This window comes from Barbatula barbatula (genome assembly GCF_947034865.1).
Source record: "Barbatula barbatula genome assembly, chromosome: 24".
In the NCBI taxonomy this organism is placed as follows: Eukaryota; Metazoa; Chordata; class Actinopteri; order Cypriniformes; family Nemacheilidae; genus Barbatula; species Barbatula barbatula.
In genome coordinates this window covers 4,371,047-4,478,209 of record NC_136787.1, presented here as the reverse complement: position 1 = coordinate 4,478,209, position 107,163 = coordinate 4,371,047, and the positions used below count along the sequence as shown (strand labels likewise).

The 107,163-nt window shown below is 39.3% G+C and overlaps 5 protein-coding genes across 18 annotated transcripts; 3 read left to right on the top strand and 2 right to left on the bottom strand.

Moving 5' to 3' along the window:
• The first annotated feature begins 266 nt into the window (after positions 1-266).
• On the top strand, positions 267-61,955 carry erbin (erbb2 interacting protein). 4 transcript variants are annotated; one of them, XM_079448424.1, is made up of 26 exons: positions 277-682; positions 29,458-29,665; positions 30,631-30,748; positions 32,609-32,687; positions 32,770-32,859; positions 33,266-33,322; positions 35,757-35,820; positions 36,050-36,124; positions 39,201-39,345; positions 40,502-40,574; positions 45,201-45,330; positions 45,545-45,660; positions 45,771-45,840; positions 47,196-47,295; positions 48,808-48,929; positions 50,094-50,267; positions 50,421-50,594; positions 51,666-51,783; positions 52,392-52,569; positions 52,857-54,300; positions 54,921-55,019; positions 56,677-56,733; positions 58,406-58,579; positions 59,056-59,148; positions 59,426-59,500; positions 59,582-61,955. In XM_079448424.1, the coding sequence occupies exons 2-26, from the start codon at positions 29,477-29,479 to the stop codon at positions 59,687-59,689; spliced, it is 4,122 nt and encodes a 1,373-aa protein (XP_079304550.1). In that variant the 5' UTR covers positions 277-682; positions 29,458-29,476; the 3' UTR covers positions 59,690-61,955. The 4 variants fall into 4 exon arrangements, with proteins under 4 accessions (XP_079304551.1, XP_079304550.1, XP_079304549.1 ...); XM_079448423.1 differs by having other exon boundaries at positions 54,921-55,034; XM_079448425.1 differs by lacking the exon at positions 54,921-55,019 and having other exon boundaries at positions 267-682.
• A 1,882-nt stretch (positions 61,956-63,837) lies between these two features.
• zfand5b (zinc finger, AN1-type domain 5b) lies at positions 63,838-72,205 on the top strand. Of its 7 annotated transcripts, none has more exons than XM_079447999.1 (7): positions 63,882-63,985; positions 64,670-64,768; positions 68,881-68,945; positions 69,904-70,081; positions 70,167-70,373; positions 70,583-70,699; positions 70,785-72,188. In XM_079447999.1, exons 3-7 carry the CDS (start codon positions 68,940-68,942, stop codon positions 70,931-70,933), a joined length of 657 nt encoding a protein of 218 aa, XP_079304125.1. In that variant the 5' UTR covers positions 63,882-63,985; positions 64,670-64,768; positions 68,881-68,939; the 3' UTR covers positions 70,934-72,188. The 7 variants fall into 7 exon arrangements, with proteins under 7 accessions (XP_079304127.1, XP_079304125.1, XP_079304126.1 ...); XM_079447995.1 differs by having other exon boundaries at positions 63,889-63,985; positions 70,164-70,373; positions 70,785-72,187; XM_079447998.1 differs by lacking the exon at positions 64,670-64,768 and having other exon boundaries at positions 63,887-63,985.
• smc5 (structural maintenance of chromosomes 5) lies at positions 72,071-83,528 on the bottom strand. The gene is made up of 24 exons (XM_079447994.1): positions 83,289-83,528; positions 83,047-83,188; positions 79,777-79,829; positions 79,544-79,706; positions 79,307-79,441; positions 78,984-79,124; positions 78,309-78,470; positions 78,148-78,219; positions 77,017-77,272; positions 76,782-76,936; positions 76,593-76,706; positions 76,205-76,299; positions 75,980-76,112; positions 75,600-75,773; positions 75,327-75,496; positions 75,103-75,226; positions 74,737-74,859; positions 74,532-74,660; positions 74,363-74,458; positions 73,925-74,029; positions 73,684-73,803; positions 73,427-73,606; positions 72,754-72,849; positions 72,071-72,677 (listed from the first exon to the last, which is right to left on the bottom strand). Exons 1-24 carry the CDS (start codon positions 83,432-83,434, stop codon positions 72,543-72,545), a joined length of 3,219 nt encoding a protein of 1,072 aa, XP_079304120.1. The 5' UTR covers positions 83,435-83,528; the 3' UTR covers positions 72,071-72,542.
• Positions 83,529-84,341: 813 nt separating this feature from the next.
• On the bottom strand, positions 84,342-93,179 carry mamdc2b (MAM domain containing 2b). The gene is made up of 14 exons (XM_079448519.1): positions 93,045-93,179; positions 92,419-92,523; positions 91,343-91,593; positions 91,167-91,242; positions 90,472-90,579; positions 89,965-90,248; positions 89,315-89,408; positions 88,833-88,979; positions 88,243-88,502; positions 86,968-87,061; positions 86,710-86,862; positions 85,280-85,539; positions 84,826-84,910; positions 84,342-84,734 (listed from the first exon to the last, which is right to left on the bottom strand). Exons 1-14 carry the CDS (start codon positions 93,073-93,075, stop codon positions 84,676-84,678), a joined length of 2,007 nt encoding a protein of 668 aa, XP_079304645.1. The 5' UTR covers positions 93,076-93,179; the 3' UTR covers positions 84,342-84,675.
• A 2,510-nt stretch (positions 93,180-95,689) lies between these two features.
• apba1b (amyloid beta (A4) precursor protein-binding, family A, member 1b) lies at positions 95,690-106,896 on the top strand. Of its 5 annotated transcripts, none has more exons than XM_079448914.1 (13): positions 95,705-96,104; positions 98,048-99,604; positions 100,491-100,592; positions 100,687-100,726; positions 101,535-101,680; positions 102,216-102,248; positions 102,406-102,495; positions 102,596-102,799; positions 102,884-103,063; positions 104,228-104,440; positions 104,527-104,646; positions 104,727-104,867; positions 106,444-106,895. In XM_079448914.1, the coding sequence occupies exons 2-13, from the start codon at positions 98,093-98,095 to the stop codon at positions 106,513-106,515; spliced, it is 2,853 nt and encodes a 950-aa protein (XP_079305040.1). In that variant the 5' UTR covers positions 95,705-96,104; positions 98,048-98,092; the 3' UTR covers positions 106,516-106,895. The 5 variants fall into 5 exon arrangements, with proteins under 5 accessions (XP_079305042.1, XP_079305040.1, XP_079305041.1 ...); XM_079448915.1 differs by having other exon boundaries at positions 96,040-96,145; XM_079448916.1 differs by lacking the exon at positions 102,216-102,248 and having other exon boundaries at positions 95,690-96,104.
• The last annotated feature ends 267 nt before the right edge of the window (positions 106,897-107,163 follow it).

Sequence of the window (107,163 nt, the reverse complement as noted above, 5' to 3'; positions counted from 1 at the left end):
TCAGTTCTATCGATTCGTTACCAAGAATCGATTCAAACATAAACTTATAGAAATATTGAACCTAACCATTTACAAATGCTACACAATTCAGTTCTATCGATTCGTTACCAAGAACCGATTCAACCATAAATAAACTTATATAAATATTGAACCTAACCATTTACAAATGCTACACGATTCGGTTCTATCGATTCCTTACCAAGAACCGATTCAAACAAACGGTTCGTTTGCGACTCGAACAGCACCGTTTATCACAACTGTAGCGCAGAGCGTCCCAGTGCGTGGCTGCTGCTTCACTGCTCCATCACTTCAATGAACGCTTCGTGTCTCAATGTAAATTAACTACGTTGGCGACCCCCAGGTCGCCTTTTTATCCACACAGGCACTTTTTTGTAAATCTCTTGTGTCGTCGGAACATATTTGCGACACAAAGGAAACTTCCGAGCAGCTGTGGCTAAGTTTTCGTCGAGCGGTTGGTGTAACGTTAGTGAAGACCGCGTTAGCTCGTTCGGCTAGCAGCAGCTTTCTTCTGGTTCCCAGCATCTACCGGAGTCGACCAGCGCTGTAATTCGTGGGCTTTGACATGGTTTTTGTCCCTCCAAACGCGAACTGCCCCCGATGGATTAGCTGAGCGATTTTATCTCGTGAATGAACGGAGAATATCGGAAAGGTTCAGTTTAAGGTGAGTACGAGACGGGTTTTTTTTTGTCCTCCAGCTCGACTCTTTCACGGTTAGCCGTATCGTGCTAAGAATGGTGGGGGGGACGTTTGTTTGGGTTCTCGTGCGAATGGCCTGTCAAACCTCGTATTTGTTTATTATACTACGCGTTTTAGGTAGTATTAAGCATATACAGTGATTTTATTTCAACGTTTTGCGTTTGATATCAAAGACATGGTTGACCAAACTGCGCTTATCATGCTCCGCTAAGACATCAATCGGATTTATGTATGACACAAATCACAATTGAATACATTTCATCTTTTTGAAACGGCATTATAGGGCTTATTTTTGTACACTTTGGCTCGGCGTTCAGGTGTAGTACACACACACACACCATCAGTATTACACATCCGGTTTTGAGTGTCCTACTGAAAGGACGAAACGGGACGCGGGAGATCAGGTCCAATGAAACGTGTATTTTGTCGGAGTTCATCGACTTCCGTTGTATTATTTGACTGTGTCGTTGAAACATCACGCGGATACGTGAACGTGTCATTCTTTTGTTTCATTATCACTTCCTGCTCGGAACAGGTTCTGTAGGTGAAACCGGAGTATCGCAATGATGCCGCCTGGTCATTACCGAGTAAACCAGCTATTGAACTAATTGATCACATTAGTATAGCGCCGGTATTAAAGGCGATCATTCCTGAGTTCCGCAGCGACCACCATCGGCCAGGCGATCGATTCTGATCATACAGTTCAGTTTACTGTCTGGTGTGTTTGTTTTCATTTCAGGGCCTATTCCAATTTATTGTATGAGAATGAATGGGCGAGCTTGATGGTCTGTCGTAGTATTGTGTGAAATACAATCTCAACAGAGGGAAATGTTATTACTCGGGTATTGCTTTTCCAATAGTTCAGATGGCACATAGTTCTATATTTGAGCATCAGTTTTTCTATTGCTTCTCAAATTATTTTGGGGACTATTACGTCAATTAGATTTTTCATATTGGAAACGTTCTTTAGACCGCTGAGATCTCTTTTACAACTAAGGTGGCAGATGAAGAGTCGACTGTGAATTATGGAAAAAATAGCGAAATGGTCTTCGAAGTTGATGAAATGTGTATAGTGGTATAGCCTGTACATTTCGACACATGCTCGGTTTATTTAATAGGCTAGATATAGTCCGAGTGGAAAAAACCTTTCTCCAGATTGAAAGGCGGGGAAATTCATTGGTGTTGGAGCCAAGCGCATCTGTGATGAATCTCTTCTGTCTAGGAGAAACTGTTGAGGTATTATAAAGATGTCCTCTGAGATTTTGACTCTTGAAGGGCATTTGTTTATTGTTACGCGGAATATATATGACAGGTTCCTCTTATGATTGGAGTTTGTTGGTCTAGCGGATGGGTTTAGCAGGTGATAAATAGAGCTAATAGGATAAGGCGCTTCAGGAAGATTATTGCCACTCGGTAGGCTCATCTCCCCATGGCTAATCCCTATTTTCTGCTAGATTGGATGGCATCCCGCCAGTGTGAACTTTAACCAGGGGAAGGTTCTGCTGGTTTGTCTCGAGGTTACACTGTAATTTGAGTTTGAACTTAATCCCAAAAAGGTTTATTTACAGTTATTCCGTGTACTGTTATTTAACAGACTAGGTCTGCTTTCTTTACAACGCACAGCCCCGTGGCTGTTCTTCATGAAAAGTGGATTTCAAAGCATTTTGTCGTCTTGCTTAGTCAGGAATTCTTTTGCAGGTGTATGTGAAATGCACATTGGAGAATTCTCAGTCTAAATAAAGAACAATAATAAATATTCACCTTGGACTTTGTTTTAACCTGTTCCACGTCAGGGCCCTTTTTGAGCATTCACATGAAAACGCACTGTTGGAATTAAAATGGCTGTAACTCATGAAATCTTTGGAATAAAGACCTACAGTTGGTCTTGTTTGAAAGAAGACAATTAGAAGATTAGTCCTAAAAAAAAATATCACACCAAATAATGTATTTTTGGAAAGGGATTTTGTTATGTTTATTATAAAAATAAATAAATAAAAGGTTTAGGGTATAAAAAATAATAAAAAAGACAATTAAAAAATTCAAATCAGATTTTTTTTTCTCGAAGGTCAAAGTCCCAAGGGTCAACAAGTGTTGTATCAAGTTTGGTCATGATACATAAAATTTTGAGGGGTCTGTAAAGTTTTTTAGCCGCCATACCACCTAAATCCTTTAGGGGCCCCATAGACTTCCATTGGTTTTAACACTTGAACTAATATTTGACCACAAAGGACATCGAGATGCTTTTTTTACTCTTCCACATACCAGACACAATTAAAAACTACAAAAGCACAGAAACAACATAAAAACAAAAAAAATATGAATATTTTTGTATAATATGCTTTTGATGCACACTAATTTATGAATCAATTATCATTTATGTATCCATTTATCTTCCTAAATAGATTGTTCTTCTAAACACTGATCAAATGTGTAATCTAGTTTATTTTGCTTTTCCAACAATATAAAGTTTGTAATGATAAGATAAGAATTTACATGCACAGTATTGATGTAAATGTTGGTGTTCCACGGAATGTATTTATTTTTGATACACACTCTCGTCCTTTATGCATCAATTTCATTTCCTACATACTTTATTTTATAAAAATATCATAAAATATGTATTGTAGAGTCTCAGACCTTTCCGACGATATATAGTTTGTCATAAGAAGATCAGAATTATCACAAAAATATGGAAGCAAACATGGGTGTTCCGTATACGGAACGGTGACAAGTGAAAGGACATTAACAAATCTAAGCACACTCTTCGTAAAAAAGAAACAATTACTCTTCCTGAATAAATTATTTGAAAAAACACCAAAAAGAATTGTATTCTAGAGTCTTAGACCTTTCCAAAAATATATAGTTTGTCATGATTCGACTAGAAATTCCATGCACAATATTGAAGCAAACTCAGGTGTTCCATATATGGAACAGTGACAGTTAACGGGTTAAAGCCAAGAAAAAGCTCTCAGGCTCACGGAACTTGCAAAGACGTGTTCCCTTAAAATGTAGTACCTCTTTATATTATTTTAATGTCGACTTCATGCTGTGCATAAATGTGTATATATTTTTGCTCAGCCAAGCTTATGTTGTGTGTGCGTCAGTATAAATGTTGGTGAAGCAGTGTTCACCAATGCTGTATTAGGTTGCGCATTGCACTGGATGCAGTGAGTGGTTACTCCCACAATGCAATGCGCTTGCCTTGACCTTTCATTTCCTTTGATAAATGATGAACCAGATGTAAAGCCAATTATCATCTTTAACTCCTGCTGTTGATTCCTGGCCAATAGTTTAAACATGTTCACATAACTTATTTAAAATCAACATTAACCATTTGTTTGTGGTGGAATCGTGTGACAAACATGTGGTGACCGTGTACACTTGATATGTTCTTGATGTGTTCTTCTGTTTATAATGATTGTTGCAGTGTGTGTAGTGTCTTTCACATCTTAATTTGGTGACTTTCAGCATATACCACACAGTAAGCAGTACACTTGTGTTGTATTGAGGACGTATCCTAAGTGCTTTTCCTGTTTAAGGATTGACAAGGTGCTTATGACAGACAAGAGCTTCTGTTGAAACAAACCACTCTACCCGTAAGGAGACTCCAATGGCTTTATTGATGCCCGGTGTAACATAATAACATGTGGATGTCTTTGTTTCAAAACATTGCCATATGTGGCCAATATCCAAACCTCAGATACATTTTATTCTGCCAGGATGTCGCCAGTGTAGTTTCCCACTGATTCCCCTGCATGTAGAGAACAAAAATAAAAACTCTCTTCACAGATGCACTGCTAGTCATACCACTGTGTGATTCTTTTGAGTCATTCCTCGAGCCTGTGTTCCTAGAAGCCCATTCAGTATTTTTTTCTGTGTGAAAAGAAAATGTTGATCTTTTAGATGTTACACTATGTTCATGCATTGTGTGTGACAGATAAACTCTGTAATATTTCCATTAATATGAGGAGGTAGAGGAGGACTGGGTATCTTCCACCAGCTTTTGTACAACACCATAGACTTTCTCCTTACACTCAGCGTCATGTGATTGCTCTCTGAATCGCGCATCGCGGATTTGCTCCATACATTTGTTATGTAAAGTCACTGAAGACGCAAAATAGTTTGCGTGCAATTATGAGTATTCTGACCGTTGTAGATTATCTGTAATATGTTATTACAAAACAACCCACTGGCAGAATCATCAGTGTATAGAGTAACCAATTCTGTTACAGTTCACTCAAAACAATGTTGGGTTATTTCAACCCAGCGTTAGGTCAAATATTTACAAAGTAAACCCAACTGTTGGGTTAAATTAACCAAGAATTTGGTTATGTTTGACCCAATAACAGGTTCAAACATCCCAGCATAGGTTAATTTAACCAAGGAATAGGTTTAATTTATAACCCAACGGTAGGGTTTGTCCATTTGTGTATAGCGTATAGACAATAGCAGAGTTCACAAAACGATCATGAAATGTGATATGCAAAGTAGGGCCACATGATTATCTAAATATCGCATAAATCGACCCTTCGATTGTGACTATGATATCGCGACTATGATTGTGTTTATGCGCAGCTTGTTCATGAAGCACAGCTCTTTGATCAGTAGTAAGTGCTGCCATATCTGAAATCACTACGAGTTTCAGAAAAAAGCAACGCCGTCAAACATCATCATCATTATATACTTTATTATTAACGATTTATCTTGCGGCCCTAACGCAAAAGCCACAGTGCACCTTTAGGCCACTGGCATGGAACTGTACTGGCTGAACAATAGTTCTTCAGACTCCCTTGTAGGGTTGGGCCATCTTCCCAAAATAATCGTAAGAAAAAAAATCGCGATCCATGATCTGAATTGAAAATATTAACTTTATTACACATAGCACTGATGCTACAGAGGTTTAAAGTTTTGTAACACAGGCCAAACAGTTGTAGAGGTAGCACAGGTATAAAACATCTTGAACTGCATTGGTGTTTATTAAAGATGATACATCACATAAATAAACTGGTTAACGATAAAGGACGTTAATGTTTTATACAAATAGATCAAGTAGGGCCATATCATTTTTAGTCTATCCATATTTTTATTGTTTTGTGTTGTCCATTTTTGCTATACAATAGTTATATATTTGTCCACAAAAATATTGTAGTATGGTATTTACTAGGCCTATAGTAAACTGAAGAAAACTTCCTAGATAATGTAGTGTTTTTTAACCTTATTATAGTATACTACAGTTTATCAATTCACAACAAGGATACCACAATTTGGTATATCAAATACTATAGAACACTGCAGTGTTTTTGCATTCGAGCGTTTAGTTTAGTTAACGTTTTATTTTCACGGGTCATCACAATAGGTGGTTGAGTTTAAGTGTGTGTAGTTCAGGGCATCTCTGGACATGATGTTCATGTGTTTATGTCATCATACACAAACCCATCAGCGACACGTGTAGCACGTTAAACTGTGTACTCTGCGGCAAAACCCTCTAAGATCAGGGTTGAGCACCTGACACATCAGATGTTGTGTACACACAAGCATTACGCGTGCAGCCAAATGCATAAATGTGTGCATCAGAAACACGCTGTATGTTTGCACCTTGTCTAAAACTACGTGGGCCACGTGTCATCTTTTTCGTAATACAGTTAAATACAGTGACTTCTGTGAAACACGCATATGATAAAATGTGTTGCTTGACGGTGAGTAAGTTGCTTTAAAGTGTCTCTTAAATTCTTAAATGTAAGCGTATAAATGTAATATTGCACAAAGGCAGGCATTTTGTTAGGAAAGGGTTTCTTAGAAGTGATGCATGAATTAGTTTCCGTATGACCGTACAGTAAAGTCTGCTGCGACTCTGATCTGTTTTTATGAGAAAAGTTGTCTTTGTGTGTGGTACGTTTATAAATAGCACCCGCACAAACAGTTGTTGTGGCAGATGTTTAGAAACACAGTCTCACGCAAAACATATCATTATTAAATCAAAGGAGGGACGAAAGAACAAGGCAGGTCTAAAATTTTAGCTCGGATGTGTATACAAATTCTATTCATCAGGTTTGTTTGAGGTCACGACTGCTTTACGTGTTTCTGTTTGTAAACCTGTCAGAGGTGCTGATGGAATATTAAAACACTTTACACTAACATTGATTTTTCCTATGTCAGTGATATGTTTGAGTGATGTGTCAATCACTCTTGCTTTTGCTCATAGCAGTGTTTTGACACCCATCCACAGCACTCTTGCATCGTGGTGGTGGAGTGTTTGTGTCACTTGTCACTGAATGAGACAGAATAAACCAATTTTTAGGGCCCGTGAAATCAGTTTAATTGTTTCCCAAATTCTGTTAAATGAATTTTTTCCGTTTTTATTTTAATGCATTCCATGTTTTCCATTTTTACTGTACAATTGTAAGTAATATATTTGCCAATGTGAGAACTTTCTGCTGAAGAAGTAATACATTTGCCAGATTCCGTGCCATACAGCAAATACCGTTTTTATGCCTGGATTCTATGATTCTGTCCGCGGTTTCCAAGTTGCGGAAATCATAGGGCCCTACATTTTGATTGCAGACCTGCTGAAATGGATGTTTCGTATCACGGAGAGGCCCATAGCGTTTGCTGGGCGACGTTAGTTTGTGTAACATTTGTCAGTCTGGCAAATCTCACATGTGTGCTGCCAGCTTTTCCCGCTGATACGGCTGGTCCAGTCCCCCTTTTTTCCAACATCTGCCTCTCTTTTCCCTTACCACACGACTGTTTAATCATCACGCAAATCCTACTTATCATCAGACCACTTTCAACGCAGTAAAACACAAGCAAACAAACGCTAATGTGGCAATCTCATTTTTTTAAAAACATAAACACAGAAGTAAAACTGAAGAGTGTCAGATTTAAGACTGCGAGCGGGATCTGTTTTTTTCCTTTTGTGATGAAAGTAGTTTGTGGTTTGTTCTTTGTGCTAACTTTGGTTTCACATCTGAAACAGCTGCGAGTGACAGTGTGAGCTGAAGTTTGCTAGGTTCCTGTTGTCAGCCTGGTCTCTGTCCCGTGTATGGTGATGGGTCTTGTTCACTAATGATGTACAGGCTTCTTATTTGTGTGCCCATAGGAGGCTATTAGGAGTGTAACGGTTCAAATTACTCACGGCTCGGTCTGGGTCACGGCTTCGGTTCGGTTTGTGCTATGTTCAGAGAAAAAGGACTACTGACAAATAAAAATAAGATCAAATAATCAAGAAACAGCACCAATAAAACAACAGAGCAAAGTTACTGTATATATACCTTTTAAGGTATAGAAATGGATTCAAGTAATGAAATTAAACATAACATTGATTCATCTTTATTTAATTTGTAAATATGCATAATTGAAGATACAGAAGCTATTGAGTCACAATCAGTGATGAAAGCATAAATGACAGGTCATATTACAGCATATGTCCATCCTATTGAAATTAGTCTACATTATTTGATTTGTTGTAGGTATAATGTGTTTACATCGAGACACATCCAAGCGTGGAGAACCGTTTGGTAAAATTATTTACCGAGAACCGTTACACCCCAGAGGCTATCATGCTAAATGCGACTTTACAACAGTCAATGTTAAACTAAATAAAAAAAGTTCAGAGTTTTTACACACATAAACGGATGCGTATGCACAATTAGTGACTAAGGTCTTTTTTTCAAGGTGTTTAGGATAGTATGACAAGATGCAGGACAGATATACTGTGTTGCTTGGCACACTGTTCTTCACCGCAGATGTAAGAGGTTGGTACCATAATCCAGTTACAGTGTCTGCTGCAGGTTTGTGTGTACAGTCAGTAAATCTTTAACGCGCAGAAAGGCTGATAAAAGGACCCGAGAGGAATTAGAGCAGAAGTAAGTGATTGTCAGATAGACCTATGGCGTCAGTTTGAGGCCTTCCTCCTCCACAGCTGTGGCCCATAAAGCATCAGGCTATGTACAGGTATGTTGTATATCACACTGCGAGTCCTATTTAACAGTGGTTTCTGCATGGTGACTAATTAAGAGGTGCTATTTCCTGTAAAATGTGTCACTCAGTTTAAAAACAGCAGCATGTTGAACAGGTCAGCAGTGTTCTTGCTGTTCTAAATGAAAGTTGGACTGATGATAGATTTGACACTTGAAGACTTTAGATCTTTATAGGAATGAAGAAGCCATTGATGAAGCAAACAGAGAATCAAAACGCCCAATTTAGCCACATAGTAACATGGCACCAAAAACACGCTTCAGGAATGACATCAAGGAAACCAACAACAACAGTGTAAAAACTGAGGGTAATTCCATCAAACATGCATTTAGAAGAATGTTGGTAAGCGAACAACTGCAGTAGGTATTCACTTGCATTGTATGGTTAGACACAATTCCAGTGCAAATCACTATTATTCTGTTCTAAAATGTATCACGGGTGGGGTCTCTCTATATTTGTGGCGGAGGTCCGGACAATACTTTTTAAATAAATTATATTTAATAGAGTAAATAAGTATAGATTATATTGTATAGATTTGGCACCGGTAAAGAAAAACCCCAAACGACACCCAACCCAATATATAACTAGATTCCGCATTCAAGCGCGCCATGCACGTAGACGTGTCTGCCATCTTGGAACTGTCCGCTATATTTCTACATGTTTCTTCGTCATACTCATTGCCTGTATGCCACGACCACTTATCTTAACATACCGTTGTAAACAGAGAATCGAAAATTCTGTCGGAATTTATATTTTATTCAGTCTCAACCGTACAGTCCTTTGCACCGCCAAGATCTAAGAATTAGAATCAAAATGTGAAAAGTTTTCACTAGATTGTCATCAGAAACAATAGAAACTTCAAACCTTCGGTTAATTATCATGCTTTGTGTTTTAAAAAATAAATAAGTTCTGAACTGATCTGTAACAAGCCGGAAGAAACCGTCACAGTTTGCATTCATTCTATAAATGACTGAAGCACAACGCATTAGGTCGGAGTCATCAGCTACAGCTACATTACCTGAGGCTGCCTGAACTCAGCAGAGAGTCTCATAAAAAACAGACGCCATAAGGAAACACGTCACATACTCTCTTTACACTCTAGCATTGTCCATGTGATAAGCATCATTTAGATCTTAATCTGAAATTGGCTGTACATGAAACGCCTTATAAACGCTTTGCTGCGCGTATGAACATTAAAGTAATTGCCTTTTTTCGTGTTACTCCATGTATCTCCCTTTGTTTAGTTAATAGGAATGCACTGTCCGTACTGACTGATCATGCTTAAAAGAGAACACTTAATCAAAATTACTCTTTTGGGAATTGGGTTCTTTTGAGGACACTGTTTTTTATCTAATAGATCATCTTTTTCTGCAAAGCAATATAGCTAATCTAACTCTTTATGGTGATCTAAACAATAGACGGGTGATTTATGCTTTTTTTTTTGCTGCTGCAGTGGTTTAATCGAATGTTAGTCGTAAGGCTCCGTTCCTATAATAGTGCTCAACCTCAGCCTGGTCATTCATTTATAGCAGCTGTTATGAATCAATGTTACGCAGTCACCATTTGAGGGAAAGTGATCCACAAAGTGATTTCAACCTGTATATGTTTTGATTTGTTTGCCATCGATCGGCTTTGTTGGATCAATAGAAATCCTTTGGAGAGCCAGAAATGACAAGACATTTAGTGGCATATGCCGTAACAGTGTCTTTTGTACTGAAATATCCATTATAGGAAATTTATATTGCATTCAGGAAGAACAAGCATGTGATGTATTGTATTGTATTGTATTGTCACAGGGCAGCATTTGTACCATCAACAGAAGCTTGTATTTCTATGCAAGGGAGCGGCATGTCAAAAGTTTGACTTGCTACGCCAAAACAGCTGAAGAAAACCTTTCTCCAGGTTTCATATCGCATCTGTCCAGCCGACTATGTTTTCAAAAAAAGGCCAAACAAGTGCTTGGACACAGTAGTAAGCGCTGTCAGCATAAGGCATATCTCCATCATCTGATAGACACACGAGACATTACAAAGCAGAAACGAGGTGAACCGTAAAGATGAAATGTCCAGAGCAAATCCTGGAGCTTTGTGGATGGTCTTATATTCCGCCAAACACTAGTCTCTTTACGATTGCGCTAAGCATTTTGGATCTATGACAGCCTCTGTGGACAAGGCTGTATATGAAGCTGTGAATGACCCATAGCTTTTTCTGCTTATCTTTTCCATAGTAACTAGTAAGATGCACGCTTGTGATGGAATATTTTAAGATAATTGGCATCTGCAAGTAACCCTACCTTTTGCTGATTAACAGATTAGTTTTTCTTTTAGTCAGGCGAATTTACCCCAATTATACGGAGTTGTGTTTTTGTCAGCATTGCATTGGCATTAGTAAAAACTTTTGAAAGTTTGTCATTTGAGGGCATTCAGATAAGGTTGTAAATAATTAAATCTTTCTGTTTTTGTCGTATCTGTTCTTGTTAACGGTGTTAAAGTCTCCATTTCTTATTGCCTTCTTGACTGTGATTCGCACGTTGGAATGTAAATGCACTCAGAAACTTTACCTGAGCCTGCTATGAAAAATCCTTGGATATCAGATCCATTTCAGATTTAGAACCGCATCTGAACGTGGTTTATATCGAATGCCAGAAAAAGGTTTACACTGCGTGATCCGATCTTTGCCATCGGAATTGGTTGACAGTAAATGGCATCTTCTGTTCATTGTAACATTTAAATTCATTTGTCAATGAATGAATGGAGCATAATCTCATTCAACAAGTACTGTGACCTGATCTCTGGGGAATGTGAAATCTTGGAAGGAACTGCTAGCGCAGCAATATGTTATTTGCTCATTTCCAAATCTTTTTCTTGGCACTGGCACACGGTTTCTTGTTTGGATTGTACGACCATTTAGTAGAACATGGCAACCGTCGCTTTGCTCCTGTTGGTCTTGACACAGCAAATCCAGGCAGATGGTAGACATGTGAACAGTCAGCTGGCTAAGGGAAACCTTTCATGTGTCGGACTGTAAGGGGAAAACCGTAGGTAAAGTCCATGTGCCTGTCATCACCAGATGCTGCTGTTACAATCTGATTTGTTCGCCATTTGGTTATCGTTTGATACATCATTTGTAAACATTAGCAGTGGGCAATATGATTTTTCTATTGACCAATGACTCTACCGATATAGAGAGCAAGGATGTACAGATAATGAAATACTGTTTAATAAAGATTAATATAATTCATATATTAGAGTATAGTTTAGAATTATATATTAGAAATTAGAAAACAGTTACAATAATATAAATTGAACTTTCTTTGATAACTACTATCGGTTCAAAATAATTTAGCTATTTAGAACGTGCTTATAAAAAAGCATTATTATATATAAATAAAAACATTAGTTGACATTTTAACGGTTCACAGAAACTCCAAAATCATTGTATTTTCAATAAAATTTTAAGTTAAAGTTCTAATCTCATTGGTCAAGGGTTAATAATCGATTAAAAATCAGCGTTTACAAAAGAGTTGAGAGCATCCTAATTTTAGCAAATGTATACGATGTTGGGTCACAGTGCCAACATTTCAGTAGCCGGTACCACTTACTTAAATTTTATTACAAAAAAGTTTGCTAGGGAATTGCAGCGAATCAAAATTTGGTAAACTGTAGACAGGCTGGTATACTTTTTGTGTGTTGTTTTTGTAAATCTGATATATTATCAGCTTTTTCAGATTGGGTACAGGACGTGCAATTCCCTGTTTTCAGGTTCGGAATGTTGCTGAAAGAGGGAGATGGTGTATTTTATCTCGGGATAGTGTGTGCATGATGTCAACCTCCTCATTCCTGTCTGTGTGGGTGGCTTAGATTAGATCCTCTAAAACGGACACAAACTTAATTACTGGGGGGACGAGATCCGATGTATCTCGCGAGAACACAATGTCCTCACGCAATTGGCATGGTGGGGTGTTGGGCTTGAAATTGCGAGCATTTGAATCGCATATGCTCCATAAAGTTAACCTGTGTGACCTCAAAATATATTTGGGAGCATTGTGTGAGTACACATTTTGTTGTGGCGTGAGTCGTGTGACCTGTTTTCATTACTGTACAGAACACACTAATAACTGCACAATGTATGTGCAGACTGTGTGCAATAGTGACTGGCCCAGCCATTCGACAACGTGATTTTCCATCCCGCAGCGCTACTTTCCCACCATTTTTTTCCGCAAACACGCGCTAGACGGACGGGTTTCAACATTTGCGCATGTCTCTCGCCTTGTGCGCACGAGTGTTTACGGCGGTTCGCGCTGTGAGAGGGCAGCTGAGCTGACATTTATATTTAAAATATATTCACAGGCAAACCTCTTCAAAAACAGATCATCTGTCTCTTACTTATGTAAGCCTAACACATGATGTGTTTATGTAGTTTTAACAGTTTCTCCGAATGCTACGAGGGCTGAGTCAGTGGAGGAAGGAGGAATGACAGTGTGATATGATTGCCACCTCTGCTAACACAGGCAGTCAAGCACTATGCAAAAGCATATAGAGAAAACCACCACAGATCTTTAGTAAAAGCTACACCTGTTAAGAAAACAAGGCATATTTTTGGTGTATATTGGGTTTGTGACAACATTTAGCAGTATTTACATATTGTTTATAACTGCCTAATATAATGAATAAAAATAGAAGGTTAATGTGTTTCATAAAGTACAAGTTGATTTTATAATGACTAAATTTTTTTGTGTTAATAACATTTTCCCCTATATTTCATCATTGAGGATTTCTTTAAAAAAAGTCCAAAAAGCTTGTCGTCTCATGGAATAAGTGTCACAACCCTATTTATTACACAAAACTACAACCAGTCTACAACAATGCTGAGCTTCATCAGTAATTCAGCCATTATTAAACAACATTGATAACTAAGTTGTATTTGTAATGCAATCCTTACTAGGAAAAAGAGAAGCCAAATATCAACAATGCTCATGTTGTCCCAAATGAAATGGAACTCAATATAATTATATAGGGAATATAATTGCGGTTATATAGGAATTGTATGCATTTAAGTTATGCTACATCGACAGCAATGTAGATTGTGTATGTAGGGTGATGCCACTGACGGCTGTCTTCAGGGTGATAAATTACAGGCTGTTTTGGATCCCTGTTACGGCTCAGGCTGAACTCTGACTCTATTTTCCACTGCCGGTCAGCTGGTGCTGTTGAATATTAACCAGACAGTTTTGATGTCGAGTTGTTTAGCGCAACGGCAGGCTGTCCCGTTTCGGAGAGATTTGTATCTCTGCTCTCTGAAACCGCTCGCGTCATTTACTGGATCCCTGCTCTCTGAAACCGCTCGCGTCATTTACTGGATCCAATGGGCTGCAGGGGGAAATATAATAATACCAATTGATTCTCGGAATAAAAGTTTGTGCTTACATTAAATATAACCGTGTACTATTTAGGGCTGGGTATAGATTCTGATGTTCCGATTAGATTCCAAATCGCAAGCGCTCGATTTGATTCAATGAATATAGATTTATTACAGATCCTATAGTTATTTTTAAAAAAGTCAATAAATTTCACATTACAATGGTGAATTAAAAAATGAAATGAAGAGCCTCAAACCTGTAACACACTTGGGTATATAGAAACAGAACAGGTTATTTTACAATTAAAGTGCAGTATAACAAACAAAATGGCTCTATCTTTGCTGTAAAGAGGGGCTGTAATCCTATGAACCGCTGAAGGTGATGTTAAATTTGACGACACACCCGCCGCATCCGCTATGTTCATGAACGATATGCTTCCTGTTGTAACATCCACTTACACATACATGTTTATATGTAATATAAATTATATATAAACATTGATTGATATCCATTTATGTGTATGTGTTAGTGAATACAAAATGAATATGCATTTTAAGCAAACATATATTATGTAAACAGAAACTTTTATTCTGGATTGCGATTAATCGTTTAACAGCCCTACATTTTAATGCAAGAGAGAAGTAAACATTAACAGAGTGCATTGTAAACATTTTCTGTCAGTTGCAAATGGATCCGTTGTGCTCTGGGCTGTTTCCCGCTTAAACTTTTGTGTGGATCAGGACCGCTTGCAGTTCAGACGGACCGGATCTGCTGCTTTCAGTCTCACAGTTGGAGTCATAAATACACAGTTGGCTTCAGGCTAATAGCGTGTGCACTGCAGGGGAAGATCGAGGGTTCGGTTTAATGAGATCTCCACATATTTGTTGACGGTATATGATGTTTGCTGACGGCATGTTGTTGCTCTTTTCACATGAACGAAGTATAGCATCAATAGAGCAAACCCTGGTTAGTCAGAAGTGTATTTCCCACTAGTTAAGCTGGTGTTTGCCGACTAGCAGAGTTGATTCACTAATGTTAGATGTCTTTTTTATCCCATAATTCCTCTTCTCATCTACGGTAAAAGCCTTGCTTCTCGCCCATCACCTCATTGCGTTTAGTCCCTGCTGCTTTGTATTGGAAAGAGTGTGAATGGTCCGAGTAAACGCTGTCCCGCAGTGGAGATGAAAGTGTCACCGTGCGCAGTATGAAACTGTTTACAGTTTTCAGGTCCAGAGCGGTTCCCCGGCAGAGGCAGTAGCCACTTCTGTTTTTTCTCTGGCTAATCGCCCCGTCCTGTTCTGCTATACAGATCTCAGACGTGAGACATTCTCACTTTGACTTTCACCAGCGGTGTGTGCTTATTGTCTCCCTCACCTCTCGTGCTTTTGTCAGGGGGCCAGGGGCTTAACCTTTGCTTTCAGTTTAGATGTGCGAGGGCTTGCTGTCTTGAATCTATCGCATGTCACTCTCCAGCGGTTCTCTTCTTGTTACTGAGTGTTTCTTGAGTCGTCTTATAAACAAGAGGTCGCTCGCTTTCTATATCATGACTTGTTTGTGTGTATAGCATCAGCTTAAAGATTGTTAAAATCTAGTTGCAGTGTTAGTTAGTTACTTTGGTTCAGTTTCACCTTTAAGACTTGGTTTTCTGTTATGACTGATCAGATATCAGTCAATAACTGCAATGAGAGAGGCAGCGGCTCATTTTATTTTTGTTTGATCCGGTACAATACACAACTGACACTATTGTCGGTCTGTGAAATGTGTCCGTGTCATCGAAGAATGAACTGGATTGCATCTCAGCCGCGTTAAAGCTCTGCTCTGTTTTCCATCAGTTAACGTTGAGGCAAACCATCACCATCTGACAAAAAATGTTTATACAACTCCTAGTTTTAAGTTGAGCTTCTCAGAGCTACAATCTTACGATTGTTTTACTGTTATATAAAGTAAAGATCAAAAGCACTGGAAACAAAAATCACGGGTGCAGGTGCTGATTTTGGCCAGGAGATCTGTGCACGTTTTTACTGTCTTTGAGGGGCGACCGATGCCAAAGTCTGTTGTCTTCAGTGAGTAAATAGGAACAGCATCTGTAATAGTGTTATTCCTTTGTCTTGACGCGCTGCCACATCTTTTTTTCGTCTTACTGTGGAGAAAGACTTAAATTCTCCAGAAATTGTGGTCACACGAATAAGACTAATACAGAATTCAATCATAATACAAACTCTGATTTGTCTATATTTGTGTGGACTCATAATGTCAAAAATCTTTTGCTTTTGTAAAATAATGAAAATATACAGGCTGCGCTTTCAGCCGTCTGTCTCCGCGTGCATCTTTATAAAACAATTCTCACTCAAATACTCATCATATGCTTTACAATTCTATGTCTAAAGAAAGTTTTAAGTGTTTACTTTTAAATGAGCCAACTAAAAATATTCACTGCTTATGCACTATGTATGAAAGTAAAGACGGGTACAGTACACCAAACCCTGGATTCCATTTGTGGTTTCCGCATCGGGGGAATCATAGGGCCCTATATTAGGTAGTAATGTGGGTTTTATGAAGCCACTTCTAGTGTAGACATCTGTCATCTTGAGTGATCGACTGGTTTAGCCAGAATGACTTGTTGTCTTATTTTATCAAGCAATAGTGCTTTTGGGAAACATTCGGTTGGAAGGAAAGCGAGATGGCTGGTCATTGTGTTTTTATCCACCAGCCACCCTTAAAAGGTCATTTCAGATCTTTGATATAGACAATCAATGGCTGTAAAAGCTTAAACATGCTCATTCTGGTCCAGATATGCACTTTAGTCTCCTCAAGAGTGCTTTTAAGCAGAATCGGCTCTTAAGGTTTAGTAAAAATGCGCCTGCATTAAGATTTAGGTTTCATGACCCTTTTCATAAACCTTAAAAATTTGCATAGTTAGAATATCTTTTATACTGAATGTAATTTAACTAGGCCTAGTCCGAGAACCCACTTCCTGAAAGTTTTGTTACATGATAATGATTCAATTTGCGTGTGATATATTTAGCACAGAGAGTGAAACGTCGGAAAAAGATCAATATCGTACACACTTTAAAGACGTGCTGCCGGTGGAAATGAGGCACGATGGCTGTACTAATGTGACCATTTAAATGGACATAGAGACTAATGAGGGACGACTTTGTTGTGTATGTCTCTGGTTGGGTATGTTGGGTATGTTTTCAGTTTTTTTCGATACCGGGGCCAAATCGATACTTGTAAAGCGGTACTGGTGCTTAGACGGTGCATAAATCGATACTTTTAAAAAAGAGCCACAAAACGATGGCGGATGACATACTCAATTAAAAACCATTTATTTAATAATTAAAAACAATTCACAACAGATTCACATTAACAGTTTAAGTGAATGTTAAATGAGCATGTACCCTAACATTGAAAGATGTTATAGGGTTTACTGTTTACCCTCCAGCTACAACTAAAAGCTCACCATAGTTGTATTAAATATGGGCAGAAAATGCGTTGAATATATCTACAGATTAAGTCAATTTATAAAGAGCATTCTAGGCTACGTTATATGTGCATTATTTTTAAAACAGTATTTGGTATTTTAAGCAATTGTTGAACAATAAAATTGGTCCAAAAATCCTATAGATTGCCTCGAAAGAAAAACAAATAAAATCTAAATATTTTATAATAAAAACCCGCTAAGGCATCATGGGTTTGACATTTTTAGCAAAACATGCTATGGTATTGAAAGTTTTAAATAATAAACGATTTATAGTAAAAAATGTTTCGCTGTTTTCCCCAACCGCGTGCGGTTCATGTTTGACATTTTTTAGCGCTGGGACCGCGCCATCTATCAGTTTCAATCAATCTTCAAATCCAGCGTTAGATACAGAGCTGAACATCGGATGCAGTGCTCTCTCTCCCGCTCCACCTGGTTGACGCGTGTGCATTCTTTCATCTGGCTCTCGCGTGTTGATGTGTACGAGCTGCGTTGGTTGGTGTGATTTAGAATATCCGCCACATTTAGCCTACTTGTTACCAGTATCTCATTTCAAAGAATATTACTTCATATTAAAATGCAGTAACCTTTAATATTAACTTCTCCATTGTTGTGTATGTTGGTTGGCCAATGTAGTGTTTGTCCTGCCTGTTCTCCACTGTGATTGGACGGCTGTGTAAAAAAAGGACAGTGACAAGCTCTACGTTTTACAAAATGTTAAAAATTTATAAAAGGACGGCAAAATAACTTGTGGAGGTTTTACACACTATTTACACGGAGTATGGATCAGGTACATTTCTTTCGTACCAACTGACATTTAAAAAAAATGAACATTTTCATGAATCCTACAATTTACACATGTTTCACATTAACTGCTCAATTGCTCTTGGTTTTGCAAAATGACCAAGCATTTCACCCACAGGACACCTGACAAGTGTTTGCTTAAAGATATAAGATGTCATTTATGCACCTAGTAGCACAAACTTAAATTACATGTCACACACATTTGTATTTAAATGGTGGATATGCCTTACAATACCAAAGTTTAGACTCGGTTGTGGTCTTCATGAGCTATTTTGGATGGGAAACATTGTTTAATGTTTAAAATCTTCTTTTATTTCTTTGAACGTGGCGGCTCTGAAGTATCCATTTTATTTTTGTGCCATTTACATCAATAGACCGAGATTGATACGGTCCATTAAAACGTTGCTTACTCTTTCACCTCGCTTTTCAAGGATCAAACCGATCTTCATACTGACACAGAAAGTTGAGTCTTTTGGTTTCTGTTTTCAGCATGTTTGCACATTATCAGCTTATCTCATATTTAATTAAAAGCTCAGCTGCTGACGCCGGCTTTAATTCTGGCTATTTTTGGCTCGCTTTCTCGAGCCCGGAGTGTTTCAGAGTGATGTGAAAGTGTGGCACATCTAAAAACAGCAGCTCACTCATAATTGATAAGGCAATGTGGAGTAATGGTCAGATTATCTGCAGCTAAATACAAGCGAAGGACTCTGACTGAGTGAATCACTGTGAATCCAGGGCTGTACATTGATGCTACAAAAAAAACGGTCTGTGCTACGAATACATTTAATAGTGTAGCAGCTTGCGATACAGTTTGGCAGGTGCACTTGACAGAGCCACTTGTTTGTGTGAAGTGTGTTTGTCATCGTGTTTTTTTATATGTGATTTAAGCTAATGTCGCACCACTATTTATTTTCGGTTTGCGATTAAAACTCATCTGGAGCCCTTTGACCTGCGGGGTGTGGTAAAACATGTCAGGAATCACGAAAGCAGAATTCTACCATTTAAATATGTTCTCTGCTTGTTCTACGTGTGTATGAGTGAATTAGTTGCATACTTTAACATGATACAAGATTGACACTTGTGGATTCGTCTGTATCTTACTATACAAGGACATGAACACAAGAACGTCATCCACAGTGTTGTTCAAGCGTCTTCGCAACCACCCGCCAAAATAAAAGTCCGCTTACTGTGAAGAACCAGATTATAAAATATTTAACTTGTAGTCAATTTATAAAGTGTAGTTAACACTATTGTATACTTTAATGTTCAAATATACTTTAGTACACAATACTTTTCTGCAGTCTACTGTAGTAAATACTATACAGTATTTTTATGGACAAATGTATTTACTACTGTATAGTAGAGCATAGAAAGGGAATGTAGAATGTTCTACAAAACATTAAAACTGTCTATTTACAAGTCAATAATAACTTGTTTCACGCTTTCGTCCACCGAGTGTTTAAGATGAATATGGGGGGATTGCGAGTATGAGGTAACTGAAACTCTGTTTGACATTTGGTGACAGACTCTTAGGGGGTTTGTGTTCATTCGCTGTTCTGTCTGCTCATATTTCTGTGGCTTTTGACTCACCCCTGACAGCCTGTGATGGTCAGTTTACATCCAGACACTTGAATAAAGCTCATACAGAGCCAGAGGACACAATGACACTCCTAGTCTGCAGAAAACCCAATGTATGAGTGTAGCTGCTTTTCATACATTTATGGTTTAAAGTATGTTAGATACTGTTTTGGCCTGTATTGTCGTCTTTAACCATTGGGTTAAATGACGTAATAGAACTGTGTCATACTTAATTCCAACCAATTGTCTGTAAAACACAACACGGTTATGCACAGCTTATTGCTTTCTTTGTGCTTGTCACAAGAAAAGCCTTTGGAAAAGGGTAACCCAGTTTTGGTGTAATTTCTTTGCATTACTGGCAATAGAAAACAGACTTTGAAAACAGGCCATGATGTCAAAACGTGCCAAGAAAACGACTTTGAATCAATCCTTTTTTAAATTGCTCTTAGCCAAGAAGGATTCATGGAATGAGATACGGGCATGAATCGTGGAGACGTGGCAAAATTGTAACCTATTGATATTTGAGTCACGATACGGTAGTGTTCCAATTCTTTTAGTTTGTAGCTATTCCAAAACAGCCATGTACTGTATTTAAGTCATGACTTGAGTCCTACTCTTGTTTCTCTTTTATCCACAGAAATATTTGAATGACTCTTTCTTAGTCAGTGTTTTTTTGTATAACAGAAAACATTATGTTTAAATGTTACAACCCTTTTTTGGTCTGAAAATGAAATGACAAGTGTGAAAAGTTCTCTAATGATCTCCATCAAGACAAGGTTGCAATGGAGGGCGATGCAGCACAAGCACTCGGGCAAGATCAGATTACCCGCCCTTAAAACAGATTCTCCAGTACAATAGTGGTTTTGTTTGCATGACTGCCGCAAGACCACTGCGCATTGAACGGATCGGTGAGAACCAAAACCAAAAAAGGGGAGCAGAACTGGACAATCCAGTTCTGCAGCTTCAGACACCGATACCATTTTTTTTCTCTCCCTGTAATCTCTTATGTCTTTGCTTCACCCTTCCCCAACTTTAGCTTTGTACTTTGAAGAAACGTCTATGGATCGTGCCTCTCTTAGGGAACGTCCCTGTATGTCGACTTTGTGCTCGTAAGATTGGCATCTAAAGCGATCTCTTGTGCTAAATTATTGAGAGAGGGCCTGGCTCCTGCTGTGTCAGATGAAGGTGGAGGAGATGTTCCTATCAGTGAGTGGCGGATCGACACACACACCGAACTTTACCACTGCTCACGCTCGACCTCTAGCCTCCGAGCTGGACACACTTGCCTTGGCCGGTAAACTTGACATCTGACCCAACACTTGCAAGTCGGCCTGAGAACAGCGCCAGATAAGAACAAGATTACAGCACTGTTCCTGCATTACAAATCTATATTAACAAATAGAAAACAAAATTATCCCAGTAACAACTGTGCTTCCAGTAACAACAAAACTGAAGAGAGTGGTTATAACGCGAACAAGAAACACTCTCACCTTTGAAAACATCTTCTCTATAACTGAATGCACAAACGTGAACAGTTTTTTTTTATAAGCGACAATGCATCATATCTTGGTCTTTAGCTATCGATTATTTAGTAATAATCTAAAGAGCAATAACTAAAGTGCAATTCCAAATATACAAGAGAAAATATACAAGAGAAAATAAGATGGATTTCTTAAATTTTTTACAAAAAGGAAATTTTTATTGCCGAAATTGCATACATTAATATCTATTAAAACTAAGTCCATTTAGTAAATTTCATTGCCATATTATATTCAAAATGCAATGTAATACAAAGATATAAATAAGAAACATTTAAAAGCCGGAAAACTCACAAAATAGTAAGTAAACTAGCTGTACGCCATTGATTAACTTCACCCAGAAACAAGCACAACGACAAACACACTTCACACAAACAACCAGCTCTGTTTAATGCACCTGCCAAACGGTATCGCATGCGTGCTACACTGGTAAATACATATTTGCTGCACTGTACAGCCCTTCTAGGCGCGTATGTGTTTAAACAGCCACATAGACCGCTTTTGGACATAATACGTACTGTAAACATAATGGGATGTGCGCTAGTCAGACAGTATTTACTTTGCCGGCTGAAGTCCTGAGTAAATGAGTGACAAACGCCTCAAATGTTTAAAAGCTTAAAACTTGACCCATTATGAATCCAGCATTTTTCTGACATTCCTTTGTGAAGCAGCCCGGTGTAAAGTGACTCCACCTGATGGCTTCTCCACATTCCGTTGAATAATACAAGTAATCCACAGCATCTTCAGCAGCTTCGATGTCGGAAGGAAAGGAAGACTTAAGTTCAGTCTTACATCCAACAACGAAACACCTTGTTTGTTACAAAACATTCTTGTAGCTTACTTTAAATGGTCCGTTGTGAAAACAACAGAGGACCGAATTGATATTGTATAATAAAAATGGACATTACGCTGTTAAAGACATTTCATCTGACTGCAAGATAGCAGTTGGGAGTAAGTTAGTAGATGTTTTCCTTTGTAAAGTCAGGGACAACCCGACAATGTACCGCAAGGTAGAGGGAGAGGAAGAGCAAACACGCTGTGTAGGCCCACTCTATGTAAATAGAAATAGCTTATTCTAAGGTAATACTAAAATAACGATAGGCCCGTCGCAATAGTAAATTTTTCGAATTATCGTACAATTTATAAACTTAATGCGCCATATATAAACATATCGCACAGTATATTAACTTATCGCACGGTATATTAACTTGACGTCGGTAGCTTATGGTGATGCAATATATCGCCATTATGTTTATATATGCATTTGTAAACATGAAAAAGAACGACATTAACATTTTATCCGATCAAGCTTTCTATAAAAGCGCCGCGGACAGCGGCAGGTGAAAAGACTCGAGTAGTTATATGGTGTTATCCTGATCAATAAAGCCATTTCGGAATAGGCCATTTTGACTGAAGTCAAAGCCGCAAACCAAGCCTCCCCCTCCGATATGAAAACAAAGGAGCTTGTGAACAAGACGCTCTCAGTTAAATATGACACCTTAGACGAATTTAAAAGAGCGTTTTTGTTCGTTTGAAGGGCACTTCAAGAATGGAAAATTCGTCCAGATAAAGAGACGTTGTTTTTTGTTGCTCAAGTGGGCAAGCAGTGTTCACATATCAAGCGCTCTGCTTACCCTGAACTTCATAACGGCTTGTAATGTTCAACCAATTTTAATTGAGGACTGTATGTGTCCGTTTTATTTATTTGAACTATTTACACTCCAGTTATTATTTACATTCCGATTTCAATGTCCAAATATTCTATTAAATGTCTTTGTTGTTTAAAAGGGTGTACTTATATTATATTATCATTACTTAATCATTGGCATAAATATATTTTTAATTACTGTAATGATTATAATGATAATAACGACTATCACAATTATTTCTGATGCAATTAATCTACAAACAAAATGTTGCTATTGCGACAGGCCTACATAACGGTTCATTACGTAAGATCTTTATACACCTCTGAAGACGTAGTTTTGTGTATTTCTTTTGCATTTTCTGTCAATAGATCTTCCTAAAAATCCCACATTGATCCTTTAAGTTCGGTTTTATGTGAGGAAAGTCATCCACCAGTACCTTTTAAATGGCTACCAGGTTAACAAATTACTTCATATTTTTCTAGTTAAAAAGTGAATATTCTTGACTTATTTCATTCTTATTACTGATAAAGGGTAGTTTTCCGCATTAAAAAAGGTTACATGTTTAATTTTCATTTAAAATATAATATAACTCATTCATGTTGAATTATTTGAGTAATTCATAAATTGCTTGGACATGGCTTTGCTCTTTTTAAATGGTTACGGTAATGAGATTTGTTTTGTAGAAAATGTTCAAAATTGTGTGAAACTGAGTAAAAGTTTTTAATTCCCGGAATGCATTTCCTGTAGTCTCTGTAAAAGTTCCACATGTTTTGCAATGAAATCATGTGTTCTTCTTTATTTGTATTCATACTTTGAATAATTTCCCTTTTTACTGGAAGTTATTTTTTCCATCTAAAGCTGCTTTTAAACATTGCAGCTTTTTAAAAAACACTATAAATAAACTTGAATTGAATTGATGCTCTTCATTTCTGTGCCAGGTCATGTAGATTTCCTGAGCCGTATCTAAACTTCAGATTGACAACTTGTACTACATCCAGCTATTTTCAGTACTTCCCGCCAGACTGTGTATTCTCAGTGTTACGCTTGATGTTTTCTCTCTACCCTCTAAATATGGCCTGATTCTTGAATCCATCGCTCCGGCATTCCTACATCAAAACGGTGTTCAGATGCAAACTCTATGCGCTGAAATCTACTGCCGTTTCTTCTATAAATATCTTTAACAAGATACTGTACGTCTCACACTCTTGACGCCTCCGGTCGGTCCATTGAGCTGCCTCTCTCGTGTGTATCCGAGAGGATCTGAAAGATTTCTCTTCTTGCCATCGGGAACTGAGAAATGTGTACGTCAGCACCCACGAAAAGGCCTGTGCACATTAACAGGGGCTGATTCTTGTCCACGTGTCTGTTTCTTGGCGTCGTCTGTGCACAGTTTTGCCTAGCGCACGCAGGCTTGGAGAGGACAGCAGAGCTATGCATCAGTGAGACGCCGGCAGACTCTTCCTGTTGTGAGTCTCTGATAACCGCAGGCTGGGGGAGGGACGGAGGGGAGAAGAGCCACGTCGTATTCAATATGTGAGCGTTGTCTAATTGGTCTTCGATGTTGGTCCACAGAGCGCTAGAAAATGGGTCAACGAGTTCCCACGAACTGTAAAAAGCCTCCGATTCGCTCCGAATCTTCTCCCTTGATCTTCAGATCAGATCTCGGGTCGCCGCTTTAAGCACTTGTTCACTCGGAGAGGAAATAACAGTCCCTCATGTCAGTTTGAACTCGTATGACTTTCTACCTGATGTCTTTGTGTTCTAATAATGTCCCAAATGTTGTTTTATAGATACGATGAAAGCGAATGAGGACTGGAGATGTCCTACTCTGTAAATAACAACAACAGCATTAAAATTGTGCATTTGGCTTATGGAACAAAATCTAATTGGTCATTTACTAAAAATCCCCAAAATGACTTTAAAATGAACATGAAAAATACTTTTCTTTAAAAAAATTGTCTTAAATAGGAAAAATCTGTTATTTAAATGAGAGAACGGATGAAGTGCTGTGTTTATATAGCACCGGTGTGGAATGACATGAGTGGGAGCAAATGACACATTTTAGGATTTGCTTTCCTTGTAAACCTCTTGATCATGTTCTCTGTTTCCTCTTAACGTCTCAAGTCACACTGTTTTTCTTGTTTTGTTTATAAGCTACAAGTCTCTGTACTGTATTACACAGAAATCCATTAGTCAATGATCCATGAAACCTCTCCCTATCGCAGTGCCGTTGCCTTTACCATGCCAGCGTGTGTGTGAACAAGTCCCACTGCATATCTTGACTTCCTACTCTTCTTCTGTGGGACTCCATGGGTGTGACTTTACCCCACAGGTGTTTTTTTTGCTGCAACAGTGTCTGTTTTTATGCCATATGAGGCCATAACCTTGAGGTTTCGGGCTGCGCTGCGGAATGTAGCTACAGCAGCGTCTGCCACAGTTACCTTAGTTGTACTCCCACCGCCTGGCTGGTCGTAACCATAGCAACAGTGGTAACCCAAGGATTTAAGGGCTGTCCAATGGGAAGTAGTTTGCTGGTGAACTGGCAGAGGAAAGAGTGCCAAGAGTTTAGGAGGGCTATTTAATGTGAAATTTCTGCCAGCTGGCAAATCTCTTCTGGACCCCCCTCCACCCGCCGTACAGAAATATTACATTAATTATATTAAAGCCTTCATAATCTGTGGAGAATCAGTTTTGACAAAAAAAGAACAAGTAGTCCTGGGATGTAGCGTAATCGTCTTACAAACGGAAAAATATACTGGATCATCCTATATGGGGATCGAAATATGGCAAAGCTCCAAATGCATATATATTCATCATTACAGTAATTCAAATAAAGTAATCCCATTGCCTTCATACATTTATGAGATATTTAATATTTTGAGATAATTTAGCAATCATTACATAGCGAATTTATGGTAACTTGAAAATTACGTGTTGCATAAAATAATAATTACAAAATACCAATTGCGTTAGAAGTATATATATATATATTTTCTCCTAGGGTGCTATAGTGTTACGGGTTGCCAGGGTGTTCCTAAGCGGTGTGCGAAGTTGTTTTGAATGCTGCAGTCACAATAGAATTTCCACGCAGAGCTCTGCGTCATTGGGCATCAAGCAGAAAAACTTTGATAAAAGAGTCATTGGGTTTTTTATTTACACTATCAAATTTGATGTAGTTGTGTTGGTTTTGTTGTTTTCCTTATTTTAAGGCTGTATTGTACAATATTGGATTGTGCGATTTACAACCATTGTTATTATTAGCATTAGCATTCCCTCCAACTGAAATGGTCACGCAGTGGCATATCGATCTTTTATTGGTCACACGTTGTCACATGATACAGATTTGCAGGTCATCAAACTTGAACAGGAGTTTGCGTTTTAATGCATTCTAGTGCGTATTAATAAAAGACAATGGAATGTTTAGTGTGGTCTCAGAAGTTGTCTGTAATGCAGTTATTTGTGTTTTCTATGGTGTTCTGGGTGGTTGCCAGAATTGTTGAAGTATTCAGAGTGAAAAAGCAAATTGAGTTCTGAAGTACTTTGGCATGGGTTTCTTCCTTAACGTGAGCAATGATAATAGTGATGTTTGCCTTACTAATGTGCCCTTGGTAATTTTATAAACCCAGTATGTGTAATTTATGCATCACGAAGAGAAATTGCAGAACACAAACAGCTGGTGATTTTTTTTTTATGTGTATATGATAAGTGAGGGTAAGTGAATGGTGTCTTAGCTTGAAGGCCATGTGGTTTTGATTACTTTCATTCTGGTGGGCTGCATTGCTCCTTGGAGACTGCGATATGCATTTAAAGCCATTTGCAGCCTTAGTGAGGACTGTATCACATGGCATGCATCACATGATGTTGTCGGCACCAATGGGAAGTAAAACTGTATATTCCCACGCACTGACAAAGGTTCAATTATACACGCATGGATTTCCCTGTAGGACTGGAGATGACTGTGAGAACGAGCAAAAAAATGTACACATGCAAGAATATCTCTTGTATTCGAATGCTTTCGGTGCGGTCTCCCTAAAGAACACACGTCTCTGTTTTTCACTTCAGCAACTTATGGCAAATTGGTACCAACAGAATCTGGCTGTCATTGTCCGCCAGTGTGTTGAAAGGGAAACACTAACCCTCCACCCTGAACCCTCTTGCATTGAGGGCAAGCACGCCCATTTCCCTCTGTGTATGCATGCGCACTCTTGTGCAAGTCGATGTCACTAGGCGTGTGTATTTATTATGACTGATAAGAGGAGGCCTCCGGTGGACAGTCTGTTCTTACTTGCTATCGCTGTCAGCCCAATCTGAATCTCAACTGCTGTAAAAGTGGCACAACTGTGGCTGTTATAACCACACCAGCTTTACCTGGATGTTGTACAGTTTTAGATGCCTTCCTTTACTAAGAAATGAACATTATAATCTGCTGTTTCATAATTTAGTAAATGAAGAATCAGACCGGTGGAATTTGTGAATAGCCATGCAGAAACCATTGGTTATTCTAAGAAAATGTTGGCTGGTCTTATGAATGGTCAAGAGTGTGACTTGGTTTTTGCCATTTGAAGAAATAATTGTTTGGATGTGAATGATGCCCTCAGTCCAAACACATTTATCCACACATTGCGTCTGGTGAAGGGTTAGCTTGTGTCTGTCTGGCCATGAAAAGGAGGAGGAGAGGTCACATTCTCCAAACTCTTTCCACAAGGATCTCCTCGATGCAGCCACATTCCACAATCTGTTTTGTAATCCAGCCCTTCCTCACCGAGCGTTCTTCATGATCTCTGAACCAGCACACGGTACTCACGGTACTGCAAGGAGGAACTCGTTCACACATTTTCCCACACGTCTTCCCTTCGACATTCCATAACAAAGTGAGATCGAGTTGAGGCGTTTTTTCCCTGTTGCGCTTTTGTGTGCAGAAATTCATGGCTGAAAGCGGATACTCTAGACGCCCGGTCACAATACTTCAGAACTCCACGTAATCAGGACACAGTTTGTGGAAACACAATGGTGTGCTTGGACCCTCTCCAAGACAAACGGAGTCTCGGGCCTGTGTTTTTACTTTCAGTCTGAATGAACTATTGATATTTTTCTATTGTGCCGCATTTGTCTGATAGTTTGTTGTGTGTTGTTGTGTCCAGCACATTGTCTAATGGCCCAACATCATTAAAACTTCATCTGTCTCTCTGTTCTGTGGCTGTTTTAGCTTTGCGTTAAAATATCTGAGCTGGTAAACGCACGTTGCAAATTTAAATCATCCAAGTGTGATCCTTGAACTACATGTATCAACATGGTGTTCTTTTCCTAAGACACTTTGCTTGGGATGATCCATGTAACTTGGCTTTGTGCCCTTCCACTTTTCAGGTACAGTCTACCTCACTGTCGTTTTGAAAAAAGCTCCAAATGGCCATCCGTGCCTGTTTCCGTGCACCGCATTTTCAACAACCGTCATGTATTTATCACTTTCGGTGGAGAAGCCCTTCCCCCACGTATATACCGCATGTAGTGTATTTCATATAAAACTACACTTTTATACATAATTATCCGAATATGTATTTTTTCAATTCCTTGTAAGTGTTCTGCTTTTCTTCATTTTTCCATCACCTTACTATCATGTGCCATGAACGCCTCTCTCTGAAGGGTCCGATAGAAAAACACCAGGCGCTGACATGAATAATTAGGAGAAATGTCTTGTCGTTGATCAAGAAATCACAGTCTCATGAATAATTATGAGACACCGGCGCTTCATCAATTTACTTTCGTATATCGCCACGTCACATCCTTTGACGTTGGCAAGATGAGGATTTTTAACACGTAAGGCAAAAATAGCCCGTGCAACTTTGGAAGGTGATATCGAGTGGACCTAGGACCCAGCCTACAATTTAGTCAGGGGGCCCAGAACAGCTAGCGGTGCCCCTGGACATTTCTATTGAATAAACGTAGCAAAAAATCCAAATGTAGATTGAAGGGCTCTTCGTGACGCATCACAACACAAGAGAACTCTTGTGTCCGGGGCTGTTGCTATTGCTGCCCATTTTTAAACAAAACCGAGGGCTTTTCTCCAATAAAGGTGCATGATATTCTCCAACTCCATTATACGTTTTATAATAAAATTTGCAGACCATGAATATAAATGGGTTTCATTAATGCTACCGCAGTCCTCGCTGGCGAGTAATTGGTGTGTTTTTTTGTCACACAATGCCTACTCTGTGAATGGTGAAACCCTAAAAAAAAACATGTTCCGCAGCGTGTGTAACCAAGCTGTTTTGATAGCACTATCAAGTATCCCAGTGTTTCTATGCTTAAATAATTAATGTTCATGAGATGATCATGTTCTCTCTCTCTCTCCTCCAGTGCCTGAGCTGTCACGAGGATGAGCAGTAAGCGCAGTTTGTTCGTGCGGCTGGTGCCTTGCCGCTGCCTGCGGGGCGAGGAGGAGGCCGTCACTTCTCTGGATTACTCGCACTGCAGCCTGGAGCAGGTCCCTAAAGAGATCTTCAGCTTTGAGAAGACCCTGGAGGAGCTCTACCTTGATGCCAACCAGATTGAGGAGCTGCCCAAAGTACGAGTTCAATCCAATTCGAACAGTTCATTTTTTTTTTACATTGTCCGTTAATCCAGTTCTCCTGGATGTATATCAGTTGGCTGTACATCCCACCAGCAAGACTTGTACATGTGTCGGTGAACACAATTAGGGAGTTTTAAAGGGACGGCTTCAAAATGAAAATTCTGTCATGTTCTCATTTTAAACGGTGTGATTTTCTTTCTTTTGCAAAACACAAAAGATGAGATTTTGAAAAATGTCGGTAACCCATTACCGTCGGTCCCCGTGAACAATTTCTTTAAAGCAATAGTTCACCCAAAAATGAAAATTGTCATCATTTACTCACCCTCTTGTCATGTCAATCCTGTTTGAGTTTAACTCTTCCGCAGGAATCAAAAGATATTTGTAAAATGTTGCTGATTGAACAGCGATGGCTGCAATTCACTATCATTGGTTTTGTTTCCATACAATAGAAGTCAGCGACTGCTACTGCTGTTTGGTTATCAACATTCTTCAAAATATCTTCTTTTGTGTTCTGTAGAAGAAAGATTTTATTTTCGATTGAACTATCCCTTTGTTCTGATGAACTTAGAGAAAGATATTTGGAAGAATGCTTGTAACCAAACAGTTCTTGGACCCCATTGACTTCCATCGTAGGAAAACTTAGTTTTTTCTGTTGAACAAGAAAAAGGATTTTCATATTTGGTCAAACCATCCCTTTAAGTCTATTCATTAAACAGACACGAATCAAACCTACAAAATCTCAAACTATTTTTGTAACAGAAGTTATTTAGTTTCAAAATCAAACGTGCCCTCATGGTCCAGATGTATTATTTTCTATTGATTCTATTTTCTCGAAGGAATTTATTGAATGTGAAAGGATGTCGTTCTGTTAAGACGTTGCATTGGATCAATTCAAATGAATATTCCAAATTTTTGATCTCACAGTGCTTTTCTCTCTCTTCATTTTCTGTTTATCACAGCAACTTTTCAACTGCCAGTTGCTTCAGAGATTGAGTCTCCCAGACAACGATCTGACGGTCCTGCCTCCGGGCGTGGCAAACCTCATCAATCTCAAGGAGCTGGACATCAGCAAGAACAGTAAGCAAAACGGCCCATTCATCTCCTCTTTCTTTTTCCTCTTTGGGGTCCAGTTGCACTATCAGTCCACCTATAACACAAGCAGAGTCATCCTGATATGTGCATGTACCCTTATCCACTGTAATTCAATTCAGCTCGATGGTTCCTATTTCACACAGCAGCACAAAAATCTGCACAACTTGTTTATAAACCAGGTCGAATGTTTTGAGCATTGGTTTAGAATTGCTTTCGCAGTTTGGCGACTTGCATCAAATACATAAGGCTGCCTACATAGCATTTATTCAGCACAAGCACATTTCTTCACTAAATTAACGCTTTATGTTGAGATGCGTCTTTATTTGAATTCATGACAAATTACCATTTTTGATGCACTGCAAAGCTGCCACCCAAAGCAGGATTTCATACCAATTGATGTCCATTTGAAAATAAATAAGGAAACTGAAAAAGCATCCTTCCATTTAACTGTTGCTGAGATGTTGCGTCATGCTCTCAGCGGATTGGTCGATTGTCAGTGTGTATTTCGAGATGAGGAGCATCTGCATCACTTCCAGTGCAGACGACTGAGTTGTCATGGCGAGACACTGGTAGCTTCCTGTGTACAAATTGTGAGCATCAGTCAAGCCTATTGTGTACTACTTATGTTGTGCACTATTTGGCGTGAGAGTTACCACAACAGAGTTGCTGCTTATGTAGAACATTTACAATCTGTCACACGAGGTCACATAAGAATTAGGATGCTAGCTTGAAAGGCTTCATTCACATTTGGCAATAGTATTACAGCTGTACGTAATCGCTGATATGCAAGTGTTACGATGTTCAGATGGGAATCACTGCATCCCTTTGAGTCTAGGATTTCAAGATGCACCGCACTACAGCATCCTATGAACCCCGATCACGTGACTAGTTCATTTGTATTGTACTCAGCATTTTTACGATTGTGTACGTCACCCTGTAACCACCGCTGGCACCCACGCAAAAATGTGTTTGCAGGTTTATAATCGTCACTCCCTTCCTGTCAAACTGCTTGTTTTTGTTTTTGCTCTGTGTCTATAGTGTTTCATAAGTGGAATTACAAAACTTTCAAATATAATAACTGGAGCGTGATAGTCACACTGCGCTGGGGTTAGAACCGACTCGCCTGTGGTTACTGTGCGTGCAGTTAAGAGTTCACATCCGGCATCCGGCAAATCTTAACATAACTATAGCTTCTGTGATTAGTAGGACAGGAAGTATGCAGGCTAGCGCCAAAGTTTGTTAAGTGTTTTTTTTTAAAGACATAGTTTAGACCTAGTACAGTCTAATATAGCAACATATTTTTGGTTATTAAAATGAATATAGAGTTAGGTACAAGCCTTCATTTGAAATGACACGTATTTCTGATCTCATGCATTTCTTGGAATGGTTTTACATTAGGGCTGGGCGATATATCTATCGTGCAATTCTTATCCTCAGTTTCCTCAATGAATTGCGGTTAAATGCAAACATATAATTCGATTGAAAATGCAGTTTCTTTGATTTCAGATGAGATCGGAGTAGAAACAAACTAGGGCTGTTAAACGATTAATCGTGATTAATCGTATCCATAAATTTTTTTTGTGTTTCCGTAATATTGTGTAATGTGCATATGGATTTTGTATTTATTATCGCATACATGTACATGCTTATATTTAAGAGAAATGCAAAATATAAAAATACATTTAATATAAAAATGATATATAAATATATACATGCAAATAATTCCTAAATATATACATGTTTATGTATGTTAAAGAATAAAAACAAACTTTTAATCTGGATGCGATTCATCGCAACAAACATGAAATCAGTAGCTAATACGATGATTTTTGTTTGACATTTCAGGCATCCAAGAGTTTCCTGAAAATATCAAGAACTGTAAAGTCCTGGCAATAGTAGAAGCAAGCGTTAACCCTATATCCAAGTAAGTACACGAGATATTAGAGATGAACTTTGTGTGTCTGCATGTCTGGTGATGTCATGGAACCACTGTCGCGTCTCTACAGGCTCCCTGAAGGTTTCACGCAGCTTCTCAGTCTGACGCAGCTCTACCTGAACGATGCCTTCCTCGAGTTCCTACCGGCCAGCTTCGGCAGGTCAGACATGCACACGGACTCATTAACACACCTGTTGAACTCTGCTCGGTCTAAGAGAGAACAAGATAAACCAAGCTTTTGTTTCAGTTCAGACAGCGTCTCGATACACGATCGGATGAAGTATGTATTACATTAAAATGTAATGTACAACAAACATGACTTCTCTCCCAAACATAAGAAGGTTTGACTTTTTTACACGCACTCGCCAAGGGTCTAACTTACAGATGTCATGCGTACGCGGTATATACGCTACATACAGCCTTTAGTAGATCGCCCATGCTAGGTGTGTTCGTTTCATACCAGCAGTTCATTTGAGGACACACAGGATCCTTTATTACTTTGCTGCATACAGTGTGCACTCTCACTTTATGAAGTTTCAATTCATTTTTCTCTCTCTGTTTCTCAGACTAACCAAGCTGCAGATCCTGGAGCTGCGGGAGAACCAGCTAAAGATGTTGCCAAAGTAGGTGCCGCATCGGGATTGAATTTGTAAAATATTTAAACGTTGATCCGCGCTGCTGCAGCCCTTTTGATAACCGCATTATAATACAGACGAGCGTCTCCCTCTTTCTCCGTGGCATCTTATCTTAACCTTACGTAAGAGACACTCCAGTAGCATGCTGCGACAGGTTTTATAAGCGTTTCTGGCTCTGGAGATGATATTGCATCAAGCGAGGGCTCATTTGTTTGCTTTTTTGTACGAAAACCACAGAAAGGGAAAGAAATGGGTCGGGCAGTCGGTCTTGCATCATTTGTCTGTAGAACCACACGAGCCTCGCGTGTTTGATGTCAGGATGCCACAAACTCAGTTTGCTTCAAGGTAATAATTGAATGAATTTTTGGTTGGTTGGATTGAACACAACGTAAGAGACTTCCAACCAACCAGAACCCTCCAGCAACTGTCCAGGAACACATGCTTAGACTTTGTACTGCATCAGGAAGTATACCAGAATAACATAAACCGATATAATCAGAGCAAGAGAGAGAAAGCTGCCCTCACACGCATGGCTTACTCATTTACTATCATTAAACTTTATTGTTGAACTTTATAGCTCTTAAGATTCAGCCGTGTGCTGTGACTCTTGCTCGGACGATTATTGTGAGACTTGTTTTCACTGTGTGTGTGTCTGTCATACAGATGAGCTGTGGATTGCTCGGCACTCTTGGAGTCACCGAGTTGGCATTCTTTAACTCTCGATGAATGAAGCCCTCACACCGTCACACAGCTAGAACGCATCTAGTCTTTGTCTCTCGCTGCCTTACGATACAATACTTTCATTGATAAAATACAATCAAGTCTGAGTTTATCGTATCGGCGGTACATAATTCCCTTTATTTAGGTATGCAGTTCTTCTGTTTTCTCTGTGTTTACGATATGACTGTAGGCTAGAGTTGATCTGTGCCCACGTATGAGCAAACCAGTTGTTTTACACTCCACCCTAAACCAAACCTACCCTCCTTGTTCATGTTAGTCCAGGGTTGGACACAGAGATTAGCACTTGTGTTTATGTGCTTATAGACAGATTTGGAGCGGGAGTGTAGAAGTACATGACATGGTTTAATTCACAGGACTAAAGAATATCCAATATGACGTTCTTTTATTACGAAACATTAGATGTGTAGATAGGACCAGGAAAAACTGGAGCTTCCACTGGTTTGAAGTTAAAGTTGCTATCAGGGTTGCCAGGTCTGCGTAACAAAATCAGCACAATGGCGTATCAAAACTAGCCCAGTGACCCCGACATCCCAAAAACTCAAATATGTCACGCCTGGCCCCAAGTTAACTTCCGGTCTGTGTTTGATTATAATATAACAGTTTATTTACAGTATATTAATATTTTATTGTATATTAATTGTATTAAATTAAAGTAAAACTACTAGACAGTTATTGATTCTTTCCCGAGGTCTATCGGAAGTTAAGTTTAGGCCAGATAACAGCTATGTTATTGCCACTATAACCATCTGTGCCTACCGCCCAATTCCTCAGGAAAACTGCAAACCTGGCAACCAGGCTTCAATTTGTAACTTTTGTCTGTCAATCACCGTATCTGTTTAAAACTCAAATGATGTCTCACCAACAATTCCTGTGAAATCACACCTGACAGCTCAGCTTATAATTCATTATTATCTCTGTCAGGGTTAGGCAAAAGATTTTTCCTATTACGCACCGCAGCTTTCAATTATTTGTTCCAGTCATACATTTTTCTAAGCGTGTGACTGGATAAGTCAGTTTTCCTGAATAACAATAAGACAATAAACACACAGTGTTATAGACACACGTGATCTGACATGTGGAGCCGTTATGCTGTGACGGCCAAACCGGTTTGAATCTGATTTAACATCATTTCCCGATCCCCACTCGCTTATTATTTTGTGTTTTAGCTCCCTCAATAGTAATATATAATACAATGTTTAAGAAATGCCCAAAAAACTTTTTACGCGTTCGATTACATCCCAGTTGTAAACATTAAATATTTTTTTTTTCTTTTTTTCTAACAGCTTTATACAATTGTTTCTATTATGAATCAATCTGTGACCGCTGCGCCACCGTAAACTCTGTTGCTTCAGCTTGTTATGTGTATTTGACCTTGGATATTATATTTGTGTGTCAATTAATAAAGTGTTTTATTGGCAATGGCATTTTAAGCATTTTAAAGCAGCCAATGAGAAGATTAGCAGTTTTTGCCCATTCAATAAATGTCTTTGTCTGCCATTCGTGTGCCTCGTGATAATAATCGCATGTGCACTTTAAAAAGAAAAGTTGCGGATGCTGCCCAGCATGATGCCCGTCACACTGATAGTTTGTCTAAACCGACGACCACCCAGATGTATGTTTGTGTGCAAAGCTTAAATCCAGGGTTATAAGTGTTAGTAACGTGTGCAATGTGTGTTTGCAGGAGCATGCATAAGCTCACGCAGCTGGAGCGTCTGGATCTGGGGAGCAATGAGTTCACTGAAGTGGTGAGTCGCACCTGCCTCTTTCAGGTGTTGTACGCAGTACCACAGTCTTTTTCTCAGCTGCGCTTGCATCACAGCTCTCAATGCGGCCAGGTGTCAGATTGATGGACAGTGAATGCAGACGCTCTCATTGAGCATCCATCTAATATACTGCCTCCTTTAATAGTATTCATTAAAGCCATAGCGGATTTCCTCTCACTGAGAATGTGTGTGTGTGTCTCGCTCTCTGTAGCCTGAGGTTTTGGAGCAGCTCAACGGAATCAGAGAGCTGTGGATGGACGGAAACAAACTGACATTTTTACCCGGGGTGAGTGTTTGGTTAGATTTTGTGAATGAACTCTACATGGTGTGCTTTTTAAATGATTAAATACTGTGTCGTCGAAGTTGACACTTTATACATAACCTAGGGACAAACGTAAAGGTTGACTAATAACAATGATTTATGTCAAAAAAAGAAAAATCATGAAACCGGGAGATGCAAGATTTAAGATGGACAGCAGCGTTTTGGTTCTTATGAAGTCGCCAACTGCACCAGGATGTTTAAAATGCTTTTTTTTTGTGCATATTTATGAAGTCAAATTTTGACGGTCATGAAGCTCAGGCAACACGAACGTAGATTTCAATGTAAGAGGTTCATGAGACACTTTTTGGGAAAATTTTTATGTTCGCAGGTCATCGTGAAATGTGACGTGTGTACATTTTAATAAGTTGTTTCCAAAATGAATGAAAGACCCTCGAACGTGTCGTGCAACGCAGGCATGCTTAGCTTTATAATAGCTTGGACCACGCAAATGAATCAAATAAACGAAGACGACACTAGTATACACAAGCAGCAAACTGTTCCAGATAAACAATGACGCTCAAAACTGCTCCGTCACACAGCTAATATTACTACAACAACAACAGATCTTGGTTCCGACAAACAACAAAACCAATGTGACTCGCATACTGATCCGAATCACAGCAACCTCCTCAAGGGTCATTTTGAGACGATCTTGCTCTACGACGTCTCTCTGCGGGAAAGCCTTCACCGTAGTATTGCAGTTGTTGGTGTATCTCCGTTAAAAGACTTCGCCATAGTACCGCGGGTCCTTACGTGTCTCATGAGCGGACACGCCCCTTACTGCTGATTGGCTAAAAGTTTGTATTGGTACCTCCACCCAACTTGAAAAAACACTAACCCTGCCTTTAATAATTAGTCAGAATGTGAAATGGAACAAACTTCTGTTTTCATTTGTCCTTAGCATTGCTTTCATGCAACAATTTGCATGATATTTGTTTTGCTTGAGATTCACAATGGAGGCCTTCTGCAGAAATCAAATATTGTATTGAAGAGAACCAGACAGGCCTTTCATTCTAAACATGACCTATGGTGTAAATCCGAACTCTTAGACATTCCTACGAGAACGCTGAGCTTCTTTCCAGACCGCTGTTTCTTTGAAATAGGTCGAAATCAAAGCATTAGCTCGCCGCTGTGTGCACTGACAGTAATTGTGGATTTGGATTATAGAGCGCCCAATAGATTCGGGACACCCTCTTGAACAAGGCTGCGAAATCGGCTAAAACTCCAAATGGCCTGAATATCAGGGTGACACCATGACCTCCTTCATGTGACCGGAGAGACCGGCTTACAGCCTGCACAGTGTGTCCTTGTGCAAGGCCGTGCGGCCATATGGTTCTCTCTTCACAGAATTCAATTTCTCTCCGGTTTTGAACGCTTACGATTAAGCTTCTTATGCCGTACCCAGGAGAGCGGCTAGCGCCGGTGGTGATGAATCAACAGTATTGAGCGAGGTTTAGACAGATAACTTCTAATTGGTCCCCCCCGATGCATCCAAAGTAAAGTCCTGTATGGGTGGTGATCACTTTACTGTTAAAATGAGTTTAAAATGTTATCTATTTGATGCCAATTTTCATCAATGATAAGTTGTAACATTTCCAGTAACTTACAAATGCCGTGGGCGAACAAATACTACTGGTTTGGAGAAATTAGAGCCCTTCTGCTGTTACTCTATCCGGATAGACAAGTTCTGTGGTAACGTGACATTGTTGTTTGCTTTCTTTTACATTTAGTCACTTAGCAGACGCTTTGATCCAAAGCGACTAACAGAGAGTTCAGGGAGCAATATAGCGATGCTGGCCTAGTTAGATTTCTAAGTGCTCCTAGATTTGGTTCTTGGAAAGACTTGGAAGGGCTGTTGAGGAATGCCCTGTGGTGGAGGTCGCAGCTACGGTCTGCCCTGAAGTCTTGGTGATGTATTTAACCAGTTCACGTCTTGCCTTTGGCTTTCAGTCATTTATCTTGACCTCATACCCCATCTCCTCAAATGCTGTTAGTCATTATTTTCTTTCACTGAAAGCGCCACATCCTTCAAAGCCTGTTGAGAATGTGAAATTGCACTTGTGGTGTAAACAGACTTCATGAGGTTTGGTAAAATGTATCTACATCAGGGTTATTCAATTTAAGTTCCAAGAGGTCCGGCTCTGTGGTTTTAGGTTTATGCCCTCTTAATAGAAGTCCGATAATAAATACTACTGACAACATGCAAACAGCAAATGTAATAAAACAAATAAAATCATAGACAGAAAACACAGTTACTAACTAAATGAGCCTTTCCATTGTCACCTATTCACTTTCATACCAGAACTACTTCTTTCTTTAAATAATTTCCCTATTAAAACGTTGTTCATTACAAAATGCGAATCTGCTTGTGAAACCCCAGCAAAAGTCCTTCATTAAATCATCCTACAGAATATTCTGTGAAAATATAACAATATCTTCAATATTGACTGAATAATACCAAAATCGTAGTGAAATTAATGCTTGAAATGAATCTTTGATGCTTGTTATAATAATAATTTCGATTATGAGATGTTAGCCTGGGTCACAAATGTTTACATCCTGACTAATAATGCTTATGCTAAATGAAGATAAAAACGTTACGGTTGAGAAAATATCATAAATCTGGTTGAAAGGTTGGAGACCTATAGCACAGTAAACAGACTAAGGGATACCAATGCTTGAAGATTCGCTGCCTTTTGTTTGCTGTTGTGTGTCCATTTATTTGCTCTGCGTGTCTGCACGAAGCTGTGCGCACAGAGCGAAAATGGTTCAAATTAAGCTGAATGAAGATATTTGAGGATATAGCAGCAAAAGATGAATTACATAATTTATCCCGAGAGCGGCCGTGATGTGATTCTCCGTTGTGAAGACACGCGGCTCAATTTAGACGACCAAAATAGTCCAAAGCTTTAAATGGTTTATTAGGCTATGTCTGGCGGTCCGGATGGAACATGGCAAAGGACCGAATCCGTACCGCGGTCCGCCTTTTGAGGATGACTGATCTACATGATTAGAGTAAGTCGTGTTGTTTTGTGCGCAGATGATTGGGGCACTGAAGCAGCTCTGCTACCTGGACGTCTCCAAGAACAACATTGAAATGGTGGATGAGAAGATATCTGGATGTGAAAACCTGCAGGATCTTCTAGTGTCCAACAACGCTCTGGGGCAGCTGCCGGGTTCTATAGGTAACAAACACACAAAGCCATAACAATAATATGGCAAACCCCATTAACAATCAAGACAAACGTCACTTTTGCTATTATACACAATGGGAAAGGTATTTGAACACAGCCCGCCTCTAAACAGTATTCAACTTTGTTTAATCCTTTAATGCCATTTTTGCTCCGGACATGAATGAGACACTATGTGGTTATCATCACAGAATTCTTTCAAATATCATTGTGTGGTGTGGAATTGGGTTTCGTTCTCAATGGGAAACCATGAGTTCACTGAAATGAGTCAACATACCTTTGACTCTATACGTATGTGAAGTAATGTCAACATTTGTTCACCCTCATATGGGCGAAAACCTGTATATGAGTCTTTCTTCTGTGGAACACAAAAGATCTGTCACAGTGGTTTTATGTCCACACAAGGGAAGTCAACCGGTATTGTTTGTTAAGTTTTTCAAAATATCCTCCGTGTTCTGCAGAAGACAAAAAGTCATACAGGTTTGGAAGACATGAGCGTGAGTAAATGATGACAGGAATTAGATTTTAGGTAAACTACCCCCTTTAAAACGTATGTTTTTGGGTTCATTACAGATTAAACTCTGTTATTTATTTAAACGCTTTTGAAGCCAGAATCTCATTTAAACTATGAAATAAACTTAAAAGGCCTGCTCCTCCATTTTGGATTTCAAGGCTGTGCTAGTTTCAATTTTAATCTGTTTTGTAACAAATGAACAGGTTAGATGTGTCAATGCACTGGAGGATTATGGGTAATGCAGTTATATGGTCTCATTACCAAATGAATTGCCCAGTCGCACAGTCACTAATGAGAAGGCCGAGCCACACGGCCCTTCAACACGAGGCTCGCTGTGAAATGACACCCCCAGCTCAACGCTTAATGAAATCCATTTTAGAGCTCAGTGAGTGGTTTTTTTTCTAGCCTCGGAGGTGCTCGGCATCAGCAAAAAACTCATTTGTGCCTCTCATGGTTTTTCAATGAATATGTGAATGTTCAGCATGCGAGTCAATTTTCTTCAAGAAATCCTTTACTTCCTTTTCCTGAAGATCGGCATGGTCTTATTGTCTTGAATTAAGAATTTTCATTTACTGAATGCATCAGTGTAAATTGTCATGCATTACAAAGTCATTCTCTTTCTCTCTGTATCCACAGGTTCACTGAAAAGACTGTCTTCTCTAAAGGTGGATGATAACCAGCTCATGTACCTCCCTGACACGATTGGAGGGTGAGTGAACACAGTTTTTTCCAGCCGCATGATGAACTGAATTTAAACCACACCGGTTATATTTAACACATGAATGTGCGTACTTACATTTTCTGTCCTGGTTTTAGGGGCTAAGTTTGGCAATGGCTAAGTTTACCAGGTTCTGCTAATGTAATTGAATTAAATTGAATGTGGTAAAAGTAAAGCAAAACCCCTCTACCTCAGACTGGAATTGTTGTTTAAACGACTTAAAAAACCTTCCTGTAAGCTCAGTGGTTAGAGCATGGCTCTACCAGCGCCAAGGTCATGGGGTTCGATCCCAGGGATTGCATCTGCCAAATGCATAAAATGTCAAATAAGGTTTTGCAAATGAAGGCTAGCTTTTTGCAAAGAGGGCAATAAAGGAGGATTGTGAAGATTGTCAGAACATTTCATAGCCAATATATAAGTTGAAAGTTAACAAAAGAATAACAACTTTATAAAATAACAAATACGACTTGTCTTTGCTTTTATTTTGGATTTATTGGCCTTGCAGTTCACGAGTAGGGTACTTTTAACTGTGGATGACCATGGTGGTCACCCACCACCGAACACCATTATTGACACAGGAAAACCTCTGCCTGTTAAAGCCACTATATGTAAATTTGGACCGCTAGATGGCACACTTTTAAAACAACAACAAAACGCGAAGCTAAATTACGTTATGTAGGAGAGTGGAATTATGGGACATGTCATTTTCACCATCCAGAGGCATATGGAGATCGCCCATCATGCTCACGGACGAGGAAATTAAGGAATTTCATTTTATGTCATCGTTAGAAATTCGCTTGCAAGAAACGTGGAATGTAATGCTATGTATGTTGTGTACGGTGGTTATACAGATGCTGATTTGCGTGTTGCCGTAGTTTCTCCAACCGGAAACTGAGGGTATTTTGGAGCAGCGGATATTAAGTCACTGATATGCGACAAATACAAGGGAGACATGGGACAGGCCATTATTTTAAAAAGTTAAGAATTTACTGGGTTTGCTTATTCTTTGGAACATTGGTGATAATGTAAGTACACAATTGCATGAGATATATCACACCGTGCAAGTGATTTTTGGATCCTACACAACAAAATTCTACCACATTGTGGCTTTAACCAATTAGATTTGCCCCTCCCTACGAGCGCGCAGTGCATATATAATCAAACGCAAGTGTAAATATGAAGCGGTCTATAGCCGACTATATTTTAAAAGACAGAGTGAGTGCGTTTACATGCACAAAATAAACACGTATCTATAAGAAACAGCTTAAAAGGAAAGCTGTTTTCACGTGTTAAAACAGCTACACAGAAAACCGCGTTTACATGGAAGTATGAGACTTGCCGGCTTCCGTTTGGGACTTTTACTACTGCACTGTCAGACATGCGCACATAAACAAAACTGAGAGAAAACAGGTGAAGGCGTTAATATGCAGCCCGAAATCAGAGCAATGACCTGCCGAGCGGGTTTTACTTACGCCATTTATTCCACGATAAAAGGAAACCGTTTCATGCGTTTACATGACTGGCACGGTATCAGTTTATTAAGCATAATCGGAGTAAGACAAATTAACAGAACGATTCATCAACTGAGGTCATTATGCAAGGTCATTATGATCACTGTGAAATGGGTGCGACCAGCTGAGAAAGCGAGTTCCACCAGTGCAACCAGTAGGAAATAGCAGTCTAGAGCCCATAATGCAGTAAATACAAGAATCAAGATGACCAAATATGTAAACAATGAATGTTGCTCATAGTGATGCAGTAAATCTTTAAACTCAGTATTTTAAGTAGCACAAACAGTCCCGTAGTCTGCCATTGTTGTTCTGGTTGTCAAGATCACACATTCACATATTCATGGTTTACACAAATATGATAGTGGCGTAATTTTCAAGCATTTTAAAACGCTTGCCTTACGTGCCCCCAAAATGCAGCTGAACGGTGGAAATGGATTAAACCAATTTCATTTTACTAGACGAAGTGAGCAGAACCATGAGCCTCTGTCTGACAGAAACAGAAAACCAGTCGGCTTTGAAACAGGCCTGTGAGGAAGAAAAGCACTCGTCCATATGGGCTCACAGAGAGGGAAACAGACTGTGTTATATCCATCAAAAAAAAACAGTTGCCCCTCGTTCTCGCCTCCTCTTTTTCTGAGCTTGTTTCCAAACATGCCAGTTATCCCTTATGTTAGATGAGATTTCCTACTCCGGGGTTAAGAAAATGCACCAGCAGGGATTACGAAGATGTGATTGCAAGGATTGGGTTTTAATCCCAGTCAGGGTTGTAAAGCACACTGATGAAACGCTGTTAAGCTTTCATTTCGGTCTGGGTTGTTTTGATACAAAACCTAGCGAACTGCCATCATCATTAAGCGAATCATTTAGAAAGCTCCACATGGGCAGGAAGTCACAAGAGACTCGTTTCTAGTCAATGTGCATTATGGGATTGCCGAGCAGCAGGTGCTACTCACATCCAGTAACAGCACATGCCACTTTAACACTTTAAGCCTTATTCTCATGTCTGATCACTTCCATTTCATTACTGTATTAATGTAGATGTGCGTGTCACTTTCTTTCGGCTTCTGACTTAGTCTAATAGTCAATTTGATTGAGTCTATAATCTTAAATTCTCTCATGATGCGACTTCAAAGAATCCAACTGTCATGGTCCACAAAGCTGTGTGTGTGAATCAAACTGTATATATTTTAATTATTTGTAGGTTGACGTAAAGCTTTTTTGAGTTCATCTTGTAAGGTAATGCTGAAACCACTAGCATGCTTTGAAGTTATTTATATTGGTTTCCTGTAATGTCAGGCTGGTAGTATGTTACCAAACACATCCTGTCGCTGTTCAACCACATTACACTTATAAAATGCATCTGATTCCAAATCTGATCCATGTCTGATGTAGTCTTTCTAGGATCATGAATGATGAAGAGTCATGATAATGATCTATAGCCTGCTCGTATCTGGTCATCTTGTCTGAAATAAATCTTGAAAGTCTACGTGTAGGCAAAATGAAGTCATTCCGCTTATTTGTTTATAGAGTCGCACATCGTTTTGAGTCGGTTTAGCGGTTTCGTGTGTATGCAGATATTCCTTTAGACAACGCTGTGAAAAGATATAAAAATATGATAGGGAAAGCTCTGTGGTGTGGATATAGCCGTAGAAAACTCATCTTGTGAGCTTGATAATCACAGTCAGCAACGTTCTACATGGATATAAGCAGACGGGACAAGAATATTGGACGTGCGTCCAAATATCAGATGTCTGCATGGGGATTAGTTTCGGAAAATCTGTCCTGAATATGTTCACCAAGAATAATAGAAACCAGATGGAAAACATGAATGTTTTTTTTGCGTTCCACCATAATTTATTCAGCACACCTGCATATTAGGCGTACTCATGAAGACATTTGACAAATGTTAAAAAGTATCGAGGGTATTAGTGATAAATAATTGTGCCCCTCAGATTTATGAACAGTCGGTCATGCAAGCTCCAAATGACAAGTTCGGCATCTATTAATCAGTTGCAAGATTCTATAGGAAGACACTTTATCAGTTATGAGCTGCACCCTCGTCCTCTTTTGGAGTCCGGCGACAGAAGTCCGGCGACAGAAGCAACAGCGCTGGCTAATGATATCGGGAGCTCGGCTCACGGAACTAGTAGTCACAAACTGCTGTGAGAACAGACTGCTCCATATGCTTACAAATGGTTGTCGCATTGCGTTGGTGTAGTCTGCGCAGTCGAACACACACACCTCTTGCCAGTTGGCATACAGGTAACATCGTTTAAAGTGAAGAACTTATGTTACAGTTCAATTTCATGGTGCAAAGACTGACAATACTCATAAAGAAAATATACTTTACCCCCAAGTTAGCTATCAATAATATAGTAAATAATTTAATATCAATTTGGAAATGCACGGAGTGGTATATTCCTTAAAATAATATATACAATATATGAAATAATACGCAAAGAATTGACACTTTTGGTGTATTAAGAGATGGATGCGCTTAAATTATTATATTATGTATGATGTTGCATTATATATTTTAGTTTTTTAGTGGATGGAATTTTGTAATCGATAACAAATCTGTATTAAGGGAAGTTTAACGTAGGGTAACCACTTCATTTTTATTTGCTTTTACGTTTGTTCTCTGTTCATATGTATGCAAACAATGACTCTTTCACTGCAATAGCACCAAATTGTATAGAAGATGCAATGCAAGAGACTGAATCATTTACCTTATAAATGTTTTTATTTTTACTGGGAAGAAGTTTAATATTTCAATCAGGTGGTGTTGTAAATTTATCTCGCAATGATTTTTTGCTCAGTTTTGAATACGCTTAAGAGATATTCTCTGTAATATTGCCTTAAATGTATGTATTTGTACGTACAGGAAATGTCTCTGTGTTTTGCACACTGTGGTGGGTGCATGTTGTGATGGTGACATCCCGAACAGAGGGAAATTACTTTTTTTAGTTTGATCGACACATTACACGCATTCATTAAAAACGCTGTTAAACTGGATTTAATATTGCCAGTAATGTTAAACCTGGTTCAATGAACTGATCTGAAGAATCAGTATTGGTAAATCACGTGTTGCTCGTTCTCTCTTTAGTCTCACTGCTCTCGAAGAGCTCGACTGCAGCTTCAATGAGATCGAGGCCCTTCCCGCTTCCGTCGGCCAGTGTGTCAATCTGCGAACGTTCGCTGCTGACCACAACCTGCTCACGCACATGCCTTCAGAGGTCAGTCAAACTTCACATTCAACCCTTACATATGTGATGTTTTAGATGTCTGTATTGAGGCATTGAACTCTAACATAGTATGGTTCTTATCGGAGAACTGAATCCCTTGTCGCTAAGCGTTTGAAGAGCGTTTCACCACCTCATCGACATTCTGTCGGATATCAGATATCGGTCTCTGTCCCTCCTTTATCACGTGTGTTTGTGTGTCTGACAGATGGGCTGTTTGAAGAACGTCACTGTGCTCTTCCTGCACTCCAACAAGCTGGAGTTTCTGCCGGAGGAGATGGGCGACATGCTGAAGCTCAAGGTCATCAATCTCAGCGACAACAAGTACGTTCCCCTGTTCCACAACCTCACGTCTTCCACAGCGACACCATTTCAAATGCACTTGCAAGGAATTTGAGTTAATGGGACACTGACTAACGTTTCTTCATTGACAGGTTGAGGAATCTTCCGTACAGTTTCACTAAGCTCAACCAGATGACTGCAATGTGGCTGTCTGAAAACCAGGTGGGTGGAGCTCAGTTACGTCAGATTGATTTGAGGCGGCTTTATGGAAGTCTTAAGGATTCGACTCTTATATCCAGCCAATTCAAATGAAGAATGAGAAAAGCTTAGCGTATAAATAAATGGAAGTGGTTGAAGGTCTAAAGCAAAGTGGCGTTACATTGTGACAGTCTTGACATTTGTGTAGCGTGTAAAGCAGACTTTTGAATAATGGATATTGGCATTCTAAGTGCTTTCATTGACTCATTTACATGTTTCCCTATTTCACAATAATCCCACACAGTCACTTACCAAAAATACACATCAAATGCTTGTCCTTTAAAGGGTTCTGCACTATTTGTGGAGTGATGGGTTTGATGTTCCCATCGGTGCAGTTCAGTGTGTGTGGGTGTTCTGTAACTGAATGACGGACTTGCCTTCAAGTAGCTTTCAAGCCTGTGACTAATATTAAGAGGATATAATACTCACCTGCCCTCCCACACGTTTAATCTTCCCTCCTCCGAGGTCTATCGCACATTGTTCTAAATTGACAGCCTTTCGATAACAAATGTGTTTCTGGTTTGTTTTTTTACAAATCATAAGTGCACAATATTCTGATTTAAAAAGGCAGTTGGTTGGAACATTTTTGGCAAATGTTTCTTGTTGTGCATAAGCTGTTGGATCATTTAACACCACATAATGCAATAAAGATAAAGGCAACAATAGAAAATAACAGAATTAAAAACTGTTTAGAAAAAAAAGTGAGGCCTGTTGAACTTCCAAACAGAACTGCCATGGTAGGAAACATTTTTCTTCTGTTGAACACAAAATTTGATCATGTAAAGAATTAAGGAGAGCAAATAGTTCTGCTATGGTAGTCAACGGTGCCCCAGAAATCTCAGTTGCTAATATTTCTCCAAATATATTTCCGTGTGTTGTACAGAACAAAGACATTTAAAGAGGTTTGGAACTTGAGGGAGGTCATTTATTACAGATTTTTGGGTGGAGAATCCCTTTAACAATCTACTGCAAAACAGATAGCATTAGCATTTCATGGTGATTTTTAGATATTACGCTGTGCTACATGCCAGAAATGTGTTGATAGGAGAGATTGTTATAACTAAACCACCAAAGCAAGGCAGCTGAACGTGGAACCGCACTGCTATGAAATAATAGGTCGCTGCGCGGCACATCTCTTCAAGCGTGCCATATGGCATGGGACTTATGAGTTCCTCTGCGAATCAACCATACTAAATATGCTGAGGAGTGCAAACTGGAACATCAGCGGCAGAATTGGATCAGTTGATGAAGATGGCGCTCAGCTTCCCATTGAATGTGATGTCACTGATCACAGATTCTTGTATGTTGTGTCGTTGCAGTCAAAGCCGCTGATTCCTCTACAGAAAGAGGAGGATCCAGAGAGACGCAAGACTGTTCTCACCAACTACATGTTTCCTCAACAGAGCAGAACTGAAGAATGTGGGTATTCATCTCGATAATCTCTGTCTACCTCAACAGGTTCTCTTGTTTAAATGCATAATAAAGCAACAGTCTCATAATAGACTTATATTAATTAATAATTTAATTTCGTACAAATGATCGTAATAAAACGCCTTCATGTTATCTTCTTATGGGGGTCAACATGACAAAGCTCCAAATAGTTTCTACATCAATCATTCATTCAATTGACTGCACTTGCTTAATAAATGTCTCCTAAGCTAAATTATATAGCGATTTATACTTTATATTTATGGCATGTGATCAGTTCAACTCAAGAAAGCATTCCAGTTCTGGTCTTACATCATGACAAGTAATTTATTTTGGTGTCATCAATAACAAATCCTCACATGGACCCGTTTAGGCATATTCAGCCTTGTTTTCAGTACAAATATATCTTAAAAGTTTTTAAATCAAGACACAATTTTCTTAAGAATAAAAATGACCTAAGATATTAAAACTTGCTCGAAATGAGGTTTTAAAATGAAATCTGCTTAAAACAACAACAAATATCTGCCATTGGGAAAGATGATAAACTTGAATAAATACATTAAATGAAGTCCATTTTTCTTATACTGTTGCCAGATATTTTCTCTTTTCAAGTTAAAGTATCTTGTAGAAAGAAAGTTTAAGCTATTTGTGCTGAAAAACGAGACCGAGATTCTACGAAGTTCACTTAAATCTCAGATATAGACTCTTCCACTTTTTTCCGTTTTAAAATCAGTCAGTACCATCAAGCTTCTCTTGCTATCTGCCGTCTGGATTGTTCATGTCACTGGTTGTTGTTTTCGTTCTAAGACTGCGGTGTTGCCGGGAGTTGAACTGTGCAAATCACAAATGGGCGGCTCAATGGAATTCAGAGGGGGAAAGATTAATAAGTCTTAACCTGTTTCCTAGCAACTCCACTTTAAACTCTTCACGACGTGAACTCATTGGCTCTTAAGCTCTCTGGAGTCTGCTTCAGTATGTTTGTGTGATTGAGCTTGGGAAACGCAGCAGTTCGTGCTTCTACGCGACAAGATGATCTCATAAGCCCCAACCGATGCTTATACGGTCGATGAAAGCTTTTATCCATGCAGTATTTTACAAAACGTTTTTCTTGAATGGGCATAAAGTTGATGTTTATTTGGAACAGACATTATCAGAAAAATATTGAATAGTATAAATTGATTGGAACCAAAGTCATATTGAGGAAATCAAATATCACGGGGACTCAATTGTGGACTGTGAACTAGGCCAGTACACAACTATATATCAACCATTTAACAACCGTTCAGAACACCCTGTGACTGCCGCATAGCAAAGCCCACAAAAAACACGCCCCGGCAACCAACCACAGCGTCACGGCAGTGAGATTTGCACAGGGAAGCGCCACACGCATTTCCTTCCAAAGATCTTTTTTGCAGGATCCCGTTCATGTGTCGTCTGTTATCCACAGATGGCAGTGTGTTATTTTGATTGTTTGTTAATGGTTTCATGGCTTCTCTCTCACAGATGTGCCCAACTCTGACAGCGAGAGCTTTAACCCGTCCCTGTGGGAGGAGCAACGCAAGCAGCGGGCACAAGTGGCGTTTGAGTGTGACGAGGACAAAGACGATAGAGAGACGCCCACGCGGGTCAGTTCCCACAGTCCGCTTCTGCCCAGGGTGCCTTTCATTTCTATTTCCTGTTGTGCTTGCACATCTATTGCGTGCTCTATCTCTTGCTCTCTCTCTATCACTCTATCTCTTGTTGTGCATGCAAATGTTTGGAGAGGTTAGTTTATTGTAGGTGGTGCCAAGCAGCATCAGAATGTCTAGTCATGTGGCCCTCTCACATTTGGTAGGGTCAACTTTGAAACCGGGTTCCATAAAAAGTGCGAAAACATTGTCGTATAAATGCTTCTAACGCTTTCCTCGCCATTGATGCGTTTTACTTCTGGCTTTCCATGTTTTCCATGTTATGATGTAATGGGCGTTCTTACAAACGAGCAGCTTTTTCACTTCTGACATCTTTTTTTGTTCGAAAGGTGAATGTTTTGATACAAGCATACCACTTCCTAGATATCCCTAAGGCTAACATTTATTCTAAACGTAAAAGCAAAACATCCATGAGAGGAACTTGACATTACTGTTTTAACTTTCGAAACTCTGCAAGTTTCACTAAAATCAGCAAGACGGGGCATGTTATTTCTTCCTGCTCACATATAGCTAATGAAACTATACAGGTGTGAGTTCCCTCAGGTGGGAACAGTGGTTCAGATTTTCAATGCGTCCTATGTACTTCAGGAAGTGAGATTCTTTCCATGAACAGCTGTATGATGTATGAAGTTTCACCCTCGCCTGGTTTGTCAGCATGTCATAGCTTGAACTTCAGCGTATTTCAGTGGAAATCTCATTAAAGCTGCAGCCGTGCCGTGACTCCTGTCAGAAAGTGAAATGGAAGCCCTCGCTGTCTCAAGAGCCCTCAAGCGTTCAGTGTTCGCCTTGTCTTTTTCTCTCTCTGATATTACATACTGTGTATCTCGTTCCCTCCCTCCCTCCCGCTCGCTGTCTTGCACCCCGATGACTCAATATGGCTGTCTGGCTAGTATGTAGTGCCAGGAGCGCATGCAGAGTCCCAAGCTGTCTCTGTCTGATGGAGCGACACTATCACCTCTCATAGTGCCAGTGTGGATGGGTTTAAAACAAAACAAAAGTCTTTGTGGGTGTTCAAGAAAGCTTGGGCCAACTTGAATAAAAATTTTTGTGTGACCAATCCCTTAAACGTGCATTGATATTGAATGAACTGTGTGTTTACAGGAGGGTAATCTGAAGCGCTACCCCACGCCGTACCCCGATGAGCTGAAGAACATGGTGAAAACCGCTCAGTCTGTGGCTCACCGACTGAAAGAGGACGAGTCCGGCGACGAGGCAGGAAGAGAGAGCAGAATCAGCGAGAGGAAATCTATTGGAGTGCAGGATGTTGGAGTGAAGGTTAGTTTATGAACATTACCAGGAGCATTTTTTACACGAGAACATGTGGATGAGTCGATTTGTTTATCGTTTGGGTCACTGCTGATAATTTGATCAATTTATCAGTTGCCAGGCACACTTGTTGGGCTAACAGAACATTGTGTTTTACATCAGGTGATTGAAGTTCCGTGCCCCAATGGCAAAGCTGTGGAGATGGAGCCCAAAACAAATGTAAACTTTCATCAAAACCATGAACCACGAGACACAATGGACTACACTGTTGAAAGGATTCCTCTCAAGACCTCAGACAACATGACAACTATGGTTAACCATGATGACACCCTCGAGGTAAGAGATCAAATGGGGTTAAGTGTTATTAGCATTATTATGCTAATTAATCATATATATGATATATGGAAAAAACACTGTACTTTTTTAAATGATAAAATACTGTGTGTAAAAGTTGACAAGCACTTTGTCCCTTTAGGGCTACTGTAGAAACAACATGGTGAATTCCATGTAAGGGGACCCGCGGCGTATGTAGATAACAATATCTAAGTTTAAGATAATAAAATATGAAAGGTCTTTATACACAAGACATAGTTATGTATATTATATTGCATTTCCGTCCGTCAATAGATCCTCCAAAAAATTACGCATTAGACCTGTTCGACTTTCTTAAAACACAAAGTAATAATTCTTTTTTTTCAAATAATGAAAGTATTAAAATTTCACAAAAGGTGCTTTTAAACATGTTCAATGTGATTTTGAAAAAATAAACAAAACTGAACATTTTGAAAATGTAAACAGTATGAATGACTTGGATACAAAAGATGTTACCTAAATGGTGCTTTTTGCCTGGCTTTAGTTTAAAATGTACTTTTATTATATGTATAGGAGCAACCCAGATTATGTTGTACCTTTTTTGTTACATGGAAGACAGTATCAGTCAATCATCATGAAGTCTCAGCCTGGAATGATCTAAGGGACAGTAAATCATGAATTTGGTTGAACTGTATATATTTATAAGATTTCCCCAATGTTTGACATTGTAATGTACAAAATGTTTAATATAAAACTGCATAACATGGGGACATGTTTTAGTAAATGTAAGAAAGAATAAATACAAAACATGGGTATAAAACGGCACACAGCATGCTTTAGGGTCAGGGATTTGAAATCGGAGGCAATAAATTGAATCAGTTGCCGTCACATATTGTTCTCTTCCTGTGAGTGGATGTCAGAAAAGATTTGTTCATATTGTTCAGTGGGCGAATTAATGATGTCCAGACATACAGTTTAATTCAAGTACATCATTGTGTACGAATGAATATGAAAATGAGTTCAGGTCATCACTCCAGAAGTAGGATATTATGAATTGAATTTGTGTGTCTCATAGTGATGTATTTGTGTGGTCAGGACTCAGAGGAGCTGTCGTCCGAGGAGGAAGAAATGAAGATTGCAGAGATGAGACCTCCACTCATCGAGATCTCCATTAACCAGCCTAAAGTAGTGGCCCTGAGCAAGGACAAAAAGGGTAAGGAGATCTACTTTTCACATATGTTATTGATATTATATATACAGTGAGGTAAATAATTATTGGATCCCCTGCCGATTTTAGTAAGTTTGCCTGCTTGTAGGGCTGCAACAAACGATTCTTTTGATAATCGACGAATCTAACGATTATTCGACTAATCGTCGATTATTTTGCGGATTAATCGGATGGCTTTGATAGATTTTTAACCTTTATATAACATTTTATATAACATTTTCCCAATGTCTCTTTCAGTTAAACCTACCTTAAAAATTATAGACCCTTCCTTTCTTTGTAAGCAGGCAAACTTACAAAATCAGTAAGGGATCAAATTATTATTGCCCTCACTGTATAATACATTTTTGTTTAGAAATTCCCCCTTCACGTGTGCTTAACTCGTGTACACAATATATGGATGTCTGTTGAGTAAAATATTACTTTTCCTCTTTTTAAGTAAAAATCAATGTATTTTCTCCTAGATCGCTTTCTCATTCCTTGTGATATGATCTTTTAAAAGGATTTTTTGTGCAATGTTGCATATTTGAGGTATTTCTCACACCTCTGTATGATTCTACTAATATTCATGATGTTTCCCTTGGCTGGCGGTAAAGATGATGGAAAGGATGCAGACTCTTTGCTAGACGAGACGGTTGCCAACAGCAACCAGAACAACAGCAACTGTTCATCGCCCTCACGCATGTCTGATTCTGTGTCATTAACCACAGACAGCAGTCAGGACAACTCCCTCTGCACTCCAGAGAGAGAGTCCAAGATGCCCCTCGTCCCAAAGTACGGGTACAAAAACACCTTTCTTTAGCCGCGAATATAATCTGAAGCAATGTTTGTGTATGAGTTTCATAAACACAATCTAATGTGTGTCAGAGCTCCTGTCAACATAGTATTTGACCTAACTATCAGTAAAGTATGGAAAATAGCTCAGGTTACAGGAAATAAGATTTTATCCAATATTTGTGTGTGATGTGCAGTGTAATTGTAATGCAGTTTTGATCATTTGTCTGGCTTTTTTTGTAGATGATTCTTTTATTGACTTGCATTCTTATTTTCATCAATCTCAGGCAAGAGGATGAAAACCTGAACCATTTGAAGAAAACGACTCCTCTTCTTCAAAACGGTAATGATTCAGAAATGTCTCTGCAGACCATCCTGAAAAACCAGCAGAGCTACGAAACCAAAGGAGACAAGATGGCCGACTACAACCTCTCCATGGAGGAGAGACTTGCCCTCATTGAGAAGGGTATTAACAACGGCATGAGGGACCAGTACAGCAAGTGGGATCAGATCAACATGAACGTGGCCAAATTTCCACCTGACAACATGGTGTCGTATGAGGACCTTGAGAGGACCAAAGTTTCCTCCTCTAAAGAGTCGAGCAACAACAACGCCATGGTATCACTGGAGAACCTTGAGAACGGGAATAGGCTTCCAAAAACCCAGTCGGGAGAACATTTTTATTCACGAACGGATCAAGTTCCCTTGAGGTATGAAACTACTAGGACCGTCTCGACGGGCGTGACTGCTTTGAGCGATATGAGTCTTTCCCGTAGCACAGAGGAGCTGTCACCAGAGAAGAAATGTCCACCAGCCCCCGTTGTGAAATCTCAAAGCATGGCCAACATGGATGCTGGCGGAATGAAGCTGTACTCCATCGAGGGTGAAAGCCCCCCGTACGAGGTGGCGTGTGCAGCCAGAGCGTCTTTGTCTGGGGCTCAAGGCCAGAGCATCGTTCGTTCAAAATCTGCCTCTTTGCTCAATGACCAGCAATTGCAGATCTACCCTGGCTCTTCAGCGTCCTCCTCTGACCTCCTGTCCTGCTCTAAACCTCCAGCTAGCACCGCCCGTTACCCCGCCGGCCTCCCGCCGCAATACAATGTTCAGTACGCCTGTAGCGCGGTGCCCAAAGACAATCTATGGAGCCAACGCAGCCCTGTTCCTCCCGAGCAACCCTACCTGCAGCCACAGCACTCCCTGGCCAACACCAACTACTCCAACCGTAACAACGCCCCTCCTTATCCCCAGCCCCAACAACGTGGCCCAGACATTTGGGCGAAAGAAAGGATCCTGCCATCTAGTGGCCAGCGTGGCACCTTGCAGAGACAAGGTAGCGGTTCGTCTGGCGCCACCATGTGCATGCCGGATGGGCGCCGCATGCCAGGAATTGAGAACGAGTACATGACCTACAGGGACATTCACGCGGCCGGGCGTGGACCCCTTCAGATGAGCCAGGCTCTTCACAGACCCCTGTCAGCTCGCACGTACAGCATGGACGGACCCAACGCTCCCCGGCCTCAAAGCGCCAGACCTCCACCGCACGAGCTTCCGGAGAGGACCATGTCAGTCAGCGACTTTAACTACCAGCACGGCAGCCCCAGCAAGAGGCCCAGCATGAGGGTGAAGTCCGAGCACTCACTGCTGGACGGTCCAGTTGGGGGAGGCGGCAGGGTTCCAGCAGATTGGAGAGATCAAGTCATGAGACACATTGAATCCAAGAAAATGGAGAAGGTATGATTGTTTTGCATTAATCTGATTTCCTGTGACTGTCGTTAGCATTTTACAGTAGTGTCCCTTTGGATGTATTTGCTGGAGAATTTATCTCCAGGTAATAATTAGTGCCAACAACAAACCTTTGAACAAATTTAGTATTCTGTGCAGAAAATGTCCTGCACCATTGGTGCTTCAGAACACACTAGTAACCGCCCTTCACGAAAGGTACACTGTAAAAAAAACTGTGCCTCCCTGGATCCATCTTGGGGGGGCCCCCCCAATTTGGGAAACTCTGGCCTAGACTCAAGACTAAATGAACATTCAAAAAAGGATGCTTAAGAAATATACTGAAATTAGTTTTTCTAATATATACATCTATTTTATTTTATTTACCAGAAATATTTGAGCACTTTTATTTTTATTTAGTTAACTATAATAACCTTTCTATACTCAAACCATTAACTACTTGGACCATATCTCTCCTTACACTGTTCTGCATGTTTGTGTTTGGACATTAACACATAAGCTAGCTTGCACTAACGCTTGCATGTTTTCACCTGTATTCGACTGTAACGCATGCTCACAGATGTTGTCATTGAATGCATGTGTTTGTTTGTGCATGTGTCATCTGTGTTCAGAGAGGTCTGTCTCGGTCTTTGGCCACTCTCAATGGCAGTCAGATATCTCTGGCCTTTAGCCTTGTAGACGGACGGCAGTATGGAGCTCATGGGCCCAGCGTGAGTACAGCTCCAGTGAGACCTCACCTTTTACTTCCAGAGGCTTAGTGGAGTCTCTCTCAGTTCTCAAAGGCTTGTTCTCTGTGTTTGCTGTTTACCACGTGTGTTTCAAGATAAAGGGACTCTATTGTCCAAACAATATGTAAAGCACACCTGATGTGAAAATTATCAATGCTAATAAATAAAAGAATCAAATGATGTTATATTGGAAATCAAATAATATCAAATGTAAAAAATCGATGCTTTACAAATTGTACTTTTTGAATAAGCTAGGGAACGTATTGTTTTTAAGCAAAAAATGAATACATCAAATATTTTATAAATTAAAATGAAAAATAATATAGATATTGCTAAATTAAAACAAACCTGTCGGTTATTGTTAGAATTTGAATGAATTCAAATTTGCTTTGCCTCTTTCAAGTAGGCACCCAATGTTCCCTTAATAGCAAGCATAGCGAAGAACATACTTTTGGGATCTCAAGCCAACAGGCATACTGACAAAATGCATATTGAATATTGAAGAAACGTTTTCCTCACCCATTCAAAACATGTATGACTTTCTTCTGCAGAACACAAAATACATTGACCCCATTGACTTGCATTGTATGAACACAAAACCCCACACAGACATTTCTTGAAATAATCAAGGAGTCATATACAGATTTTAAAGAACATGAGGGTGAATAAATTATTTTCTTTGGGTGAACTACCCCTTTAAATGCATTATAAGTTGCTTTAGATGTAAATAGGAAGTTGAAAAATAAACTGCACATGTGTCCTATGGTGTGACAGCAGAAATGTAGGAAAAAAACAAACAATGATAATGTAAATCTTTAATAACTTAAAGATAAAGCTCTCAGCTATTTAATATTATAAATATCAGTCATATAATATTACATTTTATGATTATTTTCTTCTAATAAAAATGTTCCTAAATTTCTGCTGTCTTATTCTTTCGGCTAATCCTATATTATGACATTCCCAAACACTAACCCATGCACACTAATGCCAAGAAACCCGCCTGTGTCTATCGGTGCGTGTTGTCACAATCAATAAGAGTTGATTGATGCTTGTAGCTGAAGGTCTGTCATTCACAGCTAAACAATGGACCACAATTCGTGTTGAATCAATATACATTTTGACCGTTTACTCATCGGAGGACATTGATAAACAGTTTGGTTGGTAGAAACTAGCAAAAGGGCTCCGTGAGAAATATAATTCGGCCTGCTTTTAGAAATAATCAAAGCTGTAAAATGTATGTGTTTCTCATTGTAAAAAGCTTAACCTTTTTTATTGAATTTGTATACCTCATTTACTTGAGAATTAGAAAAGCTGTCATGTATTGAAATTTATCGTCATAAGTGTAATGCTGGGTTCACACCAAACGAGAATTAAGCGATTTGCGCGAGTAAAGTACATACAAAGTCAATGCAAAGACGCGACTAGACGCAAACTCATGGTGAATGAAGCATTTTTTAGCTTATTGACACCTACTTTTTGACGGGTTCAGACGCGTGAAGACACAAATTACTAACTTTTCCTGCGATTATGAAAGATGCGTTTGGTGTGAACACTGCATTACTTATGACGGTGTATTAAGTATCTTTTATTCCGTTGCAAAGATTGTTGAATCATATTTTGTGTTGTTAACCTGCAGGATGATGTTTTTAGTCCTCATGGACAACAGGGCTATCATATCGACACTCTCAGAAAAGTAAGTGCAATAATATTATTCAGCTTTTAAATAAATACAGCGCACAAATGAGTGAAAATGCAAAAGAGTTGAAGTCAGTGTGGTTTTAAATGAAAAACAATAAATAGACCGTTGGTTTGCAATATTATACAAAAAAGCAAAGAAGTCGATACGTTATAATGTATGAATGGTTCACCCCCCAATATCTGCAATTGTTTACACAAATGAGGACAGAATATTAACTTGCAATGCAGCTGAATGCCAGAATGTTTTTGCTTTATGCATCGATACATATTTTCCTGTTAAAGAAAATGTTCATCATTTTATTATCTACTGTATATAACGTGTGTGCTATATTCAGTGTTGATTTGTTAATGAAGTGGATGGAGGCCCAGTGGGGAAGTCTGACTCCAGCCATGAGTCATTAACTCTAATGAACAAGCGCTGCTTACGTCATGTAATGATACAGCAGCGTTCTAACACGGGGGGGGTTTAAACTGGGAACGGGGTCCCCTAGGGGCCGCCAGAAGGTTGCAAGGGGTCTCCAGAAAATTTCAGGGAGAACAGATGAAGCACAAATTGTTGTTGTTTAAATTGTGTTATAAGCTTTGCTATACGCATGGTTATCCTGGATAGTTAATGTTTCTATTAAAGGTTTTTCTCACTTCAGTATCTTTTCCTACATTTCATGCAAACATTGCTACGGTTTAATTTAAAATGTCTCTTGAGGGTTATATACATCAAACAAGTGTAGCCAGCTATTTAGGTTTGGAAAACAATATGTTGCGTTTATAATATTACATGAACTAGTTATGTCGCACAGTTCCAATGTTTCTTTAAACATAAAAGGTAAAGAGGGATATTTATTTTAGAGAGAGGGTCCGTTATAAAAGCTTCATCTTATTTGGGGGTCCCTGGCATCAAGTAGTTTGTAAACCCCTGTTCTAACACAACACAATCCGAGCATATCCTTACAACCAACAGAAATAAACACGTCAATGAGTGAATTGAGAATTGATCAGCCATAAAACTGGCTTAAGTGCACTTGGAGAACGCAAAATGGATCATATTTTATCCTTTACAAAACAATTATTGACTTTATGGGCAGTTCATGCAGTGTACAGTTAGCTTTGAAGTTACCATCGCCAAAACATGTTTTCTCTCATTTGGCTCTCGGACTTTGTGTCTGTAAAATAGAAGATAATGCATTTTTCCTTGACATTTAAGAAAGGCACTATTAAAGTTGACCAAAGACAACGAAGTATCTTATTACTTGGGCAGGATGGGTCCTTGATCAAAAGGATTTTCACTTTTTTGTCTAAAATCGTTTCCTGGTAACTTTACGCCTCCTGGTGTCCAAAAAATGCATTCACGGGTCAGTTGACATTTTAGTGGCTGTTTTACAAATCTTCCTTTGGCTGTCATTAAAAAGGCCAATAATTTTGTCTCTACCTCAATTTAAGTAGCAGATAGAAAAGCTTCCTTTCAAAGATCTCTCCACATGAATCTACAGCTATCTTTAAACAGGCTGTGTCTGACCTTGTATGTAAGGACTAAGGTTTAGGCTTGAGGAAATAACATATGATCATTTTATTTATACTTTAAATTGGTTGTTTGTTGACGGTTACGACACGTGTCATGATATTGACCGGTCTGTATGTCGCCCCTGATGGTTTTGGTGCTTCTTTATCAGGTGCCTTTGATGAATGGACAAATGTGTCCTCCGGCGAGATCTCCCATGAGCTGCGGTCAGTCACCAATGGCTCGTCACCCCTCCAGAGAGCAGCTCATAGACTACCTGATGCTTAAAGTATCCCAGCAGCCCCCGGGCCCTCCACGGGCGTCCCATGACATGCTGCAGCAAGAGGTAGACACCAACATTAAATAACTTGCCATTGACACTTCTTGATATATGTTACTAAATGCACGGGAAAGGGCAAATATGTGTTGTTTGTTGAAAAAATATGCCAGTTCAGTTTTGTTTATATACGGCTTTTCGCAATTTTTATCATTGCAAAGCAGCTTTTCATAGTTTATAATTAAAAGGAACTAAAACTAGAATTAATAATAGATCAATAAAGGAAAGACATTATATATAAATAAAAAGCATTAATGCCTACCCAACCACTTCTTTTTATTGTTATGGAATAAAAAGGAAAATCAAGATCTTGATTGAGAAATTAACATCCAATGTTAATAAATACTTCCAGAAATGTGGTCTATTTGGTCTTGTCGTATCCACCGTCATTTTCCTAGAAGTAGAAATGGGTCTGGATTCTTATGGGTTTATATGATGACTGTGTCATGACTAATGTGTTAAAAATGTCTGTTATGTGTTTTCAGCTCCACGTGATGATCGAGAAGAACCCCGAGTTGGGTTTTAGCATATCAGGTGGAATCGGTGGCCGTGGAAATCCCTTCCGCCCAGACGACAACGTATGCACTTCTTCTTTTCTATTTTAAACCAATGACTTTAGCATTTTGCCACTTGAGAAACAGTGTTTGTGTGACCACGTTTGGGGAAGTTACCAAAAAATAATATTGCTAATTGATGTTTGCTAAAAAAAAGAATCATCCCTGTCAAATTTCCATCATGTCAAACACAGGAGAGCAAGCGAGGTCTGCGTAGCTAGTTTCACAATAAAATATGATGCTAAGTGATACAGGAAAAGAAAATGTATTACATGACTGAACTGCACTTTTGTTTCTTCAGGGTATATTTGTGACGAGGGTTCAGTCAGAAGGACCTGCTTCAAAGCTCCTTCAACCTGGAGATAAAATCATCCAGGTAATGTCTTCATCGCTTTCAGTATTAATCGTTTTGCTTACCTGAATGAGCGAATGATCTCATCGATTGTATTCACCGCAGGCAAACGGGTACAGTTTCGTTAACGTCGACCACGGAAATGCAGTTTCCCTCCTGAAGACCTTCCCCAGCACAGTCGACCTGATCATCATTCGAGAGATGGCAGCATAGATGAAACTGAATGTGCACCGTCTTATTTTTGTACCCAGAGGAGTGCTTTATATTCAGTCTGATGGAAACGGGCGGCTGTGGATCATCGGTTAAAGGGGCAGAACCACTGCGTCAAGTGGGAGATGGACAAATGCCTGGAAGGATGCGTCTTAAAGATTTACGCTTTCACTGTGGGTTAGCCTGTTGGTGTAGTCCAACCAATATGAAAACCTGTGCTTTTTGTAAAGATCGTTTTTAATTTTAAGAATTTTTTTAAAAAACAACCTGCATAGAGCTACAGTGGGATGTTAGGTGTAGCTGACCCTGTGAGGGCAGGGCTCTCTATCACATCGCTCACTCGTTTTTTATTTTTCGTTTTAAAGATTTTAAAACCACTTTCATGATCTGTGTGAGATTCTGAGCAAGAAGACAATGCTACGTGCTTATTGTGGAAATGAATGTAGAATTGGATTGGTGACATTTGTTTTGTTGGTAGGATAACATTACCCATCTGAATGACAAGCTCACTGCTTAATGTCATCGGCTGTTATCTACTCGACTTCTATCCATTGCGATCCTCTAACCTTTGCTCAGATGCAATCTTTTAAGGATGCGCTGAAATGATCTCTGTACGTGAATCGTGGGAACACCGTGAAGAACTTCAATAGGGATTGTGAAAGAGAAGAGACGTCAACAAAAAAAAGACATTGGACGTTGAAACTGAAAGTGGTGCAAGCTATCTGAACCAAAGCATGTTGGGACACTGTGGCACAGAACTGCTGGCGCAGAAGGAAAGGGACTTCTTCCTAAAGTTCTAGCAGTTTGGCTTGGACCTTAAAACGACCATCCTATTCTAATGCCCACCAAACTAATGTTCACACTCCGAAAGTTGTACGTTTTTGGTTTTATGGAAACGGTTTTATTCTTTAAAGAATGTTGTTGTTTTTTAGATTTGCAGACGTTTGCTTTAAGGTTGTCCACGGTGGGCCGAGGAAACGTCATGTCAAGTGCCATAGACCCTGAACTGTCCGACCCAGAGCAATACTCACCGTTCCACCGCATATTCAGTGGCCTTAACAGGCTGACATATGACCCAGTGGGCGAAAGAGCAATAGAAAGTCATTTAATTCCATTCGCTGGATGCAGTCGGTTGCGTTTTTTATACGAGCGAAAATCCCGTTTAGTATTTCTGAATTGATACAGCATTTTATATTGTACAAATCTTTTGAAGATGAAAATGTAGGAAATGACATTTCAAATGTTTTGGAGATAAAAAATATTCGTGAAGTCTGAATAATGTGCGAATGAATGTCTCGACGTGTCCTTCTCCGTGAGCGATTGCACTGCTGTTTCTGAAAAACCCTACGAAGAGGATCATCACCAGTGTATATGAATACAATGACATCAGCTGATATGTAAAAGATTAGGTGATGCGGCACAGCTTTGTAAAATGATAATTGTAATGTTTGTATTTGATGAAGTAGTTAAGTTTAAAGGCCGTGAACGTTTTTTTGCTATGTGTAAACACGTCGAGGAGAATGACTAACTTGTACTTTGCTTATTTGCATGAAATCCCTCCTTTGATTGTTCGACACTGTATTGATTCTCCGCTAAACTGGAGCGCTAAATGAAATCAGATTAACATATACTGACAATGTGACAAACCCACAATTTTAATGGATGTGAAGAGCACTGTCACCACTTCTATAAGACCTCAAGACTTTTTTTTTTGCATTTGAATTAATATCGACACCGAGCCCCTGGTTTGTTAGTAGCCATTTTTATTTTTCTGCAGTTGCAAGTGCATTTGCCACTGTGTGTTGAAAAAAAACCAAACTATGCCCCTAAATTTTACTGTGAAATGATTGTGATGTCACAAAACAGTTATTTTTGTGGATGCCTTTTTTAACGAAACATTCTAGTGTAGTTGGGACTGTCATGCTTTTTGTTTTGTCTGCACAGACTCATTTCAAAAAGGTTGTTTTTTACTGTCCCATCTTTAATTTATTTAGTACACCTTGACTTTGAGATTACTAATCGAAATGTAAATACTTTTTTAAAAGGTTTATGATTTATTCATGGCATTAGTGATTGTCTTTCAAATCAGCAATAATTTGCATCACAGGCGCAGCCCTTTTAATGTATAGTTATGTGAAAGGTTTCTCTGGAAGCAGCTACTCTTAAAATGATTGGTATGCATTTATTCAACATTCCAAATTTTGTAAATACTTTTACTTTCCATGGTGTCCTGTGGAGAGAATAAATCAACTAATGCTCTTTCAAAAAAGCTGTGTGTTTATCTGTTTCAACATGACAAATTTAAAGTCCCAGTGAAATAAAAAATTACAATGACAGCGTTTATTGTAAATAGTTTATCAATGAGGGTCATTCTCTTTTAAAAAACCGTGTGCCCTCATAATCTTTAGTTCAAATCTGAAAATGCACTTCTGTCCTGTAATGACTATCCATCCTAGATGACATGTATTAGGTAGGCTTGGGTGTAGAATCTGCTAACTCCTCCCCTTCAACTGTCAGTCTGCTGCCAGCTTCATTTCAAAATGCAACGACTGTTTTTATACATCCAATCAAATCGCAGAGGAAATCGCTCACTGTTGGTATCAATCAAAATTATAGTTCACACGGAAATGCGTAAAAGTACTTAAGTAAAAACGATCGTAATTTACGGTTCACGGAAACTTTAACAAAAGAGAAACCCTGTTTTTTGGTTTTCCAAGAATAACCCCAGAAGCTGGTCGTGGTAAAAATGCTGCCCATTGCCCTAATGCGAGTTTGTCACATCTGTTTATGATATTTGATTCTGGTTAATGCACAATTCCAATTACAAACAATCTACAGAACACAACAGTCAGTAATCTGAGTCATTGATCAATGTTGATTATTACAAAGTGTGGCTTAAGTAAAGTGGGTTTTCATTTCTTTGATCATTTCATTTCTTTAGGCAAGTCCTTTATTTTCCCCTAAATTGATTACACTGATTAGATTAGAATGAATAATTCAACCGGAAGTCAAAACAGAAGTATATGGTCACACCAGGTTATAGTAATGACAGCCTCTCTTTATACAAGATACGTTTGGTATGTAAAATATATGAAGAGTTTGAAGTTATATCTTTTTTATTTTCAAAAATCATATTTTCTTATTGTGCATTCCAATTAATATCATGACTTTTTATTTATTTAACCCATTATAACAAAAAAACAGATAACTTGCACTATAACATAAACTGAGGTTTCATTTCGGAAGCAAACTCTTCATATATTCGTGTTTAGTAAAGGGTTAAGTTCTTCTTTTGAATACGCTTTGGAATCATAAAGCGGTAGTGTTTTTCACATGAACTGGGAGTCCGTCTGCTGTCAGATTCCACTTCTATATATAACCTGGGAGCAAAATATGAGTGGTTTCAAAACAAACACGCGGTTATTTCAAAATAAAAAAGACATCCTGCATTCATTTCATTGTGTTCTTGTTTACATGAAAAAAGCTTTACGGGTTATTGCGGTTTCCAGTTTCAAAATATCTGAATGTTAATTCCATTTCCCCAAATAAGTATAGAAATAGATCAACAGAGATGCGGTCGGGTGCGGTGACTCGAGCACGATCTTTAAAGCCCAAACCATAAGTCATGTAGAGGTTTGCAATAAAACGGATCTTCAGTCATTTGCACGCTGTTTGAATCTACATGCTGTCTGGACTGCTCAACGTGGTATCTGCCATTGTCTGTCATACTTTGATCAAGATGGGATGGTTAAATGAATCAACGTGTCCTTCAGAAAGATCTAAAGTCCTGGATGCTCTCTGGGTCAGCAGATCGCCGGGTGGTGACATCCGATACAAGAGCTGCTGATGTAAAAATAACCTTTGGGAAACCAATGTACTGTACAGAGAGTGTCCACATAAAGATTGTTGTCTTCCACTATCACAAACAGATATTGATAAGATGTTCTGTTAGGAAAAAGACTTAATACAGCTGTTTAGAAGTACCTCTAAAACCCTAACAAAGCATTAATATTCTCTAAAAACCGTCTTCCTACTGCCAAATTCCACAGCACTACATGGGTTGCTACTGGGCAGAAGGTTGTTTTCGTACAGTAAACTTGTTATGACTGGTGCAGGTAGTCCCGCCTCGTGGGCGTGTCCGCGTCGATGACGTCACGTCCTCTATTAAAGAAAACCATCAGACGGCAGCCAAAAAACAGACCGAAATACGCATCAGCGGACAAACGTCACAGGCCGCCGCCAAGGGTTTCTTTTTCTATTGTCTCTTTACTTTGGGAGCTTCTCTTTTTCATACATAAGGTAAGTGAAGCTAACCTACCCCATCAAAACGCGTTAAACGGTCACGCTAACGTCTTTAAATCTTAAAAAAAGATCCAGCTATTAGTTAATGAACCAGCTAGAACGATTAATGTGGTTATATAGTCATGCCTAAGTGAGTGTAATGTGACGTAAAGTGTCATTTGTTTGGTGTAAAAGAATGAACTTGGTAAACTTGCGGCGAGTTGAACCAAATACGGTTGTTAGCTGGTGATAGCATTTAGCTAGTGCGATTAGCCTGTTGTTTGTTTCCATCCGAAAGCCGACATATGATGGCGAGAAGCACTTGAAATGGCTTTATGTGTTTATATTTTCTAGCTCGCACGCTGTTTGCTTTGTTCGTTAACAGATACGCTTTTTTCACGGTCGGAAATGATCATTCGTTCCAGTTAACGTTAGCTGTAACGTCACGCGTTCGCTCCGATAGCGTTTACTCGTCGTGCTATTTAGCTTGTTTCAAATGTAAAGTGTTTTTAATGTCATCGATGCACCCCGAGTCTTGCCTTCTAACATCCCGCGTTGATAAGATCATGACCGAAGCAAAAGCCAGTGAACGGTAGCGTCGGTTCGGCTTTGAATAGTTGACTGTAAAACGTATTTTCTCAATATTTGTCTCACAAAAGCTGTTTTATGATAAAGGTTGTGTCCCTTATTTGTGTTTTGCAGGTGGATCATAATGTTATGTTATTACCAGGGCTTGTGCTTCCCAAACAGGAAAAGTGTTTAAAACAAAGGATCGCACAAAGCATTTACCATGACCCGAATGTAAATCAGATAAATGTCTATGATCTTGTCTTTACTACAATATGAACGTTAACGATGTTGAACGAGCGTGAAGTGTTGTTGATGTTGTATTTCGGTGTTTTCTGTGCCTTACAAGTGCATGTGATTAGCCACGCTGCTAGTATTAGCATGACTCAGTGCATTTCTCAACGAGGCCTTGTATATTGTGACATATTTACATAACCTGTATAAAACGCAACGTATGTTTTCCTAGTAACACATGTACAGTAATACACGTTTTCATATTGTACGGTTTTACGTGTTTTACACGTCGGTCGTGTTGGTGCATTGAAACGGGGGCACGCTAGCATCGCGTGACACACTTAAAGCTTGTTTTGTGACTTATTTCATGCTTTGTTTTCACCTATGAGCTCAATACAGTTTGACTATCCAACATGGTTATCGGCTAGTTCTTTGTTTTGCACTTTATGCGATGGGTTTGCGTCGAGCACACCGTGATAAATGTGCAGTCGCACGTGAATCGGTTGGTAAAACAGCCTCGTCTCGAGGGCAACTTCCATGTTTGGCTTCATCAAAACATACACAGCTCGCTTTAAAGCCCACGCGGGGAGGGGAAGGGGGGTCTACTAGAAAGCTATGATGTAATGGAGGTATTTATAGCTTATACTCGGAACACGCTGTTGTTCGTATGGCGGAGCAGCACGTCACGTTGCACCCTTGTGACACAAAACTAATCCCGTCGTCCACCTGAGCCCGTAAACGACGCGATTAAAGGGGCAGCTCGTCGACACGTGACGCGGGGTTTTACGGGGAAAACCTCTGACGTGGAGGGGACTGCTGCAATCTCGTGTTTACTCGGAAACAGAAGCTCTTAAACGCTCGGTGAGTGCCCCCTCCCGGCATGCAGTGGGGTTTAGTGTCATTGATCGAACGATTCCAATGTTTGCTTGAGCTGTAGGATCATCGAGGGCAACAGACCGGGGATTCGTCCGAAATCGCCTACTTGCATACTATTCGTGGTTCGTACTCGTTTTCGCCTGCTATATAGTATGTCAGTAGGTGAGAAATACCCGAATGGTCTACTACTTCCGCCGAGACGGGGGATGCTGGACGTTTATGTATCCCATGATGCCGCGGGAGCGGAGCGAAAAGTAAATAAAAAATGGCCTTAAGTTTTCTGAAATTAATGAGAGCGCCTAGTGTAGGTTGTTGTTGTTTATGCGTCATAGGTCAAAGAGCATACGGGTCACATGATCGTAAAACATGGCGTACGCAGTGTGTCCGAAAACTATTCATTCTCCCACTATATAGAATGAACTGTTGTACGGCCGATAGGTACCTACTTTTTCAAATTCACTGCGTACTAGCACAGTATGCGATTTCGGACGCAGCCCAGGGGATGGATGTCAGTCTATAGGGATGCCTCGCTCATGAACGATTCATCTTTGACATTACTCGAGTGTAGCGAGTTGTCTCGGAGAATGGTTCACTCATTTTGTTGACCGCGCATGTGCAACATTGTACCAGAAACAGAAATGATTAGTTCACCGAGGCGTTCGTTCTTTTACATCAGAAAGAGAAATTGTTGGACCCGATGACACTGGAGAAGAACAGAGTCCTTCAGCAAACTTATGGAGCCTGTGGCGGAGTCTGGGTCAGAGGGTCTTTAACGTTACGTGACCGCTTCCATGATCATCAGCCAGTGATGCATGTTGTATGTGTTATATTATAGGTAGGACAAATTATAAAATGATCAGTCACGTCCTTTTTTTCTGTTAGTATATTAATAAATGTTTCTTGTGGATTTCTTTCTGTGATTTTATTTATCTTAAGAACCGCGCCGGCAAAAAATAAACAATAGTCAGTGTTTATGATGTCTAATGCATATATTACACATTTGATGTCTGTTATTAAATAATTGCACATTTAAATGATATTATTGCCTATTATACACTTTGCTAAATGCATGAGACTTTAGTTTGAAAAAGCAACCTGTAAAGCTCTAACAACTTTGAGTCACTTAGACCTGCAATAATGCACAACACTGCACAACACTGCAGAAATGCATCAAAAGCAAGAGTTAAAAACTAACTGCATGCATATTTGTTAGGAAATAAGTTATGTTTGCATGTAATTCATAATACGTGCATCTGTCATATCACGTGACACAAGAACAAACAACTCGAAGACTCTGGAGATGACTGAATCATTTCTGTTTCCGGTACAGTCACGTGACAAAAGAACGAACAACTTTGACTCGGTGGGCGTCTATATGGGCAAAAGAACGAAATGTATTCATTTCGCTGAATGAGATTCAAACATCCGTATCAAGTTCCCGTCACCATCACCCTGTGATTCAATCAGCTGACTATCTGTCCTAATAGTATTCAAAAGTAGAATTCGTATGTCTCAAATCGTCGTATGTTGAAAAGTGTATTCTAAAGATTCCCGCATGGTCTACTACTTCGGTAGATAGTCAAAAGTGCACAGTGATGCACTCTCTGACGGCTAATATTACTCACTGCGAGCAGAGGGTTTAGTGGCGCTCCACGGCATTAATACATTAAATAACTGATGCGTCACTTAATTAACAAATGTAAGTATACAGTAAACATTACATGCAAAGTATTGAATAAACACATCAAAATACAGCTGCTCTTTCCATTAAGGTGTGACCGTTATTGGCCACAATGTTTGTCTAGGCAATAACGACCACTTCCGCTTCCTGTTAGTATGTCCCGTGTGCAATCTCTCAAATAAACACAAGTGCTATTCCAACACAAACAGTACCTACTATAAGGGCATATTATAAGTAGGTGAATTGGAAAGCAGGGTCTGGCACTACTAGTCTACGTTAGGGCAAAAATCTTAATGGTCAAGTGTGGCCTAAATAATCGAGGTAAACTCTTATTGTGCTGCATTCCATTTAGCAAGGATCCTCTCTTCCTGTAGTATAAATCCACATCGCACACCTTTCCTTTACAGTGGTTCTGCAGTGCTGTTTCTTCGCTTTTAAACTCAGAAAATAAAACCTTTTAATTTTTCAGTTAAATTCAATGTAGTTTTAAGGTTAAGGAGTAAATCGTGTTAAATATTCAGGATCGCGATTATGACTTGTCATAATTATTGATTTGTCACCTAGTCTAAGTTTACTGGTCGGATCGCATAGAAAGTGAATGTGGAAAGCTCATCTGTAGACCACTTGTAAGATGTAAACGCTGGTCCAGAAGCACTTCTGTTATAGTTGTTACATCTTAAATTGATGATAAATATTCTGTTGTTTTATTTAGAAATGTCAAATGTTTGTGTTGTAAAACAAGAAGTTCTTCTGGACGAGCAGTGATTACGTCATCTGAAGTGGTCTATAGATGACGCTTTGTCAGGTTACTTAGCAAACATCCCTGATTTCTTTCTTTTCCCTTTTAGAGTATTTGTAATTTATTTGTTCGTGGCATCTGTTTTTTTCTCTGTGCCTTGCTTAATAATTGTTTATGTACATTTATCTATGCCATTATAGATGTAGTATATTATGTTCAATATGAGAAAAGGTTACTGATCAAAACACTACTGGTTCTTTGTTTACGTGGAAGGATCGTCACAACGAGGAAATATTTCACTTGATATGGAAGCAAACATCAAAAACACTAAACCTACTGCACATATCCTAGTTTTCTAGATTCTTTTTTATTGAGCAGTAAGTTAGATGATCGTTTTGTAATGGTTATACCACATTTGACAAAAAAGGCAAACCCATAAAAGTTTGTGTTGCTCGAAAGATGAGAACATAAAAGTTATTTCTCTGCTCGAAACTGAAATGTGAAATCTAAGTGGTTAGTAATATAAATGTTTTTCATTGAAATGCTGAAGTGTTTACCAGTGACAAGACCACTACTGTGTGTAGAGAAATCCCACATTAAGGTTCTCATCTGGTGGGACTGTTTATTTTGTCTTCATTTCTAAAGTGATTTTGAGAAACTAAATATATACAAGTTGTATTTGTTATCTGTTGATTTTCTGTCAGTGGTTGTGGTACTTTTATTTTGAAGTACTGGCTGGTGTATGTTATTGCTGACTGTACAGAATTTTCAGTTCCTGCAAGCAGGTGACAAATCTGAGTTTTGTGTCGTTTCAAGTTGGTTTCTTCAATGGACTTGAATGAGTGATAAGGAAGACTATATCCCTTTCATGTATCATGCAGGTATTTGGTGTTCTATTTGCTTATTTCTGTGTTGTGTTTACCGTGTAAGCTTTGGTTTGTCTTTGAGTTCATTTGTTTTCGACGGAAACCGCTTGTTTGCAAATGCTTGAGGGAGGATTCTGCCGTGTGTTCACAGTTCAATAAATGTCGGATGTCTCGATTTGACTTCATTCATAAACTATTCTAATCTTTCAAACATTTATTTAAAAATGAATGAAGAGACGAAAAAAAAACATGTTATACAAAAAACATAAATATGCAAGTCAAAATATGAAATTTTCTGTCGTGGATTTGTCGTGTTCTAGCAGTGGAATAGCCTGAAAATGTGATGGGCTTAAACCCATGACAGCAGTTTTTGGTGGGCTTACTGATACTGTAAAAGACTTCTGTATATATTTTACATTACTGAAGTTCACTTGTGATTGTCTTCGTACTATAGGATTTGTTATAGAACATTATTTTATTGTTGTTGACTTTGTGATACTGGGCAGGCAAACTGGTTGTTTTTAGGCCGTCTTGCAGGTTTAAGCTACACAGTGCAGTCTGGTTGTGAACCAATTACACATGATCTGTGTGGTGCGAGTTCACATGATTGAATTAGGTGCCAGGCGCACGCAAAACAGACGCCAAGAGAAGTGTTCAGATGTGTGACCCACGGGTTCGATATAATCTGAGATCAGTTGAGAGAACAGCCGCTCTTCCTTTAAAAAACATTTCAGACAATCAGGATTTGAAGAAACCTTAAGTGTTGAGACGCATCATCGTGCTGCAGATGTGATGTCAAATCTGGCCGTTACTTTTCGAAGTCATCTGATATGCGGTTTATTATGTGGGCTCAAATTCCTACACAAAGACTGCTTTTCCCTGAAATAGTCATGTGATAACCAAACAACAAATTCAGTTTACGTTCTTTTTTTCTTGGTCTTAAACGTAAACCCTCTGGTTTTTTGTTTTCTAGGATTTGCCTGATTTCAGAGAGATGGCCCAGGAGACCAACCAGAGTCCCGTGCCCATGCTCTGTGCCACCGGCTGTGGTTTCTATGGCAACCCTAGGACCAATGGCATGTGCTCGGTATGCTACAAGGACCACTTGACAAGACAAAACAACGGGGGTGTCAGTCCCATTAGCTCAATGGGTACGTGAGCGCAAACTCCACCTGTCTGTTCATGGATGATTGGTTCATAAGATCTTTCTATGACGGGATATTTTTGTTTCAGCAGGTTCCAGCGGCGTAACTGGCAGTGTGACCTCCGAAGCCTCAGCCATTCAGATCATTGAAGCAACGCTAAGCAATTCTTCAGCTGCTAGTGCCGAGTCGCCCAACAGCTCCTCGGCCTCCGCTCTTCCGGTTACGCAACAGATGACAGAGATGAGCATTTCCTGTGAAGAGGAGGCGGCCTCTCCAAAACTAGAACTTCCTGAACCAGGTGTCCTGTTGCTCTATTGACCTCTTAGTACCAGGAAGTCTGTGTTTTATTCATTGCACATCATTAAATTGTTTTATCAGAAATAAACCAAAGTTAATCTTTTATTAATACAATAATAATTGCTTTTCTACCAAAATGAATTTCCTTCCGTGGAAGATGATTGAGATGTTTTATTTGCATGGTTGTGATTTCTGTGAATGTCTTTTCAGTTGTTACTCAGCCAACCGCATCCACCGCATCTCCAAGCGACGAAGCAAAGATGCCAGAGGCCACCAAGCCCAAGAGGAACAGATGTTTTATGTGTCGCAAGAAGGTCGGCCTGACAGGTGAGCGAAATAACCCATGAAGTACTTCTCACCCGGCACGCATTTTTAGTTCATGTGAAAAGGTGCTAATATTTTTATTCGTCAGGGTTCGACTGTCGCTGTGGGAATCTTTTCTGTGGACTTCACCGTTACTCGGACAAACACAACTGCCCCTACGACTACAAGGCGGAGGCTGCAGCCAAGATCCGCAAAGAGAATCCCGTCGTGGTTGCCGATAAGATTCAGAGAATATAAATCTTGCACCTTGATTTTGCGAGAGATCAGATAAAAGGACTCGCACTTGACATGTGATTCTAAAGACTAGTTTTTTTAAATTACAGTATGGGAAAAGAGTCATCTTTCTAAGCCAATGCATGAGCCAACTTTGTTTCCATCGTTCTATTTCATTTCTGTTGTTTCATCTTGAGCTAAAACAAATAGGGAAAAGAAAAAGAATGTTCGAGGTATCTTGCCAGATCCGTTTCTTAGTGGGCGAGTGGCTGTAAATTGGAGTCCGATTGTTGTGTGACACTCAGCCTCCAACACATTTACTTTTGTGATTGCGTTTGGGATGCGGGACTCAAGATTGTTACCACTCTGCCCTGAGCGGCGTTGGAGCAACAGTGCATGGCTGGCTCATGTAGCAAATGGATGCTCTTTCCTCTGGGTAGAAATGCTCCTTCACGTCAGCCTTTCGACATTTATCAGTGACGTTTTCTGCTCGAGCATCGATCGACATCAATTATCAGGCTGTTGGAGTGATCTTTGTTCTTTCAACTATGTGAAAAAAACATTTAAACCGTTGACCGACTATGTGAAAAATATATTATCCCATTCAGATGGTTCGATGCAGCCAGACCAGACCGCTTGATCAGTTTTGAGCAACTACTTCCATGATACGACTGTGGTTAAACATTTTGACCATGTGAAACGATGATTTCGTTCTCCCATGATCCTTTCAGTGAACTTAAATAGATTTTTATGTTGCGTTGTAAGGCACCATTTTTTAAAATGTGGTTTCTGTTCCAGCAGTTGGATTTTTAAATGGGTGTTTTGCATGGTTAGTGAACTATTTTGAAGTCAGTCAATTTTTTGCTCCGTAATTCACTTAATGTTTGGGGGTTTTTGTGTGTGAATCTCTTTTCAATAGTATTGTAGATTGTCACATTCTTTAAATGCAGGTAAGAGAAATGGTATTGTTTTTGTCATTTAATCAGTTCCATTAGTATGCTTGAGTATTGTGTGTTAGTGTGAAATGCGAGTATGTATCCAAGCAAAACTTTTCTTTTTTTACGAGGCTCAGTCCGTTTTCTGTTTTGGGTCTGGCTGCACAGTGCTGTTTGTTTAGTTTAGTGAGTTTACATAGTAAAACTAACCATCGGTTTTGATTTTAGTTATGCAAGTTTGTACAAACCATCTTTATTTATTATATGTATTGCACATATAATCTTGTTACCCAACATTACTGCGAAATTGTATCATGTAAATAAAATTATGTACAGAGATATTAAAACGCGTCCGGTTTTATTTCTGTAACATTTATAGCTATTGTCTCGAGCCATAAGCTCAATGTTTATTATCCTACACAAAACATTTACACTGAACAGCTTCAGCTTAAATAATTTTTGGCTCAAGACGATGAAAATAAAAAATGTAAACAAACAACTTAAGCGATACTCAACACATCCACAGCTTGTTTAAATAATAAATGCAGTCCTGCAGTGAACACAGCTCAAACTTAAAACCAGTTAAGCGAACATTCTGGGAAAAACTACTTTAATCAACAAAAACAACCTAAGCTATACTCAGCATAGCTCAACAAGTAATAAACACAGTCCAGAGTGAACAACACCACTATATGTTATTAATGAACGAGTTGGTGACGTTTGGCTCGCCTGATGAAGGCTTTGGTGTTCCATTTATTGGGCGGCAGCATGTAGGGTCCATTGTGCACACACAGAATGGTCATCTCCTCTGCGTACTGCAGGTTCTGCAGAAGCTAAACACACAGAATGGTTCAATGAAACCAACTCCTCCCTGACAGCACGATCACACCATAATTGGCCAAAACCTACCTTGGGCGTGATGAAGAAATACTGTGATGTATTTATGCCGCATGCTGTCCTCACAACAATGTCGAACACTCGTCTCTCGTTCACAGGATCCATACCCTATTCATAACACAATACATGTTAAAAAGTGAATATATATGATCCTCCACAATCCCTTACTGTGTGTTCAGACCAAGCGCGACTTGCGTGAATAAAACGCGCTATTCGCGAGTAGTTGGACGCTTGAACATTTGGATTTTATTTGCGTCATGGGAGGGGCTTCTGCCAGGCGGCTCTCGTCTAATGGCGGACATGGATTTGTTGAGAGGGTAGCTGCGCATTATGTGCTATGGAAGGCTCAAGATAGACATATAGACTCGTATGGCACCGTGTCTGGATCCTTAAGAGGCGCAGTCCTTCATTGTTGTTTCAGATTTCTGCCTCCACTCGCTATGTCATAAGCACGTCACTACTAGATTGCAGGCTCCTGATTGGTTAACGCGGCTCGAATTTTCGCCAAAATTCAGATTTTTTTTCAACTCAGGCGAATAACACTCTATACGCCTCATTCGCACGAATCCCGCCGCAAGCGCATCTATCGCATCTTTGCATTGACTTAACATGTAAATCACTCGCGCTTAACGCTTCATCCGCGCTTGGTCTGAACACACAGTTACTCTGGGTGCAAGTGCATTACCTGATTGATCTCATCGACCACTCTAAAGGGACAGCGGTTGAGCTCCTGCAGGGCCATGAGGTACAACATAGTGGACACACTGCGCTCTCCTCCGCTCTGGTGGTGAGGGGTGAGCTCGTGCAACTGAGTGCTACTGCGAAACTTCACGCGGATGCGAATGCCGTACTTATCATACTCCTCCTGAAGCGCACAAATACAGCAATGAAATCTATAAGTCATAACAAAAAGCCATGTAAAAAAGGCGTGTAAATACTCACGACATTCTCGGAGTGAAGATCCACCTCTCCAGCACACTGCATTGATCGGAAGAAATCACTGAACCTCTCGTTGATCTGCTCAACCAACAGCTTCAGAGGATTCAGCCAGCGCTCCTTAGCCTGACGGACACGGTTATATAGACCAAAATCACCAAATACAGGGGTACGTGGGAACCACACCATTTTATGGCCACTGTATAGTAAACATTCACGTGAGACGCTTCAGACTGTCTGGACTCACCTCAGCGATGTTTTGTCTGTAAGTGTTTAGTGCATTGGTCTTCTCATCTAGCTCCTTCTCCATGTTCTTAATCTCCTGCTCACGCTGGTTATATTCCTCCACCACCTTAAAGTGAAGATGAACAGCACACACAAAAGGGAGAAATTAAAAGACAAGGCAGAGGGGAGCAAGCTCACCTTCAGAATGAAAATTCGGTCATCATTTACTCGCCCTCTACCGCAGAACACAAGAAGATATTTGGATGAATGTTGTAAACAGCCCCTTTCCCTTGCATTGGTTACAAAAAAAGTCAATGGGGCGGCTGTGCTGTTCTGTTACCCACATTTTTCAAAATATCTTTTGAAAACAGGTTTGAAGTGACAAGAGGGCGTGTAAAGGCTGACAGAATTTTTACAAAGCATCAACAGGCTCATCTATTATGTGTAGTTCTTGTCTTACATTATCACTGAGACCAGTGAAGCACTCGGCTCTGGTCTTCTCCTCATTCAACATGGCATCAATCTCATCCAGAGTGTCCGGCAACTGGCTGAATGCCTAAAATATGAATATTGATGTTAAATAACGAACAAAAGACGTTTGATGAGGTGTCTTTGGGTTTGTCACTGACTGCATGTAATTCTTCTGGGACAGCCGTCTCTCCAGGAGTCATGTTGCAGATCTCACTTGCCCTCCTCATCAGGAGCTTACACGTGGCCAACAGGTTGGTCTTCACCTGATCCAGCTTGGTATATGCTTGCTGCACAGCACAAACAAATGACATTTTATCAGCCGTTCCACTGAACCCAGGACCTTGAGTGACTTGTGTCTCTCACCTCAGCTCTCTTGAGCTCCGCAGAACTGTCTCTGCAGTCCGTCTCCAGTTTGGTTTTCTCGGCAGCGAGACCTGCGCTCTGAAGAGCCAAATACACCTTCTCCATACTCAGCTTGGCCTTCGTCTGCACAACCACATAGAGCAGTAAGAAACAAAGCATTCAGGAAATACACTGCTTCCAATAACTTACTGACTCGGAGGCACCAGAGAATAACAGACAGAACTTCTCACCCACGGTTTAAGAAATTGCAATTTTTTTACATAGAGCTGCAGTGTGGTTGACAAGCGTTAACAATATTGTAATAAAAGCTCTATGCACTCGTGCTGCGGATGGAGGGTTTGTGAAACGAGTCTGCAGGAAACACACCTTCATGTGACTCAGATACTCGGCCATTATGGCCAGTTTCTCATTGTTTACAGCAGAGATCTTTGAATTGGTTTCCTCTTCGACTGCCTGCAAGTTGATCTTGTTCTGTTCCATCTGCCTCAAGCTACACAAAAATAACCAACAGAATCCAGTTAAAGAAAAGCTAAGAATGATGTGCAAGTTGAGAGAGACAGTGAGATCAGGTGTGGTTTGGTAGCAGGCACCTGTCCTGTTTTGTGCTGATCTTCTGCTCCAGGTTTCTCTTCTTGCCTTTAAGGTCAGACAGTTGCTTCTTTTTAGCACGCAGCTCATTATCGCGGCGACTCAGAGTAGTCAGTTCCTCACGAATGGCTTTGATTTTCTCATCAGAAACCATAACCCGCTCTTCAGCTGCCTGTGGACAACAGGTCAAAGGTTTTTTATGAAAACATTTAGCATGTCAGAGCTTTATAAAATGGAGTCGAAAGCAAACAAGGTGACTGATGGCCATCTCTCACCCTCAGATTCTCCTCCAGTTGTCGTTTCTCTTCAGTATCTATTGCCATAGTGAGGAACTGAGAGGGGCGTAGGGCGGAGTTACTGGAGATCACGTTATTAGAGTAAGAGGAGGTCTTCACTGTGTACTTCTCCTCAGCGGTGTAGATAATCCTCAGCCGTGCCTCGCTAATCACCTGAGAAAAACACATACATTTAACATTTAGGTTTATTAAGCTAACACTTAGTCCATCTGTCCAAACTTTACTGAAAATCTGATCACATAACGGACATCGATCAATCAAATTTGGTTCCTCCAGTTGGAAATTTTGTTTCCTGATGTGACCTCGAAGATCTACAGAAAACCTTCCGGCTTTAAAATCCGTGTTAAGGGAAACCATACCTTTTCTATGTTGTTTTTGGTGGTCTCGGTTCCCACCGGCACATCGTTAACGCGGTACTGATGACAAAGGTAACTCATAACCTCCTCAGGAGCGTCGAACAGCTCACGGAGGTATGAGAAGAAGCCATAACGCCTGAAAAAACAAATCAATCACTAGCACATCCTACGTGTTAAGAAAACCATACAGAATGAGGGATAATAACTGGTCAAATAGCTTCACGTTACTTTAACGTGTCGAGTGGTCGTGATGGCAGCCGATCCGAGCACGACTCCGTAGGAGCGATCACACTGTTAACTCTTAAATTCTGTGCGTCTCGCACCTGAGAGAAAAACAAATAATGTGATTTTCGTATTCAGCATGATAAACTATTCATTACATTTTTTTGTTATCGATTATTTTGCAACCACTGCTAAACCATATATTGGCATTATTTAAAAACCGTTACCTTTATTATAATTGTTTGATCATGTTTAATTAAAATATAACCTTTCAAAGTTTAACGCTGCATTTGGACTATGCTGTACACCTCACAAAAAAAAAATGAAACTAAACTTGAGCTGTCTCTCCGTTTCATGGAAAGTGTCATTTATTGCTCTATGCTCGGCCACAAACCTCAGTCATGAACGTCTCCATGTCCTCTTGCTTCTGGAAGACGAAAGCTCTCAAGTCGTTGAGGGGAATGTGGCTCTCAACATATCTGGCGTACCGTGGATCACGTACGTTTATCTACAAACATGAGACAGTCAGTGGGATCTGCTTGAACGCACTCTGAGAACTGTGAGCGAGTGGCTCCTCTCTTACCACCAGCATCATGGGCTCATAGACATTGCCTCTAAAGAGATGCCGGTTCTTTCTCAGCCACATGAGAGCGGTGTACGTGTCACGGAAGCGGGTGCGCAGCTTCTCTTCTTTCATCCTCATCGTGTCATCTAGACTCCTCATTCGATTCTGCAAACCTTTAACAGACCAACCAAATAAATATGACCACAAGACTGAGACATAAATATCTGCTAAGCCGAGTATTTTGAAACCTTACGGTTACGTTCTCCAAAGGCTTCATCCTTATCTCTGCGCTTGTCTAAGTGTTCGATTTCCAGCTGGGCCTTTGCTTCCTGAATGTTCTTTAGATCCACATTGATGGCCTCGATCTGAGGCGTGACGTCCTCCTGACTGCCAATGTTCTGAAGTTCCTTCTGCAGGTCTTTGATCATGAGAACTGTGTGTCCGATGCGCTTCTGCCGGTCTGCCTCTTCTGTCTGCTTCAGACTAAGTTCCTGTCTGATGTCATCAACCTAGCAATTATCACAACAAACCAATCTGTATTTTATACCGTCGAGTGGTATGTCAAGAAAATGCTCTGTGCAGAAGTTTTGCAGTGATGATTCATGCTCACAAACCAAACCCTCAGTATGAGAAATACTTTAAATTCAGTGTTATTTATTTAAAGAAACTTTCATGCACTCACTTAAAGGAGCAGTACACTATGAAATACAAAATGTCATGATAATTCACTCACCCACGCTTAATACTTTCGTTGAAAGAATTTGGGCTTTTGAGTGCCTCCATGTAGAGAGTCCACGACTTCACGCATTACAATCTGGTTGGAAAAGTCAGATTGTTCCAACCCAGTGTTTACGAGTGTGGACAAAGAAGACCATTCAAAAGTTCTTGGATGTTGAATGACACATTATTATTATTTTAAATGGTCAGTTCATGTGCATATCAGGGATGTTTAAATCTTTTGAAATCTACATCACGTGTGAACTTTCCAGCGTGATTTCGTAATACAGAAGTTGTGTAGCGCATCCTGGAGCCAGAGAAAGCCATATTTTTATTTTTAGAAAGTATATGATTTTTTCGTCTTCTTGGAAAATGACCAATCGTTTTACTATACAACACCCTTATTGATCGGCTGGTGTCGTTTAGAGCTCCTTGAAGTGCATGATTTGGCGACGAACCGTGGAAACCTTTCCTGAAAGGCCTCAATTTGTTTCCAACAGTACAAATTAACTTTTTAAAATTTTGTATGACATGTGGCTGAGTGAATTACGGTGACATTTTATTTTATAGTGAAAAACTCTTTTAAACTCTTGTATTCAAGAGACACATTGTGTATATCCTGTTCTGTACACTACAGTATAATCTACTGGGTCAACTTTGCACATACCACTTTGTTCTTCGACTCAAGCCGATCCTGCTTCTGCTTACACTTCTGTGACGCATCTTTGATGCCGTTAGTCTGAAAACAGAGGTTATCTTAGTAACTGAAAAACAACACCAGCAAAACATTATTTTGGTAACGCGCTGAAGGGTTTGTGATGTGCTTACCTTCTCCTTCATCTGCTGTTCAATGGGCTGCAGCTGACTCTCCACCGCGCGAATCTTTCTGAGCAGCGGCTCCTGAGCTTCTTTCAGTGATTTGAGCGTTGTTTTCATTTCGTCTCTCTCCTTCTTTACTCCCTCAAGCTTCTTACGTGCCGTTTCATACTCCTGCACAAAGGATATAAAGGTGAATGAACAGGTAACACAATAATTTAGTTTATATCATCATTTCCGTGCGCTTTATTACAGCATATTACTGCATATACATCTGCATATTTGCATGCCGAGATAGATAAACGGCTCACTCTGACTAAATATCTAATAAAGTTAGGGGCGCTTGTGATGCTGGTCGAGCGTTGAAGAGCAGTGATATTTCAGATCAATTATTAACCTGAAACAGTTAACTAACTTTGGTTTGTTAAGTGTAAACTGTGCTAAAATTCCCTTGTTTATGCATATAGACTATAGATTTTTCCTTAAAGAGAATACAATAAGTCAAGTCAAATAAAGAGAATGGCAATAAAATGTTTTTAGTGTTCTTAACTTGTAACTGTTCCCGTCACATAATCATAGAATAATAACAAATACTTCAATATGCCAAGCCATCAGAACCAAACCCAACGTCGCTAAAAACCGAGGTGCCAATAAACCGCGGGTTAACTTGTTTGCATTCCTACTCACCACCCATGGTTTCTTCTTCTCCAGCATCTGGATCCTGTCCAAGTGTCTTTTCTTCATGTAGTAGCGCTCCACATCCAGTTTGTTCCTCTCGTTTCTCTGTCTGGTCTTCTCTAGAAAGTTGGCTTTCTCCTTACACGTGTTCTGTAGAAGACACACAATCACGACATGTCTGGTCATAAAGACGACAAGGAAAAAGTGTATACAACTCTATTGTATGTTCCATGACAGTTTGGAGAGAGAAATAAATGAAAGTTTGCAGTGGATTACCCCAAACGTTGGCTTTGTATACAGAAACAGTGTTTCAAACCAAGAAAAACATTTACCTCCAGTTCCCTCTCTTTGCTGCGAAACGTCTTGAGCTCGCAGTGGAACTCGTACATTTCTGGTGGGCCGACGGATTTCTCAGTGGCTTCAAGAAGCTCGATCTTGCTCATCTTAGCGAACTCACCAACTTTCTCCTGTGACACCAAATAAAAAACAAAGCATGAAGCGTTCCGCTGTTTTTATAAAACACCAGGACTTGACGTAGATGACATTTGGCAACAAGAAAAGCACCTCACCTGTGGTAAGAACTGACACAAGTTTCCAACCTGAATATGCAGCTCTCTCACAGCCTCCTCCACGGCCTTCTGACTGGCGTGCTTTTTATTGATCGTCCACGTCGACTGGTTGTTCTCAACCTGGATCTCTCTGGTGATTATCAGGTTTCCACATTCTCTGTACCTGAAAGTTCAGATGCTTCAGACAGTTTCTCCAAGATCTTGGAGCAAAACATTTGGAATGTTGTACTTACAGCTCAATCTCAACCTTTCCTCTATGACATCCTCGCTTCACATACAGACCAACCTGATGAAGAAACACATCTCTATTACATATCTGCTCGAAAGAATATATTTTGAAGAATGTAAGTAAGCGAACAATGGCGGTACCCATTCGCTTCTATTATAGACAAAACCAATGCAAGTATATGGGTACCGCCATTGTTCGCTTACTTACATTCTTCAAAATATATTCTTTCGTTACCTTTATTATAATTTCGACATTTTCTTTTATATCTTTTTTTGTGTTCCGCGGGAGAAAGAAAGCCTTATAGGTTGAAATGACAGAAACGATGACTTGGATTGACAGAATTTGTATTTTTTGGGTGAACTATCCCTTTGAGCTATCAATGCAAAGCTGTGCTTTGTCATGCAAACAGCATTTAAGTAAAAAGTATTTGCATGTGCGCACGTGTGGATCTGTTGAATGCATCTGTGAAGTGATGTGTGCATTTGTGGATGTGCTGAATGCATTGTAATGTCTCTGGAAGTGTTTTGCTGTGAGTCGGTTGATAATATGTGCCGATTCAAGCGGGTTGAGATCTTATTTGAGTCACAATACATGTTTTGAACAGCAGGAGCCGCTGTGTTTACTGCAAACTTGGAAAACGTGGATATGCTGATATAGAGAATGTGAAGCAGACGTCACGCCCTATGTTGCATATTGCGCCGCCATCTTGGGAGGATAATAATAACGTGTCTACTTCAGTTTTTAAAACAGCAAGACCAAACTACCAAAGTCTACCAAAATTATATTTCCTAATCAAACAAGAAAAACAAACCACTGCATTGAACACACATGCAGCCATCCTATAATAATAATAATAATATAATAACGGCAGCAAAGTATTATCCTCCCAAGATGGCGCAACATTCAACATATCAAAATACTAACAGCAGCGAAGTATTATCCTCCCAAGACGGGCAACATTCAACATATCAAAATACTAACAGCAGCGAAGTATTATCCTCCCAAGACGGGCAACATTCAACATATCAAAATACTAACAGCAGCGAAGTATTATCCTCCCAAGATGGCGCAACATTCAACATATAAACACAATAAAAGCAGCGAAGTATTATCCTCCCAAGATGGCGCAACATTCAACATATGAAAATACTAACAGCAGCGAAGTATTATCCTCCCAAGACGGCGCAACATTCAACATATCAAAATACTAACAGCAGCGAAGTATTATCCTCCCAAGACGGCGCAACATTCAACATATGAAAATACTAACAGCAGCAAAGTATTATCCTCCCAAGATGGCGCAACATTCAACATATAAAAACAATAAAAGCAGCAAAGTATTATCCTCCAAAGACGGCGCAACATTCAACATATCAAAATACTAACAGCAGCGAAGTATTATCCTCCCAAGACGGCGCAACATTCAACATATGAAAATACTAATAGCAGCAAAGTATTATCCTCCCAAGACGGCGCAACATTCAACATATGAAAATACTAATAGCAGCAAAGTATTATCCTCCCAAGATGGCGCAACATTCAACATATAAAAACAATAAAAGCAGCAAAGTATTATCCTCCAAAGACGGAGCAACATTCAACATATCAAAATACTAACAGCAGCGAAGTATTATCCTCCCAAGACGGCGCAACATTCAACATATCAAAACAATAACAGCAGCGAAGTATTATCCTCCCAAGACGGCGCAACATTCAACATATCAAAACAATAACAGCAGCGAAGTATTATCCTCCCAAGACGGCGCAACATTCAACATATAAAAACAATAAAAGCAGCAAAGTATTATCCTCCAAAGACGGCGCAACATTCAACATATCAAAACAATAACAGCAGCGAAGTATTATCCTCCCAAGACGGCGCAACATTCAACATATCAAAACAATAACAGCAGCGAAGTATTATCCTCCCAAGACGGCGCAACATTCAACATATAAAAACAATAACAGCAGCGAAGTATTATCCTCCAAAGACGGCGCAACATTCAACATATCAAAATACTAACAGCAGCGAAGTATTATCCTCCCAAGACGGCGCAACATTCAACATATAAAAACAATAAAAGCAGCAAAGTATTATCCTCCCAAGACGGCGCAACATTCAACATATAAAAACAATAAAAGCAGCAAAGTATTATCCTCCAAAGACGGCGCAACATTCAACATATCAAAATACTAACAGCAGCGAAGTATTATCCTCCCAAGACGGCGCAACATTCAACATATGAAAATACTAACAGCAGCAAAGTATTATCCTCCCAAGATGGCGCAACATTCAACATATAAACACAATAAAAGCAGCGAAGTATTATCCTCCCAAGATGGCGCAACATTCAACATATGAAAATACTAATAGCAGCAAAGTATTATCCTCCCAAGATGGCGCAACATTCAACATATAAAAACAATAAAAGCAGCGAAGTATTATCCTCCCAAGATGGCGGCGCAATATGCAACATAGGGTGTGACGTCAGCTTTACATTCTCTATATCAGCATATCCACGTTTTCCAAGTTTGCATTAAACGCAGCGGCCACTGCTGTTCAAAGCATGTATTGCGATTCAAATAACATCTCAACCGGCTCACAGCAAAACACTTCCGTATATTAACTATCTCTATTTCTTATAGGTAAAAAATCCTAGAAAAATCACAGACAAAGTTTTAGTCTATTTATTTTAAAGAGATTTTTGTATGATTCATTTTGTATTCTATTTGTAATTTGTTTCAAAATAGCAGTTTAGATTTGTTTTAATTGACATAAAATCAAAAAATATATATTTAAGAAATAGTTTTTACTCCCGTGCCTCTGTCCTCCCACAGCCTCTTTAAGAACTCACAACGGACATGTTTAAACAACATGCACGAGACACTTTAAGCTATTTTTATTGTTTTTAAATTATTTACTTTGATGAATAAAGTTTGTTTGTTTTTCTACGAGAGACGTCAATTTTCGTTTGTGTCAAATTTCGCAATGACAATAAATGTAAAACTAAACTAAAATATTAATTTTACAAAGACATGTGCAGCATTTGAGATAGAATAAAAGGGCAGCTGTTCATTTCTAATTTCTCTCAACCCATTTTGTAAAAGAGTAATTGTGAAGAATCGTATAGTGCGATCAGTGTCCGTGTCGTGAGTGTGAAATGAAGTAGTTTTGTTGACAACAGGCAGCAGTGAAACGGTCACGGTCGCTCGTGGCTCTCTGGTGGACTTCATGCGTTTTATTGTCTCAGCGATGAGCTCCAATGATGGTCACCTTGTCTCCTCTGCCCAGCACCGCTGTTTTTCCTGCCAGACCGAGGCAGATGGCGCACACTATGCTGGACTTGCCTGTGCCATTAGCTCCCACTATCATGTTCAGCTTGGGTCCGGGGAAAACCTCCGAGTGGTCATACGTGCTGTAACCAACGATATGGATCACAACACGATCTCACTGACGTACGGTACACGCACAAGAGTACACAGAGTTACGTTAACGTAAGCGAGTTAAGCACTTACAGGAAGTTGTCCATAGCGATGCGAACTATCGACCCCTCCACGAAACCTTCGTCATTAGTGCCGGTTGATGGAGTCGGCTGACTGTTTAACAGCTTTGAGTTTGTTATCCCGTGACTGACGCGTTTTCGCTTTTGCGGCGCGTCCATTTTCTCCCTCAAGTTTGGTTTAGAACGTCACTTTCATTTCGCGCCTGTGTTGTGGTACGTCGTCCTGTGATTGGCTATTGGACGTCACGTGATGACCCTCCAGGGTTGCCAGATAGGGCTTTTATACGTCTGCCGTTTTTGCTGCCTTGTGTCGTTTCTGGAAATCAGCGCTAGATGGAGGGAAAGTGGCTCTCTTCACGTTTCGGGGACGTTTTAAAGGGACAGTTCACCCGAAAATGAAAATTCTGTCATCGTTTACTCACCCCTTCACACGTCTTTGTTCTGATGAACACGGAGAAAGATATTTGGAAGAATGTCAGTAACCAAACAGATCTCATCCCCTATTTGAATGCCATTGTAGGGGAAATAAATACTAGGATAGTCGATTGGGATGAGATGTGTTTGGTTACTGATATTATCTTTCTCTGTGTTCATCAGAATAAATAAATGTGTTCAGGTTTGGAACAAACCGAGAGTGAGTAAATGATGACAGAATTTTCATTTTCGGGCGAACTGTCCCTTTAAATGCCTTGTCAAATATGATGACTAAATGAGAATCTGAAATGATGTTATTAGCACATCATGAAATGTTTATAGTAGTGGTGAGAGCACTTGTCAAACCTATTTTAATTCAAACATTTCTAGGACATCCCGTACGAAAATTAACCATATTTTGTGTTGGAAAAGTGTCACCATGTTTTGGATTTAACTGTAGTAAATACATGTTTTGTGATGGTTTGTTTTAATCCATGGTTAATTTAAACCAAAAAAAGGGTAAAGATAAATGGTTCGGATTTGGTTGCACATTTGGCAACAAACATCCCTCTGTAATAAATAATCCTGATAGATATCAGGCTTTGTCTCGTAACCACTAGAAGACATCAAATATTGCACTTTCACACACAATAAGAAAACAAATGATGTTTTATTCGCAAAGAATTTTAAATTTCTATTCATTTTATTTGGCAGCTATAGGTCAGATCTGTACTGAGGTACCCATAGAGCAAACGGGGTCTACAGGCTTCCTAAAATCCTTTTGGTTACCTAGCGCCATTCTGTAAAATCGTTCAGTACACAGCGTGGTCCTTAAACATTTGTTTTGCGTGGCAGTAGATCAAGTCAAATAAGCAAGAACTATTTACAAAGTTTGCTGGTTTAAAGGGAAAAGAAGGAAAATAAACAAACATAACTGGCAGTATGTTGTATTCATTTCTGGCATGTTTGAAGTTTCCTCTGTCCTTTCATTGAATATCATTAAGATTATTTCCAGAAGGACTCCAGGCAGGGTCAGCAGCAGAGTCTGTGAAGAGAAATAGACAAACGGTATATAAAGACATATTTGTGATAACCTAAAAAACAAATGTACTTGATAAACAATTTATCAAGAATACCTCTGCACGGTCCTCTTTTAAAAACAACATCATCGATTGCGATATCACTTCTTACCGATGCACCTCTCATGGCTTCAAACACAATCTAAAGGAAGGAAAGAAAATAATATTGATATCAAAGATACCAACAAAAAACTAGACTAAATAATGTTGATATCAAAGATACCGGCAAAAACTAGACTTCTAAACCTTAAAGCAAGATCAATTGGTTTGCAGATCTTTTGTTGTTGACATAAATGGTTAAATATCGATTTGGCAAGACACATTATGAGAGTTTTGCATTTGGATTTATGAAGCACCTCATATAGATGGAGTCTTAACACTTCATTACAGTTTTATAGTAAGACAACGTTTTGTACGATACAACTTTAAAGCACTGTGCTGTGTTGATGTAAAATATGTGTCCTGAAGCAAACCAGTTGGTTTATGGGTCATGTAGTTTAATGTGACTGACCTGGTGTTGTTGGTCATGTTGGTAAGTTATTGAAGCTCTGAGCCAGGACACACCCTGCTCTTCATAACGTGTCCATAACAGTGTGTCTTGGTCCTCTTGTCCAGTCTTGAGATAAACACTCAGCTGGCCCGTCCCTGATCCATACATATGATAGTAAAATTGTAAGCACTGTGCTTGTCTAGATCCCCGTAGAGAGCTGGACAGCAGACGCGCTTTGTTACCGGGAAGCATAAATGATGCCTCAATATACAAATAATGACCTAAAAGAAAAAAGATAGGATACGAAATATTTAAAAAGAAAGCATAATTTTAAGCAGGATCAATGACATGTGTGACATTAATGATCAAGACATTGCACCAGAATAAATGTTAAAGGTCCAGGGTATGAGATTTAGCGGCATCTACTGTTGAGGTTGCAAATCGCTTTACACGGGGCAAGGATGTCGTCACGTTTTCACTTTTTTGCCAAAGGAGATATCATATGTACAAAACACTATAAAGCAATTTGTCAGTTTAGGGCTACTGTAGAAACAATTGAAATGCGACTTTATAAAGATAGAAATAGCTCATTTTAAGGTGGTAAAACCATAATTCTTTGTTATGTAAGGTCTTTTTACACCTCTGAAGACACAGTATCTGCATGTATATTATCTTGCATTTCTGTCAATAGATCCTTTAAAATATTACACACTGTTTCAAAGGATAGTCGTTGGATTTCAACATATTCATGTGAGACATAGTGTGAAAGAAACACCCACTAACCTACTATACATATTAGCTTGTCTGTATATGCATTAGTCCCATATACAATTCAGGTTTGAGTGAAGTTGAACATTTTTATATCTTTTCTTGTCCATTTTTGTATCTGAAATGTAGACATTTCCTGGGGCTAAATGTTTTAATGGATTTTCACAATTTTAGAAAATTTTTACATTCGTCAGTACCCGCAATACGTAATACATAGGAAGCAACTAAACATTTTACATTTATGTTAACAGATTGTTTTAAACTAAACATCATACACTTGCAGACTTTTTGAAAGTTTCAGATAGAAACACACTCAAATCCGCAGACTGGCACAGACTTTCTGCAACAAGTCCAGACTGAAAATCTGCACAAAATCTGAGCAAAAGTCTTTTAGTGTATTTTAGCCTTTACGAATGGTTATGAACAAATTATTTTTAATATGTGTCAGTTGCCTGTATATGTTTTTTATGACCGAAGACTGCATTTTTTGTAGTTATTCGTTTTGTACAATGACTCATATATGCCCTTAAAGCTAACAGACTTCGACTAAAATCCACAAAACTCAACTTGGAATTATTTGTCTGTACATTTTTTTAAAGACAGAACATTTTATACTAATTATAATCTAAAATTGTAGATTTGTAGATTATCTACGAATAATAATCTAAAAATGAATAACTGACCAAGTCCTGTAGTGTAGTCTCCTCTCGGCCCTGTGTAGGATGTTGGTGTAGGTCCTCTGGCCAGCATCCAGTCACCTGTGTCTGTTTTATCTTGAGAGTATCCACAGAAACCAGCCTCAAAGTTACACTGAGACGGGTTTGAAAGCGACGATGCTGCGAAAAGAAACACTATCAGCATTTCTGTTTGCAATAAACAGATCAAGGAATCAATTTAAGATGCAAATGCACCATGAATTGTTATAAACAATACTTGTTTACCTAATGGTAAGCAGTCCCCGAGGCTGACTTTAATGTCATCAAGACCAACAGAGCCACAACTCCAAACATTTTTGCATGTACTGATGAAAACCATCTTTGCAGAAAGATCAAAAAGCAGTTTTTAAGCAGTGTAAGACTCTTCTTTCTATTTTTTTATTCAGCAAAAATAGATGACAAAGAGCAAGAAAAGCACCACAAAAGCATCGTAAAATGAAACCATATGGTGCATTATTCAAAGCTTTGTGTGAGGAACAAGATCAAAACAAAGTTTGCAATTGTGTGATTCAATAAAAACATGGTTCTGTTTGCTCCATCAGTTTCTTGACATTGATGTGTAACTCCTAAAATGGCGTAAGTTCTTAAGTGTCACATGACCAAATCATAACGTCACTACTTTAAGCATATGCAAATTCAATTCAAGAGCTCCCAAAGGCTTATTTGAAGATTTGCAAACAAAACCTTTTGTTCATGACACAAAGTCATTGCACTGCCTCAGAAGCTTTATTCAATACTGTAGTATTTCCTTCACGTTTTGCACGTTTGACAGCCAGTGGTCAGTGGGCGGTTTGTATGGAAATAAATCAACGTTCAAAACATTCTCAATAATGTCTCATTTTTTGTTTTACAGTGTAATACATGACGACAGCATGTTTACAGTCTTTCCTCATTTTTCTGTCATGAACATTAATTTCTCTAAATCTGCAATGTAAACATTTTTGCTGTAGTTAAGCAGCTAGTTTCCAGTAACTTTCTGTAGATTTATATTTATCTAATTTATCGGCAACAGTTTGTTCAAAGATAATGAACATTAGACAGGAACAAGTCTTTATCGTTACAGGAAAAAAGGATAAAATCACAGCCTCATGCAAAGCATTCTGGGAACCAGAAATCCACATAAACCTTTTTCAGTTTTTTTTTCTAATTTTGGTTCCCAGAATGCTTTGCATGAGGCTGTTATTTATAGTTTTTTTCTGTAAGGATAAAGACTTATTTAATGATCATTTATCTTTGAGCAAACTGTTGCCAGTAAATGACATAAATGTAAATCTACAGTAAGTTACTGGCAAACTGCTGCCAGTAATACTGTAATTTCTGCAGAAATTCTTTACAGTGTGCATTCTGCTGTAAATGGTCTCATGTCTTGCTAACAGATGTAAAAGAAGCACGCCAGACTCTAAATTCAATTCTTGTCAATGTTTACACGCTCTAATGTCTGGCCTATATGCCAATAACAGAACCATTAAGCTCGTGTTTATGATTTAGAGATCATCTTACCTGAGCATTCTTTTGGCTTTGCATGGTCAGTTCAACATCGATCCAAATGTTTCTTATCTTCTCATTTAGAGTCCATATTTTTTCTTGTTTGGAGCCATCTGTGTAATACAGATACACAGCCAAGTCTGTTCCACTAAGACCTCGCATGGAATAGAAGAACTTCACACAGTATTTCTGATTCCCGGGCATCAGCGGTCCAAACAGACGGCTCACAAATCCAGACTGTGCATTAAAGCGAGAGTTGGCCAACAGAAACGATCCTGTACAGAAAGAACACCTATTTTTAGCTTTTTTGTGTATAGTTTTAAAATTCCATTTAAGGGGATAGTTCATCCAAAAAAATGTATTCCAAACCTGAATGACTTTCTTGCACAACACAATAGAAGAACGTTGGTAACCAAACAACACAGAACCCCATTGACTTCCATTGTATGGACACAAACCTATTTTCTCAAAATGTCTTTTCTTGTGTGTTGCATACAAAGGTTTTGGATAACATGAGAGTAAATAAATGATGACTGAATTAACATTTTGGGTAAACTTTCTTTTTAACCTGCCGATGAATTTGTCATCAGCAGTTCCAGATATACCTGCTCCCGTGGTGTGATCTCCATGGCTGTAGATGTTGGGCCGTACTGAGACTCTTTTCCACAGCGGACCATTGGTCAGTGTCTGCGTGTACTGACAATATCCTGACTCAAAGTCACAGTTTGCAACAGATGGATCAAATGTCGGTTCTGGGGAAGCAGAAGGAACTTGAAGTCATTGTACAGGATTTAGGTTTAATATTACGCATTGATGTTGGCTAAGATTGGAATACTATAAAATGGTATATATCAGGACAATAAAGCTGGTAGACAAAATGGGACCAGAATCGTATATAGAGACTAAAATATTATAGAGACTTGGAAGTGGGCTCATTTCTAATTTTCTGAATGAAAACCAAAATCTTGTGTTAAATTCCTAGCGAATGCATGTACTGATAAAATATATGAATGCTGGATGTACAAATATGTAAAAAGTCTGCGCGTTTAGTGGATGAAACACCGACTGAGATGTGCTGTAAACACACCTGTTCCTGCATTACAGAATTCTGGAGAGAAGGTGATGTCATCAAGAACCACATAGCCTCCATGTGGACTGTTGAACGCCACCTCAAACACCAACTTCATGAAACACAAATACATAACAGTTCATATTTACTCATATTCAATCAACCAAGTGATTTAAAACCTTTATACTGTAGGACTGTCGAAGATATTTTGAGAAATGTCTCCGTGGTTTTGTGTCCATACAATAGAGGTCAATAGGGGATGTTGTTGTGCGCTGTAATTTAGCTCTAAGATGCAAATGAAATTTCTGAATCCTTTGATAGCTGAGAGAGATCTAAAGAAATTTCAGAAGGTAAAATGGTACAGCTCTACCCTGACATCTGGGTCGAAGATGTGCAGAGTAAAAATATAAGACTTGCGTGACGTAAAGACCCGAATTTTTGTGGTAAAATTTTCCGGGTCTGCAATACATATGCACTTTCACTTTAGCCAGACTTTTCTGGTCCACATGAGATCATTAGTTTTATCCAAGACTGCCCCCTTACACAGAAAGAGACTGTTAAACATTTGTTTTTTATATATCTGGTGTTTAACTGAAATTATACCATAATAACAGACTTTTGAGAAAGATGTATATTTTCGCAACATAAGCATGTGGTCGTCTGTGTACCTCTAAGGGATATGGAGCTTTCAGGTCCACTTGTACAGGTATCCAGACCCTGTCCTCTGGATTCCAGTCCACATGGTTGTTCTCGGGTAGGTCAGCTCGCCATAGTTCCTGGTACTGTCCAGCTCGATCCCTGGTAAACACGGAGAACAGATGGTCTCCGGAATGATGCTGCTGGTATTGGAAGCTCAAGCAGCCGGACATTGGGGCTGTGGTTATTGGCGACACCAGCTTGGCCACCTCCTGGAAGCTTTTAGTGTCTGAAGAGTCCACATACATATACTGACCTGTGTAATTGAACACATTTTTTTGTTAATTACGCTTTGACATTTATTTGCATATTTTTTGTATGGCATAGAAATATACAATAAAACCTTTTCATAATATTTATTTCAATATCTCGTTTTTAAGATCTATTCATCTTATCTTCTGCAGCCTATCCCAGCATCTTGTGTCGCCGGCGGGATAGAACCTGGACAGGCTATAAGTTTATATTGTGGACAGGCTCACCTATCCTGTCTTCATGTGTCGTATATTCTCCTCTTCCCACACGCCAGTTCATATTTCTGTTCCTCTGGTTTGTGTATCCACACAGATGAGGTTCTTCAAAGTCACACTCTTAGGAGTCACACGAGCAGAGAAATCATTTTTTTTAATGAAAATATAAAAAAGGAAAGGTCTTCTAGCTTTGCAATACTCAATTAACAGTCGGCCAGATTGTTGCTCAACAAAAGATTGAAATAAAAGGAGTCTGGTTTCATTTAAAAGAGTTTCTTCTGACTCAAGAATGTGAACACAGGCCGGTTCCTATGAATAGTCATTAGAGCACTGCTTAAGGGGAACAACATTTTCTTTCTTTGGTTTAAATTCCTTTTCATGTGTTTGTTGGCCTTGATTTTGGCACAACATTAATTCATGTTACCAATATGGATTTTAATATTTGTATGACCTGTGTAAAACTAAAAAAACGATGCAAGAGTATTGCTAGAGCATTCACTCTGGGTTGCTAAGGTACTCTGCATTTTCAGTGTGCGGTTGCTAGGGTACTTGGTGGTTCAAGGCGGTTGTCAGGGTGTTCTGGGTGGATGAGTATGTTCTCATGATATTCTGCGCCATAGATTTGGCTTTACTCTAACTCTATACAATGTTTTCAACAATTTAAGAAATTGGGGAAGTAATAACAAACACATAAAAGCAGGACTGACCTATGCAGTAGTTGTCTGAGATCTTGATCTCAAAAATGGAAACACTGCCGTCTCTTAGTTCACTCTCAATAATAATCTATTGAAGAATGATCAGACATGAAAGTCTAATAAAAAACACGCTTAATAAAAAGTTTATGCATGAATACGGGTGAAATATGTAGAGTGGGTTTTCTCACCTGGAAGGGTTCTGTAGAGTTCTGAAGGTCGATGCTGGCAATGTGCCAGCTGTCAGACGGCCGTTGGGTCATCCAGAGCACACGATCAAAACTATCTCCATCTATGCGCTTCTGCACCTGCAAGGAAGCGCTACCAGTCACCTGATAGACCATCCTGAAACAGCTCCAGTCCTGTCCATTCACATCTGGACCCAAAAGAACCGCCTTTCCCTGGGCCTCATGTGCTTGCTTGTCAACAATGATGAAGTGTCCTTATTAAAGCAGAAGGAAAACAACATTGACGGGAAGAGCTCGTGCTAACACGAATGGAAATATTTTTTCAGATGAAGAAGAAACTGCTTTATTTAAAGGGCCAGGTCCCATACAACGCCTTTTGTACTCAATGACTTATTTTCTGCCTTTTATGAAATAATATTAACCAGAATTACATTAAAATAATTTTGGGTTAAAACATGGGACAAGCCCAGAAAGGTAGAAGAAATACTCTTTTGAAAGGCCAACATCTGGAAGCTATGGTATCAATGATAACCACATCTGGAGACAGTGAAACAGCACATTATTGGATCGGTGATGTGTTGTCTTTTAACGTGGCATGTTGCATATTTGCAGTAGCCTACCAAATCTTTTTCTTTTGAAATTTATAAAAATGTAGAGATCCAATCTGATTCAGAATACAAATGTGGAGTAGCCCGAACATGACATTTTGCTTGTTCAAGTGATGCTGTGAATATGTGGAAGTGTAGAAACAACATGTTTTTAAATCAAAAGTGTATTAATCTAACTAGAAGTATCACAGTGGTGATATTTACTATAGGTCAGTCATTTTCACATCGTATATCTCTGGCTTCACAAAACCTCAGGGCATCATAGCACAGTGTTATGAATTAAAAGCGTAAACTCTGCCTCACACAAGCTTAAAAGTGGCCTTGAAATATAACACTTTAATTTTTTTTCCGATGGTCATGTTTTTTTGTGTTATGAAAAACAACAGAAGAGATCGGTAAAATTCTTTCACAACTTGGTATAAAATGATTACAAATGTGTTTTTGTAGGGCACATAATGGGCTGTGACTCACCGGTAGGGTCGAGGGTCCAGCTGAGGAAGGCCGGATCAGATGTGTAGCCGCAGGTGCTCTTGTCAAAGCCGCATGATCCCAGCAAAAGCTCAGACTTAACTGTCGCTAAAACACAAGACAACCTGCAGTGATTCAAACATTGTAGCAAACTATGACCTTCTTCCATCTTTATTAACAACTTAAAATGTTACAGTTTTAAAATATTGAACAAAATGGCCAAAAATACCTCAAAGTATCTCAGTGTTATAATTTAAAGAATAGAACATATAATGTAAAGTATAAAGACAATATTTACACAGTAAAATCAACAGTAATATAGAATTAACTCTCACAGTGTGGATTATATATACACTGTGAGAGTTAATTTGATCTTTTTTAACACTGGTGATTTTGCTGTGTACATATATTTATCATGTATTTATTTCCTACTTTTATCATTGTTATAATTATAATTTATAAAATATTAAGTACACTTTTGTAGCAGATGGCATGGCATGTTTCATTTAATGGTACTAATAACATTTAGTTTATGCATTTGTCACTTAAGCTTTAGATTTGACCAGATTGTAAAACATTGAGGCATGCACACACACTAACACAATCATCTTTTGTATGTTTTTTCTTACCAATCAAGGTCAGAAGGTAGAATAGAAGCATCCTCACTTCTATCTTATATTGTCCCGAAAGTAAAGAAAGAGTAACGTCAAAAAACACCCCGTTCGGCACAAGAGACTGAATGAGAATGCATGCTCTCCCTGTGTGTGTCTGAACGGGTGAAATCATTCTGTCTGACCGCTGGAGGTTAAAGAGAGAGAGAGAGAGAGAGAGAGAGAGAGATTTCTGTAACGTGCACCAGATTTAGACATTATTTCTACCAAGTATGTTCTGAGAGCTTTGCCTATGAACACACTTTTACATCAGTAACCAAAAATAGGAATATCAGGATGGTTACGTTATAGCCTTATGGTCTTTTTTCATTCTTTTACCTTGAATCAGATAATGTTATAATTATATTGTACATTTACATATATAAACAGCGCTTTTACGGTTTGAAGTGTAAAATTCATTTGTAAGGTCACATGACCATTTAGGCCTAGGTACAATCGATGTAAATGAAAAAACTTGCAATTTTGTTATTATCACAATGTGACATTTTTTTACACGTCAGGATTTAGGAACTGATTTTGATCAGGAGATTGGGGGTCAGGTGACAGGTGGCTTAAAGAAAGAATGAAACACAGAAGGATTTGGGAAGCTGAGGTCACACAATATGATCCACGTGGACACTGTTTGGAAACATGATACAATGCAGTCAGAATGTGACATATGGTGGATGTCGGGGTTAATCGTACTGGGTTGGGTTAGAGAGGGACGGGTGGGATTCCTGACTGCATGAAAACATTACTCTGAGGACTATTGGGAACTTAAAGGGATAGTTACATTATAAATAAATTCTTACTTCATTTACTCACCCTCATGTCATTTCAAGTTCAACACCAGAGAAGATCGGATAATGTCTCAGAGGTTTTGTGTCCATACATTTAAGTAAATAGGGACCAATGTTTGATTTCCAACATCTTTCTAAATATCTTCTGTGTTCTGAAGGTTTGGATAAATGAATAAATGATAAAACACATTTGTTTTAAATCAGGTTCTGTTTTAATTTTTCCTCGCAAGCATATAGTTGATACAGTGAGTAATGCTCAACCAAACCTTGATTTATGGATTATAAAAGGTATTAGATTACAGCTGTTAAAAATGTACACTCTACAGCTGTTAGTAATCTACGTCTCTAATATAATGAAAATTTACCTCCAACAATATGAGACCTGTCATGGCATCCGTCATCTGACCGGTATATTTGCTTGAACAAAAAGGACCATTGAACACTGTAAATGATGAAGAAAATAAAAATGATAAATATGTATAAGTGGTCTTGTTTTTTGCCACTAAATTAACTATTCAGATTTGAGCGCAAAATTTCAGTCAGCTATTCTTATACGTTTAAATTGGAAATTACATTTTATTAAAAATGATTTTAGGTACAAAAAGCCTGCCTTGTTGATAGAAACTATTTTCACTAACTCAGCCCACCAGTGGCCTATCTGATAGGGATAGAGAAAAGGGTAAGGGCCGTTGCACATTGAGTCCGAATTTTTGTCCGAACATAAAGCTACGACCTCACATGGGACTGGGTTAGATTTTCTGTGTCTTTCGCATCCGTAGCAAGAATTTTGAGAGGCGTTTTGACAATTCAGATACGAAAAAACGCATACGGAAACTTCGGCCTGCATGTGCATAGACCTTTAAAAGGTGTAAAATGTGTATTATTTTCAAATCCACCATTTACCCAAATCGCTCTTTTCCTCTTTTCCCTCACATGTCACATCATGAAGGCATTTGTTTGAAATAAAATTCATTTAAAACTTAAATATTAAGTTTTATTCATAAAGTCTCGGTGTAAGGTTGGTAGTAATCTTAATAAATTACCATCCTTTTCACATTTTTTATAAATATAATGAATTACACTCTGTCACAACGCACATGTTTTCAATAACATGATTATAAATACAGTAAATGACGACAGATTTATCGAGGTAAGCGTCAAATGCATTACTGTTCAATGGTGCCACCTGCTGCACAGTTCAGAGAACTGGAGCTACAGTGATCTTGAATAAGTGCGATGAACTTAATCCAACATTTATCGATTTAAATAGACGGTTAAACATCTTCCCAAAGGGCAACCCGTGGACTCTACAAGACCCCTAGAGGTGGTAGTTGACACCAAAGTGTTAAGAAGCAGATCCAGATTATGTGATGATGTTGTAACAGGGTTGATGGTCCGGCCCACAGAACCTTTTTAAGTATTTTTTCAGATGTAAAAGTTCTTTAAGGAACCTATAAAGTATCAAATGTTTTTTTCTGTCTTTCAAGAGTGTATTTAAACGACATGAGGGTGACAACGATGGCCCAGCGACGAGAATGACCAATAAGGATCAACGATATTTCTTCATTATAATGTTTTATTATCAGTATTGATGTATATTATTATCACAAGTACTGTTACTGACGTCCACCCTGTTGCACTGTCCTTCTCAAGCGCGTACATCGTCTGTACACAGGGAACTGACACTCAAAATGTTCATCTTTACAGTTTTTGACACCCAATGGACCAAAGAGATCGTGGGTTGGGCTACCGGCTCTCCCACCAATGAGATTCCACCGTCGCCCGGTCTACCCTGCGCGACGCGACAGAAACAAAGCAAACGACGACGTCTTGACATTTAGGACAAAAGGATGAAAGCAGGTTTATTGCGTGTCGCTTAATAGTGTTGGGTGGCTATTTCAAGGACACGTCAGAAGGTGTAAAGTTATTCTTGAGTTGACATATGCCACAGAAAGCGGAGAAAAATAACATCCGAATCTTTCATTGAAATCGAGCGCGTCTGGGTAAAGAAAGTGAACCCAAGGCAAAACAGATGGTGGGATGTGTGGCGGTGTGTTTTGGGGGCAGGGAGGATATTTAATGGTGTATAATCCGCTCTGATGTCACTGTATGTTGAAGGAGGGGTCTGAGATCCGGGCGCTCCGTTCGCCTAATCCCTATGTGTTGATAAGAGCAACCGACGAAGATGAAGATGAAGGCGAGCCGGAGAGCCCTTGTTCCGCGCCTGCTTTCATAACAGGTAAGGGGACTGTGCTGTACGGAAGATGCTGCTGTAAACAGGTGATTGTGTCGAGGTCCTTTTACTGACTGTGTTCGAGCTTACCGTAGGTGCACCTGCCGGAGGAATCCAATAGGGATGGATGTGCGTGCTGTAGCGCAGGCCCGTTACGCTACAAAATAACGCGTCTTTGAGTTTTATCAGCACCTGAAAGTTGCACATTCAATCTTATTTGAGGATTTATTCGCGTTTTTGAACAAATAACAAGTTTATCGCGAGGGGCGCCCGATGGCCAGGATGGGCAGCTTTATATACCTGTATATAGCGAATAAACAAATACGTGGATTATCGTATTGTACAGATTCGTAAGATATATAACGTAAAGAAATAAAGTTATTCGGGTTTACGTTTGTTACGTTCTGCGGTTTAAAGCCCTTATTTATTTTCATAATGTCAAGGTGAATGGAGGCATTGTTGCTTTTTTGGAAGAAGTCCAATTGCGCATTACTCGATATTGTGTTATTTTTGAGAATACCCGTTTATTTAACACTTTATCCGTCATTTTCACTTTATTAAGGATTTCGTTCATGCTTTATTTTGATTGTTAATAACAACGGAAGACAATTTTAGATCATTGTGTTCTAATTTTTTCTTTAACATATAAAACGAAATACGAATAGCCTAAATATATAATAAAACACTTCATATAAACGCAAATGACAGTGCAGATTCATTTAGGATTATATGGAGGACTTTTTCACTTTTCAAAAAGCAACATCTGTCGCCGCCAAAGCAGAACGACCTTAAAATGAATGCATGCACTCTGTTGTAAACAATACAATAGGTTACGTGCTAAAAGGGAATGTGGGGTTAATGGGGAGGTAAATCCCCTGGCTTTGGGTTTTCATGGAGGTTTGACAGATGAATGTACTGAACCCCAGTACTGGTGGAGTATGGCGGCTACCCATGGTGAGGCCATCTGGTACTGGGCCAGTGCCATAAACTGTACAGGCAGAGACAGACAGTTTTTACATTTTGAAGATAGACATAATAGTTACAGGTAACACTTTACGTTAAGGTACCCTTTATAAAGCATTTATAAATGTGTTCATTAATGATAAATAAGTCATTTACAAATGCATTATGAGACAGTTAACTGCATTTAAATAAAGAGGGATTCTAACGCAGTAGCCAAATAGTGAGCCATTTTTACTCATATGTTATAAATGCTTTATAAATGTATCCATTCTTTATTTGTTTGACTTGAACGCAGATTCATTATTAGCTTGATACTGTTTGCAAAATATAGGTTGTTAGACTGGACACTGTAGGGTTTTATGTTGTTTTGCTCTCCTGCTCACTATTTTGCAGGTACTCTGTTAGAATTCCCCCTTTTTATTCATGCAGTTATAACTGCATTTGTAAATGACTTATTAATCATTTATGAACACATTTATAAATGCGTCATAAAGGGTATACCTAATGTAAAGTGTTACCAAGTGACATTATATCATTAGACATTCAGCTGGATATGAAGCTTGCATGTGTTTGCCGTGTTTGTGCTATATACATTTCCTAACATTTCTTAAATACGTTTTTATATATCCATGTTTGGCATAACTTAGTTTAGCGAAGAAGCCAAAGTGTGAGTCATTAAGTTTTAGAGATGACATAAGAGCTATTTCATTTTTAGACTAAACACACATTTGAGATTTAAATTCTGCTAAAAAGTGCCAGAATGAATGTATTACCATGGTTTTGGACATGATGTAACAGTAACCCATACAGTTCTTAACAAATGTATTAGATCCAACCATCCCTGGCTCAAATGTAAAAAAAATACATTATTTTAATCTACTGTCAGTTTGTAATTTGCCTAATAAACAACAAAAAGCTGGAGTAGTCAATATAGGTAATTTGGCCTGGGTGATTACTAATATAAATCATTTTGGTGTGTCATTCAGGCTGTTCAGAAGCATCTAGAGAATGAGCAGTGAGTGGGCGGAGTCATGAGCCATAAGGAGGAGCCAGATGAGGTTGGTCTGAGGGGTCCTCCTCCTCACCGCAGCAAGCAGCCTAATGGGACTCCCCTCGAGGGAGGTCGACCAAGATGGAGACCATGCCAACTGCACAATCCGGATGCAGAAAGCCAAGGCCACCATCATCACCAAGCCAACCCGCCTGGACCTAGCCGAGCTCCACCGCATCACCGTAGGCGGCGTGTTCCCGGTCAAGCACAACGCAGGCGGACTGAGAGCCGAGATACAGAAGCAAAAGCTGGCCAACCCCCCAAGCTGGGGGCGACGAGACACCATCGAAGTGGTGAAAGACTCCATCAGCACAGATCTAGACAGCAGCACAGACAAGAACAACAACAGGCAGTCAGCACTCAAACTTTAGAAACATCACCAGAAGATTCCTCTCAAGAACTGCTAACTCCATCTCCCCAGGCTGAACCGATCACAGATAAAATGGATGGAGACCAGGCTGATTCCATTGATGCACAAACGGCTCATGGTCCAGATGAAGAAGAGCCTTCAAAGGAACAGTTGGAGAAGGAAGAGCAATGTGAAAAATCAATGTTTGGCAAAATGAATGAAGGAGAAGAGGATTACCCCGAAGAAACAACTGAGCAGAAAGAGCAGGATTACGGTCCATCAAAGATTCAAGCTTCAAAAACGACCTTTCATCCTGAAAGTAAAAGAGCTAGTCCCCTCAGAGTAGATGTTCCACCATTCACCATGTCTCCTCATCAAATGATGAACAAACCTCTATTTCAGTCTCAACAATCCCTTCCCGAGTCGCTTCGCACCTACGATGCTGAGCGGAAGTCCAACCCCGCTTATTCTACCACTGGTTACACTCAGACAAACAAGGACACAGAATGTAATAAAAGCTATCACGATGAGGACCACCAAGATGAACTCTCGGACTCTAGTCATGAGGCCTGCTCTGATTCATACCCACAACTAAGCCCCGAACCACATCTAGAGACTCCATATCTGACAGAATCATACCAACACAACCTACCAGATCCCAGTCCAACATCAGAGAAACGTAAAATCTTTGAGAGGAACCAAAGCACGTCCATGGATGAATGGGACGAGCAGTGTAACCTTCAGGAAGACGTCAGTCAGCATTGTTCTGTGGGCTCTAGGCTTCACCATTACGATGAGCAGTCGGGAGATGAAGCTGAACGCTCGGGGAGAGTCAGGGAGAGTTCGGTCAGTCTTTCCCTGAAAGATCAGGAGCAAACTGAAACGGGAGGACCCACTCCAACCCAGCATCAACCACCGGAGTCTTGCAGACCTTCAGGAGATGCCGTGTCTTTGGCCATCAAGGATATTAGGGAAGCCATTGAGGAGGTAAAAATCAAGATGGTGCGTTCACCCTACACGCCCGACAAGCCCACAGAGCCTGTGTGGGTGATGAGACAGGAGGTGAGCCCCGTTGATGATTTCCAGATGCAACCATATCCACAGTCACCATCTCAGCACTCGCAGTCTTCTCCGCAGGACACGGTTAGTCACTGCTCCCTTTCATGGTTTCTGGATGTAATGGGACATAATGGGACAAACAAGGTTTTAGAGTTTTAGCAACACAATATTTTTGAAGTCTCCTATAATGCCGCTAAGTAAAACTATTTTAACCGTAGAAGATAAAAATCGAGGTTATCACATACATTTTTTTTACTTTTCCTAGATACATACCCTTGTATTGCCTAAAGGTGTATATGAACCTGTTTTCTTTGCACTATTTGAGTTCTGAAAAAATACAGAGCGTCCTTTCTGTTATTTTGACCAGTTTTCCAGTTTTCATTTTATGCAAATTAAGTCAAATAGAAACAGTTTTATTTGAAATTTGGTAGAATTGGCAGTGCACCGTATGAAACAAAAACAATAATTTGACCTAAACACATCCCTATAAATACAAATATAAATTCAGAAACACTGAAAATGATTTTGATATGGCCTTTATATTTCTTTTAGAATAGATCTCAACAGTGTCACTGAGTGCAGATTCGCCAAGTTTCAAAAGTCAAAATGATTGAAGATCTTAATATGGACACAAATCCATGGTTTTACCTCTACAAACTACATTCACTTTACAGCTCCGTACTCTTTTTGTACTGTCAACAGTTTGTTGCCGTTTTTTCACGTAATCAACTTTAGGCGAAATCTCTTGAGACTAAGTTGATACTTAAATAAAACACAACTGAGATGAGCTGGGAAAGAGCAACTGCTGAGCAAAGAATATTTCCTCTGGGATTAAAAAACAATGTCATTCTGATTCCATGCCATTACATGTGTTTGAAAATGTCTGAATGGCTTATTACATAGCGTCTTCTTTTTGTCAATGATGAATCTTTTACACTATATGATAAAAGTGGTTCTTTTCATTTTATAGTCTCCAATTCGAGATGTAGTACTGCCCGCAGGAGCAGAATCATCTGGAGTTCATCATCTGGACCAGGATATAGACGCGAGTCCCAGTGGGCCAAGTGAAGAGGTGAAAATGTGCTATTTGACTTATGTTTTATTCTTCATTCTCATTCCTTACACTTCTACTGCAAATGCATCTTTATTGTGTTTTTGGTTCTCAGACGAGGAGAAGTTTGGCCTCTTTCCCTACATATGTTGATGGTAAGCTCAAGCTAGTATGTGAAAAGTTCGCCCCCGAAATAAACTTCCTCCATCATCGTTGACTAATCTACAATTCACTTCAGACTGAAAAACTCAGTAGTTTCAAACCTGTATAAATGTCTTTGTTCGGTTGAACACAAAGAAAGACATTTAGAAGAATATTAGTAACTTAGATCTCTGGGGTAGTCAAAACATGGTATTCAAAGGTGCCTCCAAACTTTTTGTTTTACTTAAATCTTCTTTTGTGTTTAACAGAACCAAGGAAAATATACAATAATTATTTCTACTATGGTAGATACAATTGTGCCCCAGAAATCCCAGTTGCTAACATTCATCCAAATATCTTTCTTTGTGTTTAACCAAACAAAGTCATTTATACAGGTTTGGAACTTTCGGGTGACATAATCTTTTCATTTATTCATTGTATATATATATAAGATAATACATTGTTAATATATTACAATATATTGAATACTACATAATTGGTGCTTTTCATATATTGACAAATATCTGAACTTGGTTCTTAAATGTGCTGTAGAATGTATTAGATTTAACAGTTTATTCTCTGTTTTTGTTTCATAAGTGTTACTTGTTGAAGGACACAATTTAGACGTTTATTTTTCATACGTTTGCAAGTAAGAATCAGTACAAAAACAATTAAATATGTAAAGTCTGAGGCACGATATATATTTATAGTGATGCATCAAAGCATCACAATAATATTTAGTGATATTTAGTGATGCATCAAAGCAAGGGAACGGATGTGATGTTTAGTTTTCATTCACGGTGTGACTGACTGTTTCCACAGTTCCTGGCCCATGTGACCCTGAGGATTTGATTGACGGCATCATTTTTGCTGCAAACTACCTGGGTTCCACCCAGCTGCTGTCAGAACGGACGCCCACAAAGAGCGCACGCATGCAGCAAGCCCAGGAGGCCATGACTCGCGTCCGGGTGAGAAACACACCGTTATATATAGACCAGGGACGCCAGCCAGAGTTTCCTCTGGTGAACCAATTGTTCACAGTTTCTGTCGTCTGTCATTCTGGAACGTGCTCAAACACGTACACACAAACGCTCGCTTTGCTCAGTGCATCTACAAAAAAAACGATCCTGGTTTCTTCTAAAGCTATCTGAGGTCACAACAGAAAAACATGTCATAAACATCCTCCACGGTCGTGTTAGGAAACAAAACTGAGTGACATCTAGCTGATTCCGGGAGTCAGGTTTTGTCTGTGGGGCCGTTGATGTCATTCTGATCAGAGCTTAACGCTTGATAGCGTTTCTCACAAACCAACTCACAGAGACTCCTTACCATGACATCCCACCCACCCTGTCCCCCCTCGGCCATACTGTCCTATTTTATTACAACAGGGCGTCCCGGTCACCTCCAAACCAATCAGCTCGTGTCTCAGACCCCCTCTGGTCCCTTTATGTTTGCATGGTTTCTTTGACCGCTCTCTGTTTTTATTTGTCCCTTGTCGAGCAGACAGCCCAGAGACAGGCCAAAATCAGAAATAAGGTACAGTATACTGTAGTTTGTAGCCAGGCTGGGCTTAGCAGGACGAATATGTTTTCTGCCTTCGTTTTTGTCTTCTATCAAATATGCAAATCTTATAATTTTTAGAAAAGAATGTACTATTTTTTTGAGGACTGTTTTGCTTTCTTCATGGCATCAGCAAGCTGCAGAGAGCGGCACGGCATCCAGCACCGAGGTGGATCTTTTTATATCCACGCAGAGGATCAAAGTACTCAGCGCTTACTCACAGGTGCACCTTCAAATGACTTTCATGATATGAATTTTCTTTCCGATTGGAGGTCTGTTTTGCATCGCATAAGCTCCATTTTAAACCTTTGGTATCTTAGCAGGACACCATGATGGACCATCCGCTGAGGACCATCTCGTACATAGCCGACATCGGCAACATGGTTGTGCTGATGGCTCGCAAGAAGATGGTTCGCTCTCTGAGCGCTCAGGAAAACCCGGACGCCGCCGATTCCCATCACACCAACCCGGCGCAAGACGACCAGAAGCAGTACAAGATGATCTGCCACGTTTTTGAATCAGAAGACGTAAGTGTGGGATGTTTTTTATCGTGTCCCTCACCAAAGGCTGTCCGTAATGTCGATCTTGATGCAGTCTTTTCTCTGCATCAGGCTCAGCTGATCGCTCAGTCCATTGGTCAGGCCTTCAGCGTCGCTTATCAGGAGTTCCTGAGAGCCAACGGCATCGACCCAGAGGACCTGAGCCAGAGAGAGTACAGCGATCTGCTCAACACTCAGGACATGTACAACGATGACCTCATTCACTTCTCCAAATCTGAAAACTGCAAAGATGTAAGTTGACCAGTGGCATGATGGTGAAAAGAAGGCTGAGAAGTATGCGAGACAGTTGGATGAACGATTTTTATTATCTGTTGTAGAAAATATAAATAACTAGATACTAATGTTGTGCACATACAGAAAGGGCTTTCACGTTTTTGAAGTATTATATCAGTCGCAAATATGTTGGCACAGCCTTGCAAAGCAGTGACATTATTTTAAGCAAATCCACCACAAAATCTGCGTGATTAATAATAGTAATATTAATAATATATAATAATAATAGGGTATTATATAATAATAATATGTTTGTTATAGACCCTTTCAGGAGACCAAAAGAACACTGGTGTAGAAGCACTTCCTGTTTTAGTTTTTTATTGTTTATATATTTTTAATTTCACATACATAATTAAGTCTTAAAGTCTATTTGTTTAACATATTTGGTTTAGTTTCAGTTGTAAATGTTGTTTTTTGTTTTATTACGTTGTCTCTTTGTTTGTCATGTGTAAAAAAGTGAAACAGACTTGTTAACATCTTTCAAAATTCTCCATAAGGCACAATAAAAGCAACAGAAACGCATGAAAGCGTTAATTGTACTGGTGAAAAAAAAGGAAGTCAACAAATGAGCTGAATTTATCTCTTCCAACAAGCCAACCATATCCGTCTCTGAGTAACATGTTTTTTTATTTAAGTTTATTTTGTGGCTTCAAATCAATTACATAAGTATAATAACCAATGCATAAAGCATTTCGAACGTCTACAGAACGCTCAAACCACCCTTATGCATGTTATCGCATGTGTCATACTTTAGCTGAAGTTGAAATAAATGTGTCCCTTTAAGATCAGTGCTTACATGAATAAAACACCGGATCATACCAGATCATTCACAGTTAATGTCCTTGCATTTTGTGCCAACACCAAATCTGTTCCTGTTACTTTTTCCATAACAGAGTTGAACTGTTGTGATTAAAATGACCAATAGACGTAATATAAGAAAAGATTATTTCGTTTGTCTTATTTGTCTTCTGTTCATTTTATCTGCAGTGATGAGCTGTAATGTTTATCTGCTTAACCTTACATTCCTCAAAAACCTTCAAGCCATAATAAAGTTGATGAAGTATTTACAAATGCCAGCAGAACATGCAGTCAGTATTCAGGCTGTGTTTATGTCTTTGTCAGGTGTACATAGAGAAACAGAAGGGAGAGATTCTGGGTGTGGTCATCGTGGAGTCCGGCTGGGGCTCTATTCTTCCAACGGTTATCATCGCCAGCCTGATGCACGCCGGACCTGCTGCCAAGTCCGGAAGACTCAACATCGGCGATCAGATCATGACTGTTAACGGCACCAGTCTGGTCGGACTGCCACTCTCCACGTGTCAGAGTATCATTAAAGTATGCTTTATTAAATCTGCTATATTTCACATTTCTGAAATGCGGCTCACAACAATTGTATAACAATATTTTACCATTACCTTCAGGGCCTAAAAGCTCAATCGAGAATCAAGTTGAACATCGTCAGGTGTCCTCCCGTAACCATGGTTCTGATTCGTAGACCAGATCTGCGCTATCAACTGGGCTTCAGTGTGCAGAATGGCATTGTGGGTATCAACGTTAACTATTTGAACTGTTTGTGCTCTTTGTTGTCAGTATCTTTCACATATGTGTGTTTTGTTTACAGATTTGTAGTCTCATGCGAGGGGGGATCGCAGAGAGGGGAGGGGTCCGCGTAGGGCATCGCATCATCGAGATTAACGGTCAGAGCGTAGTGGCAACACCCCACGAGAAGATTGTTCATATTCTGTCAAATGCTGTGGGAGAGGTAACACACGCACGCACACACGCACACACACACACTGTGAATTTTTGGCAGTTATGGAAATTTTGCTTTGACTTTTGTATTGATCTTATGCCTTTTGTAAGTCTTAAAAATATGGCAGGTTAAGTCATTTAGGCAACCAGGAAGCTATCTGAATAAAGCTTTAACATAGTGTAGACAAAATCCTCCGTCAGAAACACATTACCAGTTCATCTGCCTTGAACATTATAGACCCACTTCCAACATATTTACTTAGATCTTTATTTAGCAAATAATAATGAAAACTGGAGAAACAGGTCAAGCTAGCAGAAAAGACGCTCTGTATTTTTTCAGATCTCAAATACTGCAACGAAAACAAGTTTAATGTTTAACTTTTAAACAATACAACAGTCAAATTTGTTGAGGAAAAGTAAAAACATTTTTGTGTCTTGTCATGCTGTCAGTGTTTCACTTCGCTGTTGGATGAGTTAGGTAAAATTTAACAGACTTGACCACAATACATCTAGAAATAGGGATTAAATAAAAAATCGGGATGGTGTCTTACTTTTTTCAGCGACTGTATCTATGTAACAGCCTTAAAGGGAACTCAGAGTATAGAGAGATGTATGGCTTACTATGTTGTAATAGCCGTACACGGCTAGCATTTGTTTGTTTGAAACATTTATTTAAGAAAACCCTAAATGTAATACTCATTTTAACCGAAGGAGGCCAAACTGAACACAGACACACTAATCAGTTCTTCAGCAAATATAAGGTATTGAAGGATAAAATAATATATATAAATAATTCTAAAATAATAAAGAAAATAAATAAACAAAGACGCCATTTGGTGTTGCTTTTCATACATTTGAACACTGTTGGTCAGAAACAATACAAACATACATATTAATAAAAATTAAATAATTGCGAATTTAATATATACACGATGGTTTTAACCTTTATAAAATGTATTTTATCCCGATTTTGATTGATCAACATCAGTAGCCTAACGTTATTGTCTTCTCTCTTTTGCTCTAATATATTCTCATAATGTATAAAGTCTATTATGGTGGATGCTGATGTCTGAAATGTCTTATATGAGTTAATGGATGTTTACCTTGAACAGATGCTCACTGAACACATGCATCTTTTTATGGCAGGCAGGCTACTTGTGTCAAAAGGACATACCGCCAACTAGCGGACGTCGAACATAAGATCAGATATACACACAAGGTTAAGAGAAAGGGTTTAGGTTGCAACCATTTGACGTCACGGATTTTGACACAAATAAAGTACAAATATATTTTCAAAGTTATGAATACCGTGACAGTTACACTGTTTTTTAATTTCACATTTATAAAGTTACTGTCATTGTTCATACATTAAGCCACACATCTATCTATACCCAAGGATCCTTTTAAAAACGGTCACACTGCAAACAAAAACGTGGCCGCTTCACATTTGTTGTTCAGCTTGCAATTGTAGGCTTGAAGTCTAATGTCAAGCATCTGACAAAAAACTTTTTACATAATGATGTAAACAATTTCTATCCAAGCGAGACGGATTTTCTAAGGCTGACGCTGTCTTTACATTTCCCCAGATCCATATGAAGACAATGCCCGCAGCTATGTATCGACTGCTCACTGCCCAGGAACAACCAGTCTACATCTAAACCTCTGCAGCGCTACAAGATCACCTTCACACATGCTTTATTCACTCTTTATATTTATTTCAATAGTAATATAACTCTTTACATATTTATTTAACTGGATGTATTTATTCCATTAGAATAGAAACCAAACGATTCCACGAGCATTAGACTTGCCTTAATCTCTGTGGGTCTGGACAGATATTTGAAAGCTCACGATATATCCACTGTTCATCCAAGTACCAAAGATAAATGAATGATAATCGATCACGTGCACAACACACTACTGGACCTGAAAAACTACCACACAGAGCTGAATGGCAGTGAGCACAGAGTACTGGTATAAATGTCTGTATTTTGCTGTGAACTATAATTGCCATCAATAAATATAAGTAAATAAGTCCAAAATATTTTGTCTTTTTGACTAGTAGCTTTTCGTGGGTTCCATCCAAGGGATTTGCACATATTTAGAAACAACTGTTTAGTATAATGCAACGTAAGTCGCTTTGGATAAAAGAGTCTGCAAAATGCGTAAATGTTATAGTACCTGGGTAACACAGTTGAATGGTGGAGATGGTATAAAATAAAATTGGCCTTTTATTTGTATTCAATCAACTTTTTATTCAAGACACAAAGGTCCATAGAGACAACACAGTACGGATATATATATAT

Bases quoted from the DNA above. Each gene is read 5' to 3' on its own strand.
- erbin (XM_079448423.1), top strand. From the start codon at position 29,477: ATGAGCAGTAAGCGCAGTTTGTTCGTGCGGCTGGTGCCTTGCCGCTGC. The intron at 45,331-45,544 runs GTCAGTCAAACT...TGTGTCTGACAG, and splicing joins TCACGCACATGCCTTCAGAG to ATGGGCTGTTTGAAGAACGT. The intron at 59,501-59,581 runs GTAATGTCTTCA...TATTCACCGCAG, and splicing joins CTGGAGATAAAATCATCCAG to GCAAACGGGTACAGTTTCGT.
- zfand5b (XM_079447995.1), top strand. The intron at 70,082-70,163 runs GTACGTGAGCGC...TTTTTGTTTCAG, and splicing joins CAGTCCCATTAGCTCAATGG to CAGGTTCCAGCGGCGTAACT. The intron at 70,374-70,582 runs GTGTCCTGTTGC...ATGTCTTTTCAG, and splicing joins ACTAGAACTTCCTGAACCAG to TTGTTACTCAGCCAACCGCA.
- smc5 (XM_079447994.1), bottom strand. From the start codon at position 83,434: ATGGACGCGCCGCAAAAGCGAAAACGCGTCAGTCACGGGATAACAAAC. The intron at 74,661-74,736 runs GTGAGAGACACA...TGTGCTGTGCAG, and splicing joins CGGAGCTCAAGAGAGCTGAG to CAAGCATATACCAAGCTGGA. The intron at 73,607-73,683 runs GTGAGTATTTAC...TGTGCGCTTCAG, and splicing joins ATCTTCACTCCGAGAATGTC to GAGGAGTATGATAAGTACGG.
- mamdc2b (XM_079448519.1), bottom strand. From the start codon at position 93,075: ATGCTTCTATTCTACCTTCTGACCTTGATTG. The intron at 90,249-90,471 runs GTGAGCCTGTCC...TCAATTACACAG, and splicing joins GACACATGAAGACAGGATAG to GTCAGTATATGTATGTGGAC. The intron at 85,540-86,709 runs GTCAGTTATTCA...TTTTTCTTTTAG, and splicing joins AGACTACACTACAGGACTTG to GTCATTATTTGTATATTGAG.
- apba1b (XM_079448914.1), top strand. From the start codon at position 98,093: ATGAGCCATAAGGAGGAGCCAGATGAGGTTGGTCTGAGGGGTCCTCCT. The intron at 102,496-102,595 runs GTGCACCTTCAA...GTATCTTAGCAG, and splicing joins TACTCAGCGCTTACTCACAG to GACACCATGATGGACCATCC. The intron at 102,800-102,883 runs GTAAGTGTGGGA...TCTCTGCATCAG, and splicing joins ACGTTTTTGAATCAGAAGAC to GCTCAGCTGATCGCTCAGTC.